Here is a 144,179-nt window from a genome sequence, read left to right as displayed (position 1 = left end):
AGATTTGTAGTACTTTTGGTCTGTTTACTTTCAGCCAACTCCTGAATTTGTAGATATATCCACCTTAAACAGCAAAAATATGTCAATATTATAGATTGGTATCCTCTTTTATGTTTGTGCTGTCTCCGTCGTCTAATAAGAGAGAGAGAGAGAGAGAGAGAGAGAGAGAGAGAGAGAGAGAGAGAGAGAGAAAACCCCAACACTCTCATTCACACACAGCAATTAACTCCATCTAGTGGCCAAACCCATGAAGTGCTTTATACATTTGATGTACAAGTGGTTATTATTATTACTATTATTATTATTATTATTATTATTATTATTATTATTATTATTATTATTATTATTTTAAAATACTTTTAAAATACTTTTTAAAAAACTTTATTTGTTTCAATAAAAGGAAATGACAAAAAAAAAGACTGTGCACATCTTCAAAATCTCATTGCAGAGTTGGGTACACATATCCAATAGTGATGGCTCAGTAGAAAAATCAGTTCTGTATTCACAATCATTTTAAAATACACCCTGAACAATTGATAATGCACATTGGAAAAACTACTCTGGTAATGGTATGCTATTATATCTACAGTTCTAACATTGATCTCAAGTACCAAGTACAGCTTCTTTAAACCCTGTTAACAGTTATCAGAGCCCTAGTCCGTTGCATGTTATTTATAATCATGGCTCATGGGCATTTGCTGTATGAAATATTGAACATGGGTCAGAGTATTGTGCTCCGGGAAATGAAAGTAGACTTGTGTCAGGTCAGTGATATTTTTGTGACAAATATGATGGAAGTTCAAGTTTTTATTTTTCTCTTATAATAATTTTCTTCTGAAATACTGTAACTTATTTGATGGCAAATTGTTGAAAGCTGGCAGGGTGGGTGTAGCTAGGTCTCAGAGCACCTGTCAGCAACCAATGGAGACTCAAGGAGAAAGACCCTCCCACCCATGAAAAGTGTTCCAAAAGTCAGTAGCAAAAAAAAAAAAGGGATTTTCAAATAGTTCACCATGAACCCATAAAACTCCGCCAGTCAGCAGCTGATGTGTCCACCAAAGAAGGACTAGGGGATGATTAGCACAAACTGTGCAGCAACAGATGAGCTACTGTCTCTGACCTTAACTCTACAAGATGTACCAACAAGGTAGGTGTGTCTAACAGTGGATGGTGAGTGGACATCGTGTTTAAAAACTCAAGCAGCACTGCTGTGTCTGATCCACTCATATCAGCACAACACATGCTAATACATCACGACCATGTCAGTGTCACTACAGTACTGAGAATGATCCACCACCCAAATCATACCTCCGGGTTGGTCTTGTGGGGGTCCAGCCCATTGAAGGACAGAATAAGAAAAATGGGCTAACAAAGTATGCAGAGAAACATTTGGACTACAGTCTGTAATTGTAGAAGTACAAGGTGCTTGTAAGTGAAGTGGAGCTGATAAAATGCATAGTGAATGTAGATACAAGGCAGGTGTCCCTAATCAGTGTAGATCTATTGTAGATGAGTGTTCAGAAGGTTAAGATTTGAGGTTAATCTTGTGTTATTTTTTATGAGAAAGGTATATTTACTCTGAAAGACTAGGGAATTTCCTTCCCCAAGCATTTCCTGTGTGGTGAAGAGAAAGTGTCTTTGAACTTCTTACTTGGCAAAGCTACACCTGAATATAGCCTAATCTACACACGTCAGAGGAGCTGATTTTACAGAAATATACCACTGATTACAATCCCAGAGATCAATAATTCAACTGAAATGTAACACATTCTCAGCATTTATAGGAACTGCTGAAATAATTTAAAGTTAGTCTCACTGCTTCTTTGTCTTAATCACTAAACAAAATCAATCATTATTTATTTATAAGGCTTGACAACATTACATTCATCTTGCTTTAATACAAGTAATGGCCAGCCTTGAAATTCACTGAGTCCTGCTGGACAGCTTGCAGCAAGAATACCATATCTTTAGGTTGTCTGTGACCCATGTGCAAAATCACTAATAAGAATTTTAGCAGCAGTGCTGCCTTTGAGGCAGAGGGAATGGAATTGGTTTCCAGTCAGCAGACAGGGATAAATGTGACTGCTTAAAATGTGTTAGAAAGAGATTTATAAATACAGCACCACAAACCAGTAAATCTCCTCCTTGACCATTGGGTTGGGCTGGCTCTGACCTACAGAAATGTATTTGGAGGAATAAATGTGCAATATAAATGTTCCTGTTTTTTAATGTACACTTAATTCTGTTTCATAATTTGATGGAAGTGCTGCAAAAATCTCAGTATTTTCTTTTACTTGAATGGAGGATAATGTAACTTCCTGCCTCTGAGGAAGTTGAGGAATGTTATGTTCTGCAACCTCTGAGGCAGATTCTGAAGAGACTGCAACTTTTTCATCAATCATAAATGAAGTGCGCAAAATGTACTTCTTTAGAATTTTATAGTATAACATTCTGCGGTTTCCTCTGAGGCTGCAGTTACATTATCCTTCATTCAAGCAGAACAAAGTAATGAAATTTGTTGCAACACTTCTAACAAATTATGAAACAGAACTAAGTGTACCATATATTACACATTTATTTCTTCCAAAGTCACTTCTGGCAGACATGAGGATCTAGGCGCAGCCTTACTGGTTTATGGTGTGGTACTTAAAAATCTGTGCCCAATGTGTGCTAACCAATCACGTACATCCCTGCCTGCTGGTTGTTAACCAATTACATTGCTTCTGCCTCAAGAATCATTTTGAGAAGTAATATTGCACACGAGCTATGCACTTTGCACTTAGCAAGTTAATCCATGACAACATGCTGCTGATTAGCAAATTGCGGAGTATCCAGGAAGAGGCTTTATTTGGGTCTGAGCAGGGTCTATGACTTTCCTAACATGTGATGGGAGGGGCACCAATCTGCAGACATTGTTATTTGAATTCACTGAAATAGGACTTCCTTGGAACAGGAAAAAGGCAGGATGTTTTATATAGCTCTGGTATCTTCTCCTGTTTTAGTCTCCTATATATTTAACATACACATTGATAAACTAAAAACATGGGCCAATTTAGTCCCAAGAAATACTGAAATGGTACATTTACACATACGCTACTAGTTCATTGATATTAGTATTTACTAACATATAGTTTGGAAATACTTCACTTACGTTTACTTAATAAGACAGGAATACACTCTGGACAAAACCCAAGCAGACACAGGGGAACACACCAAAATCCTCACAGACAGGCAGAGTTTAAACCCACAAACTCAGGAGCGTTTTGACAGTGATGTTACCTGCTGCACCACTCTGTTGCCCACATGCTTCAGCTGTTCATTTTAAATGAAAAATATCTACAAAGCAATGTGCATAGAAATAAATGTGGCTCTTTTATTTTAAGCATTCCTCAGTTGACTACTGAACACTTCCTGTGCCTCTATAAGTGGTGTGTAATTAGAATTAAACCTATGTAAATTAATACAATTTGAGCTTTCCTTGATGCCTTACTTGCCCATGTTCTTATACAAACTTGGAAAGTACCAGACTCTGGATTTGACCTGCTGCTCTTGGTTTCACCTGTATTTTGCTGAAAAGACACAAGAGTTCCCCTCTGTGTGCTGTGTTTAGCCACTGACCACAGCAACCTCAGATTCAGGTCTTTTATTTTGACACAGACAGCATGCTGGCATTAAATGGACGTAAGCACACATCCTACCAAAATAACACGAGAGAAAAAAAAAGCATTTTCTATTTAAAATGTTGGCATGTCTCAGATGTATTTTATCTTGGGGTTTTCCCAGTGAATCAGGTCTTTAAAGAAATAGTCTACCTGTTCTCATGAGTGCTTTGTTTCAAATTATACAGGTCTTCATGGAATCAACAGTGAATGTTTTTATTCAGTTTGAATTAAGGATTCACATAATACTGTGTCATTCAGAGAAAAGGTTAGTCACACTGGACCCTCAAGCGGCATGACTGTGGAGATTTATGTCAACAGAAGCTTATACGATTAAAGAATAATAAGGTAAGGAACAGAAGCTGCAAAACTGATGACTTTTCTACGTATCTGATTAAAGAGAAATATAGAGGCAAACTGACATGTTACACAGTTGCATTTTCATCAAGTATGCTGACCTAGTGAAACACAGTTTCACTGAGTGAACCAGTTTCAGTTAGTACATTGCATGTATTCGCAGGTTGGCAAAATGTGTTCCTGATAAAACTTGCCAATGTACATATGCAACTAAACTCTGAGGAAAAACTTTTACTGTGGTGGTATCCTCTAGTTATCCTCTAGTATATATATATATATATATAGCTATTAGTTAGGGAACACAATAGTACCTTATTCTATATTAATTGTAAAATAATTGTAGAACTTGTGTTGATTTCTTCTTCCTTCTTGATTGTCTGAAACCAGTTCAGTGTCACAGTGGGTCCGGAGCCTACCTGGAATCACTGGGTGCAAGGAGGGAACACACCCTGCAGGGGGCGCCAGTCCTTGGCAGGGTGACACAAACTTGGAGTTGATTTCATATTAACAGTTTCATTTCAAGGACTTAATTTTATTATTTTATTTTGCACAGTCCTATAATTAAAGCTTGCAAATATCCACCCCGGGCAGCACGCTGGCGCAGCAGGTAGTGTCACAGTCAAGTTCGGGTTCAAGTCCTGCTCAGGGTGACTGTCTGTGAGGAGTTGGTGTGTTCTCCCTGTGTCTGCATGGGTTTCCTCCGGGTGCTCTGGTTTCCTCCAATAGTCCAAAAACACACATTGGTAGGTGGATTGACCACTAAAAAGTGTCTGTAGGTGTGAGAGTGTGAGTGAATTTATGTCAACCTGTGAAGGACTGGCGCCCCCTCCAGGGTGTGTTCTTGCTTTGCACCCAGTGCTTTCAGAAAGTCTCCAGACCCACCGCGACACTGAACTAGATAAGCAGTTACAGACAATGAAAGAATTAAATATTCACCCCTCCTTCTAAAGGAGACAATCTAATTTCCCTTGCTGAACACAATCACTACTATACAGGTTATTTTACACTGTTTGTACGTTTTGTGACAATAATGTATCTGTACATTACCTTTTTTTTCTGACCGTGTATGTATGCCAGAATATGTAAATGATGAATTCAAAATCCTGCAAATTTGTGGTGTGTTTTAACTCAGAGACATCATATGCTAAGCACTGAATGAAACCTAAAACAGCAGAGATTCATTTATTGTGATGCATATTATGTAAATAAAGTAAATAAAGTGAAGTTTATAACATTTACAACATATCTATCTAATCTAAACATGACTATATATAAGTTTGGACTACACATGAAACAAACTGTATTTGGTTTCTGTTAGTATAGGCATTAAGTGAAACGTAATTCAAGTACTCCAGTAATTTATATGGTAAAATCTGTGTTCTGTGAATATTTGGATAGCCCAAAAAAATGGGTGGGGGGGCTGCGGCATTACACATACTTCATGTGATGAGACAAGAAAAAAAATTCTGGGAAATCTTGTTGCCTCACATAGCTAGACGCGTCACTTCCTCCTATGACAAATGTGTGGTTTCAAGTCTTTAAAACCTTACACTGTGCTGCGATAACTAGTTTCAACCTCTGTACATGGAGAAATGAATGGTCATGATAGGAACATGCAAGCCCACAGGTTACAGGCTACATCCAGTAAGTACAAACACTGCACAACAGCACAGAGATTTTTGCATATATACTAATGTGCTTAAATGGAAAGTTGAATGCTTTTGGGTATGAAGGTAACTAAAGGACTGCTATATGTGTTTAAACCTTTTATTGAGTACATTGCATGTACTACACACACAAAATGTTAAGTTAAATTATGGTATTCTAGTCCAATACCAAATTATGATCTTCATGCATTCTACTGTAGTTGTACAGTATGGTAGTGACACAAATTATGACTTCTAATGACTTTAGGATACTGGTCTATTTTTATTAACAGTAAAGTTACTAAGTTATTATGAAAACATGGGCCAGTGAAAGCAAATGCATATATTAAAGTTCTTAAATGTTTTGAACAACTTCAAAGAACATAACTTAATTCCAATGCATTTTGCTCTTCCCAGTGGCATTCTTATTAGGTGCTGTCCTTTTAAGCATCACTGACTTTGTGAACACAACAGTCCCATGTGCAGAAGACAGCTACAGCAGGATTCTTAGTAAAGGTGTGAAGCTGGCCAGGCTTGTGAACTGGACCACCTCAGAACTGATAAAGACATACGTAAGTAGTTCATTATTCTGATGGTTTATATGCATTCATGTTAATACATAAGTCAGGCTTTGTACATATTGGGGAAATTAACTTTCAAATCCTAATATGGTCAAATGCTGTCAGCCAGTGCACTGTATTTGATGAGGTAATCCTTTCCATTCACAAAAATGATGCGCAAACATCTGTTGGTATATGTGGGCATGCAGGAGATGCATAAATAGCTCTGACTGTTTGCAGTACTAGAAATGTAAGAACTGGTATTCCAGAACTCAAACCTAATCCTTACACCCAATCTAGGACTAAAACAGCCATCTAAAGGGGAGCTGTCACTCACCCCTCTTTAGTATGGAATTAGCTGTAGTGTAGTAGTGTGGTATTTCGGCATGTCCTCTAAATTTTATGCATGTTTAACTTTACATCAAAGCCAGTGTTTAGAAACAGCTTAAAAGGGTAATTTGCTGCCCTTATGCTGACACATATTTTGTGTTATTTTAAGATCATTTTAATTCACAAATCATGAACAATTATTACCATTTTAAAAATGTACATTTTGATTTTCTGTATTAACCTGATTTCCCTTATTGAAAATGTAGTTAATGTAGCAAAACATTGTTAGCAATGTGTTAACTGCATGCCTAGATTATCACACATTCAAAAGCTTTTTTTTGTAGAATACACTATAGTAAGCGAGTGCAACAATAAACTTTGGTAATGTGGTATTGACTGCATTATAAATTTATTTAAAAAGTGAATGAAAGATTACATATTGTAAGGGATCAACAAATCATTCACGTTGCCATTGTCAATGATAACACTTTATTGTTTTTGTGATGGAAAATATGATAGTTGGGAAATTTAATTTGTCACAGGCTAAAGTTAACTCCTCTCACATTCACGTCAACCCACACCTTACATTTTAGTAAAGCAATCTCAAACAGACATGCTTTGTTTTTTAATCACATTGTATGACATAATTTGATGTAGAAAAAAATGGACAAAACTTTATTACACAGCTGCGAAGTAGGAAGTATAAATGTTGTTAGGGGAAAAGCATAGAAATTAGAATTTTTTATTTAAGTATTGCTTTAGTGTAATTAATTGAGGGCTTAACGATGTGTTGATGTTTTTTTCTCTTGTTCAGCAAGCCAACCAAGGGGACTTTGCAGAGCAGTTTTGCAAAATGCCAATGGACAATGTTCCAGCCTCCACGCTTTATGGCCAGACTTCAACTGAACGCATACTTAACATTTACACTCGTCTAAAGGAGTTTCTGCCGCACATAAGTAAGGTGCTGGAGCAGCAGAAGGATCTGCAACCTCCATCTTGCAATCTGATCCCTGGAATCATTGGAGTTAAGGAGCAAGTTGGCCATCTTGCTCATAGAGTGAACTGTATATTTCAAATCTTGCAGCCTAATGTTCTTGTACCAGAGCCGTCATGGCCCACCAGAATACCCCCAGCTCAAAATGTCTTTCAGCAGAAAGTCTATGGCTGTGTAGTCCTGACTAGGCTAAGAGAGTTCCTCTCCGTAGTGGTCAATGAACTGAAGTCAATCAAGGGAAGCATGCGTAAAAAAAGGATTCAGTTAACATCCAACAACTTATGAGTAATGGTTGGAACTAATTAGTATTTGTTTGCATTATTTATTATTTATTTATTTTATTCTTACATATTACAAGTATAATTGCCACCCAGAGATATTTATAGCATTAATTTATTATTGTTATTACTATTATTATTTTGTAATTAAAAACTGTTACTTTGATGTACAAATAGTCCTATTTCACTGTAATTTCTATCATATAAATTTGCACTGAACACTTTTTGGCCGTGATGCATAGGTGGTTATGAAAGGGCTTCTTAATGTGGTGGCTTTTTTCCCCTTTATTTAAGTTAATCACTCAATACATGTTTGTTGTTTTTTCTTGAGTATTTTAGTAGCAGATAAAAATACTGGTATATAACATTTGTGTTAGTTTTTTTTAAAGCTTTAGCCTTGATTGATCACTCAGCACTGATGATAAAGTGTAGACCAAGACCTGGGCATAACCCATGGCCTTAATTTCAAACCTGCTTGCTTAAACAAGTTTTGTCAACATGACTAAATAATGTTGCGTCAACTGATGACTCTGACCGACATGGATATTTTGATCAGTTGCATTGAATTCCATGTATATATTATCATAGATGACGTGAATGTCTGATTACACCACAACTCGCTGACGTTGTGATATAAGGTTGTTAGCCATATTGGCTTTTGTGGTCTGTGCTTTCTAGATAATTCACTTGAAATACAAATTGTGGTAGCTACTGGACTTTTGTCTGAGACAAAACCTTGTGCTGAGACGGGTTTAGTAGACAGGAAGTGAAAGAGACTGTGATATCAGCCCATAATGACGCATTCAGCACAACACATCAGTTAGGAAAGAAAAAAGTACCAGCTATTTGTCACAAGGTGGTATACGATTGTAAGTGTCTCTGTGTTTGTGTTTTTGTGTTTGGTCAAATAAACCTTCTAGTGGCTCTGAAATGTTTAGCGCTATTATTTAACTGTAATACGTGTGAAAATGACTATGATGTTTGATCATGTTTTCATGTAACAATGTAACTGTTTAAGATAAATTTTTATCATGCATTTTATGGAAATGTGTACATACATGTACATCATCAACAAAGTCATCCCTATAAAAGGCATATTTATATACAACATGAATCTAGAAAATGTACTAAATGGGGACTCTGGCTTATGGAAAAAGTTCATAAGAGAGGTAGCAACAAATAATGCCCTTTTCCCCAGTCACATGTTTTCATAAATATGGAAGCAGGGAGATCTACTCTAGGTCAAGTCAGAAGTTCCTTGTTAAGACTTGAGAGTGTCAGCGACACTGGGGCTGTAAAAGTGCTAGAATTGCTGATAATAGTTTACCAGGATGGTGTGGTAAACAAGACTGAAAATTCTGGTTGTATATGATAAACTGAGGCCTAAATGGGTAACTAAAATGTGGGATCAGTAATTTTTATATTATATATCGTCGCTGTCCAGTTAAAAACATGTATCTGAAGTTTTGTGTACTTTTTAGTTTAATACACCATTTGAACACAGCATGTGTCCTTCACTTTGTGTAAACTTTTCATGATGAATGTACCAATAGAAACGCTCCAAAATAACTTGGAATAAAATATATTTACATTGACTTCCATTGAAAGTTAATGAAGATATTTCTTTGTACAGTTTTGCTATAGATATCCAGACCCAAACTTAACGTTTTTTAGTACAACCTGTGTATGTTAGTGAATATCAAATGATTGCAAATTGGGGGGTGTGAATGTTTTTATTTACAATTGAAGTTATGTAATAACATAATTTTGGGAGTAGGACCACGCCCGAACTCCTCCTCTCAGCCCGATATATACCCCACAAATTTCCGTCATTTCCGCGTCTGACAAACTTGCTTCATTTTGTTCAGGAGACGGATCTCGACTTGACTGCTTCACTACTTCAGCTCCATATTCGGAGCCGTGTTCGGCCATTATCAAACCCACCGAGCCTCCTGTTTTAAAAAACTGGCTCTGACCTCCACCCCGTCTCCACCCTTTTCTCATATTCATTTATCCAATGGGGGGTCCGGCTTCATACGCATTCATAAGCCATCCTGAACTCCTCCCCCAAAGACGTGGTCTGGCGTGGTCCGTACTAGCAAATTATCATATCATTACCATAATCTCGGCCAATGAATTTCAAATAATCACCAACAAGGAAGTGCTCACACTGAAGTGCATTAAAATCATCTCCTTTTATTTTCGTTCCATGTATATTTGTTAGGGGAACTTATAGCGAGGCATTAGACAGCGAAATACCGTCTAAAGCTAAGAGTTGAGTTACACAGTACTCTGCAAATGTTTTCGTTTATTGATTTAACAACTCCATACGATCAAACAGAACATCTGAAAACACACTTTGTTCTTCTCGCTCACACGTTTAGAAAAGAAATTTATTTTACTGTATTTATGATTTTGTATTTATAATTATATATAATTATATACAAGCTTCACAATTTTTAGAAGATACATTTGTTTTAAATTATGACATTTTTAGGGGCCTAAGACATTTGCAAAGTATGCCCCGAAGGATTCTGCTAAAGGTGGGGGAAAGCTGCACGGAAGCTAAAGGCATTTATTCTTGACACAAGCTCCTTATGAGTTTGAGGCATTTTAATGTCTCTGTAGTCTCTCATAAATGGTAAATGTCTGGACTTTTTCTAATTTGCAAGAGCTCCTTCAAATATGTTTGTCAACATCATCCAGATGTTCTCAACCGTGGGCAGCAACAGGATACGGGCAACGCCTGTGGCTCCAGCACTGTGTTTGCATCAAACTGTTTTATTATATGTGTCATATTATATTTGACACACAGTTATAGTGCATCAAATATAACATAGCTTAAGATCCCTGGGATGTTTCTTGAATGATTGAGGGCTTATAAATCCATGTTTTAAATGCTCCAGTGTCCAAGAAGTCAAACAAGGACAGGACCTTAACAGATTTGGGAACAGCACAGGATCTGTCATCACTATCAGCCAATAAACCATTAACATGGATCTATCCTCTCCAAAGATGTTAAAGTTCTCTGCACAGAGCTGTCTGTTAAATCCAGCAGCAGTGCAGCATCATCCATTTACACAAGTTACAGACACTAAAAACTTTTATACTGAAATAATCCACATTAATAACAGTCTGACCACACAAGTAAGAAAATAATTCAGCAAATAATTACCCTTTAGATATTTGAATTTGTTCTGAATTATAGGCTGTATTAGGAAGAGAACGGTTTTGTGAAATTTTGTTTGATTAATTTGTTTTGTTGAATATTTACTTATTTAGTTTAAAGTTCAGTCATGTTACATGATACTTTCAGCATCTTTCAGACATTACGTACACTTTGCACATTTTCAGGAACAGGTGTAAAGTTTGTTCGTACCTATGAACATTTTAATGAATCTGGACATTTATGAAAAAAGTGATTTACAAAGGATTTATGCACAAATCAGTTCTGCTCGAGTTTCATGAATGAGGCCCACCGTGTGTACAATTAGTCTATAGTCAGAAAAATAATTTATAAATCTATATATCACCCATTTTAACCCATTTGTAAATCTATATATCACCATTCCATCCATCACAAACATTTCTTGAAAAAGTTTTCCTTTCACGATTGACACATTTCTGGATTTACCGGGTTGACCTCTCATCCTTGCCAAAATTTTTTACAATTGCTCTATGAATATATGGCAATCCCACATCAAGATCAAGACATTCTTCAAAACATTTGCACATATTTTTTTTTATCCAAAATCAGTATATAGTCATAGTCAGGTAGTCAGTTCTACCAGTAAATTATAGATGTTATGACATTCACTGTTTTTTTTTTTATTTTCATGGAAACCACTACATTTTTTTTGGTTGAGTGTAAAATGGGTGTGTATTCAGTAACATACTACCTACTAGTGAATGAAAATAATTTGCTATATGGTAGACAAAGGAAAAGTTCATGAAATGCTTTGTGCAGTAAAAGTGTTTATTACAGTAGAGTCATGAAATTGCTGCCAGTGATCAACAAAAAATCCAACATATATGAGATGGTGGCTCCAGAACACACAAGTAAAACGTTAAAGAGGAGACATTTACAAATGAGTGTGTTTCTTCACGTGTGGTCTTGAATAAATACGAAGTGAATGAGAAAAAAAAAAACTTCCAAGCCTCGTACTTTTAGAAAGAATATATAAGGCATGTTAAAAGTGCTGTTTATTGCTAGCCCTGCATTCCTTTCGTAAAGAAAGTATTCACCAAAGGCTCAGACTTTGCAACCAAATACAGTTTGTTGTTTCTCTCTTTACACCAACTTTGTGACTTGCATATGTGAGAAATGTCCATTCACATAGAGGCACAAATTGAAATTTTAGATAAGTACACTATACTGCCAAAAGTATTTGATAGTCTTCCTTTGCACACATATTAACTTGAGTGACATCTCATTCTTAATCCATAGGGTTTAATATGATGTTGGCCCACTCTTTGCAGCTATGGAAAAGCTCTGGGAAAACTTTCCACAAGGTTTCAGAGTGTGTTTATGGGATATTTTGACCATTCTTCTGAAAGTGCATTTGTGAGGTCAGATACTGATGTTGGACGAGAAAGTCTGGCTCGCAATCTTCACTCTGATTCATCGCAAAGGTCAGGACTCTGTACAGGCCAGTCAAGTTCTTCCACACCAAACTCACTCACCCATGTCTTTATGGACCTTGCTTTGTGAACTGGTGCACATTCATGTTGGAACAGAAAGGGGCCATCCTCAGACAGTTCCCACAAAGTTGGGAGCATTAAATTGTCCAAAATCTCTTGGTATGCTGAAGCATGAAGAATTCCTTTCACTGGAACTAAGGGGCAGAGCCATGCTACTTAAGTTTTGAGCTATAACACTGTGTGGAAAAAATGAGACCATTCTTCATTTATTTAGTTTTTAGCCCAAATGGCTAATTTTTTCAGGAGATAGAGGCTATTTATAAAACAAAGTATGTTTAAAACAAAGAAGGAGGTGTTTAAAAAAGAACACATTGTTTATAATAAAAATACAGTTTCTCTAAAAATGTAATGTAACTAGAAGCAAATCTTCCCAAAGAACAGAAATGTAAATAAAAGCAAAGAAGGGATGCTAGATACTAAAAACTAGATAAAAATGTCTCTTTAGGCTTCAATGCACATTTCTGTTACATATATGTTTTCTGGCTTTATTGGGCATACATTAAATAAGTAATGAAAAATGTAGCTTTTCATACAAATGGATTCCAAAAAAGTTGGGACACTAAACAAATTGTGAATAAAAACTGAATGCAATGATGTGGAGATGGCAAATGTCAATATTTTATTCGTAATAGAACATAGATGACAGATCAAAAGTTTAATCTGAGTAAATGTAACATTTTAAAGGAAAAATATGTTGATTCAAAATTTCACAGTGTCAACAAATCCCAAAAAAGTTGGGACAAGTAGCAATAAGTGGCTGGAAAAAGGAAATTGAGCATATAACGAACAGCTGGAAGACCAATTAACACTAATTAGGTCAACTGACAACATGATTGGGTATAAAAAGAGCTTCTCAGAGTGTCAGTGTCTCTCTGAAGCCAAGTTGGTTAGAGGATCACCAATTCCACCATTGTTGCGCAGAAAGATAGTGCAGCAATACCAGAATGGTGTTACCCAGCGTAAAATAGCAAAGACTTAAGTTATCATCATCAACCATGCATAACATCATCAAAAGATTCAGAGAATCTGGAACAATTGCTGTGCGTAATGGTCAAGGCCGTAAAACTCTACTGGATGCTCGTGATCTCCGGGTCCTTAAACGTCACTGCACCTCAAACAGGAATGCCACTCTCAAGGAAATAATAGAATGGGCTCAGGAACACTTCCAGAAAGCATTGTCAGTGAACACAATCCACTGTGCCATCCGCCGTTGCCAGCTGAAACTCTACAGTGCAAAGAGGAAGCCATTTCTAAGCAAGTTCCACAAGCTCAGACGTTTGCACTGGGCCAGGGGTCTTTTAAAATGGAGTGTGGCAAAATGGAAGTCTGTTCTGTGGTCAGATGAGTCACGATTTGAAGTTCTTTATGGAACACTGGGACGCCATGTCATCCGGACCAGAGAGGACAAGGATAACCCAAGTTGTTATCAACGCTCCGTTCAGAAGCCTGCATCACTGATGGTATTGGGGGGGTTGCATGAGTGCTTGTGGCATGGGCAGCTTGCATGTCTGGAAAGGCACCATTAATGCAGAGAACTATGTTCAGGTTCTAGAACAACATATGCTCCCATCTAGACTTCATCTCTTTCAGGGAAGACCCTGCATTTTTCAACAGGATAATGCCAGACCACATTCTGCAGCAATCACAACATCATGGCTACGTAGGAGAAGGATCCGGGTACTGAAATGGCAGCCTGCAGTCCAGATCTTTCACCTATAGAGAACATTTGGTGCATCATAAAGAGGAAGGTGCGACAAAGAAGGCCCAAGACGATTGAACAGTTAGAGGCCTGTATTAGACATGAATGGGAGAGCATTCCTATTTCTAAACTTGAGAAACTGGTCTCCTCTGTCCCCAGACGTCTGTTGAGTGTTGTAAGAAGGGGGGATGCCACACAGTAGTAAAAAATGGCCTTGTCCCAACTTTTTTGGGATTTGTTGACGCCATGAAATTTTGAAACAAATTTTTCCCTTAAAATGATACATTCTCTCAGTTTAAACTTTTGATCTGTGATTTGTGTTCTATTCTGAATAAAATATTAGATGTTGGCACCTCCACATCATTGCATTCAGTTTTTATTCACAATTTGTTTAGTGTCCCAACTTGTTTGGAATCCGGTTTGTATAAACATATAACAATTAAGTCATACATTATTTCTTCTCTAAATAGCGTTTGAAAATTTGTAGATGATAAGTATCAAAATTTCTTTAAATGTTCAATATGATTCGATCATAAATGAAAAAAAAAACACTATCATTTAATAATTTCAGGAAAGGTCAGTGACATTTCCTAAAGAACTTAACCTTAAACATTTGGATTAATGCAGTCAGAGCTTTCAAGACAGAGACAAAAGTGTAACTTTCGATGTAACTTTAGTCTTCTGAAATGAATAGTCTTTTAATTTATTGTCTCAAACACACCTGTTTACAACAAATTTAAATAGACAATTTCCATTATCACCTAAAATAAGAGAATGGGCTTTACATCAAACTTGTTTCTGTGTTTGTGGGGGAGATTTTTTAATTCTGGAGAAATAAATGTGGGGATTTTATGTTGCCTTGGCATGCAACTTACTACACAGAGAGAGTGAGATAGAGAGAAAGATGAGAAAGTTTGGGTTACTGTGAAACAGAAAGGAGGGCAGTGGGTCTGTCTCTGACAGATAAAGTGTGGTTAGGGCCTACCCCCTTCTTACCCAGAAAAAAAAAAGAAAAAAGAAAAACCCTAAAGGACCTGTAAAAGATCAAACTGTAAAAGATCAAACCCACTTGCCTGCGTGAGAACACAACTTGTCATTTCTTGTAGAAAGCTTATTGTTTTCTTCTGTACAGGAACAAGCAACTTTCTTTGAAATAAAACAACATCAAAGCCCTGATGATAATTTTTTTTAAGTATTACAGGAATTTGTTTTACAGTGAAGGTATGATGTTCACATCACAATTCAGACTGAGCTTAAGATGAAAATGCATGAATAATATAGAGGAACAGCAAAGTAGCAGATTTTTTTTAACCAATTAATTCATTTATTAATCTTCCGAAACTGCTTCATACTAATCAGAGACATTTTAGTCACAAGCCCACCATGGTACAGAGGCCTTGTCCATCACAGTTGTTAACCAATTTTCTTCCAAATTAATGTTATACCAGCTTCATCCAAAATCTAGAACACCCTTAGACGCATGATGCTACAACCCCAAGTCAAAGGGACTGTCTGTGGTATGAGAAGCCAGACATCACGTATAATTTAAACAGGTACTAGCACAATGTCACTAGATGGCTTAAAACTCTTGGCTGAGATGGCCCAGTTCAGTTAGTCAATACAATAAATAAGCACTGACATGGTTTTGGTATGATGGTGTGTGCAGTGTTTATAAAGACGTCATTGTCACTGCAGCGCTGAGAATGATCCGCCACCCAAACCAGTCCATTGAAGCTAATTGTGAATAGAGATAAGGAAGTATGCAGAGAAACAGGTGTCTGTAATTGTAGAACTACACAGTACTCCTGCATGGTCAGTGGAGCTGATAAAATGGACCATGGATGTAGAAAGTGATTGGATTATATACAGCACCAGTCAAAAGTTTGGACACATCTTCTCATTAGTCATTGGTGGAACAGGGCTATTCACTGTATACAAGTGTGTACCATCCCCTACCTCTGCACAACCCAAGTTATGGTCTCAAACACATTAAGAAGGCGAGTGGTTCTACCAATTAACTCTTGACATGGCCACAGCTGTTCACTAAAAACCATTCCATGTGACGACAACATGAAGTAACGAGTCATCTTGCAAATGAGTCATCTTGAATCTGAAACTGAATTTAAAGTGGTCTTTAGGTTGCTGCAGATGGATCAGGTTATAAATACCTGCAGGGTGTGGGATGGGATAAGAGGCAGTACAGTGTAGTGAATCTGTCATTCAGTGTGTGGAAAATGGGTCACAAATTAATTGTTAATGACTGAAATAGAGTCATTTTGGGGTGTGCCAAAGGCCAGAAGTAGATCTTATTCATTTAAAGCATGTACTGGGCTGTCATTTATTAGCATACACTAGAGTATCTAAACTGATCACCCATAGCTTGTAACTTGTAAGTTTCTAAATTCACGGTCCATTCTCTTAGCTTCACAGACGTGACAGGAGCACTTTATAGTTCTACAATTACAGACTGTAGTTCATCCCTTTCTCTGCATAAACTGTTAGCATGCTACCTGTTCTTCAATGGTCATAACTCTCATGGAGTATGATTTGGTTGGAGGATCATTCTCAGCACTGCAGTGAAATTGATGTGGTGGTGGTGTGTGGATCAGACACAGCAATGTGTAAAAACCCCCAAAGAAAGCTTTAAATTTACAACTATAGTTTGCAATATTTGAGATATTTTTATTATGCACTACAAGATACATGGTGATGTTGTGTTCAGCATCAATTATGACCAAAAAAAATTAACTAACTGTATAGGCCAAGCATTTGTGTATTTTTTAATGTTTGAAGACAAAATATCGGACACTTGAATTGGATAAATTTTGATCATTTTATTTTGCTGATATATATTGTTATATCCAAGTATACTGCTTGGATATCAAAAAACCTGAATGTTTGACATTATTGACATTACTGACCTCTGCTGGTCATGAATATAAAGGCTTGTTGCTCCAAAATGCTTTTATATATTAAATATTAAAACAAAAACATAAAATGCAGGGGCGTTTCTAGACTACTTGTACTGGGGCACACACAGAATTTAGAGGGGCACAGCGGTACTCTCTGATCAGTATCAAGAGCACATCCAGCATAAAGCCTGTTAAACACTAAATAGATATCATTGTAATGGATGAGAAATGAAGAACAAACTATCAATAAATAATTCATTAACTGCATTCATCTTTATTTAATGTGCATTTCCTTTAATAAATAAAAAGCAAAAACTATAAATCTCCTGTTTTCCGTTACCAAAACTACATCTATATTTCTTCCTCTGCCATACACGATGTACACTAAAAATGTGAGAGAATTGTGTTATTACCATTTGCACTTCCTAATTTAATACGACATTTCCTAGAACTGCGTGATTCATAAACACAAAATGAACATATTCGTGAGAAGTTATGCTTGGTGGTGTTACATACTCATCATTATTTTCTGTGGAAATGAAATATTGGCTTTAGTGGTGTAATATGTATTTTTAGTAGGTTTTACGGTTATAAGTGGATATAACCAAATCATAAAGCTATGTGCTACAATTTCATTGTTTGTGGAGTGGCTTACATTCTTTTAAATATTTATGAATGTCCATTACACCGTGCAAAAAAGCCAAACACTCTCTAACTGAAAGTACTAACTGCTCCAGATTTTGGAAAGAAGCTGGGGGAATATGTGAAATGTAGTAGTGAACTTGCTTGGTGTGATCTTCAGCTCTGCTCAGCAACACAGGATACAACTGATTATTTGTATACTTCCACAGTAACATGGGCCCCAGTAAATTTAGTCTAATAACGCCCCTGACAAACTTCATACAGTATATTTCACAGCATTTAAAGCATATTGCATTTTGTGTATTGCTTTTAAGTACATTTTATTGCATCGCAGACAGTAATCTTAGGAGATATTGTACTCAAACATGTACAACATAATTTAATATATATTAAAAAAGAAAATCCTACTCATATTGCCTCAAATATTCACAGCAAATAACCAGTCTGGCTCAATTTTCAAAGAAATCCCAGGGTATTCAGTGGTCCATGTGCAAAGTATAGGAGTTTGAATGTCAAGAGACAACTAGTACAGTTTCCATAAAAGTTGGGATTTTTGTTAAATACAATTAAAACAAATCTTCAATTTTTCAATTCCCTTGAAACTTTATTAAACTGGCAAAAAATATTTCTAATGATTGAATTTTACAAGAGTAATTGTATTTTGAAGATATAAACAAGTTTTGTATTTGATAACTATAAAACAATCCATTAAAAACGGGCACTTTACTGCTGTGTTACATTTATTTTTAATTTAACTATTTAATCATATTGGGAAGAAATTGTTGCAGATTTCCCAGGGAAATTTTGGCTCATTTTCCTTGAAACCAGAATTCATTTGCTGAGCAGTTTGTGGCCATCATTTTTTGATTCTCCTGCTTAAGATGCAACATTGGAAACAGATCTGGACTGCAGACAGATCAGTCGAGCACACATTCCCCATCTATGAAATTATGCTTTTGTAGAGCATGCAGAGGCCTGCCTTTGTCTGGATGAAATAGCCATGGACGTCTAAGCAGAAGCATATATCTGTCTAAAAATCCCAAAATACACCTTCATATCAAAGATACATTCATACATATGCACGTCATCCATGGCACAAGCAGTGATGCACCCCTAAATCAAGACAGATTGCTGCAACTTTGGCAGAGAGAAATACTCTTAGATGCCCTTCTCAGCATGAACCCAGAGAACTTGACAGTGTTTTTGCATATAATTGATGTATAGCTCTTTCATTATATATAAGGCTGCTGGCACTCATGCAATGAGCTCTAATCTCACTCTCTCATGTCACACTGTGTATTCCTCATGCATTTTAAATGACCCATCATCTAAGGCATTAGATTCAATTAAAAAAATTTCATTTGAGAAAAAGAACATTTAGCGCAAGCAAAAAACACACTACACAAGGCAATATACTCTGACACGTGAGGAAATTGTATTACAAGCACACAAAACATGTTGAATCTAACCATGTGTTCTTTAGATTTGTCACACTTTGGGTCTAGGTTTACTTTCATGCAATAGGCGCTCTCCCCAATTTAGCTTCAGTTCCACCTTAACTTTAGCAAAAATAAGTCATTATTAAACTGCAGGCACTGAGCAACCATCAATGGTGACATTGGGACATTGATATGGCCTTAGTCACTAGGGAAGTAGGTTGGATTAATTTGGATTAAAATGAGTTTAGAGGGTAACAAGTAGTAAGAAAAGTGGTAGTAAGAGAATGCCATGGGCCCTACATGAAGCTCTAATGAACTGGGATATTTTACATGTTTTCCTGTGTATAATTATATTTAATGCATTTTACAAATTGTCCCAACTTTTCTGGATATGATCTCCAATGTTGTAAATCCACATTGTGATTGCATATTTGTACAGAAGTGCAACAATATTTTACCAGTTTAAATTTACAGAGAAAGAAATCATGTACCTTTACTACTTTAGTTTAGCCACTTTGTCCACCATCACTTGCATAGAATCTTTGTGTCCATATTTAAGAAGCGAATGTGCATCTTTGTTTCAATTTCTATCCCTTTCAGAATCTGTTTTCAAAAGACAATTATTATTATTAGTTTGATATGGATGTCAAAATGCTTAATGTATTGCAGGTTTTGACTACATTTTCAAATAATAAATCATAACTTAATTATAGTGAAAAACTGTGAAAAGTAACATTGCATTGCTAGCACTCCAACACTTCGTAACCGAGCATGCCTATTAGAAGAAAAAATTTTGAATTATAAAATTCAAAATTGTTGTAAAAATAAAAATTGAAAATGGACAGTGATCATTTAAATCATAAAAAAGAAACATTAAATGTGAATTAACATTAAGGATAAGAGAAGAAAAAAAAACTATACATACCTTCAAAAAATGTTCAAATGTGATACCTGCATAAAATTCATCTGGACCCTGTAGAAGAAAATATGTTTATGCTTGAGAAGTGAAGTGAGATTTTTACTATTTAAAAGCCAGATGATTCTGGGTAGGATCTTGACCCACCACAACCATAAACAGGACAAATAAGTTATGAAAGATTAAACATTCCTGATGTTCTCCAAAGCAGCCAAGTTAAAAAAATGTTTTATCCTACACTTTATTTAAATCAAACACCAATAGTGTTTTATGGGAAGAATGTGCGTTTTGAACAGCTTTTTTATTGCTTGCCTATATGTGATTTTAATGACGTTTTTAATCTACAGGAGGTCCTCGGGTTATGTCAGTCCCGAGTTACGATGTTTCGTGGTTATGACACATCTCCCGCTTACTGTATAAAGCCTTGTTTCGACTTAAGTAATTTTGCGTCGTAAACGTCGTAACGTGCACTCCATGTTTGGTGTGTGCGGCGGAAGAATATGCGGTTACGTGGCTCGGGATAGGTGCTTACAGTATGTTATTTACGTACAGTATGTTCCGACTTACACCAAAAATCGGTTTACGACGTGACGTAGGAACGGCTCAATATCGTAAGTCAAGGACCCCCTGTATTCAATAAAATTGGACATTTTTGTACACAAATTTCTGGTGCACGTTTTTATTTAATGATTTTTATAAAACCAGACAAGAAAACAATGCCTCAAAACACCGCTAACAGCAGCAATTGCTATAACTTTATAGCCACTATTGCTATAATTGCAAAACTTTTAAACACCCTTTTTTGCTTTTGGCAGTAAAAACATATGTATTGTGTTTGGCATTCCCTGATACAAATTTCAATGTTTTTTCTACAGGTGCAGCAGAAGATCAGGAGATAGAGGCTAGAGCAAAATGTGGTGATGTCTCACTAGAAGAGCTGTACACAGGTCATTTGACCACAGCAACTCAGATTATATACATACACATATATATACATACATGTATACATATTGCACTGGATTGAGTTGATAGGTTGAAGTCTCATATTGTCACACTCTCACAACCACGGATATGCTATTTTGGCATGAGGTGTAGAAGGAGGCTGTCTTTGATTCACATCGGATCAATAACAGAGCTACAAAAAAGGTGCTTCTCTGTGGATGTAGAGAGCTAAGGAAACCATTCCTGTGAGGGCTAGTTTAAATAGATTTTACTCCTAGCTCCTATTTTAACTATCTCTGAGAAGTTGCCGATTTCTCCTGCATTTCAAAGATGTGACACTCTTTTCTGCCAGCAGGTGTCAGAAATGTTCGCTTGTTCCTCTGTCCTCAGACAGGCGATTAAGACCTCAACAACCGTCAAACGATGGAGAAATCCCTGAACAGCACTCTGTTAGTGTCTCCCTGAGCTTCACCATCTCCAGTTTCCTCAGTTCCTCCTACCCTCCAGACATGTCTTGCCTAGTATGTGTTTTAAAACGACCCATCTATTTCACCATTCCTTTCTATGGTCTCCAAAATAAAAAGTTTCCATTAAGCTTTCAAAATTCTAATTCTGCCAAATACAGTGGTGGATCACTGATTTTTAGCAAGCTTTGTGCATCTAGTTTTCAATCTAGGCATGTACCTAGTAAAGTAAATACATGTGACATACCCCATTGCCTATACCCCCATGGACATACCCCATAGGTAAATCCGTGTTATTAATTCATAGGTTTTGCTGTTTTTGTTAAACACTGTTTATACAACCCCAAGTGGAATGCTATTTAAAATGCAAATAAATGTAAACAAACACAGCATTGATTTGCAAATTTCATAGACCCATATTTGATTCACAATAGAACAAAGAACACATACTAGATGTTGAAACTAAGACATTTTATCATTTCATAATTCATTTAGAACTCAATAACAGCAATGCATCCCAAAAAAGCTGGAACAGGGCAAAAAAAATCTTGGAGGTGCAATTTGCAGCCAATTCACATGACTTCGTACAAAAAAAAAGAAAAAACATTTTAGTGAGGCAGTGTCTTTCAGAAGTGAAGATGGGCAAATATTAATCAATCTGCAAAAACCTGCATCTAAAAATTTTGAAACAATGTCAGGAAAATGTCCTCAAAATAAATTTGGAAATACTTTGAATATCCCACCATCTACAGTACATGACATCATCTAAAAATTAAGAGAATCTTTAGAAATCCCTGTGCACAAGGGACAAGGCCAACAGTCAATATTAGATGCTCCTGATCTCCGGGCCCTTAGGTGGCACTGCATTAAAAACAGGCCTGATTCTGTACTGGAAATCATGAGCATGGGCCCAGGAACACTTCCAGAAATCATTGAACACCATTCATTGTGCAGTTGACAAATGCAAGTTAAATCTATCAGGCAAAGAAGCCGCCATATGTCAATACGACCCTGAAACACAGATGTCTTCTCTGGGCTAAAAGCTCATTTAAAATGGACTGAGACCAAATGGAAAACTGTCCAGTGATCATATCAATCAAAATTTGAAATTCTTTTTGGGAACCACTGTCCTGTCGATCCAGCTTGTTATCAGCACATAGTTCAAAAGCCTGCATTTCTAATGGCATTGTGCTTATGGTGTGTGCAGTCTACACATCTGGGAAGGTTCTATCAATGGTGAACAGGATATAGAGGTTTTAGAACAAAATATTCTCCCATCTATACAACGTCTCTTCCAGGGACGGCTTTGCATATTTTAGCAAGACAATGCTAAACCACATACTGCATCCATGACAACAGCTTGGCTTCGCAGAAGATGAGTCCTGGTGCAAACCCTGCCACCTGCAATCCAGACCTTTCACTAATGGAACACATTCGGTTCATTTGAAACAAAAAATCTGGCAAAGAATACCAAGTTCAGCTGACAAGCTAGAATCCTACACCAGAAAATAATGGGACAACAGTCCTCTCCCATAACTCACTTCCTCACTTCCAAGATGTATACAGAATGTTGGGATGGGATGCTACATAATGGCCCTGTCCTAACTTCATTGCCATCAAGTTATAAAAAAATGGATAAACCCCTTATCCATTTCAGGGTCGCGCTGGGTCCGGAGCCTACCACAAATCACTGGGCACAAGGCAGAAACACACCCAAGAGGGGGCACCACTCCTTCAAAGGGTGACACACATTCACATTTACTCACACACTCACACCTAGGGACACTTTTGAGTAGCAAATCTACTTACCAACCTGTGTTTTTGTGTGACAGCAACACTACCTGCTGCGCCACTGTGCTGCCCATAACTTTATTTTTCATGAAAACATGTTCTGTTTAATTATTAATAAAATATGGGTCTACGAATTTTGCACATAATTGCACTCTATATATATTTAGATTTATTTACATTTTACACAGGGTCCCAACATTTTTGGAATTGGGGTTGTAAGAATTAAACACTGTTTAGTGTTGCCATGTAATTTTGTCCTTATTTACTCCATTTCAGTTCAGTTCAGTCTGTACTAGTCTCTCTCAAAGTGAAAATTGTTTTGCAACAATCATTCTTACATCCACAATGAAAACATAGACATAGATTTATATTACTTTCACTTGTCTTTCTTGTACATTAGCCTATTTGCATTAGAGATAAACAATTATTAAATATATTACATTGTATCTTTTGGGATAGTGCAAGGCTGACCGAAGTTGTTGATATTTTTCATACACAGGTGATCTAATAAAATTATTATTTCAGCCTTTTTTTAAAATGTGCTTCTTAAATAGTTTTCATAAAAACAACTGTTGGCATCCCATAATCTAACTGCTAGCTTTGTTAGTGTTTCAGAGGAGTTTTTTATTAATGACACATAAAGTTTCCAAACCAGCTTATAAATGAACATTTCAAAACTGACTGTCCTATCTCAAAGAAAACTAACTAGGACGGATGTGTCTGCAAGTTTTAAAATATAACTGTCCTCTGAGAGATTCCTAAACTTCTATATCATTGCTGTTCAATTAAATACATGTATCTCAATTTTTGTTGGATTTTTAGTTTCCTACATCACATTTGAACCCAGCAGCTGTCCTTCACACTGTGTGAAAATTTCAAGATTAATACAAATGCTCCAAAATTACATTGATTTCCATTGAAATTTTAAGTCTTTTTTTTCTCCTGTGAAGTTGTTATTTTGGAGATATATGTTATTGAACTTATTTTACATTCACGTCCATTGAAAGTAAAGAAGGTTTTTTCCTTCTCCTGTTAAGCTACTATTTGGGGAAATGAATGTTTTTAATTGGACAGTGATTATATAAACTACAGAGAAGGGGTGATAAACGCCTCATTGCGTTAGAAAACACAAGAGACAAGACTCAGAGAATTAATCATTTAATGTGACTCTGAGACTTGTTTGTTAAAAAAAATCAATAATGCACCCTACTAAGCTGACGTCCACTGTGTACTGATCCACCAAGCTTTCTGACAATATTTGTGGTTGGATAATACTGAAAGCTGACATAAGTTGATAAATAGCACCCTTGCATGTATTTTTTTTTTTTGTACTTGTATAAATATTCAATGCTGTCTTATCACTTTCTGCCCCTCTATATGTGCCACATACGCAAACTGCAGTGTGTCTCAGTCTTACTATCTCCCTCATAATCAATTTCCCAATGCTTTTAACAGTAAAGATATTTCACTGTGTTTAATCTTGGTGTCACTTATACAATTTGTGTACAATTATTTACAGCTTATGTCACGTGACCGTACTTAATTTAAGGCGAATAACGGCCAATTTTTTTTGTTTTGTTTTGAGGTGGCAGTAGGTGCTCTCAAAGCTGTGTGAATATAAAAATCTGAGAGAGAGGAGAGAGACAGAGTGTCTCTCCCCTCTCTGTCTCTCTCTTTCTCTCACTGTCTCTCTCTCTCTCTGTGTCTCTCCCTCTCTCTCTCTCTCTGTGTCTCTCCCTCTCTCTCTGTCTCTCTCTGTCTCTGAGACATATACACATGCAGACCACTTCAGGCCATGGATGTGTTAACATTCTACATTTGCTCTGATGCCCGAATGTTTTCTTCCTTTTGCTCTTCTTTATCAGATTATCTCCAGCAGACTGAAATGTAGATACTGTACCATGCGACCCATTGACATGCTGGCAACCTCCAGCATTGCAGCATCTGCAATGCCCTTGGCTGTCTCCCTCCCGAGCTTTCCACTCCGAGACAGCAGCTCCTCCACCACCTGCAGCAAATGATATAGAAAGCATATATAATCATATAAAAGGCACAGTCTAAAAATATATTGCATGTATTAAACAACTATGGGGTTATTCAGATTTTTAATAGAAATTTTCTAATCACAGATTATTGTTTTTATTGCATTTGGAAAACAAAACAATCCCAGACATTTCAGAAAACTGGTTTTAAAAGTAAGTGTCTTACATGTCTGTATTCTTCCAGTGTAATTGTCCCATCATTGTCTGTATCATGCATATTAAATAGGACTGAAAAAAGAAGATGCAGAAGAGACGGTTCACAGAGATGTCTTGAACGACCCCAGTTTACACAGATCAACCTTAACAATATGACTACCTCGTTTCTATACTTACTGTTTATTTTCTCAGCTCCACTGACCAGGGTTGTTTATCTGTTGCTCTGTATACCTTATTTGCCACCTTTTTCCATATTGTTCAATGGTCAGGAACCACAATATACCACCACAGAGCTAGTATTATTTGGCTGGTGGACCATTCTCGTTGCTTCAGTGTCACTGCAGAGCTGAGAATGATCCACCACCCAAACCATACCTGCTCCGTGGTGGTGCTGTGGGGGGCCTGAGCATCAAGAAGGGGGTGAGAGGGGGCAAACATTCATTATCTCCAGAGCCTACTTGGAATCACTGGGCGCAAGGTGAGAATACACCCTGGAGGGGGCGCCACACACTCAGGGCAACACACACTCACACACACGGACACTTTTGAGTCGCCAATCCACCTACCAGCATGTGTTTTTAGACTGTGGAAGGAAACCAGAGCACCCAGAAGAAACCCAAACAGACACGGGGAGAACACACCAACTCCTCATAGACAGTCACCTGGAGCGGGATTCAAACCCACAACCTCCAGGTCTCTGTAGCTGTGTGACTGCGACACTCCCTGCTGCACCACCGTGCCACCCAGGGGGCAGACTACAGTAGACTACACTCTGTAATGATAGAACTACAAAGTGCTCCTGTATGGTTAGTAGAGCTGTGGGAATAGACAGTGAATGTAGAAACAATGTAGTGTTTAATATCACAATAAGGTATTAATGGGAACAGGGAATGTTTCATAGGTAATCCGATTTAATCTTTATTCCTCTCTGCTTCCATTAAGTGCTCTGGGTGCATTCTCACAGCGCAGTTTGGCTCTCCTTATAACTTCTTTCTCCTCCTCAGTCATGTGCACTGATAGTGGTCTGAAGTATGACATGACAGTGAGAAACTCCTCAAAGCCAATCTCCTGCACTGGGCCTTCACCATCAACCTGGAAGTTTCTGTGGAGGCCAATCACATCAGTACAATTAATATGGATGTCGACTGCCCTCCTTTGTAGAATACAGAATATAGATTATAGATTCTTTATATTTCTTACAACTAGAAATATATTCATTTGACATTGTGAGGTCATTATGAGATTCCAGAGGTTGTTGGTGCTGTTTTTGTTCCTTGTGAAATGTGTAGAGATATGAAATGAAGTTTATGCCCATCGCCAGTCTGTTTGATTTACATTTCATTTGCACCTCTCTCTCGCTCTCTCTCTCTCTTGCTCTCTCTCATTTGGCTTTAGACATGGGGGTTGTGTAAGTGCATGTGGCTATAGGAGTTTATGTGAACATGCTGAACCTGTTGAGAACATTCACTCTTTTTTTCCTGTAACCACTGTATTCTGTTTAGGGTCACAGTGGGATTAGATTCTACCTGGAGTAATTGGGTCATGAGTGGCACTTTGCACCAGTCACAAGGTGTGAACATCACTGACCTTCTGTCAAAAAATGCTTCAACAATCTGAGATTGAATAGGGTTGCATTTTAGGTCTTGAATTGTGTAGAGATCATCTCTCCTTCAAAAAGAGAAACACATTTAAACATGAGTGATATATTACAGATGAAGTTCAGTCCATTTATTCAACCTTTTTTAAGCCTTAAATATAACTAGAAGTATCCTAATATACACTACCCTTGTTTGCAATCAAAGTCTTCAGGTGTTCAGTATCACACTATAGGAAATGTCCTCTACACAACTGACTATAGGAGCACCAAATGCCTCTTTCACATATGAACTCCAGAGAATTTCTAGAGAAACTCCAGAGTATTGGGTCCAGAGTTGTTCTGGAGTGGTCGTTCACACATGCAGCACACAACGAGAGATTTTTTTGCCCCTGGCACGCTCTTGCAGCACCTGTACAATGCATGCAGGAGAAAATTCTCACATGCACTGACTTCACCCAGAGTCTTTGCTAGGGTGCGAGGGGGATAAAGTTCGGGTAAGGTCCGGAATGAAAGTTGTGGGTGGTCACTTTCACACACACAGCTCCTCAAGGAAAACTCCGGAACATTACCGTGCATGTGTGAAAGGGGCATAACTGACTAATTATAGGGATTACCCAGGAAAGCTCACACTCACATAAACAGGGCAGCTCTGACAGCCTTTCATGTTACTTTCTTTCAAACAGCTGAAAGTTTGTAAATGTTACTATACCTAATGTGCATAGAGGGGATGAATAGCTTTAGCTAGACAGTAAGCAAAGCTATTGCGGATTGATACCAAAGCCTTAGAATGCTGTATTCCCTTGCACCAGGGCTGCCAATGTTGAGGTGAGCTTAGGAGTGGGGTGTACAGAGAGCATCAAATTACCACATCAATTACCAGTCTTTCTGGAACATTCTCATAGAAAAACTAGGTAGTATTTTACATAACAGCTGCAGATTCAAAATCATTATGATGATTCATGATGGTACATGACTAGAGGAGTATGGGTCCCCTTTATGAGGCTGGGTTATTTCCTCCAGCTTTGAGGGAGTTTTTCTGGCCATTGTCATATATAACTTGCTCACTTGGGGTTTATTAATTTTGTTTTAATTCTCAATTTCTGTAAAGCTGCTTTGTGAAACCATCAGGTTGTAAAAAGCTTTATAAAAAATACATTTGACTTGACTTGATAAAACTGGACTTGTATAGACCACTCGGTTATTGTATGTAGGAAATATTCTAAAGAAAAAGAAAAAAAAAAAGAAAAAATACAACAACAACAACAAAAAGATGTTGGACAAAACTAACCTACCGCAGGGTATCACTGTTGTGGCTTAAATGCTTGAAGCGATTATGAAGAATCCCAATCTGCTCCAGTGAAACTGACAGATGTAGAAAAGTAGTGATTAATTTCATAACATAAAACGCCTAGAGTGTGCTTACATTCTACTATTAATTAACACAACTGTACTTCATTTAAACACAACTTTATAAGCAAACAATGCTTGTAAATTTGTGTTTCTGTTTCTTAAGTTTCTACCAACATATTGAATTGAAGATGAATGTTCTTCCTTTGACTGGTGTCAGGAGGGACATGTCATTGTAGAGCTAAAGAAGATCCAGCAATTTCTCAGAAGACTCGATGGCAGATGGTGCCATAAAACATGAGAAGTTAGTGATGTGCATAATAAGGCAGCTGCATAAAGAGTGGCAGAACAAGCAATGCCAATTTAATCTCTTGACATGACTCCAGCAAAAGAGTAAGGTGCAGTAGTGCCAGTCTCAATCATGGCTCCATAGATAAGAGTGTGCTGTGGCAGAGTGAGAAGAAGCAGAGCTGCAGTGGCAAATTTAGCAGCAGAATATATGAAATCAGACGTGAGATTGTGTCATGGTGGCCTCAAGAGCAGCTCCACCAAGGGAGGTGAACATGTCAAGAAATGTGGTGAGGGAGCTGTGTCAAAGTGGAAAACAAAGCTGTAGCGGGCATTAGAAATGTATATTTCCTTATGTTTTTGCAGCACATAAGGAATTTTATATGCACACAACCTTGGTGCACCACCACATTGGAATCAGCACCACAGCAGCGGTCATGGTTTCATGAGCTTGTCATTGCAAAGTAAAAAGCAGTGGGAGCTAAAGCTAAAGGAAATGTCAGTGGCAGCTCCAGAATAATGATAATCGGTGGTTTCTCATTGCTGAACACAGTAACCACGCATGATTCTAACTGCTGCCCTATATGGAAAACACATTCAAGTGGTTAGAGGGCTCTCCTGGTTTACCTTCTTGGAGCTTTGCAGTAGATATTGGCTAGACAACTTAAACCTGGAGCCTAAAGTGTAGATAGCATTTGCTCTAGGGACAGGACAATCCCAACAGATCATAAAACATGTAGCTGACTTGCCAGGAGAATACTGAATTGTGTACACCCAACTTCTATGTAAACACCAAGAAATGCAACCTCAACCATTACAAGGTCCAGTTCTTGGGACATATGCTCTACGGTTTCTGCGAGAATGTAAAATATGTGCAGCATCCTAATGGTGAAAGCCACAGTCTTAATGTTAGAGAAGCGAGCTTGAGACCAGAGGGACACCAGTTCAATTCCCTGGACTGTTGGGAAAAATTCATCCACTGCTGAAGTGACTTTGCTGCCTGCACCTGGAACTACTGGAAGACGTCAGACTGGCTCCAAATATTACAATCTTCAATTCTGAACTAAAGACCTTCCTGTTCTCCTGTGCCTTTGAGTAGTGCTGCACTTTGAATCACACTTCAGCCTAGGTCTATATTTTATTTATAAATGTCTTTTCTTTTATTGTTTAAAAGAAACTATAAAAGTCTTATATCTTTTATAGTTTAATTTGTTTGTATTCTTATTTTAATTGCTTTAAAATTAATCTTTTTTTATTGTAATTCTTCTGCTGTAATATTTCTGTACTGTTAGGTAAAGCACTTATTTTGCCATTGTGTATGAAAGGTGCTCTATGAACAAACTTTCCTTGCTTTGCCTTGCCTTGAGTAAAGCACCTAACCCCCAAATTGCTCCTCGGGTGCTGAAGTGGTTTGCAGCCTGCTGCTCCGGTAGTGTGTGTGTGTGTGTGTGTGTGTGTGTGCATGTGTGTGTGTGTGTGTGTGGGAAGTATTGCTCAATAGTATGTGTTTTGTGCTTACTCAGTAACTTCAGTAGGCCAATGAGATGACCACACCCTGCAGACACTCTACCAAAAGCTGTACTGACGTTTCCTCAAGTAGGCAAGTTATTCATCATGAATGCAGGTTTCAGTGTTCGCACTGTGGGCTGATCATGCATTCGGGCCCACTGGGTCATGCACTTCAAGGATGCATGATCAGAGAACAGTTGGACTGCTGTGCTCCAAGAGAATCAGTTCACCATTCAACACAGAGTGGGACACCTACACAACAAGAACAATGCACTTTCATGCTCCTCATGCTTATAAGACAGCTGGTGCTACCATGTGTGTCAGGACAAAAGGAACCATCCAAGGAGAATATTGCCATAGCTGCTGTGGCAGAGAGACAGGCCTAGTGTTGTACTAGGTAAGGGAAAGATGGACTGAGGTGACACCACGTGGGTCAACCTTACAATCTCACTGTAACATTTAAAATCGCCTGTAACATTTTGGCAGAGTGAAATGGGCTGTTGTAGTGCAACTGGGACATGGCAACAAGTTCCATGCGAGGTCCTACTGAAGTGGCCCTTCCACAGACAATGTTTTCCTGTGTGTCCATACAGCAATTACAGCAGAAATGTTTGGGTTTTGGGTTACGTAAACTGGCACTTTGTGTACCAGGTGATGGTGGTGTGCCAGCTGCTGGGGATCCAAAACAACTGGCCAGCATTATTTCACCCTCAGGGCGAGATGCTAGTGAAACCTTTTAACAGGTACTGATACCTGAATGTCACTGGACACCATCACTGGATGAGGGACCAGTAACTTTTTTGGTGGTGTAGGCACGGTGGACAGTAGTCCAGGAGACCTTTGGCTTTGTTCCAACTCCAGGCTATGTGGTTAGGACATCGCCCTGCTATAGTTCACCTGCTTTTGACAGTGTGCTATAGTATGTAGGGTAGTGTCCTAAGCTAAAGTCACCGTGGGAGGGGCCTTGCCTGGTTGAGGCCAGCCTAGCTGAAGTGATGTACCTGGTATATATGAAGAATCAGACCGTCATTATCCATTGGGACTGACTCAGCTCTACCTGCCCTGAGACTGCAGAACAGCTGCAGAGGAGAAGGCAAGGCAAGTTATTTATAGAGCACCTTACTTACACAATGGCCATTCAAAGTGCGTTACAAAAGAGTACAGAAATATTACAGTAGAATTAAAAGATAGTTAAAAGATAATTTAAATATTTTAAAGCAATTATAATAAGCATTAAAACATAAAAGACATCAAAATGCAAAAAAAAAAAATTGTTAAATTGATTGATGATAGATGAAAGATGATAAAACTGAAAAGATCAAAGCATTAGAACATTCCTGAAATCTAGCACCTCAGAAAGGACTTTGCAAAGGTAGTTACAATTAATAGAATGATACAATATAAAAATTGTGGGGTAGGGCTGCCCTGTAAGGCTCTGAGTAGGTAGGTGAGGCCATGTATGAGCCACATGCTCTTTAGAAAGTAGAAAAGAGGCAGGTCATGCGTGGGTTATGTGATACCTTCCCCTAGAACAAAGAACAGCTCTGTTTTGTGTGTGTCTTTTGGAATTTCACTCTAATAAAAAGAAGATAATGTGGAAGCATAACAGTAGCAAAATAAAAATTTAATATGCCAAATGGCAGTTTAACCCTAAGTTTGAAATTAAGAAATAAAGCAGTTACATTCTGGTGCCTCAGAGCACCCAAATGTGACACCAGCCGTGTTTAAGGTGGAATGGAATTTCAGAAAAAAGATGGTGAGCGAAAAGCAGATCAACCTTTTTTTTCCCAAGAACACCAATAAACTAGAAAACAAGTCGATTAAACACTTTCTCATGGAGTCATCTATAAGAACGTTCATTAAGCATCACAAATGGCTCCATTTCTCTTCTTCAGCTACTCTGCTAATGAAATAATATTTATAAACTCTTTGGCCATCATGTTTTTAGATAAAGCCTTTTCTGCATTGGACCCACCCTGACAGGATGACTGACAAGTATGTAAGTCATGGAAACAAAATTAAAATCTGCTTTGTTTGCCATTTCACAAGCATTTTCACACATACTGAGCACAGTAGGGTGATGTTGTTATTGCAAATGCAGAGGTGCTGTTTTCCCTTTAACATTTAAAATTTGCCATATTTGCCATCTGTTTGAAATTTTTATTTCAAAAGCATGTCACTAAGTGCATATTAGGTGAACAACTTTAATTGTTATATTGACACAATTGTTGTATGAAACACGCTTATTCAGTTTCATTTAAATAAAGATACTTATAAAGCACTCAGATGTATGTGTGTACAAGAAATGTCAAAAGAAATCTACACAATTGTAGATGCAACCATTTATTTATTTTAATTTGAATTTTGAGATCAAACTTGCATGCTGATTGTAGAACATTTAAATTCAAACTTTTGCATTTTCATTTTAATTTCGGTACTGATATGCTTCCATGGACACAATAGAATTTTTTGCATTTTCCCTCAACTAGACTGCAAGATTTTTAAGTAAAACATAAGCCTGGGGATAGTCCCTCTTTCTCCCTCTTTTAAATAAATCTGTTTAATGAATCACCAAAATAATCTGCAGATTACTCAAAATCGAAAGTGACTGTCATCGTTTATAACGGAATATGTTCTTTTTATAGTAAACAAACTAAAAATGTCACACCTCTACTTCAACAAGGTAAACAGGATGTCTGCCAAACTCCTGTCACGTGAGGGATGAAAATAGACGTCACTGTCTGTTAAAAATAAAACCGATTCTGCCTATATATAATTTATGGTAAAGCAGCAGCGGTGTAGTAACTGCGTGCATCCTGAAACCAGTCGAACTAAGCTTCCTCAAAACCCCAACGGCGTTGATAACAGTATAAATATTGTATCGCGCAAATCGTCCATATGTCATTTGCTCTGAGAGACGGTTAGTACTTACAGCCTGTCTTTTTAGACAAAATGCGATACTGATGGTCATCCGGCACAGAATGAAAACCTCCCATTGCACCTGAGGACTTTTTCCGTCTCTCTAACAGAAGACAGCCCGCTGGTTTCAGTTTCGTATAAAAGCGCCGCCTGTGTTTAGTTTGCGAATGCAAATAAAAATGTCTCTCTGAGAAAGATCGTGTCCCCGGGTCTTAGTGCAGCGCTGTGGCCGGCTCCGCTCCCATTGAAGTGTTCTCTAGCTTCTACTGGAGCAGAGAGTGAGGCGGCCCTGGAGCTACAAGAAGCACATTATATTCTGAATGGGCCATGAACGGGTCCGATTTCCGTTTATAACTGGAAAACGAAAAAAAAAAGAAATTGGTTTGTATTCGTTTTATTTCTATTCAAGGAAAAAAGTAAAAGAAACCGCTGCTTTGTTTAAAATAAAAAACATTGGAGACAATGATTCATATTTTAGAAAACGAGTTTAATTTTGTTTTATTTTCATCATTTTGCCTCGACACCTTTAACCCCGGGAGTAATGCAGAAAGCGCGGGATTTTTAAAGGGTTTTCGCGCCTGTTGACAGTTTTGCAGCAGCGGTCTGTAGGTGCAAAAGAAATCGTTTAGTGCTGGCATAGCTTTCAGCACGTATTGAGAGATCATTTTACAAATGGCAAGTGATGGCTCGTGTTAAGCGGTTAAGCCAGACGCCTTTTGAGAAACACGGTAAACTAGCCTCATGTCAGACAGCCACCCGGAGTGGGATTGGAACCCACAACCCCAGGATCCTGGAGCTGTGATCCTGTCCTAGTGCCACCCTACCACCCTAAGTCATGTCAAAATGATACAGATAAAAAACGAAATTTAACTCGTTTTCTAAAATATTAATAATTGTTTTTAGTGTTTTAATATAAATCAAAATCACAGTCATTTTCTTTTTTCTTTTTGCTTTGCATAAAAATAAAACGACTACAAACCAATTTTGTCTTTTTCCGTTTTCTGATCATAAACAGAAATAGTTTGGTCATTACATAAACAGGCTGATATCTCTTCCAATGTTCCAAAACTGAGAGGACTCAAAATGTCCAAAAGCATGAACCACAATGAAGATATAGCTCTAATCCTACTTCATAGGTGGGTAATACTGACTTTTTTTTTTTTTGCTGTTTGGGATTATTTAGCTGGGAGATGTCTGATGCTGGAATACAGGATAATGTTGATTTTTCTGCAGTTTACAGTTGTTGTGCTCCCACCATGCGCCAAGTGATTCCGGGTAGGCTCTGGACCCACCGTGACCCTGAACTGGATAAGCAGTTACAGACAGTGAGTAAGTAAAATGCATATCGTCGTTGTCCAATCAAAAACATGTATCCCCAAAATAACAACTTCACAGGAGAAATAAAAACCTTTTTAAATGTCAATGGAGGTCTTTTGGAGCATTTCTATTGGTCCACTCATCATGAAAATTAGACAGCTGCTTTGTTCAAATAATACAATAAACAAAAATGGACACAAATGGAGATACATGTTTTGAGTGGACAGCCATAATATAGAGGATTGTACAGGAGAAACATTTTCCAACAGTGATCACAATATACACTTCCTCTGCACTCTGTCAACATACTAAATATTACTGAGGACTGCCTCCTTATCTAGACATATACACATGTGGTACATGTATTAATATACGTACTATGATACTGCTTAAACTGCGCAGCCACTTTATCTAGATATATTATTCTCACTGCTCAGGTTACAATGTAGTGTTGTGTATATAATTAGTATACTGGGTCGTTATTTATTCAGGGGATCATCATTATCACATTTGTCCTGTTACAGTGCACATTCACTTTATCAATAAGTCACTCTATACCTCCAGCTTACAATGTACTGACATGTACCTGTCCTTGCTTAACAGGGTTATTGAATATTCAGTGGATGTCTCTATACATCTCTATAAATCCACCTGCAATATTTAGGTAACCTACTTCACACTGTCTTTCATTTCTGTCTCACGATCGCTACAAAGTGTAATTGAGTTCTATGTGTTTAATATTATTTTTAAATGCAGAAAGGCACATGTGAACAAGCATTATCTGAATTTGCTGTGTAGTAGGATTCAGCTGCAAACATATAACAAAATAAACATTGACTTCCCACTTACACAACGACATACAACTCCAAACCACAAACAAGGTGACTGCTTCCCATGACACCACTGGAATCAATGGGGAAAAATTGTCACTAAGCAATATCTCTAATGTTATGGCAACCGAGCATTTAAAGTCTTAGACCAAGAAAATCTCACACTGCTTAAACTGTCTTAAGTTTTGAGAGCTCAAGTTAAGTATTTTAATAAAATGAACAAGTGTTTTTGAGCAAATTACCTACTGATTAGAAATGTTGAAAAACTTAAATATTAAAATGTTATCTTGTTGCTTTCCGGCAAAGGAGTTGCTTTAATGTCATCTCAACATGGTGCCTCAGTTTTGTAGCTTTGTATGAACAGAAAATAACAGGCTTTCCATGATCATACACACACTGTCAGCAACGGACATGATAAACTATTTTTATAGTTTATTATTGTAAACAAAGACATTGCTATGAAGCACCAAAGCTTCTCCAGGCCTTCTGGAGATCTTCTGCAGTCACACAGCTTCAGGGACCTGGAGGTTGTGGGTTCGATTCCCACTCCGGGTGACTGTCTGTGAGGAGTTGATGTGTTCTCTCCGTGTCCACGTGGGTTTCCTCCGGGTGCTCGGGTTCCCTCCCACGGTCCATAAACACACATTGGTAGGTGGATTGGTGACTTAAAAGTGTCCATAGGTTTGAATGTGTGTGAGTGTGTGTGTTGCCCTGTGAAGGACTGGCGCCCCCTCCAGGGTGTATTCCCGCCTTGTGCCCAATGATTCCAAGTAGGCTCTCGACCCACCGTGACCCTGAACTGGATAAGCGGTTACAGATAATGAATGAATGTTTTTGAAATGCCAGAAAAACTCTCTGTGACATGGCTGTAATGGCAAAACTAGGCTTGCCTAGTTTCTCTTTGCTCTTGTTTTTAATGTACAGTTGTGTTCAAAATAATAGCAGTGTGTTTAAAAACATTAGTTAAGCACAAAATCGTAATAGTAATTTTTATTTCCATGCATTGGGAACATTGCATACTGTTTTCCAAATCAAAACATTAAGAGAAATGTATATAATTTTTAACTACTTAAATACCAAAAAATGAACATTGGGCTGTTCAAAAAATAGCAGTATCTGCATTTGTCTTTACTAATTGGAAATATGTACTCTTTCTTTAGGATTTAGCCTTCCTGTGAATCACTAACCTAATATTTAGTTGAATAACCACAGTTTTTTAAAACTGCTTCACATCTGTGTTGCATAGAGTCAACCAACTTCTGGCACTTGTCCACTGGTATTCCATCCCAGGATGCTTTGACTACATCCCACAATTCATTTGCATTTATTGGTTTTGCCTCAGAAACTGCATCTTTGATGTGACCCCACAAGTTTTCTATCAAATTAAGGTCCGGGGATTGGGCTGGCCACTCCATAACCTCAATTTTGTTGGACTGGAACCAAGATTTTGCTTGTTTACTAGTGTGTTTAGGGTCGTTGTCTTGTTAAAACACACATTTCGAGGGCATTTCCTCTTCAGCGTAAGGGTAATATGACCTGTTCGAGTATTCTGATATATGCAAACTGGTCCATGATCCCTGGTATGCGGTAAATAGGCCCAGCACCATAGTAAGAGAAACATGCCCATATCATGATGCTTGCACCACCATGCTTCACTGTCTTCAGAGTGTACTATGGCTTGAATTCCGTGTTTGGGGGTCTTCTGATGAACTGTCTGCAGCCCTTGGACCCAAAAAGAACAATTTTACTTTCATCAGTCCACAATATGTTTCTCCATTTCTCTTTAGACCAGTTGATGTGTTCTTTGGCAAATTGGATCTGCTTCAGTACATGTCTTTTTTTTTTAACAGTGGGACTTTGCGGGGACTTCTTGCTAATAGTTTAGCTTCACACAGGTGTCTTCTAACTGTCACAGTACTCACAGGTAACTTGAGTCTTTGATCAACCTGGAGCTGTTCATTGGCTGAGCCTTTGCCATTTCTGGCTACTCTTCGATCCATTCGAATGGTAGTCTTCCGTTTTCTTCCACGTCTCTCTAGTTTTCCTCTCCATTCTAAAGCATTGGAGATAATTTTGGCTGAACAGACTATTATTGTCTGCACATCTTTATGAGTTTTACCCTCTCCAATCAACTTTTTAATCAAAGCTCGCTGTTCTTCTGAACAATGTCTCGATTGGCCCATTTTTCTCAGGCTTTCAAGGACAAATGCATGTAGAGCATGTGCTGGCTTCACCCTTAAATAAGGGACACCTGTTTCCTCACAGAATGATTGACCTCACTAATTGAACTCCACACTGCTATTATTTTGAACACACCCCTTTCAATTAATTATGCAAATACACAGACACAAGAGCATGGATATCATGAATGCTGAGTCTGTTGGTTTTCTAAGCATCTACTGCACCAACTGTTACACTGTTTGTCATGTGGTAATATAATTTATACCAAAAACAGTGATTATCTGGTTAGTCATATTGGACTGCTATTATTTTGAACACAACTGTAGAATCATGGGCTGGAATAGACACATTTGTGCATTAAATATCAGATTTTACTAGTCTCTAGGCTGTTTAGTTTATATATAAAGATTCTCACTCTGGCCCTTATCCAGCTTGTGATGCTTCTCACACATCAGCTGCCACCACCAGCGAAGAAAATCATTGTCTGTCTCAGTAGCCTCAGGATGCTGTCAGAGACCCTGTGATATTTTTTCCAAGTATGAGAATCTCTTCCAAGCATGCCAAAAATCAGTTTTCGTGTCCTTTCACTAACATTGCCCATCATACTCTATGAAAATGTCTCTGATCAATTATAGATGAGCTTTATCATCAAGCAGCCCAGGCTCTGGACGTGCCACTGCCGATCTGGTTGATATTCACCAAGCTAGTGTTGAACAAAGAAAACACAGCATCACCACAAATGCCTCCTGCTACGTGTCAATTCAAATCAAATGTTACAACTACAGCTCTCCACCCTGTTTTTAGCCTACATGCAGAGCTTTGTTAATATTCAGGAGAAACAGAGAGAGTTGCTTTCTTTCAATGTCACTCACATCAGCTGTCACTAGATGGTAGTGGACATCATGTCCTTGAGCCCCGACCCATGTCACCAAGCTCAAAAAACAGAAGATTTGCTACAATCCAGAGCACACTGGCTATTCCTTAGACAAACAACATCACAAAAAATAGGGATTTTATAAAACAGGACAGAATAGTGTGGGTGTTTGTATGTATGTAACACACACACACATTCACTCCTGGGTCATTTTATTTTTGAGATATATTTCAGAGATTGGCATGTCATCAATAGGATGTCTTAAAGGTTGTTAGGGTAAGCTTTTGGCCAAAAATAAACTGTTCTATAATCTATATGTAAGTATTCACGGAATGAAGTGTGCATGGATTAGTAAAGAACTGCATAGGATGGGAATATATTTATACAGTTCTTATTTTTAGTGTAAACAAATAAATGCACATTTTTTCCTTCCAATCTCAGCAGCACAGGGGATTTATTTAACTATATCCACACATTTAGATGATTACATTTATCACAAAACATAGTAATATTTCTGGGGTGACCTCATGAAGAAATACCACCAGTAACCACTAGATTCATAAAGCTTAAAACATAAAGCTTTCTCTTTATCTACATACAGTATTTGTGGATAGCTATATGAGTTCATTATAAAAGTCAGTCCCATTTTATATTAAGTGTCTCTAATAACTGTGTAGTTACACACGAGCAATATATGCAATAACAATGTAACTACCGATTAATTAGTACGTTACAGATGGATTATAGTAGTAAAGCTTCTGTAATTACATATGTGTATCATCTTCAGTTTTGCCTTTTGTAATTACACAAGTGGATCTTCATAGTTGTAACAGCATATTGCATATTCTCTCTCAAAAGGCGAACTTAAAAACTGAAACAGCCCCTCTTGAAATGTCTAGAATGGTAAAGTATATATATATATATATATATATATATATATATATATATATATATATATAGACAGTCTAAACAAGAACCATTTAGGAATCTACCTTTAAGAGAGTATGGCTCCCTTTAGGTTTAAGGTGATAAATGCATGCAGTTAGAAACAAAATTAGATTCCAGAATCCTTAAGGGGTGGTGCATTTGGTAAAACAGATTGTTTAGCAATGCAGATTTAAAAGGGAGAAGTATTTATTTGCAGCAGTATGGGGAGTGTTTTTCTGGCTCTCCCTCAGTAATAATTTCCAGGTGGCTATTCTGTGATGGCATCTTTGCTTTTAAGACTGATTGCAGGCTGTTTGATTGCTACATTTCTTTTCTTGTTAAGTGCAGAGTCCATAAATTAGAGAGAGTGCTTTTACATGTGATCATAGCTAAATGGATTGATTGTTCTAACTGAAGGTCTGCATTGAATAATAATAATAAATAATAATATGTTTAATTTATATAGCACTTTTCTAGCCTACAATATACAGTACAAAGAACAACAAGAATAAAATAAACCCAAAAGATAAACAAAAACACAGAAGACTACAGAACAGCACAGCCACAGAGGTCACTGTAAATACTAAAAGCATTAGTAGTCACTAGTTGGGAAATGGTGTCCATGGTCAACAGTCCCAGCTGACAGAGCAGCAAAAACTGACAGGCAGCCGCCAACAGTGGTGAAGAGGTGGGCGCCACTGGTCAGCAGGCCCAGCTGCCAACATCTCCAGCTGGAAACAGGCTTTTTCAGCAGGGTCAGCAGCCACTTGCCACGAGCAATGCCAAAAGGCTCCCTCGGTCAACAGCAAAGCCCACAGAAGGGGTGAAAGCAGGTAGACAGATGCCAAAACAGTGATGAAAAAGGCCAGCAGGCCCAGCTGTTAGCAGTGATGACAGAATGCAACCAAAACGCCATCCAGTGATGAAGAAACAGGCTCAGCCAACAGTAGCACATCCATCCATCCATTATCTGTAACCGCTTATCCAATTTAGGGTCGCGGGGGGTCCAGAGCCTACCTGGAATCATTGGGCGCAAGGCGGGAATACACCCTGGAGGGGACGCCAGTCCTTCACAGGGCACAGTAGCACAGGAGTATGGATATTTACTAGATAAATAAAAATAAACAGAACAAACTGAAACAAATACAGTTAGGCACTGGGAGAAACGGCAGTCAAACAGTGATAGGCCAGCGTACTCTCGCCCAGAACTGACATCAGACACAGACAAGACATGCTTTTGTTTACAGATGTTTGGCTATTTGGTGGTTGCTTGTTTCTACTGAAAAAGTTCACATACATGTTAATGTTAGAGAAACAAAAGTTTTGATACTTATTCTCTAATCAGCTTTGCAGGTACCACAGGCCATGTACTGACAAACAACACATGTCAGATCGTCAGAACAAAGCTCTATTCTTCTTGAAAACAAGTCAGACATCTAGTTGGAGTATGTTTCAACATATTTATCCATATTAATATTAACAGACATCAATTTATTATGCTCACAGGACCGTACAGAGTGTTAATTATAGTGTTAATTAATTAAGTACAGAGTGTGCGTACAGAGTGTTAATTCAGGAAGCAGGCTGGGCATAAATCAGAGCTACAGATAACAAGCAAGAGAAAATAAAAATACACTAGTTAGAGGAAGGATTAAGTTAACAAGAGATATTTCTATTCAGTTCTCCTACAGGGCATGGTTAATGACCAGAGTTACCTCTGTGCCTGGCAAACTGACAGACTTTAATCATTAATGGGGATGCAATGTGATATATATATATATATATATATATATATATATATATATATATATATATATATATATATATATACATATACATATACATATATATATATATATATATATATATATATATATATATATATATATACTACCTTTTTATCATTACCCCAAGTGTGACACAGGTGCAGTGATAGATGATCTTCAGGTGAATGTCAACATTAGCCTTGTGAGAGTTGTGGTGAAATAGACTTTTGAGAGAATGTAATGCAAGTGGAGAAGACTGTGATCTCCAGAACTGGATGTTTTGTCAAAATGACAGATGTCATGTTGAATGCAGATAATATGATTCATTACATTCAGAGGCATGTCTGTTTTTTCATGTAGGGAAGGGTTTTTGCTTTGTTGTTGTTGCTTTTTGGTATGACTCATTTAGTTGTCTGTTTAAGTGTATTAATTTGACATATCTGTATCTGCCAGGGGCAGATATGTAGCCCAACAGGTAACATCACAAGCCCCATCCACACTGACCCACTTATTTTTCAAAATGAAGGTTTTTGTTGGGGTTTTGAAAACAGCATTTTAGGTCACTCTCTGCGTTGGCGATTTTTACACAGTTGTCACTGTTCTTGTGTGGATGAAGAAACTGATAGTTTTGGAAATGCTGACATCACACAGCGTGTCAGTCTTTGGCTGAAACGTAAATAGCTCCTTACTCCCTAAAAGATGAATTACTTAAGTCATAAAACTACAATATACACTTGCAGCTAGCACTAGATTTCAGATTCCCACATATGAATCAATATCAATGATATTATATTAGAAAAATATAATGCACTGCTAAGACCTAGATTCTGCACTTTCATGACTTACGTAGCGCATTACCTAAAGAGTATGGAGTGATTTGGGATTAAGACTATGTGTTTCTTTCATGAATCGTTGTGTTTTGATGTCTCTCTTAAAAAGGTACTATGGCCCCCTACTGGACTGGCATGATAATACAGCCATTTTCGTACTCGCCTGGACAGGTACATTTTAAAAAAACAGAGAGAGGAAAGTCTCAGTTTTTAAAAAGAACAGATCCCTGTGGATGGGGCCACAGTCACAAAGCTCCATGGTCCTGGGGTTGTGGATCCATGCCCTGTCTCGGGTGAACAGGTAAACAATATTAAATTATCTGATTCATTTAAAAAATACAGACACACAGGTCTCTAACTTACCATACAAACACGTACAACTTAAAATTACTAAATTTGAATGGAAAAACTCCTTACAGAACATTACCATTAAGTACAAACTTTAAGTTAAAAAAATGTGAACATTATCACTGCTTTTTAAAACTTGTACATATTAAGAAATAAGCAGATTGCTAAAAGCAGCTCCAAATACACATGGAACAGCCAGGAGAATATCATCTACAACATCTAAGAATAACATCTTCAAAGCACATATTCAAACATATGCAGGTGTAAGGTTTACAGTTTATTCAGAAAACCACATATTAGGCTCTCAAAAGACCTCAGTAATGCATCTGTTGCATTATCTCCTCATGCCACCTCAGAGTTGCTTCCTCATATGATTCAGGAACTTTATAATACCGCTACACATGCTTTTACTTCCTGTGATGACTTGCAGGACTGATGGTGAATGCACTGGAGCATCCATTGCTATGCTGAAGATTTTGGAAATGATGGCCTGCTGGCAGTGGTTGAGGAATGATGTGGAGACTGCTCACTCTGCCAAGGAGAACTGGGCTTTGAAGTATCCCTTATAAGTGGTTCTTGTTTCTTGATTTCCACACAGCTTGCAATGCCTATTGGGAAGTTAACTTCATGTTTTCTTCCAATCAGTGCTTCCATTGCATCACAGAATTCAAACTTTTAGTCTTTTAGCATAAGAATCCTCTAGTGGCCCTTTTCTACTACATGGGACCTACACGACCTGGCTCTTGCTTGTCCTCTGGCCAAATGTGGTCCTTTGTCCCTGGAACCAGGCACTTTTTTAGTCCCTGCTCCGTTACGGTTTCATCTGAGCAAGTATTCAATCATAACTTGTAATCCTTGCAGAGCATTGGTTGGCCAGAGACACCTGTCAAACACTGTGAAATGCAGAGCTCCAGCACAAACTCGCTGTTTGTAAAATCTCTGCAGTTACAGCAGCTTTCACATTTCTTTTTATCTGACTCCCAACAGCAGCTCATAACATTACCCCAAGGGGTTTTGAAGAGGTTCAAACACTCCTTGGGCTGATGGCTGATGAGAGTCTCCAGCGAAATCCAAACGTACAACAAGAAAAAGTGATCTGTGAGAACTGGGCCAGAAAGATGTGAATACACAACAATTAAACACCAACTAACTTTACTACCGGTATTGTTGTAGTTTTAAAAGCCTCCGGTTATCATTAAGAGATGGGGTTTTGTAATTTCACAGGATTCATTTTGCTGGGGAAATGTGACAGAGTCGAGCCGTGCAGTGGAAAAGCAACACAGGATTGCCCACTTTCTTGCAACTTTTTCTTGATGGCAAGTTTTTTTGGGTAACATCCCATTCACACTCTCGCCCCCAACTGAGCCAAAAATTTTGGCTGATATATAAATATAGGTTACTTTAGCAACAAAAACAACAGCAATAATAATAATAAGAAATCTACATATCAATTAATGCAATTTGCAAAATTATATCATCACATATATATAAATAAATAACTCTCAGCCAAACACCCTAGCTTGTCAGGAGTGCATTTTAGAGGTATGCCTGCTACAGGTATAATTGCAGAGAACATTGCCTCTATCCAAAGCACTTCATTCAGCTCCTAGTACATAAATCATGAGCTATCTCTTCAGGGTCACCTTGCTGGAAACAGTAGCGGTCAGACAGCATGTATAAATTCTGGGCTGGAGGTGAAGTGTAGTGAATCTATTTGGACGAGTTGCTTGCTGAATCCTTGTAGACAATGACTGATTCGTAGAGCACTGCAAAACCACATAATTCAATACTGGAAGGTAATCGACTTTAGTGGCATACACAAGTATCAAGGACTTGCTTTTGTAGCCACAAGGTCAAGGTTTAGGGATGGAGCTCACTGCAAACAAGGATGTCCAAACCCTGCTAAATAGCCTGCCAGGAAAGGCTTCTGAACCCAAGCATCCTATTAGATGTAACCTTGAGAATCAAGAATAATAGAACGTTTCCCAGCAGAATCAGCTCTTATTTAAATGTTTCTTCTTACAAAAACAGACACGCTGCATGTGGATGTGAGGTTTTTTTTTTCTTGCTTGGTCAATTTGTAGTCATGAAAATCATGAAAGTAATCTTTGCCTTGTGGTCACTTTTATATAAACAGAAAAAAACACTGTTCTGTTATTTTATACTGTTCTACAAGGCTTGCAAGGCACATAATGCACCCTAAGACTGCTGAGGTAAACACCACATGGACTGAAATGTTTATTTGGTCTTGAAAATTTAATACTGCACACATTCTTTTAAAGATGGAAAAATGCTTATTTTTAAAACTCTTTTAAAATAGTTTTTTAAAAACTTGTTTTAAGATGGAAAAGGACTAATGAATGCTACTTTAGATAGATAGATAGATAGATAGATAGATAGATAGATAGATAGATAGATAGATAGATAGATAGATAGATAGATAGATAGATGGATGGATTCTTTATTATCCCAGAGGGAAATCTGAGGCATCCAGTAGCTGTTTTACCTGCAAGAGTAAAATATAAAAACAAGATGGAGAACAACATAAAATAGAAATATACAAAAAATAGAAATTTAAGAACAGAATATACAGCATGTAAAAATAAGATAATGGCAACAAAAATAACAATATGGACCTGAATGTAGAATATAGAAGTGTGTGTAGAACTAAAAGATAGACTATAAAATAAAAAATTAAAATAGCATATGTTTCTCCCCATGTGTTTCTGACCATCGTGTCACCTTCACAGCTAACACATTATTAACATAAAATGACCATGATTGTGTATTAAGAACTATCTGAACCAGCTGCCATTAACAGTTTGAACAATTTAGATTTAGATTGTGGATTTCAAATATTTATTTTCAAGAACTTTCCAACTGACTGAGAGAAAGAGTTATAGTGTGTGCAATTAGGTTTTTTTTATGACACAGTCACAAGGCTAACATGGTTCTGCCCTGTCTTTGAGTCTTAGCAATCTCGCACTTGAGCTTGCAGTCACTTTAACCCTCACAAAACTCGCCGCTTGCTCCAGCTCACACTCATTCCGAGGCACGCTTGAAGTGAATTATTTTCATGGTCCTCAGTGATATGTTCATACATGTATGACTGTATAACCCCAATTCTCCCCACATGTGTCGTTATGCTGTATATTAATAAATGTAGTGGTAACTTTATTAGAGAAATGTAAAAAAAAAAAAAAAAAACTCAGTAAACTTTAAGTCTATATATTTTTTTACATTTATCAGTGGTATATATGACCCAGTTTATTAGAAAAATTAAACTGTTTTTCTATTTAAAAGTTTGTCATATTCAAAATGGTTGCATTTTGTAATAAAACTCAATTTAAGAATTTATAGGAGATGTTAAAATTGCATTTATAGCCACATTTTAAATAGTTATAATTAAGCCTGAAAAATTACTGTAGGTTTGATGAAATATATTTTATAGAGGCACTTATAACATGTGTTCACCTAAATAGTATGCATAAAGGGCATCTTGATGAAAAGATATAATTAAAATACCATACAACTAACTTCCTCATTCACTGTCTTTGTAGCCAAGGGTATACAAGTGTTTCATTTGCAAAAGCAATATATGTCCAACAATCATTAAATGGGTTCCCCACCTGAATAGACAAGCCAGCACCTGGCTCACCTTATAGGTCAAAAGGAATCTGACCAGGACATCTGTTTGTGGTGGGCCTATTATGCAATAGTCTAGAATGCAATGATATCAGCATGCTAACTGCAGCAGAAAGCAGCTGAGAGAATCTTCAATTGGACCCTAGAGGTCTCAAGTAAAAGCTGGAGGAGAATTTCAAGGGCTCCTTCACTGTTACAGGTGAGAACTTTCCCCAGTATTCACACAGTAGTGGTGAATAGAAAAGTGGACTTATCCATTTAGGTCTGCATGAGCACAGTTATTCTAACCGTATCAGAAGTGTTCTGCACATAAGACAATCATGCTAGGAAATGCATTAATGTGGATTTCTTGCTTATGTAATGGTTCACTTCACCGCAACAATAACTTACAATAAAGAATTTTAAGCAAATTAACAATTTATAAATAACATGGGCACTGTCGTGTGTTGGAGACAGTGAGCTAAGTGGTGTAAGCATTTGTGAAAATGAGTACATAAAATTGAACTCACATTTAACAGACAACCAATTAGACCAACACTTGACATACAGGCATAAACTATGAAAAGGTAAACTGAGGAGTGACATTAAAGGGGAGGTCTACATGGATAAATGGGTAATCAGGAGTAAATACTGTTCTTTCAGGTTTGTTTACATTCAAAAGCTCTGCATCTTTTAAAGTGGAATAGTATGTTTAAGGAAAAAATGACTGCCATGTCACAGGTGCAGGGCTAATTGAGACACAAGGAACCAGAGGTGTACAGTAACGAAGTGAATGTAATTTGTTACTGTACTTAATTTTGTTACTGTATTTATTGAAGTATTTCTATTTTGGGTGACTTTTCATATTAACTCCACTACAATTTAAAGTAAAATATCTTATTTTATACTCCACTACGTTATGGAAATCCGCTGTTCTTTTTGGATCAAACCTTTGGGGTATAAATTGTGGGTAAAACTTTAACATGTCTGAACAAATCTCCTGGCATCCGAACAGCTCTCTGTGCGACACCCTTGCCTGGAGATGGACGGATACAACCGGAGCGCTAAAACAAACGAAAGTGAATCTCCAGTTTCTCCACCTAAAACCAATAAGAAAGGCAGACTTTTTATTCTAACTGCTGTGCATATTTGAGATTGTAAGTTATAAAAGTTTCAGTTGTTAGAACCGTCATGAAATAACAAAATTATTTGTAAGGTTTAGTTAGAGTCAGCAGTGAGTACTATTCATTCATATTACATGGTTTACAGATCTGTAAATGTTATTAATCACTCCAAACCAATGGTGAAAATCAGCTGCAGGTTTATTTAACAGTGTTTAACAATTTACACTGTAACACAAGACTTGAAGCAAGGTCAAAACCAGAAATATTCCAAAACATAGGAACATAGGATTAAGCATGCATCTTGTTACAAAAAATTATAGTAGGACATTTACTGGAGTAATATTTTATACATAATATTTTGAGTATCTGTACTTTAACTCAAGTACATGGTTTGTGTACTTTGTCCACCACTGCAAGAAACACAACAAAAAATTAACCCAGGACATTGAAAATCTTAAACCCTTTGGCATGCATTAAAACATGCAATGTTGACCAAATATCTCACTACTAAATGTAATAAAAATCTCACAGTTATGAACTAAATAAAACTAATCATGATTTAATTCATTGCTAATTTCGTGTTTGGAAAAAAATGCTCTATTTTAAATTTTACATGTATAAAACCACTACTTATATGGTCTGAGAAGTACTTCAGAAACCACTGCATCAAGGAATGCAATCTGGAATTCTATTATGAAAACAGAAATCCAATCTATTATATGTCATGAGTTAAACATGTAATATTTAATGCCATAATGCGTGGATTAGAGTTTTAACAATTGAAATAAAAATTAGGGTGTAATTTTCAGAAATTTACGTAAATTCAGAACTTTTAAAATCAGATTAGAAATGCAAATCTACACAAGGAGTGATCCATCTATATAACTCCACAGAGTGACTGAACACTGCTTAACTGGACAAGTTTGAAAACTGCCTCTCTGAACCATTCATCTGCACAGCTTTTCTGTTTAACATTACATAAAAACAAGTAGAATCTGCAGATTTATTAAAGCTGCCGCACAAGAGAGAAAGTGGTGTGCTGAGTATTTAATCAGTCATTTCACTCACCTGTTACAAATTAACCTAATCTAATTTTTGATATATTACAAAATTTTACCAGTCTTTTGTTTCCAATCCCAACTTTTTGGAATGTGTTGGTTGCATCAAATTTATATATACACATATTTTTCAAAAAAAAACATTTCTCAGTTTCAACATTTGAATTATTGTCTTTGAATGATATTCAATTAAATATACAATTTACATGCACATAATTATTCATTCATTATCTGTAACCGCTTATCCAGTTGAGGGTCGCAGTGGGTCCAGAACCTACATGGAAGATTCTAAGATTCTGTTTAGTTTGTGTTCTGCTGTTTAGCCTTGTTTAATGTTTATCTTATGATTTAGTGTCTTGCCCCTTTAGATCTGTTCTTGTTTAGTGTTTAGCCCAGTGTTCAGTGTTTAGCTCTTGTTTAGCCCTTGTGTATAATGTCCTAGCCTTTGTGTTTTGCCTTGTTGTTTATAGTTTAGCCTCTGTTTTGTGTTCATCGTCTGTTAAGTGTTTAGCCTGTTCTGTTTTGTTATTTACTTTCTGTTTTTAGTCTTGTTTAATATTAGTCCCTTTGTGTTTAGTTGTCTAGCCTTGTTTAGTGTTCTTTGTTTTTGTTTCAAGATCTTTGTATTGTTTTTGTTCTATGAGTTAAATTAGTCTTGCTAAGTGAGTTTAGTCTGTCTAGACCAGGGGTGGGCAATCTTATCCGCAAAGGGCCAGTGTGGCTGCTGGTTTTTGTTCCAACCAACTAGGAGGTCACATGATCATTTGTTTTACTCAAGCCAACTAATTAAAGGAGTGAAATCAGGTGTGCTTGAGCCTGAATGGACTTAAGTCCAGCAGCCACACCGGCCCTTTGTGGATAAGATTGCCCACCCCTGGTCTAGACCCTTGTCTCTCTGTTTAGTTCCCTTTTTGTGTTAATTAAGTCTCTTGTGATTACCTCCTCCCTGTTCTTTGCTCCTTGACCTCCCTTACATACCATCTTGTGACAGATTCAGTGATTTACTGTGTGAAAATAAGACTTTCACAAAAGTATTTTAAAAGAGAAATTCCTTTAGAGAACCATTTGAGACTAAATGTTGACACCAGTAGAGATTTCTGCACTGAACAGCATTTCTGAAGCAGTATGTTTCCATGAAAGGCCAGCTCTATCACCAGTTGCAGAAGAAGGAGCCAGCAGAGGCCTGTTGATCCCAGCTAGAATAAAAGAATATTTTTTTTTCCCCAGGGACACCTTCAAGGCTAGGACCTCAAAACATTGTTACTTGGATGCTGCAATTAGTAGTTTAGCTTGAATATCGTAAGTTACTTTGAGTCACATCTGCTTCAGATTGCCCACTGTTATCTGCTGTGAGGTCAGCTTATAATATTGAGAGGAATTATGTCTAGACATTTTCTTCTTTCAAATGCAAAAGCAACATCTTTTATTTGGTTAGAAAACCAAATAAAAGGTTTTGGTTGAGAGAAGCAGAGGCAAATTAGATTGTTTGCAATAAAACCCTGCAACCAATATTAACTTTGTCAGATTGAGAGCTTTATTCCTGCAGAGGCAAAAGACCAGCCCTGCCATGTACATGTAAATGAGTAGCAACAAGTCACCTGCAATGAGTTGATATACAAGATGTGCATTGAAATAAACTAACTGAAAAGGTTCATGTGAAGCAGAGCTTGACCCCATAAGTCTGTATGTAACACTTACAATTGTTGTAAATAAAGACAGGGCAAGTTTTTCAAGGTTTGGGAACTCATGAGTGGAGAACAGACTTGGCAGTAAACAAGGATAAGCAAGGACAGAGCTCACACTGTGACTGTAGCGAGGCAGAACCCACAAGGCAATTAACCTGTGGAGCTCTAACGTTTATATTTTCTCAGCAGCATGACTGATTACTTTTAGTTTCAAATTTTAGTGTGTATAATACTGAAAGCACTACAAGCAAGCAACACTTCAACATTAGAGATATCATGTACTTACACAATCTGCTGCTATTTGTATGGGCAAAAGTACAGAATGTAATACTTTATTTTATAAACCATTAAAAGTAAATCAGATAAGCTCAGAACATGTATTAAACAAGCAATTCCCTCCGCTATAAAAGTAGTAGCATTTTGAAATACGGTTATAAGCTGTTGAAGGTTAATGTGAAATTTAATGTAATTTAATTAATATTATCATATTTTGACACCTTCACAGCCTATGTGATCCAAGCATTGGAGTTGAAAAGCCCCATTGTTCTCTGTGTGTTTATTAGGGCCAGAGTAATAACATATATAGTAACACTAATTTTTTTTTTTTTTACATATTCACCCATTTTTAGGGCATTTCCTATGCTCAAAAACTCAAGAAATTTAGCAAAAGTATCAAGTTCACAAAACAAATTAAAATATAAAAAAGAGCTCCCCCATATGCAGACAATGATCAGAATGATCCTGGTTGAAAATGCACCAAATTAAATAAAGTCATAGGTCTTATTACACCAGACAAAAGTCACTTTGTTTTTTGTGACTCCACCCAAAAGGAAGTCAGCCGTTTTGGCCAGAATGTGTAAATTAAAAAATGGCCCAGGGAGCTTTGAGGGGCTTATGAAGTTCAAAAACTCATGAAACGTCATAGGTATGCTGGAGTTTGATCTGATATTGCTTGGGAATGCTGGAAATCTACTGTGTTCCCTATGTAAAAAAATGCCTGAAGTTCCCGTGCACTGTTTTATGAAGGTCATACTGAATACTATTGTATTCTGACACTTTTAAAGCATATACTACTATATATATCACAGTAGCACGCCAATTTCTCGTTTCCGCATGTTGCCATCTAAAGCCTTGAATGTCTGGCACATTCAGTGGTGAATTGTGGACTTACCCTGAGATTTCTGTAGATTTCCTGACTCTATACAACATATTATGCTTGGAAGGTGGTGAAAGACCTAAGCAAACAACCACTATTTGCAAAGACTCCTTTAGTGGGGGCTCTTTTATACTTTTTATAATTGTCTGTGGAATGTTTCCAAACAATGGAACTTGAATACTCAGGATTTTTCACTCTATTTTTTAACCTGAGTTCCAAATTGTTGGGGTTTATTGATCATATTAAATATTTACTTATCAAATACAATAAAATTGGTCAATGAAAACACTGGAAATATTTTCTTTGTCCTTTTGGCGTTCTCTTTCCTTAGAAATTTAAAATAAAATCATAGATTCTAGCTTTTATAGCATTTTGCACATATTTTTTGTCTCCTCTGTCTGTGAGGAGTTTGGTGTGCTCTCCTCGTGTCCGTGTGGGTTTCCTCCGGGTGCTCCGGTTTCCTCCCACAGTCCAAGAACACATGTTGGTAGCTAGATTGGCGACTCAAAAGTGTCCATAGGTGTGAGTGTGTGTCGCACTATGAAGGACTGGTGCCTCCTCCAGGGTGTGTTTCTGCTTTGCGCCTGGTGATTCCGGGTAGGCTCTGGACCCACTGCGACCCTGAACTGGATACGCGGTTACAGATAATGAATAAATGACCTTAATGCATCTCATATGGCTTTGACCTTTGCCCTTCTGTGGTGAGCGCAAAGTGACTGATCTCTCTGCACAGTACAAATATTTTCCTTATTTCTATGACTGCACTGTCAGTTGTGAATTAAAGGAGCTGGGGCTTTGCAGCAGTGAGCAGGGTACCAAAGCCCTTGATTAGATTGGTCTCCCAGTCTGTTGGAGACAGGATAGACATTTTAAAGAGTAGCAGTGAGCAGGGCTGTGTGCATTGCCCACTGCGGGTGGGATCAAGGTTTTGAGATCAAGGCTTGTACACAGCTGGAAACTTGATACGCCATGTCTTAACCACAATGTTGCGCTGAAATGAATATATTCACATTTTTACTCCTGGACACACAAACACTTTCCGTGCCCTAGGTATATCTTTATCTCTTTCTGCCCACATTGTAGCACAAAAATTGTTATGAACTTATTAAGCAAAAATGAGCGTTCACATATCCAGCTCATTTATGCTTTTCAACTGAGCTGTATATTTCTGCACAGGAGGTATGTTACAGCAATACAGCCCTCTGCGTGTGTGTTGTGAATGTGAATGTGTGTGTGTGCGTGTGTGTTCGCGCGTTCTTGCATGTGGGCGCGCGCGTCACGAGCAGACCTGTGGATCTAGCTTTGTGGAAACATACATCAGGTGCGTGCATGCTAAGGAAACACCGCAAGGAAGTAAACGACGCTGAACGGATTGAAGCATTGTCTTAGCATACGCCAGAAGAAGGACGGTGGACGGAACGAATATTTCTTAGGATCTATGCAGAGAAATGAGTCGATCTCGCGTTTACCTTCACAGCGAATCAACATACGCCTCCTGCCAGACGTTGGAGACCGCGTATCTGGAAAGATAAACTTGATCAAATATGTTTGGCCCATCGTAGAATGAAATCTTTCAAGGTAGTCCAGCTGCAGTAGCCTGGAGATCCTTTAACTACCTGTAGGATTGCATCAAGTGAGTAGAGAAGAGGCGGAAGGCGACATCTCGATGTGATTTGCATGCAGCATTTGGGCTGAAACTACTGTCTTTCACGGACATTTGCTCAGCATCATATTAATACGTTTGTCTGCTAAAGGGATTTTCCTCGTTTTTTTTTGTTTTTTCTTTGAAGGTAACGATAATGGAACAAACGTGACCAAAAGCGTTTCCCGATGTGGTCGTTCGAAATACAGTGAAAAAAAAAAGGATAAAATAAAGGACAAACACATAAAGGAGCGTCTGACCCAGTCGTATCCCCACGCTAAATGTCTTGTCTTGATGTGCATCCCTTCGCCATTTTTTATCTGACCGAACTCGAGATGCAATGGAATGAGTCACGAGGAATTTTTTCTAACACTAAACGATACACAAATATATCCATTTTATCTTCTATGAAATCCAAAGCCAGAGCCATGTAAAACAGAAGTTGCAGTGCCCCTCCACCACAAAAACTGCTGCAACTACTACAACTGTATGATCACGGTGTCAGTGTCGGTTTGCCCTAGCAGCAATGCCAGTGCGTGCCGTGACCTCCAGGTTCATGTACAGGGGACTTTGCTCTATTCCTGATATCCTCTCCTACAGGGCTCCTGTCACACTCCCTGAGGATGAAGTGGAGGGTGAGTAATGTTATCATTTATTCCACCCATTTAACATTTTTTAAAGACTGGCGCTGCACTTTAAAAATGGTCCGTCGATTCGATTATGAAGAGAAATAAATGAAATAGTTTGATTTAACGAATATTGTTTAAATTCACCACATTTATTTTCTCAATACAGAGGGTGTCAGATATACACTGGGTTTTGAAGTGTTGCTCATCTGTTTGTTTGTTTTCTTTTGACTGGGTTATTTTTCAGTTTCCACTAACGTTTCAAAACAATACGACAGTGTGAATCAGATTAAAGTGACCGTTAGGCTTCGTGTGACTTGACGTTTTTACACAGAAACCAGAGTAAAATAAATAAATCTGGCCTCGGTTAAAGTATGTTTTAATGTCCACAGAGAGGGTTCAAAAAAAGAAAAAAAAAAGCTATTAAGTTAATATCAAAACTTCATTTGAATGTACATATTAAGCAGTTCAGTTAAAACAAATCATTCTACAGTACATTGCTGACATTTTTGCTAAAACACGACTTAATTTTACATTTGTTAACTAATTTAATAACTTAATTGTTCATTTGTTCATTTTTACTGTGCCAGAACATTCTGCAGTCTCTACAGAAGTAAAATGAGAAAAACTAAAAGCATTATTTCAAATATCATAACGTTAGTGCAATATTTCATCAAGAACTATGCAATCTATAAATCAAGAGGTAAGTGCTTTATTAAAAATAATAATAATAATAAAAAAAAGAGAAAAGCCAGAAAGTGCGCATGAGGTAGCACAATATGTCTAATGGTGTATTTATAAAAAGTGGAATCAGTGATTCAGAGTAAATATTGTAAACTAACAGTACTGTTAAACAAGCTGCCAGCAATCAAAGAAAATTTTACTTCCTTTGTTGCAGTTCTGTTTAGAGTCTGTCTCCACCACTCATTTAAAATAATGATTTCACATTTGGATGTTCATGTTTAAAAAGAAAATACAAAAAATGCATTAACTTCCAGGAAGGCAGCCTGCTGTTTGATCTGACAGTGAAAAGACTTTGTGTATGAGTTTAATAAAATCTAGGGCATTTTGAGCAGTCATTTAAATGGCACAGTGAAAGAAACATTTCAGCATTTTCTGACTAAACTCAACTTGCAGCGTCTGTTTTATACAGTGAAATACTGTGACAATTCATATGAAGAACAGAACTATTGCAGACTTAAAGGCACCTACTTGTTGTTGATATTTCTTTTGTTGCTACTCATTTAAAATCAGTAAATTCTATATTTAGAACTGCGTACAGGACAGGCAAAGCACAGAGAAAACCTAAATTAATGTTAATGTGTTTGGTGCCTGCAGAGATCCGAGAGGCCTTCAAAGTGTTTGACCGTGATGGGAATGGCTTCATCTCAAAACAGGAACTGGGTGTGGCCATGCGGTCCCTGGGCTACATGCCCAATGAGGTGGAGTTGGAGGTCATCATTAAGAGACTAGATATGGATGGTACATTTGCTCTCACACATAAATCCAGAAAGACTACTCTCATATTAAAACAATCAAGAGATTTTAGTTTTTTATTTATCAGTTTTAACACAGAATAATAAATAAGCAAGACCTCTGTATGTTGCCTGTAATATTATATGTGAAAAGTGTATGACACACTTATTTCTATTATTTTAAAAGAGTGTGATCAAGCTGGCCTGTTGTCCTCTTTACAGGAGATGGCCAGGTGAACTTTGAGGAATTCGTAACGCTGCTTGGGCCTAAACTCACCTCTGCCAGTATCCCTGATAAATTTCATGGAGCAGACTTTGACTCAATTTTCTGGAAGGTATTATCTGATATCCGATATTATATATATTCTAAAGATAGATTATCTTATATATTATAACGGCCATATATACACACACATATAATATGTGTGTGTGTGTGTGTTTGTTGCTGCTGGGTCATTAGTATGCTTCTGCAAATTTTTTATTCAGTGTAACTGAACTGTACTAAAAGTTTTGCTTTGGTCATTTATCACATAAAACCTCATTCAATAGCTTAACCTGTTATTTGGGTTTTTTTTGCCAGCTGGACATAATATTTCCTCCCCTGCTTTTGATGTTTATTTCTTTAGTGTGATATGCAGAAGCTGACGGTGGATGAACTAAAGAGATTGCTGTATGACACGTTCTGTGACCATTTGACAATGAAGGACATTGAGAACATTATCATGACAGAAGAGACCCACATGAACAGCCCGGAGTGCCAAGTTGATATTGACAGTAAGACTCCACGCACCAAACAATTCAATCATGAAAATAATAACTTACTGACCTTGACTATTTCAGTTAAAATCACTGGCTGCTCATTTGCATGCTTTCCTCTATATCAGTACAGACTGCAGTCAAATCATCATGTCAGTCAAATGGAGTTGCGAAGTCCACAGAGGCAATTTTAGATCGTCACTGTAGCTAGCACTTCAGATGGGTTAGATCAATGACTGTAGAAAACATCGATACAGCCCTCCATTCCCATCCGTTCTTTGGAAACGACGCTAGAATTGTCCGCCATGTTGTCAAATTTGATACCACAGTCTGTGCATTAGAGACCAGAGACTGAGACAGATATTTAAACAGGGTAGACCAGCCCCATTCTCAGAGAGCTTAGAGATCCAGACCGCTGTCTTAGGAACATATGAGCATTTTTATAGGCTATGATCAACTTAAAATCTTCATCATTTTCCTTTTCTCCAACCGCATCTGCTCGTTGTGTGAAAAATTGGAATGGATAATACTAATGGGGCCACATGACTAATGGGGCCACATGGGGCCATCTGCTCCATTTAAGGTAGAGAGTAAAGTTCTGTGGGCACCAGAATGTGACTTTAGTGCTATTTAAGGTGGAATCAAAAATTCTGCTGATGAGTGAATTCCATAGCTGCCCTAATTTAAGGAAGAATACATAATATTTTTAGCAAACTTCAAGATCATTGTGATACTTCCTTGCACCCAATGATTCCATGTAGGCTCTGGACCCACTGTGACCCTGAACTGGATAAATGGTTACAGATAATTGATGAATGAATGAATGGTGTTTTAATGGTAGCATGACCCCTTTAGATTCTATTAAATCAAACCTTTATGGTTTGTACAAGTACTGGGAAATTATATGATGAACCACATTACAGATACAGGAGACAGTGATTATGTTGCAATGCACTGGTATAATTCTTTAAGTAGACGTGATCTGTCAACATTTATTTAATTAAACAAAACAGGTTTAAAATATCCTAGACCAGGGGTCGGCAACCCACGGCTCCAGAGCCGCATTCGGCTCTTTGATCCCTCTGATGCGGCTCAGCTTTTGAAAATAATTAAATAAGTATTTAATTAAAATGTATTTTATTTTAGTTCGTTCATTTTCAAAATGTAATTCTATGAAGATTATTATTTTAATATTTAAAATATTTTGTTGCTCTTAATACACGTCACAACATCCAATGTGCGACACCCGTCAGTGTGCGGTTTTTGAACTTTTTGACAACTGACTGCACGGCGCCAGTGAAACGATGACGGCACGCAGAGGGAGGACAGCATTTTTGTTTGCTGCCAGTGGATAATTTAAGTTCAGTGTTTTTTTCCCCATTACTACAAGGACTCAAATAGACATTGAGTATTTTACTTAACCGTCAACCCAACGTCCTTATTTCAGAGTTAAAAATGTTTTGTTGCATGCAGAAATGTTATTTAATTTTTCTGCAGTCATTCATTTATTTCATAAATGTAACACAGTATAGTTTGTTTATACATAGCACAAAGGCAAATATATATATATATATATATATATATATATATATATATATATATATATATATATATATATATGCAGTGTTATTTCATGTAAAAAGTGGCTCCCAGTGTTTTCTTTACTGTGTAAAACGGGTCCAAATGACTCTTTGAGTGGTAAAGGTTGCCGACCCCTGTCCTAGACACAGATTAAACAAACTCCTAGATAAAAGCTGCTTTTCAGTGCCGGATCACTGTTGGTTCTTATTTTAGTTACATATTTTAGTTTAGTATAAATGTTTTATCTAAACTGCATAAATATGGCAAAAATATAAATGAATATTATCTTATGACCTGATATATCATAAGACAATGGATTTTGATATGCATTTTTAACTTTTTCTGCTTCATTTTCTCTATCTATATTCTCAAAGCAAGCCCGATGCAACAAGTCAAGCACACATGTGTGCGAAAGAGCTTGATTTGTGCCTTCGCCATAGCTTTCATCATCAGTGTCATGCTTATTGCAGCAAACCAGATGCTTCGAAGAGGGATGAAGTGAACGGCCCTGTTCTATTATACCAGCTCTTGTCCACTTATGCTCTTCAGTGATTTTTACATTTAAATGACACTGGCAAAGTGCTGGGACACACTTGAAATATTGATATCATATGGAAAAATATGATGAAGATCTATATTCCTTTTTCCCATTCAAATTCCTTGCAGGTGATTAACTGACAAAACGGTATAAAGCAATACATTGAAGTACTGATTAATTCTGTATTATACATCTATATATGACCTTTCCTCACTTTTATTTAGCTTCATCAGTAGTCAAGGGCATTTACAAATTCATGACAGGCTGCATTAAAATTAAGCATCTGAATATGACTAGAATGCAAGTAAATATTCATCAGTGTATCAGAAGACTGCTATGGAAATACACAAGGTACCATGAGGTAAAAATACTCATAATGATGTTATTTATTTTATTAATGTAAAACAGATGTACACATTTCAATCAAGTAATTTTAATACAATTTTTTAATCATATAAAACCTTTGGAATGAAAGAAAAGGCCCTAATTCAACACAATTAATGGAAACATCATAAACAATCTAAATATGTTTAAATATGAAGTTTATATTAATTTCTAAAAATAACAGAACAAAGAGCAAAACTCAGAACAAGGACATAAGTGCAATGTGCATATATAAAGATACTTTTGCAATGTACTTGTTATCCAGATGATAATAAGTAGTTATCAACATCTGTTGTGTTATAGTTGGTTAACTTATATTTTTAAACATAATTTTCATGTTTAAACTGTTAAACAGGAAAATTAAAAGTGACAAGGTCTGCCAAAATTAAAATTTATAAAATAAATGTATGTCTTTATTTTGTTTCTGTACTTATAATATATTATTATTATTATTATTAGTAGTAGTAGTAGTAATTACTTTGTATATTTATTTATTTATTTATTTATTTATTCATTATAGGGGTGATTAGGTAGGCACCTCCCCTCATCAGTGTTTCTCTGAATTAAGCCCACGACCCCTCTGGAAGGCGTCCCAGACCCACCCTCTACAAGCTAGCATTATAGCCCTACCATTCTGTCAACAAACCGTAAATCCACACTGGCCTCCCTGGTGACTAAGGCTGTACTTAGCCCCACTGGCATCGTTAATGCATGATCAGTGACACCAGGTCCATGAGAACTTTACATGCTTCATTACCACCAACCATAATAACATCAAACTCTATGAAGTAAACTACCCATTTACTTTCAGAGTACAACACCATGTCTGGCGTCAGTGTAGTTAACGCAATGCACTCTGGGACCTGCATTTTTTTTACCTATGCCCACCAGCAATTTCCAAGCTTATTCCTCAGCCCGTCTTCCAATATTTATAGCCTGCGCACGCTCTCTAATACATTCCCCTTCAGACACAAACCTAACCAATTTACTACTACAAACACTTGTCAGTGCATTAACCTCTAGGTGTTTGCTGTCCAGCAAACTTGCTAACACCTGATTATGTCTCCATGTATACTGACCCTGCGTATCAACCCTTGCACATAATTCTTAACTAGGGTCTACACTGACGTCGTAAGCTGCTCCCAGCAAAAACTTAATACGATTTGCCTTCATTGCCCAAAATTCTTACCAAGTGATCTTCCACTTCTCTAGATTCTCCCAACGAAGCCACTGGCCTTGTTTTGCCTGTGACGCTGCTGTTGTGCACTATGCCTTTTCTTTCTGTTCTAGTCATCATTTGCCTTCTCTCTGGTGATGTGGTCTTACTAATAGCTTTCCAAAAAAATAACATGATTCAAGACCTCCTCTTCCGCATTGCACTTAGTCAATCACATCCCTTAGATCTACGGCGCTCCTGGCTACCTGCACTGCCAACTGTGGATTCCAGTTCTTTCCTGTTTTTGTGACTAGCACTGATGTTTTTCCACTTTTTAAAAAAATACTTCTTAATTTTATTTTGATTCATTTTGGTCCACATGACACTAAGGGAGAATGTTTTTGATGTTCAGGCAGGCAAGACCAGCGCGTGAAAAGATCCCCCCACTGACTGCTTTGCAGTCTTTTTAGTCATATTAGCTCACTTACAAACTCACTTCAGTCATATTAACTCACTTAAAAAAATTAAAAAATAACTCACTTAATCTACTAATCAACCAAATAACATTCTTTCTATTCTTACTTGTAAGTAAGTAAATAAAGTGAAATAAAGTGAGTAAAAAAGTGTAAATAAGAAAATAAAAAACACCAAGAAAGAATCAGATTGAAATCATTTGAAATCTTGTAAATTACCTATTGAAAACTAATGATATTCTGCAGCAAAATCATGATATAACCATTATTGATAATAATAATAATAATAATAAAACAGCTCTATAAATAATTAATATTAACATTATATGTTATAAAAATGGTCAGAAGGAGACTGTACACTTTATTTCAAGTAAACAATTAATTTATATCAGATTACATTATTAAAATGTATATGCCTTTATTTGTTTAATTTTTGCAATTCAGTTTTCTTTTGACCATATTTACTAATGGCATTAAGTGATTCATTTATTATTTTCATTGGTTTTTATTTTGGCAGACTTTGCTGTCCATAAACATTAATGAACAATTTTCTGTGTTTTGTGAATTACATGACTTTTAAAAAACAAAATTAATAAACTTACTAGAATATATATTTATAGTGAATGACAAAAGTGAGTAAAGCCCTGTTCAATTCGCTGTTTGGAAATTACAAAAATGTTTAAAATCATAGAACTTTTCTTTTTAAATATTTATTTATTTTTATATGTAAAAACAAATGTTTGAGTTTACAAATTTTAAAAGGAACTGAAACAAGAGTACTTTTTTGTTGAGATCTGTTCCATTTTATGATGTTCTATGAATCAGGTCAGGTGACATTTTTGGGAAGAAAATGGTTTTGTGTGTTTAGAAAAAATTTAAGAATTCTCGTCTGGCCAAGAATCTTGAGAGTAAAAAGACAAAAAAACTATGCAGTAATTCTGATAAGAATTACATGTCTTAGCCTGGTCCATGTCCTAAAAAATGTTTCCATTTTCATCAGACCAAAGAATGTCCTGCCTTTATTAGTTAGGTTTTGTGTACTTTTGTGAACATTACATTTGCAGTTTTGTGCTGATTTGTTACTCAACTGTAGAAGCTGAATTTGTGTGATGCCTTGGCACACACAGTTTAATTTCAGAAAATGGTGTTCTCAACTGGAAGCACATACATCTGTTTTTCATTGTATAATTACACAAAATATACTTTAAAGTACATGTTATGTGCCTTTGGTTATTTATGTTGTGGTGTGGTCATCTGATACTTTCTAATGCAGACCGCTGATGGGTTGGGGCTCATATATTGTATTAAATTAATGTGTTTCCATCTTTGTTTAGTGTTACTGCCCGTTTACGTATTTTAGACCATTTCTTCTTATGCAAAGCATGGTGGATTACACACAGTTCTTAAAAGACCAAAATAAAAAAACATTTAGTTTTGTTGTCTCAAAAACACCTCTCACAAATAGACATACAAGCAGTTTTAAATATTTTGACCTAAGGGTTAAAACAGAGCTTATTTAATTAGCCTTGATTGGAAACTGCATTGCAATTATAGTTTTTATAATTGTTTTTAAGTGAATAATTATTATCATGTTGTCATATTATAAATACTATACTAGATTTAATCATTTAAAATATTTATTACATTTGATTTATATGTCTGGTTCCACAGTATATTTTATTATTTTTCCACAGTATCTTTTATTATGTATATTATGTCTTGTAATCGGTGCTTTTTGCATTTGTGATGGCTTTGCCACTCAAGTAAATGTTTAGTCATCTGATCAATATTGTAATAATATCTTATTAATGTACTATTGTTTTAAATCATTTTCAGCCGACAGCTAAAACCATCATTGTGATTGTATCATTATGCAATCAAACATTAATGCAAATGTCATGCATGTTGTCAATATTATTTCTAATTGTAAAATTCTTCCTGAAAATAAATCTAAAAACAAAAGAGAAGGGAATGTAAATTTGCATGTTAGCAAAAGCATATATGCTAAATGCAAGGCTGCTCCACATATTTTCTTGGCGGTATTACGGAAAATCACAAGACTGTCCAATTAGGAATCCAGGCATCAAATTAATAGCATGGCATGAACAATAGTATGAAAAGATGTGGCAGATGCTTGGTTCAAAATCCCAAACCTCATATTCATTTTTATTAATTAAATTTACCATATTTCATTTTCCTTTAACATATTTTATTTTCCAAAAATATTGGCTCCCTTGCACTTCTTTCTGAAAAGATACCACTCCCAAAAAATTGTAGAAATTACATAAACTTTGGTCCTCAATTGTTTATTTTATTGTTTGCATTGGAACAAGACACAGCAACCTGTTTGAGGGTGGGGGGATCGCATCATGTAATCATGGAGTTTCTTATACCCTTCTACTGGACCTTTGGAAAACTCTGAACTGTTCCAGGTTTATTGGGTGTCTTCTAGCTGCTGTGTTGGGGTGTCAGCTTGCCTCTCAAGATGTTCTATGGGATTTAGATCTGTCTACTTCAGAACTCTGCAGTGCTTTGTCTTATACATATTCATGTCATCTGATGAGACCCAGCTTTCTGACACTGGGCCTTTGGGACATTGTGCTTGAAAAAAAGCCTTTGGAAGTCTTGCAGTACACGGCATCAAATGCCAAAACAGCCAAGCCCCACCATCTTTGATATAATGTACATTTTCTTCTTTGAGGGCCTTATTTCAATAAAATGATGTGCTAAAATGAATAGCTATATTTTTGACACATCTGTCCAGAGGACATTCTCATTTGTCCTCAGGTAAGATTTATTAATCTGTTGCAGAATTGGGATTCTCTGGTGTCTCCTACCATTGAGTTCAACTTTATTCAGATGGCAACAGAACACTAGAACACTATTGCCACAGGAAATTTAAGATGTAAGTGTTGGATTTAGCCTTGAGAAATGTGATTTATATATTGCCAACACTTATTGCCAAAAGAATATTGTATAATACAAGTTAAAAGTCCATCATTTGATTGAAATCCAGTTACTTCCAACAATTTTGAAAAGGTGGCAGTAATTGTTTCCACTGAATTTCTGTAGTTCCGAGTGGAGTGATAAAATTTACTATTCTCTCAGAATTGTTGTGTTGTTCCTATATAATCAAAATAAATTACCATTGGAATAATAAAGCATTTGCAACTGCAACAATTTTCTGGGTGAAGTGGTGCATTGTTGAAAGAAGTGTAGGGGTGCAAATAATGTTTTTGGCCATGACTGAATTATATGCTTATGAATATGGGAATTATGACACAAATCTCACTGTTAAAAGCTATTTAAATAATACTTATCTACATTTATTACTTGAAACAAAATAACTGAGCAATTCGTGCTACATGGGGTATCCAATACAGATTCTCAGGTTCTTTTACAGAAATATGTTTTCTTTTTTTGTGCTAGTATTTCTGGGATATGCAACATGGAAAATTAAGTATAAACAAAGTATAAATATATGTGAATTCAACATGAATTTTTATTATGTATACACAAGAAGTCCCATGTTTTTGTGTTTGATATGTATTAGGCTCGTTGTTACTCCAAAATACTCTTCGAACTGTGTCCAATATTCATTCAAATTATAATTATATAAATAAATGTAGCAATTCTCATATGAACCTGTTACCTTTTGAATGCAACAATAAATGAATGAGGAAAACAGTTTTGGCATCATACAAAAATACACATTTGGTTTAGAATATAAAGCAAAAGCAATATTTTGCCTGAAAACATGCTCAAAATGTCCTCTATGCATCTAACCCTTGCCTCGGTATAATGGATTGTTAACTGAATTCTATTGATTATTTCTATGTAACTGTTAGTTGTTTATGTAACTATTTGTAATTTCAGTGCCTCAAGAACAAGTGAGATAGTGTTGGTCCATGTCCATTATCATGTGCACCCTTCAATGTCAGTATGTAACACCTATTAGATGTGTGATTTAAAAATTGTTATTGCAGATTTCATTGTTTTCACTGTTTATTCCTGTCATGTATTATATATATATATTTATTTATTTATTTTTTTTTTTTTTTGCACTGTACTTGATGCTACACTGATCAAAAGCCTAAGAAGAACTCTTATGGATCGTAGGTTCTTTGACATACACCCATAGCGGAACCACTTTTAGATGGAGAACCATCTTTGTACATAAGAACTATGTTAATGTTAAAAAGGCTTAAATAATGCTAAGAAGCAGTGTTGTAGCAGACTATGTAGCAGTCAGAATTTATTTATTTATTTATTTATTCATTCAGTTCACCTCAAGGCTTGGGTTCTAACCCCTTACAGATTGTGTTTTTGCAGTTTAATATTTTTACTCAGTAGGATACACTGCAAAACGGTGTATCATAGCAATGAGCAGAGTTGGGTTAATCTAAAGGGTTCCTTGACTCAGATCAGTCAGACCATAAATCTGGCATAGTGTACCTGCAGAACAGTAAAGGGATATATTGCTGAACCAATTGAGTTTTTTTGAGTAATAATGATGTAATCTGCTAAAAGGTTTGCAGCTGCATGTTTGTAATGTGTTAATATTTTGATGTATTGTGTTATGTTGAAGTCAGAATCAATGTTTGTATTTAAAATATGCAAAACTACACTTGTACTACAATTTACTGTGACAAAGCTATCGCAAACATATCTCGATTTAAATTTCCAAAATTCCACCAATGATAGTGTTTTATGGTTGTATTTACTCATGAAAATAAGCAATATTATTTAGACATGCTTATATTTTTACTTCTCAGGCAGGGTGGGTGGGTGTCTGCAGGGGGTAAGCCCTCGATATAATATCAAATATGGTAAATATTTTATGTAACCTTTGTTAATCTATATTTTTGAAAAATTGCTCTAATTGTGATATAACATAAAATACTTGGTGTTTGTCCATGAATGGTAGACTGTCATGGTATTTATATCATATACAGGTCACAACATGGTTCATATAATGACATACTACAGTATAGCAGCACCCTGTGCATCTGATGTATGTAAACTGCTTCAATATTATGACAATAACCTGAGAAACTACAATGTGCTGAAATGTGCTGTTACATGTAAATGTATCATGTGAGCAACTGAATTAAACATGTAATGTTTATGGTTTGTCCAAAGTAACTGGATTTAACTCTGACACTTTTGAAGTATCGTAATAAATTGTGTGTGTATTCCTAATTGAGAGTATTTAAGTACATCAGTTGCAAACCATTTCCTATGGGAAAAAAAATCTTACATGACAAGAACCTTTATTTGTAAGAGCAGTTGGATGCTGATGGTCACATAGCATACATTATACGGAGATAATTGAAGTTATATAAGAATGACAATTTTGGCAGTAGGACCATGCCCAAACTCCTCCCCTCAGCCCTATATATACCCAGCAAACTCAATAAAACTGTAATTTCCGTGTTGGACAAACTTGCTCCCGCCTCCACCGTTTTCCACCGTGTATTTATCTATCCAAACTCAAGAACCCAAACGATGTCTGAGTTCACCTCCCTGTTTCAGCCATTATGGACGTGGCCTGTACTAGCAAAGGACATTATAAAGAGCTGCAAAAAATTTTAAACATTGATTTACTTTTGATTGAGCTTTTCTGAAACCAAATGTATTATAACACATCAGTTTCCATAATAATATTCATCAGAGCAAAGATGGAACACTTGCAAAATGGGTAGGTGGTCAGGCACATTCAATTGCAAGAAAGCCAAAGGAAACTGAATATAACTGTCCATGCTGGGTTTCAACCTCAACAATCACAATGGCTACATTAGGCCAATGTTCTCCTAAAACATAAGCATCATATGAACAATAATGAAGGCTGCCAACCATGTACATTTCATAAGAATTTATTTAAACCGCTTTAAAAATGTATAGATAAGATTACTTAGGCGATATTTATATTAAACTGTATTCATTTGCTGTAGAAGCATAAAATTGTATCCTAAGAGGGTACACATTTCAGTGAGGTATAAATCTAAATTAAAGTACAGATAAAAAAATATTCCTACACATACGCCAGTTATCATGGGAGAGATGTCAATATTGGAGGATATATATATATGTAGGGCCTCCTTTTGCAGCCAATACATCGTCAATTTGTCTTGGGAATGACATATACATGTCCTGCACAGGGATTTTAAGCCATTCTTCTTGCAGGATAGTGGCCAGGTCACTACGTGATGCTGGTGGAGGAAAACGTTTCCTGACCCGCTCCTCCAAAACACCCTAAAGTGGCTCAATAATATTTAGATCTGGTGACTGTGCAGGCCATTGGAGATGTTCAACTTCACATGTTCATCAAACCAATCTTTCACCAGTCTTGCTGTGTGTATTGGTGCATTGTCATCCTGATACACGGCACCGCTGTTTGAACCACTGGATGCACATGGTCCTCCAGAATGGTTCGGAAGTCCTTGGCAGTGACGCACCCATCTAGCACAAGTATTGGGCCAAGGGAATGCCATGATACAGCAGTCTAAACCATCACTGATCCACCCCCATGCTTCACTCTGAGTGGTAAGCTTCTTTGGGGCTTCTCCCCACCGTAACTCTCCTGGATGTGGGGAAAACAGTAAAGGTGGACTCATCAGAGAACAATACATGTTTCACATTGTCCACAGCCCAAGATTGAAACCGACGTTTGGCATTGGCATGAGTGACCATTTGGCTATAGCAGCCTGGCCATGTATATTGACCCTGTGGAGCTCCTAACGGACAGTTCTGGTGGAAACAGGAGAGTTGAGGTGCATATTTAATTCTGCTGTGATTTGGATGTGTTTCATCCTTCTTGGTGGTATGACATTACCCTGGATACCGTGGCTCTTGATACATCACAAAGACTTGCTGTCTTGGTCACAGATGCGCCAGCAAGACGTGCACCAACAATTTGTCCTCGTTTGAACTCTGGTATATCACCCATAATGTTGTGTGCATTGCAATATTTAGAGCAAAACTTCACACTCTGCTCTTACTGGTGCAATGTGCAATTAATGAAGATTGGCCACCAGGCTGGTCCAATTTAGCCATGAAACCTCCTACACTAAAATGACAGGTGTTTACATATACATACACATACACACAAACAGTACTGTACTAAAGTTTTAAAAAGCTATTTATCCAAGCAGTAAGTGTTTATTTGCTAAAAAGTAAACAACAAATAATGCCCAACATTAGAATAAAACCAAATAACATTATTCCAGTGAGTGTGATATTGTGTGTGAATGTGTTGGTTTAACTTTTTTCAAATCTCTCCTCGTTGGGTCTGTATTATTTGAGGTTTTCATCCAGTACCTAGTTTTACCGGTTAATAAATAATGAATGTAAATAATGTATCATCATGCAATCAAGGAGAGTCTGAACAATAAATTGTTCTTCAAACTCACTGACACCTACTACTTTATAAAACAAATAAAATCGTATATCTCTTATTTGTTTTATATTATTTTTTGTATTAACTGTGATTATATTTACATTTATATTAATCTTATACAAGCGCATACACAGAGACATGGACACACACAGAGAGAGAGGAAAAATGTAGAAATTTAAGTTATTTGTTTATTTTCAGATTAGATTGTGGTTACCATAAACTAGATATTGTTTGAAGCTTATGATGGGTCCAAAAATTGTCCTTTTTAAAGTTCCTTTTAAACAGGTTAATTTATTCAGTGTTCTAGAATGTTTTCTGATACTAAAGACATACACGGGAAAGCATACTGCATTAACTTATCACAACATTGTCATACATGTGCAAAAAAGCCAATTTCACCTACTGTCATTCAGAGAGCATGCTGACATTAATATAATGTGTAGATCGAAGCTTGCTATCTATTGCAAATGCTACTGTAGCATATGATTTGTTTTTAGAATGCTAACAATCAAATTATCCTTTGCTAAAAAGGCCAAATAATATAATAATACAGAGAAGTAATTATATACACAATCCTGAAAATTGACATAGACTTCATATCAACCCCATTCACTGTGGCTGGTCCCTCGCCATCCTCCAGGCTGTGGAGGAAGAAGTGATGGTGGAAGATCAGGTATGGACAGCAAAAACGTTGGCTGGTCACTGCTTTCAGCTTCTCTCTTTTCCTCTGGTTTTAAGACACTTAAAAGAAAAGTCCATATCTTATTATGTCATATCACTATGATATACTACAAATCCTATTTCCTAAAAAGTTGGGAAATATTGAAAAATGAAATAAAAACTAAAATCTATCATTTGTCCCTTCACTTAAAGTTCTATTTAACTGGCAAAATTACAAGAGAGCTCAAAACATGTTGGTAGGTAGATTGGTGACTCAAAAGTGTCCATAGGTGTGAATGCGTGAGTGTGTGTTGTCCTGTGATGAACTGGCGCCCCCTACAGGGAGTGTTCCTGCCTTGCACCCAGTGATTCCAGGTAGGTTTCAAACCCACCGCGACCCTGAGTTTGATAGATGTTTTAGACTATGAATGAATGAAGGAAGTACAAAAGAAAACATTTCCAATGTTTTCTGTGAACAACTTGATTGTATTTTTTATATATAAACACATTCACACAATCAAAAATGTTGGGACAGAGGCACTGTTTTACAACCCTATTGCTTTAAATTAGTTTAAACATTTGGAAACTGATGATACTAATTGTTAAAATTTTGCTAGTGGAGATTTCAACCATTTTGGCTGTTGCCTGAATCTCCTCTTCACAATGAGCCATAGGACCCAGATCTGGACTGTAGGCAGGACAGTCAAATACATGCTCTCTCTCGCTTCAAAGACATGTTGATGTAGCATGTACACATGTACAGAATGAGGTCCTGTTGAAGCAACCATGGACTTCCAAGTATAAGACATCTTGAAGATAGCATACGCCTCCCTAAAAACCCAATGCTTGCCTCCACATCAAAGGAAACATCTCACATATGCAAGTCACCTATGCCGTGTTCACTGATTGATTTTAGAAAAATAAGCTGAAATGTGTTTTGGACCATCTGAGATGAGCGTGGGTCCAGCATTCGAAAAATATCCTATACTACAGTAACATTTGCAATGGATAACGAGCTGCAGGTTGTCTTTGATGCAGTGGTGCACAATTTACAGCTGTAATCTATATTTTCCAGATTTCCTGAAACATTTTACAATATTAATTAATGTAGATAACCTACATTCTTTGAAATCTTGCTTTGAAAATTGTTCTCTTTGAACTATTTGACAGTTGTCTTGAAGTTTGGCATAAAGTGATGAGCAATGATTAATTTTTTGCTTGCAAAGACTAAGGCTTATGTGAATTCACCTGTTATATTCAACTGTTTATTGTGTAAGGCTCCAAAAGCGTGAGAAATAAATTTTCTATATACTTTTCATTTATTCTGCCTGTGTCCAAACTTGACTGTCTTGCAAGGATCAGATTCAAGATTTTTTATTATTTGTATCCAAAGTTCATTATATTCAGGACTCTTCTACTGTACAGCTCTAATCAGAGCCCTTAAACTCTGACTTAAAATAAGATGGTGAGTTCAGAGGCCCTCTATTAGATCTGCCCCCCAGTGTCCAAAAGTATGAATAGGTTTTGTTCAGTAGAAAATTACAAGCTCAATGAATGGGCTATTCTTTTTCAGCATTTAAAGAGACATTTACAGTGCTTTACAGGCAAATTTTGTCTATATCAATATGTTGGTGGGACCTCAGCATTGGACAATATTATTAATAAGCCAACATATCAGTTGGGTCCTTAAGACAAACTTTGTGTAATCAATTCATATGATTAATTAATATCTAATCTGAAAGTGTTCTTTTTTATATACTAATAATATCAATGCAAGGCAACATAGTGGCACTGCGGGTAGTGTTGCTGTCACACAGCTACAGGGTCCTGGGTTTGTGGGTTTGAGCCCTGCTCCGGGTGACTGTCTGTGAGGAGTTTGGTGTTTTCTCCCTGTGTCTGCATGGGCTCCCTCCGGGTGCTCCGGTTTCCTTCCATGGTCCAAAAACAAACGCTGGTAGGTGGATCAGTGGCACTAAATTGTCCACAGGTGCGAGTGTGTGAGTGAATGTGTGAACTGCAACCCTGAACTAGATAAGTAGTTACAGACAATGAATGAATATCAATGTAAGCAATGCTATGTGCCCAGAACAAAACAATCAAATCTTAGTATTTTCACAGAGAAAAATAACACATTATGTGTTATCATGATTTTGTAGATTAATTACCTTCCCACCCTCATAGCAGCTCTTTTCTTCTCCATTCTGGAAAGCCACTCGTCCACTGAAGGTTCATCTGAGACTTTGTCATAGTCAGGGTCCATCTCCTGCCACCTTTCCTCTTAGAACACAACCAGGATTAACTCATTTGCTTCTAAAACTGTTCAGCTCTCAAAATTATTTAATACCCTTCATTTTAATCATCATTTGCCAACTTGTAAAAATGCTCTTTATAGGTTGCCTAGAAGTTTTTTCAAAATACAGAAGCTTGTTTAAGGTTTTAGCATTGATATAATACCCTATGTAATTTTACAAATACATATTGTTATGGAATTTCTCATAGTAATAGTAACATACAAATTAGCCAAAACACTGTGACCACTTGCCTATTATTCTACTGGTACAGGGAGAATAATGGGAAAACACAAGTCTCCACAATCCGCATTTCAGATGCAGAACACTAAACACTATGTTCAGAATTTTTTTGAGAGACATGAAGAACAGTTCATCCTTTCCCCTGTCCTACAAAGTCCTGAATTCAAAATCTCAGTTTCTTTGGGTTGTGCCAGAACGAAAAGTCAGATCTATTCCATGTGGCAACTTACAGAACAATCTAGTGCTGATATCTTGGTACATAACAGAGAGCAAATGGTACCCTCAGATGCATTAAGTCCATGGTACTGGCTACTTTCAGAGAGAAACACTGTACCACATCATATGCTTTTTTTGTGGCATGAGCTGGATTTTCAGAACTGTTTGGGCAGCATGTGTATTAGAAAGGTGGTCACAGGTTTCAGGCTCATTAGTGGGTTGTCCCCTTAAATGCTGCTGTTGTCTGGTTCCTGGTCAGTAGGTTAATGAACATTTTAGAGAGAAACCTAATGTAAGTTAAAATGCCTTACCTTCAATCTGTTGCTCCAAAGCCTTCATATCCTTTTCAGAGAAATGTGAGTAACGACAGCTAGGGCCAAATACACACTGGCCTGATGGAGGTAGAGGGGGAGAAACAGAGAAAGAAATACAAGGTGAGAAGGCTAGGAGGCATTTCATTCCTAATTATATTAAAATAACTATAAAATAATAGCAAGTGAAGATTTCAAGGTTTCAAGCTGATTTTGCAAGTTTTCCTAAACCTGCTGTTTTTTTTTTTTTTTTGGTGTTAACAGGCATTTCATTGCAAACCATATCATGCATGCTATGTCTGTACTTGGAATGTATCTGTGTCTGTGTGTGTTTACAGGTCGATAAGGTTTCCTGAAGTTTTGCAATCAAGTTACAGCATTCTGGACATTTGCATGTTTTTGATTTTGGTTCTCCCTCTGGTAATGCTACACCTCCTCCATTTTAATCTGTAAACATCTTAAACATTTCACCAAACTGCTGACACTTGAATTGTTGCACTATTAATGACCCTCAAAGAAAGGTTATATAGATACAGACTTAATTTAGAAATATATGGCTTTTCACAGAGTTTAAAGACCTGTAGTGTGTGTCACACTGTATTGGGTTCGTCTGTGAACAATGTGGCACACAACAACTGTCTAGGAAACATAACTGATAACCACTATAATAAATAAATAAATAAATACTCAGTTTTGACTTTAATTTGATCTTTAAAAAAATAAAAATAAAGAATATTTCACAAAATCTGATTCTGCCTGTGAAAGAAAGACTAACCTGTCTGCAGAAACTTCCTGCATGGTTGTTTTGACCGTTCCTCTTGTAGAATTGCAGCAGTATCTTAAAACAAAGTTATATTAATATTGGAAATTTTTTTTAAAATATGTATCTTATTCCGCTGATGCAAGAACTATTTTTTCAGTTGTTTTCAATAAGTTACACAAGCAGATGTAAATTAATAAATAACATTAAGAACATTTCAGTTTTCACCTTGTCTTTGAGTTCTTCCATATATTCTGGTTCTTTGTGAGATAAACTGATATTACGTAAAGTAAAGTAAAGTAAGGTATGGTAAGGTAAGCAAACGTACTTCTGAAAACATCCAGCCAGGCTTTCTTGGCTCTTTGGTGCTGAACGCCGTTCAGATGTTTCTTCCGGTTGTGCAGTGTATCCTGAAAGCTACGGTCGCAGTAATCGCAGTAATACCGCTTTCCCATCGCTACAAAGCACAAAATACTAATGCACAGAAAAAATCACTTATTTCTCATCGGATGCTAAAGTTAACATTGAGACTGCCTCCTCTTCTTCTTCTTAAGATTAAAGGCAGCTTTAGGTGCTTTACCGCCATCTACTGAACTGGAGTGTGAGTAGAATCCGTTGTTAGTGCCGCAATTAAAAAAATCAGATGTTGCTAAATGTTTGTAATCAACAGCTGATTATCAAAGAAGTGTCAAAAGCACTGCAAATCTTAGATTTATTCTCAAAGGTCACAATGACATTAAAACAAATGTGAGCTATTATATTATAATATTATATATGACTTCCCGCCAGTGTCCTCTTGTGGAGTTTGAGAATGAGAAGCTTTTGTGTTGAATGTGTTAAATCTATGTAAATCTAAGCCAAGTTTGTGGTTGCAAAGAGATTCTGGAAAGCATATATTTCATTAAAATGGAAAGCCTTTCTAACTTTATTTACCCACGATATATATTTTAAAACTAAACTAACAAAATTAACTTTGATTTTATTTGGAAACAAACTGGCTCACAATTTTAGTCAAGCATGCTTGGTAGATGATTAGGAATATGGTGGCCAGAGCAGGATTTCCAAGAGAATTGAAGGGAGGCCAGATTGTGTGCCAATACATCCAGACCCACTACCCCCAACTCATTCGTGTGTTAGAACCACTGTGGACAATGCGTGGAGTCCTGGCAGGCAAAGAGATCTGTTGCTGTCTCTGCATGTCCCAGATCTGTAGTACTATTTTGGTGCTCATTTACCACTCCCCCAGGTCGAGCAGCTGTCTTGAAAGAAAGTCTGACTGAGGTCCCCAGGTAAGTGAGCTGCCTTCAGTGAGCCCACTGTAAGATATGATGTGTTATATGTAGGGCCGACACGGAGTGAGATCCATCATTGTGATAGATATTGTAAGCCGTTCTTACAATGTCCTAATGGATGATCCCATAGTACTGGACTGAGGTGGTGCAGAACCAGAAACACTGCTCTCATGCTCTCAGCTCCAAAAAAATTCATCTGCTGAGAGGCATGAGGAGGTGCACATGAGCTCCAAACAAGGTTGTGCTCCCATATGCACCTGAACTTGAGAGGGAAATATAATCACCTCTCTGCAGCAGGGGACAAAAAAAGAGGCACTGCCAGAAGCTTAGAGTGGACATGTATGTGTGGTCGATGTTCACAGGGATGGAGGCCTTCAAGGCCCTGTTGGGATATCCAGATCTGCAGTGGCATCAATTCCAGCAAGCTGAGTTGCAGAACTTGAGCAGTACATGCCTTAAGCGTGCCTTGAACATGCAGGAGCAGCCTGAAAGAAGTGCTTAGCCCTAAGCTAAGTTGCTCTGACTCCATGAGAGGGGACAGGGCTGCCCTCATGTATCTGAAAAATAAAAAAAAGTGTGTGCCAAGAACAGGCTGAACAGAAGGACCTTGAACTGGAACACATGGTTTGAACAAAAGGAGAAATCATGGAGGGCAGAGTGTTTAAAAGGGGAGTTTGTGAGAGCCCGATTCAGCGTAGGGCTCGTGTTAGAACTGCCTGTATTCATTGCAAATATTGGATGATTAAACCCAAAATGTGGCGCACTTCCTCCAAGACATCCCTCACCATAGGATCTCTATAGGGTTCTGTCCATGCACCTACAGGCTGTGGCTGGGCAGTGGTACCCCCAGACGTACTTCCTCATCAGGTGAGACCATGAAAGTGTCCATAGAACATGTGAATTCTATGTCAAACTTGGGCGCATCTGCAGTGTTAGCAAAGGCAAGTGCCTGAGAAGTGCATATGCATAGCATCAGTTTTTCTGAAGCTGCCAGCAACTTGTTTTCTCTTAATTGAGTTTACTTTTTCACCTTAGTCTCTTGACAGGTAAAAATCCTTTCAGCCCTATTGCATTGTCACGTCAAAGTGGAAGAACATAAAAATAACACTGCTTGTTCCTTGTCTGATGGTTTTGTTATATTTTCTTTATATATTTTAGAAATATCTTGAAATTGTTTGGGAATATTCTGTTTAATTTTCCTAGTTATTTCCAATTGCTTTTAACATTCCTTTTGTATTTGCATTATCTCATATCAATATCGATTCCAGGTAGGCTCTGGACCCCCCGCGACCCTAAATTGGATAAGCGGTTACAGATAATGAATGGATGGATGGATATCAATATCTTTTCATACTTATATATTCAAGGCTGAACTCATATCTAATGGATGCTTAGAAGGGGCAGCATGGTGGTGCAACAGATAGTGTCACATCCACACAGCTTCAGGGTTTTGGGTTTGGGTTCAAACCCCTTTTTGGGTCACTGTGGGGAGTTTGGTGTGTTCTCCCTGTGTCTGCATGGGTTTCCTCCAGGTGCTCTATACTCCTCCCACAGTACAAACACACATGTTGGTTGGTTGACTTGCTGTGTGAAATTGCCCATAGTTGTGAGAGTGTGAATGTGTTATGCCCTGTAATGCCCTGTGTTCCTGCCTTGCATCCAGTGGTTCTGTATAGGCTCCAGGCACACAGCATCTCTGAACAGAATGAAGCGGTTGCCCAAAAATAATTAAAAGGAATAAAATTAAACATATGAAAAGTGGTATATGACTTTTGCACAACATTATCATAAATTACATAATAAATTATAATCACACGTGATAATTGTATACCAAAAAAAAAATCAGACATGACAAATTAAACAAAACGAATTTTAATATTCTTAAATAGCATTCTGTCAAACAAAAACTTTCATGTTTAAATATTACAATTTTTTGTTCTTTTCTTTTCAGAATGTAACATCAAGTACAATTTGGCAACAGACAGGACAACCATAAGGCAGGGGAGGAAAATTCCATTTCTAGAAGGCCAGATTGCTGCACAGTTTTGTGATTCCTGTGCAAACACCACTCATTCATTTCATCAGATAACTAACTTCAAGGTTTAGTTAAAGAGAAGGATATAAATTAGCCTGTGCTTTACTCCAGTGCTCAGTTCACCACCCCCTCGAAGAAATGAAAAACACATATTTGGAGAATGCAAGTAAATTCAACTGGCAACTCTAGAACCCCTTCACGTTTAGAGAAAGATTATTCCTCCCACAGTAGAAGGAACAGTTAAGAAATAATAAAAAAAAAAAAAAAAAAGAAAAAAAGAAAAAAAAGACAGGCTAACCACAGAACCCTTCAGGTCCGTCCAACGGAACAACATTCACAAAGAAAAAAAAACACAACACATTAACTGCTCTTTTTCTTTTTATATTTTAAGAGCAATACCATTGTTTATATTGAAAGCATTAACAACAAAGAGGGTAAAATAGGTAGTATCCTTAGTGAAATACACATTAAAGAAATGGATTATGACTGAAGTGGCACTGAATTTTTTATTCATTTAAATATAGTTCCCGAGCTCCATTCAGTACTCAGGTCTTTTTTCTTGTCTTCAAATTCCTTAAAGGAATATGTTAGCAATTGGTTTTATGTAACCATATATATATAAATATATATATATATATATATATATATATATATATGTATGTTCAGATTGAAAAATGCTGGAATGCTTTTCATTCACTAAGTGCTACATTGAGTTCCACACAGTTGTCAGGATACACCAATATGGACACTACCATCACTAGAATATCTATGGCTTGATCTATGGCTGGATAATGCTGGTGGTTGATGTGTTAAAACAATCCCAATCCCAAAATGCATACAAAGAAATCAACTGTAAAATGAAGCAGAATTTGAAATTTGAAGGTCTAATGATCAGGAAACAAAAATGCCCTGTTCCCCTCCAATTGCTCTCTCTCCTACTTCACTGAAATGTAAAAAGTTTTAAGATCAAAAGCTAGAGTCAAGATAGAGTTTCAAAAGTAATTGTGACCAGACAACATAATGAGACCTGTCTCATTAAAATGAGCTGGGGAAGTTTAATTTAAACTATGGAACTAGTTTTATTTGGCAGTGATTAAGAAGACAGCATAATGAATGTCTATGCTTTTGCTCTATCTGAATGTAATCAGGATATGTTAAAATGATTCTCAAAGTATTTACAGACAGCTTTCTACAATTCTGCTTATGTATGACTATACGATAATGATCACAGAATGCACTCAGAAATGTATGCTAAAGAATTTATTTATTTATTGCCCCGGTGGCTTCTGAATGCTGAATTATTTGAAAGGTCCGGTAAACTGTGGCTGCTGGATATTTGTGCTTTTTTTTAAAAAAAAAAAAAAAAAGAAAAAAAAAGAATATTGTGGTCCCACATCATTAGCCACAATCAAAAAGTCACAATCTGCAATTTCTAACAGTTGTCATCTGTTTAGAGCAGAGAAGATGGTTTAAATTTAAAATGTGTAAACACAAACTATTTCAGTCATGTGTGAGTCTATAAGTATAAAACAGTGCTGTGATAAATAATTTGTCCCTTTCTCATTTTTACTATTACTACTTTATTATTTTTGCACATTTCTCACACTTGTATGTTTCAGATTATCTAATTAATTTGAATATTACACCAAAATGACCCAAGTAAACACCAAACACTGTTTAATTGACTATTTCCTTAATTAAGAGAAAACTTTTCAGTCCAGTTTTTAGAATACTTGTTGTACTGGGGCACACACAATTTAGAGGGCAGTGCTGCACCACTTGCCAGTCAGTCCTAGGAGAACAAATGTGCTCCTAGTAAAAAGCCTGTTAAACACTAAATAGTTAAAATATTTTAACAATAAAGTGGACGTCTCTTTACCATTGATGAGAAATTAACAAATAGACACTGTTATTAAAGTGTATTACTGCAGCTCCTTCTTTAATGTGACAGTCTAGAATTGAAGAATTCATTAAAAACTTTAAATTAACATGCTCATGAGAAGTTATGATGGGTTGCGTTACATGCGGTTATTGTTAGTTTCAGTAGGCAGTAGGTGGTGTGTTATGTATTTTTGGTAGATTTAATGGTAGTTATAGGTGGCTATAACCAAAACATACAGCCATGACCAATAACTGCTGTGTCTGATTCGTGGATGACTTTCTTTTAAATGTTTACAGTTGTCAAAAAAAAGGTTGCTACACAAACTTTTGAAAAGCTAGAGAATTATGGGAGATGTAGTGCCTGCAGTGAATCTGTGAGGTGGGTACTGTAGTTCTGCTCAGTAATCAAGTATAACATTTACTTTTTTACCATCGTTTATGCTCAAAAACCAATTCTGCAAAGAAAAACTGGCCAAAACTCCTCCACAGTAAAACAGAAAAAGACTCACTGCAAGTTATCTGAAGCCTTTTATAGCTGTTTTACTGCCAAGGTATAACGTTTAGGGAGACAATTACTCTTTTATATGGGTAATACAGTTTTGGAATAAATCTTTATCTTCTGTAAAACGAATGATCGCTTTAAAGCTGCATTTTGTGTTTACCTGGGTTGACTATATAAAAATTAGTCTGATGATCTGAAATGGTCAAGTGCAGGAATAGGAGAAACTGATAAGGGAGAACACTCTTTTTCACAGCAGTGTAAAAGACAGCTTTAAGTGTGACTTTATACACACCTGTGTTAGAAAAGCTAGTTTAGCCTTCATTTGGCTCTGTATGAAGACTCAATCCCTAACTTGTGCTAAAATGTATCATGGCTGCCCGAGCTCAAATACAAATGTGTGTTTACACCATAGAGAATCTGTTAAAAGGAATTTGCTACAGAAAAGGATGTTCATAGCAATGGAATGGGTAGCTTAAGACATGCCTCTTAGTGACGGCACAATAAACAAAATCAGGCCAAACTTCATTACAGTAAAGTGCAAAGCAATCATTTGATCATCGTTATCAACAATCTAAATTAAGTTAAAATCAGACAAAATAATGATCATTTAATTATAATATCACTTACTACAGGACAGCTGAATTTATGAATCTATGCAAAAGGAAGATTTTAAATGAGGCAAATAAAGAGCACAGCCTCAAGATACTTCTGCAGTTTGTCCTTATAATGGATACTTGTTGCACTTAAATATCTCTAGTGGGCAATATTGGACAGCATCCTGATTCATTCATAAACACTGCACAGACAGTCTCTGTTAACATGCAGAGGGTCATCATTTCACAGGACATCTATGATATAACAAGTCAGACAGATATACCTCTCTGTATCACATATCGTACTTCTGATAACTATACATTTATATATACACTTATGTAAAGGAATATCAGCGTGTAAATCTCAATAACATTATAAAAATGACTACAGACTTCCAACACACACATATGGAATTAGACATCAGGTTATGACATCTGTTGTGTAGGTATGGGCTGACCACACCACATATGCTGAAAAGAAACCCATTAAAAAAAATATGAGTAAATCTGATATGGTTTGTCACTGTTATTTAGAACATAGAAAAATCAAGTCATTATTTGGTTAAAATCCTAGAACTGTCCAAAAAGGATGTACCAGTTCAAATCTGCTTCAGAAACGTCAGACTTGAGTTCACAGAACACAAAATGCAAATACATGTAAATAGCAGATAGACTTACAAACAAAAAAAATCTAAAAGGCAAGACATGTTGAAGACAACCGAACATCAAAGCAAACATCTGCACATGCAGTTCACTCGCTCTCTATATACAGGGTTAGTTCAACATTGCAGAGGCAAGGCTTAAATATGAGAAAGCACAAAAACACCCATCTCCTGGAAAACAGGGGTACAATGCAAATCTCCACAGTAATCTCTGGAAGAAACGGACTGAAATACTGTATTGTGTGAAAATATTTCTCACCCCTTTTTAACTTATTTTAGCTCATTCATATTATGTCATTTTCTAACTATAATAGCTGCCCTCACATAAGTGACTATATCTGTGTGACAGCATTTCACAATAATGCATGCACATATAAATGAATGTGCAATTTTTATGCTGTGAGATTTTAGCAGTAGGTGGATTCATAGCTCCTTAAAACCTCAAAATAAGTGAAAATGATAAACCTGTCAATATCTCACCACCAACATAGAAACATTTGAATTTTAAATTGTTAAAAACTATCTAAACTAACTATATAGAAGTTAAACCACCAGAAATTTCAGGGAGGACCTACCTAGGAGACCTGTATAGTGTATGTGTGTGTGTGTGTCTGTCTGTCTGTCTGTCTAAGTGTACAGTATAGCTCTGTGCCAGGGTGCCATTGTGTGGTCAATAGTTATCAAGCATGCCATCACTAAAGAGGTTCTGCACGTCAAGCATGGCAGCCAGCTCCAGTATGCTTTTCTGTAGAAGGCTGTTTTCCACCATCTCCTGTTTGGGTAGCTGAGGATAGGATTCTGGAAAACTTTGTGCATCCTGTAACCCAGATTACAGATACAACAAGGAAATTTAAATTTGTACTGCTTTAAAATAAAACTACGTTTATTATGGTTTATAATTGATTTAACAAGATGTTTATTAATTATTTATTAATTTATTACCTGGTTATTAATTAGGTTGCTAACACTTTAACCGTCATTAATAATCATTTGTAACAACAAAGACAAAAACAGTGACCTCTTTTTTCTCTAAAGTGTCAGAACTTACTGAAAATATCAAGGTAATGAATAAGCTAAGACCTGAGAATGTGAATGTAGTCATCTCACATGTTAAGGGCTACCTGATTATCATTCATATATAAACAAAGACTCTGTTGGTGGTTAACATATTTAAACTTGGTGCTGAAGTTGGCGGGCTTAATGCTGACTGATGGAGAAGACAAAGGGTCTGTCCCAAAAACTGGTGAGCTGTGTAACTAGAGAGCATTTTAAGTCACAGTCTGCTCGCTCCCGACATGTAGGCTGTCCCAATTCTTAGACACATCATTATGCTGTCTACTAAGATATCTTAATTTAAAAAACAAAACGAAAAAAAAACATACAAAAAAAATTATATGTATATATATACATATATATTTTTTTTTAAATTTTTTTTTATTTTATTTATTTATTTACTTACTTATTTTTGGCTTTTTACAAGTTTAGTTTGTATATATATATATATATATATATATATATATATATATTATACAATTATTTTACACATATATATATACATACAAATATACACATATATATATATATACATAAAAAGCAATTTTCCAATTTTCCAAAGACGTATATCCAAATAAAAATATTTCTTACCCGGAAGAGCTTATGAAGTCGAAGAGTAGCACAGCAGAACACAAAACGGATCATTAGCAGCCTCAAAAACTCATCCCCATAGAACTGCAGGAAAGCCTGGTCTGTAAGCCACCCACAATAAAACAACTGAATGAATTATTGAACAGTTTCATCCATCTCTCATCCATAATCATCCAAGGTTATATGTGTAAATTTGCTTAATGTTTGCATACATATTTATAACATGTTACATAAATAAACAGCTCAGTGTGTTTTTATTTCTATTTCTACAATAAATACAATAAATTCTCTCTTTGCACAGTACACCTCTCTGAAAGGCTGCAGTTACCAATGGCTCGAGAACTAGTGAGCATCTGGCCAATGTCTTGGGAAACTTTCTGCAAGAACTCCTGGGCCTTTTCCCACAATCCCTGGTGCATGCTGGTGAGCCCACAGATGGACAAGAATCCCATAAGAGGGTTGTAGAGAAACAGAGTAAATAGACTCCCCCGCTGGGACTGATCTGCAATGAGAGAAATAGATAAAACATAAGTACATTTCAAACGTTTTCACAGTTCAAAGTCACACAAAAACACTCCCACATCTGTGAAGGAGTCTATTTCACACTATACTCATCATCAACTCCCAACTACATATATATGTCAATCTGAACACTCTCATTGCTTATAAGCACTGAATGTATGTAATAGTACAAGCTTTTGTGGCAGTAATCAAACACTTAGTAGCTAATGAACAGAGAAGAACCTTGCATGCTCTTCGGATAAACTGTAGGAGAAAGCAGGCACACGAGTGGCTGGCCAAATAGATTGGAGAAGTTCTACAGGGAGAAAAACAACAAATACAAATGAACATCATAACCATGAATACCACAAAAACTTCAGTGATTGAATACTAATATTTTTGAAAATAGTCATATGGTGAAAGTAAATCTTAACAAAAGAAAGAATATTCATACACTTTCTAAAAACAGACCTCCTCTCAAGTCATTTCAAATGATTTATAATCCAATAGTCATAACATTTTTTAAATATTTATGAATAATAGAAAATACTCAAGACGATGTGTGAATTTATTTGAATAAACTGTATATATGTACTTATGTGAAAACTAAATTCACCTTGTACGCTCTGCTGTTAGATGAATCCACAACCACAAACAGAGGCTTCCTTGTAAAAGGATACAAGTCTCCTGGATGAAGGCTGGTGAAACACACGTGCACACAAAACAAAAAATCAAGGTTGGGTTTTTTACCCAATATAAAATATCCCAGTATAGATATATGTACAAAAACAATCATAATTCATTTTTGTATGACCATTTACCAACATCATCTCTTAAAATTACTTAGGCTGATATACTCCAGCACCACTGCTGTATTAAGACTTTACTATACTAATACACCACCATGACATCAATGTCACTGCAGTGTTGAGTAATGCAGTGGTTTGTATCATCCAAATAATACAAAGTGCTCCTTTATGGTATGTGAATGTAATAAAATATAAAATAAGTGCAGAAGTAAGGAGCTCATTTTAATGGTATGACTGTTAAAACATCTGGCCTGTAGTATGCTCTTTTCCTTCAATCCTTTAGAAGGATGCAATGATACCTTTGCTTTCTGACAAACAATTTTGCATAAAGATTGTCTGCTGCAATACCAACATTTATCATCCACATATGAAGTGGCTGGACATTAATATCAGGGCCAGACAAAACTTTTTGCCATATACCAATATAAATAGAAGAATGTACACTCCTCATATCTACAGATATGTATGGATCTGTTACAATATAAAAAAGACTCCTTTTTCAATTGGATTTTTTAATCTTTTTCAATTGGATTAACGATGGTCTGTACCAGTGCATCTCCTTCTGTGCTTGGTTTCTCTTCTGAACTGTTTCACCATTCACCAGGTCACGATTTGTATTTGTCAAAACTCCTCCAAAATCATAAGGTCCTGAAACAAATCACAGCATAGTACTGTAAATCAGCATACAGCCTTGCCTGGCCTTCTCCTCTGTGTGACATTTCCAAAGATCACTTTTATTTCAGAGAAGATATTTGAGATTGTTGTGTCTCTAAAAGCATGAAAATGAACAAGCAGCACTTTAGCACAGGGAGAAAGAGACAGAAACATAATTACATTGCTTACATTTAAAAATATAACAAGACACAAAATAATAACCATACAGAAAAACTGAGAAATTGAAAAACTTTAAAGTCACATCACCTCACCATAGCTTATCCATTTTATCTAATGTAATATATAAAAGAATGTGTTTTACAGAATGCTCTACAAACATTAGGTAGAGCTTACCTTCATATTCTGAACGTCCAGTGGGAAAGACCCCAGTAGCTGACAGATACACCAGCAGCACGCTGTTAGCTGGTAGCTCCTGAAGTCCAGTAATTATTCGCCCAGTGAAAGCAGTCAAAACACAGGAAAAAACACTTAAAGAAACAATCAAAAACAGGAACGAGACTTAAAAGCACCAAAAAGCATTTAGAGACTTAGTAGAGACAGGCTCAAGTGAATTTTTTTGGTTTGATGCAAAACGTTACTTGCTCAACACTCTACTGTCTCCACTGGCTGATTAACCTTTTTATGATGCACCATAGGAGACAGTTCTGGATTGCAGGCAGGACAATCAAACACATTAACTCTGTGTCTATAAAGTCATGTTTTTGTACTTACTGAAGTATTTAATTATTAGGTAAATTAACTATGAACCTCCTGAAAAAGTTGTCACTTAGATTGCAGCATATGTAAACACTCATCGTGAATGGAATGACTGAATTTGAGTGTTATTTGCATGTATCAGAAGAATATTTCAATTCACGATTAGCATTACATTGCCATTTTTTGTGTACTACATTCTCATTTTGGTACTCATATACTTCCATACACTTTAAGCATTGTTTATGGTAGCGGAAAGTATGGTCTCCATCATTCTCCATTAGTCTCCATCACTACACTGCCCGGCGGCACGGTGGCGCAACAGATTCTCCCTGTGTCCATGTGGGTTTCCTCCGGTTGCTCCAGTTTCCTCCCACATTCCAAAAACACATGTTGGTAGGTGGATTGGCGACTCAAAATGCCCGTAGGTTTAACTGTGTGAGTGATTGTGTGTGTGTTGCCCTGTGAAGGACTTGGTGTATTCCTTCCTTGCGCCCAATGATTCCAGGTAGGATCTGGAACCACTGTGACCCTGAACTGGATAAGCGCTTACAGATAATGCATGAGTGAATGAACTTCACAGCCCAACCATTAAGCCCTGACTGAACGTTGAAATCTGCACCCTGCACAAAGCCTGTACTGCTGATTTCAGATTCAATGTCAGAGCCGGAACACAGCAAGAATTAAGAAAGGAAGGGTGCCTGTTTACTACAAATTCAAGAACACTTCAAACCAAAGACCCATAGCATATGCTGCTGAGATGAGGGGAACCAAGCTGTGGGTGAATCTTCACAAAGCTGCTGGCTGACAATATTCCTGGGCATGTCCTCAGGGAGTATGCCCACTGTCTGTCAATTTTCACAGACATCTCCTTGTCACAGGCAGCGGCACTGATATGCTTCCTATGCATCCATAGGCTAATCTGTCTCAGTTCTGGTGCAAGGACAATCTCTCTCTGAATGTCAGCAACACAAATGATATGCTTGGGGACATCAGGAGAACACATGTGCCTCACACCCACAGAAGGATAGATTTCCCAGCTTAACCTTCTCGAGATCTTCCCCTAAGGAGACTGATGAAGACAGGGATGCATGTACCCATTTTCTACAAAAGAATCATAGAGAGTTTTGACCTGTACAAACACTGTCCAGTCTGTAAATGGGATGTTCTGAGATAAATAAACACTGCACCTTGTAGAAAACGACTGGCCAATGCATTACTTAATTACTTAGGATTGTAGATCAATTAAAAAAACCAAACAAGCCTAAATAATCCCCAATTTGCTGTGTTTTATCATGACTAATTTCCTTGTCCCTTCTTAAGACTGAAGCACTTCTAATAATGGGTATTTAAATGTTAAAGAAATGAATCAATGTAAGATCAAACCAAAATGTTTTTATTTATATTAGTAGTGTCTAGGGATTAATAATTGAATCACAAAAATGTAGTTAAAATTCTAGTACTTCCTTTGATTTTTGGGAAAGAGATAACTGTGTAGTGTCATATGCATGACAAACTGGCTAGAGGACATCATTTGCTTTTTTTAAATTTATTATAATATCTCAATGTAGTTTTGATGATTTTTGAGTTTAGAGAGAAAGAAAGAGAGAGAGAAAGAGAGAGAGCGAGAGACAGATTGGGAGAGAGAGGGGAGGAGAGAAATACAAAGAGAGGGGGGGGGGTGAAAGAGAGAGAGGGGGGGGGTTAAGGGATAGGTAGTTATACATATTTCACCATAAACAAAATGCATTCTATCATCTGAACGCAATAGTAGCAATGCTGTGTATATATCGTTAAATACAACAGCTAATATGTTACTAGACTTTATAAAAAGGATGAATTATGGGAGGAAGTTGTGGGCAAAATTAGCCCAAAAAATAAATAAATAAATAAATAAATGCATTAACTTCCTGTGTGTGTTAACACATTATTTTGACAGCCCTTGTTTCTGTAGTTTACAGTATACTGAGCAGATGTTTCTTTTACACTCTACTGTCTACTGCTATTCTGTTAACGTAGCACTGTGTCCTGAAGTAACTATGTTACACATTCTTCACTCAGTACATCTGTGTTGAGAAGGAAAAATACATCTGTTTCAAATGTGTAGGGTTATTTAGAATACATTCATATATATTGTTAAGCTGTACACCCTGAAGACAATGAATTTTGGGTAAATGATTTACAAAATTACTAAGACAGTGCAAGCAGATAGTGTATGAAACTAATAACTAATGTAATAGCATCAGGAGGACTTGTAATTAATCAAAGAACTGAATAAAATGTTTCTTCTAAATGGCTAATCTTCTTATCCCTCTCTTAATAGTCAAATAAAAGGAAGAAGCCACTGTCCACATTTGCTGGTAATACCAATTTGAAGAAGTGAATGACAATCATTTTAGCAACTATATCTCAAACACATACTGTCAATTTTAAAAATCTGTTTTATTGGCAGGTATTGGTTCTATTATTTCTCAGGCTTAATTGATCGTGACTTTCTAAAGATGTCAGATTAGAGAGGTAATGAACTGTTACCTAACCTTGAAGGAGGCAGACAGGAAGGTATAGAGTTGACTGAAAGTGGGTTTATACAGCAGGTACTTGTGAGGGTTCTCTCGTTTGGCTGGCTTTTCACTTGGCTCCTGCAAAAGAGAGAGAAAATCCAAAGTCTAAGAAACATACAGAGAGAGCAATTCCTATAATAGAGAGAGAGACAGGACTGGTCTAAGAATATTGCCTTACAAGTGTCCCTGGTTTGGTGGAGGTTTGTGTGGCCAGGTTCACAGGTTCCCTCTCAAGGGCTTGGAGCATGCGGAACATATCGATGGTCAACTCACTGAACTTCACCTGAAAACGTATTACATGAAGAGGGCAAAAATCTAATTTTCCAAATATCAAAAATTTGTTCTTGTCATCTTTGTATGTCAATGTGAATTTCTTTCTTTAGGTTTAATCACAGTTTACAAAGTGTTTTTTTTACATGAACATGCCCAATGACGTCTATGTCAACTTTATCATAATTGTTCCCAAAACTCATCTGATTTGTTTAGATATTCTGTAACATACTTCACATTTCCTTTTTTTGTGTGACAAATTTGCAGGTAGGCTTTCCTTCTTATCACTGGTCAATGATGAATGTTTTTGCAAGCAATTCTGCACAGGGAACAACATACCACCTCTTCTGACACAGTTCTACCTTCTGTATTGGAGTTTTAGGTGGTTTTCTAAATCTCATTTTGGCATCCCGAGTTTAAGCGCACACTGTCAAGAGTGACAGAATTTCTAAATCTAAAAACCTGGTCAAAAATCGAGCCTCTGCCAAAAAGAACCATATATATGCCATTTGCATTTTAGTAACACTACTTGCTTGTCCAGCCTTAGCAGTGGATATTTTGAAATGGAACAGTTTGAATGGAAATATGCCTGCTAAACAGAAGGAATACATTAGTGATTGCTTTTTTTTAAAGTAGAGGGCATTGAAAAATATAATTTCATTAATAGTTCATTATTATTTCATTGTTTTTATAAATGTCATTTCATTTCTTAAAAGGGTTTTACAAGTAATTGCACACATATGGCTCTTCGTTGCAAGGGCTCAATTTGTGACCAGCCATAGGTCTTCCTACTCTTTCGATTTGGTTTGTATTCGTGTTGTCAAAGTCACTGTTGTGAGACTTCATATTAAGATTTTGTGAAATATAGTTTATTTTTATTATTATCCACAGAGGCTGGTTTTACTACATCTCAGTTAGATATTTAAAAAAGACAAAATGTGTCACTTGATCAAGAGTGCCCAAAATTGTGCCTAAAACTTTATTTGTTATATATGAGAATTCTATTTAATTAAGTCCTACAGCGGAAAAGGACTACAGGAAACTGTTTTTTACATTATCACTCTCATAGACCATTACATAATTTAATACATTATAATATAAAATTTAAAAACATTTTCCAACTTATTTTATTGTGAATATTTTATAGCATTAGAAGGGATAGAAACACAAAAATTAACAATTAATATATTAAAAAAATGTTATTTTAATTCAAAGTTTTTAACAACTATTGCATAATTCAGTTTTTGTGTGCGTGTCAGTGCAAAGAGAAATCATTAAGAAATTAATCAAACTAATTTCAAATCCAAAATTATACTTCAGATTACACTGATATGCCTAGTTAAAATGCAACAGTAAAAGCATGGGGAGAGGTCTAAATTATCTTTGTGAAATTAAAAGATAAAATATTCGTTGCTATTCAAATCTATTTGTCACCTTACTGTACATGCTTAACTTGCACAACAGTATGGTAATTCCACAATAAATTAACATGAATTCCTTTTTTATTTTAAATAATTATTTCTGTACTCAGTAAAAATGTTCACATATAACTTGGTAATACTTAAGTCTTTGTAAAGTACCTGATTATTGCAATTGCCAACAATTAAAGCATCAGCTAAGATGAGCTGACCAACCACCATGCCCGGTTCTAATTGGGGCACACCCCCTTCCTGCAGCCTACTGGACTTAACCACCACAGTATTTTCATCATTGAGGATCATAACAGGATCTGCCTAAAAACATAGAGACAAAAACAAAACATTTATTTCAACAAAGTCACAAATATTCATTAAATAACCACCATATAACCTGTTATATTTTGTTATTGCCAAAGAGGAATAATCCCACAGATTAATTACTTTAAATATTAATTTTATTTCGATATCTCCTTTAGACATCATGAATATACAACCCACCTCCACGAAAGCTGCTACCTCTTGCAGCACTAGATTCCATTCTAATTGATCTTCTGTGTTGAAACGCTGAGTGTAGTCCTCTATCTCTTCAGAAAGCTCCTGCACCAAAGTAAACAAACAAACAAACAAACAAACAAAAGAACTGGGAATTTACTCCACAGTACTTTCTGAGCATCTGTTATGTTAATCTATAATTAGCAGACCAGGATCATATCCCCCAGCATTGTTATTTTGGCAGAAATCACTTTTTATATTGGCTTTCTTAATTTAATAAAGAGCAAAATATGGAACTGATTATTTTTCACTATATTTCCAGAAAAATATATTGACATTTTCAAAAGTGTAAGGATGCCAAAAACAAGAACTTTAAGCTCTGGGAACTCCAATTTTCAGAATCCTTCAGGCTAATCAGTGCACAAAATGCAAAGTACTCCATGCCTAAGGCCACAGACACAGCAGACCATTTTTGAATCTTTGTAGAGTTGTGACCGGTAGAGTATTTCATATACAAATAAAAATGGTTTTAAAACAGAGTTTTGGCCCTATCCCCTGGATATAACATGTTCCAATCCAAATGATACCACGGCTGTCTGAGGCTGGGCGACCTAGAAGCATAACTGTCATTGTCCTGGATCTCACAAAATCCAGAGTATGTTCCTACCTTGCGCCTAATGATTCCAGGTAGGCTCCAGACCCACCACAGCCCTGAACTTGATAAGCGGTTATAGACAATGAATGAATGAATGAAGTTAACAACCAGGGTAAGTCTGTACTGTGAGTGTATAAATGTGAAGAGTATTCAGTACTAAATTGATTTGGATTTTTAAAATTATATGTACTCTTAATTACACTATTACACCTTGTTCAAAATGCGACAATAAGGGCATGGGGAAATGTCTTATTTTTGACCTTTAGAAAGGTCTCTCTAAATTATTATCTTTGCTATTCTAATCTGTTATTATACGGCACAGGTCTAACTTGCATAACATCTTGGTAATTTTACAGACACTGGACAATACCTTTTTATTATAATAATACTTGTGTCTGTACTCTAAATTTATCACATATAACTTGGTTATTAAATTTCTGAATATACCCTTGTCTTTGTGAAGTACCTAATTGTTGTCAACAGTTAAATCATCAGCTGAGATGAGCTGATAAACCACCATGCCAACCTCAAAATGGGGCACCCCCTACACCCTTATTGTGCGGTGACATACAGGTTCTTCTTCTGAGGCAAGTAAAGCAAGCCCAGAGCACATTCAAACAACACAGAAAAATGTTTGGGTTACAGTAGACGTTCTTGCTCTATGCTACAACAAATGTGGTTTAATGATGGATATCAGATGACTCAGTATGGTTTGGTGATATTCATATGTGAGAATACCAGTGTCTTTATTTTCTTTAATATATCAATAAATGAACAACAGGTCCTAAATCACTGTTTTTTACTTTAACTTGATTTAAATCTACACACCATTAAGCACTTACCTTGACCAAAATCTTAACCAGGTCCATCTTGTTGAGTAGCAAACAAACCACAATAAAACGAGCATAGTACCTTAGCTTCTTTACTACCAACTCAGGCCTGGAAGAGGGAACCATGAAAGATGCAGCAGAATAAGGAAGAGAATGAAAAAACAGAAGAAAAATTTGCTCATTTTTGTCAATAAAAAAGGATATTAAAACACAATAAAAGAATAATCTTTAATATGTTCATATATTGGAAATTTGCATTAACTCATAAAAGTACAAAGAAACCATTTCCACAGTTTTTGTTCAACCACTTGAGTATACTTTACAAGTAAAAACAAATTTAAAGCATGATCCCTGCAACACAATCAACAAAAAGTTGGGACAATAGCAAAATAAGAGCTATTGAAACATTGTAATTAGGGCGGCCACTTCCATGAGTTGCTCACGTCTGTCTCTAGCCTATGTTACATCGAGTACCCATATTTAATGGAGGTGTTGGTTCTGATATTTGTGCCAATATGAGCCAATAAACAACATAAAACAAATTTAAAAGTGTTTTTAATAGTTTGCGTCAAAAAGCAGAACTGTTAAGTGTCTGTCCAAATGTTGCATTAGAGGGCAAACTGGGAGGTGAAAAAACAGGCTGTTCATTATAAAGACGGACATCTGGCCACCCTAATTATACTATAAGCAGGTGAATATAAAATATAATCAAGAGCATCCACCAAAGGTACATATTTTCAAGAAAATTGGCTCAAAACGTTTTGGCAAATAATGAATATCCAACATAAGGAAATGGTCAAAGAATTAAAAAATGACTCTTAATGCCAGATTAAAGATCAATTTTCTTTCACCATCTACTGTATGAAATACTGAGGGGAAAAAAAATCCTGTAGCGCAAAGCCAGAGAACACAGTTTATGTGTGAATGTCCTGACCTCAGACATAAATGCATGAGAATTGTCATGCTACTGTGATAAATATTGTCATATGGGCTCATAAAACTACTGTGAATTAACATTCTGCCAAATTTTTGTTTCTGATCAAAAACCATATATTGCAGTTTACGTGAGATGTATGTTGCCATCAGGGACATCCATGGTTATTTCAGCAAACAGTGCCAGGCATCCTTCTTCTAAAACAGCATGGCTTTGTAGACAGTGTGTGGCCTGCCTGAAATCCATATCTTTTTTGGCGCATCATGAAGAGAAGAATCAGACAACAGTGACCACAGACTGCTGAGCAGCTCAATAACCAAACGATTAAAAAGTATAATAATTAAAAAGAAAATGACGCAGTAACTTTTGTTACAGCTTTTTCCGAGTGTGTCGCAGACATCAATTTCGATTTATTTATTTTCAAGTTATAATCAAGTCAGTGAAAACATTGGAAAGTTTTTCTTTGTATTTTGTTAAGTTAAAAATTACAGATTCTTGCTTTTACTATATTTTGCAAAAAAATACCCCAAAGTGTTTTTAAAGTCTTACCTGTCTTCCTTGTTAACTTGGTAGTAATACGAACGCTGACGGATGGCAGAGTAGAAGGAAAATGCTTCATTTAAGTAACTGGTTTCTGAGGTACGGAGGCTATAGGAAATAATTGTTATAGAGAAAATGCATCAGTACATGTTGAGATCAAAGATCAAGGTATTCTGGTGAAAGCATGCTTACTAGTAATGATAGTACAGTTGGCCGATTTTGGATGCCACCTCTCCAATCTGCCATCTCTTTAGACCGTATCGGTTGTCCAGCACCTGTCTGTGTTCACATTTAACACATTAAAAAAAAGTAATTTTAGAAAAAACTTCTATCAGTCCAAATTCAAAACATTGGGACAATATGAGGAAAATAAATGAAATAATGAATGAATTGATGACTGGCTGGGTGGATAAATGGATGAATTTATAAATGACAAAATTGAATCAAGAACTAGTAAATCCACCTGTATTAAAATATAAACAGTAAATAGACATGTTGTATCTTATCCACTTAGACATCCATTAATTTTATTATCATTTCAGTGAACAATATTAACATTAATTAAGCAATAACACATGAGAGGGAGTGCTATAACATGTGATATTGTTACTGGTTTGCTGTGGCCAAGTGTTCAAGGTCATTACAGCACGCCAGTTCTTGTGATTATATCACAGTTTGTTATCGCTGTTTATTATTAGGTTTTAAGATAAAGAAGACAGTGAAAAATTATTTGTTTGTTTATCAATCTTCCATGAGGTAGAATAGTTCCATTCCATCAAACATTCCTTTTTGCTGTTTTCAATTAATTTTGGATCTTTAACTTGTACTGTGTTGGGAAACAAGGCTGCATTAATTCAGTCTAACTCAGGACAGAAGCAGAGATTAACGCATCAAGTCAATAAAATGTCATGGTTTAACTATTGTTTACAGCAGATTCAGATCATAGTGATATATATCATACACTAAACAATGCTGAGTTCTGTTTAAGTTAAAAGTATGTATTTTGGAGTATCGCTCCAGAGCCATGCTCCTGATCTTTTGAAAGAGAGAAGCAGAGAAAAAAAGCTGCATTTCGACTCCAGTTAAACACAATCACATAAACCACACAGACCTTTTTTTTGTTTCAGATTTTGTTTTGTTTACAAATCAGAAAGCAGATTACACTCCACTGCGCCATAACCCTTTACTCTGTTTGGAATAATGTGCCCGAAAGGAAAATGAACAGGTTCCTCATTGGGTGAAAAAGTCCAGGCGCAGCTCTGTCTTATAAGCACTGGTGTTGTTGCTAGGTTACATGTATTTTGTGGAGTGATACCTGAAGAGCTTTGGTCAGAGTGCCATTATCGTGTAATATTGGCACTCCTGGAACGTCTCTCAGCCAGTCACAGAGCATGTTACACCAGTTTTGACCACCAGATTTTGTTTTCAGTTACCTCTCCAGGCTGCATGAAAACATTAAAAATTAAATTCTGAATTTCAAGGTGCTAAACGTTTAGCATGATGTTTCAACTTTGACCAGCATGTTCTTTATTATTTACAAACATATATTCTTTATTATTTTTCAGCTGTCCTTAATTATTTATAATTTATATATTTCTATGTTCTGCTGGTCAAAACTTGTACAACACACTAAATAATTTTTAATTATTTTTCGTTAATATTCTGCCTTGCACTCAGTGATTCTGGGTAAGCTCCAGACCCACTGCGACCCTGAACTGAACAAGACAATGAATGAATGAATGTTACCATTCTGGCTCACCTCACTAGTCGAAAGAAATTTGGGGAAGAAAAAAAATGTGTTTTGCTGGCTAAAATTGTACAAGTGATGCTAGAAATATTCTCCTAGTTTTTGTGGTGTGTATATCAGGAAGATAAAAAAGAATAATGTGGAACTTAGTCTCAGATGATCTGTTTTACTTTATCTTCTTTGTCTCACCCTTTATTCTCTCTGTATTCTATTTATTCTCTTTCTCTACCTCATTCAATCTCTCATTCCTTCTTAGTATATATCCTTCCTTAAAACTTTAGCATAACATGACATAACCTGTAGCAGAATCCATGACATAACCTGTTCCTCATGGTTTGTCAGTCTATCTCACTCACACACACAGACACGTGAGATTCTGAATATACTCTACTAATGTAAACAGAGCTGTATTAAACACAGCCACACTGACACAATCCCCAACTTGTCGAGCGTTTTTGTAAATCTGTTTTCTGTGACCTACAACGCAGTTTTCATGTACACCAAAGGCCAACATGCAGACAACAACCTTGCTGACGGGGCCTTACAGTTACTGAATTAAGTTCCTGCAGGTTTAGTATAAGATATGGAGTGGAATATGGATTGGGGATGTGTGTGTGTCATTGCATCATGTTGCTACGGCCGGTTCATGTTCCTGTGCAAACTGCAGAATGGAATATGGATCAGTAAGTGGATCGGCCCTATCCTTCCAATATCTGATCAGTGAATGTCAATATCAGACCCAATACCAATATAGGATCAGATCAGGGCAATCTTTAGAAATATACTGTATTAAATGCAAAGAAATTAGTACATGTGTAAATGTGTACATAATTTCACTAAAACATATACCTATGCTAGTGAAAGGCTAAAATGTGAACAAATGTCCAAATTTTTGTCCTGTATTTATAAGCTTTTACTTCCCATTATTAAATGCTCTAAATGAGGCTGTTATCTTCCTTATTTATTTTTACCTTCCATAATAACCATAATATCATTTATGTGGCAAATGTTTGCTTTCTATTCACAATTTTCATATTCAAAGATTTAGTTCAACCTTAAATGGGTCAGTTTACGAGTTCTATTGGTGTTATTTGCCATCTTCTTACTTGAATTCTCTGTTCCACCATAAATAGGCAACTATGCGAAGCTGAAGATAGCTCTAGCTTTTGATATTCTTTTTTGAAACATTTTATCCATTTAAAACACACAAGCCAGGTGTACATCATGTCACTAAAACATCTGCTTACACCAGTGAAAAGCTAATACTAGTGTTATGCACCAGCTTGATTTCTACATTCCACCTTAAAAGGTCAAATATGCAAAGCTTTTGAAACACAACTGTTACTCCTTAATTTCTTTAAACAAACAACCTATGGAGTTTACACATTTAATCAATACATAGGTAGTAGTTTTTCTGAAATTCAGAGGAAAATTAGCCAACCAAATCTGTCTTGTAGATTTGCTGCTTTTAAGCTGTCTCCATCTTTCATATGCAATACCAGTATTTACTCTCATATTACTTGTCTCTGGTTATGGAGATTTTTTTTAGAGGGACACTGAAGCTTTTTAGGTCCAGAAAAATCGAATGTTATCTCTGTTCATTTGGTCACTTCAAGGCTGCAGGTTGTTATATTTGTGTCATCTATTGTGCTTACCTGGCAATCAAGGGTGTTTGAACTGTACTGTGACTGGACAGATGGTGGAATCAAAGGCCAAAACACCAATAGAGGTACGCTCCAGAATGGGCACTCCTCACAGAAAATACACACTGCATATACTCTCAGAGACACCAGTGCTTCAAATTAGCCTGTTCGTTAATCTCTGATGACACACTGTAGTCATTTTACGACTGATGTGCAGTAAATATATTACAGATTGCGCCTTAAAAAATAAGTAAATAAAGTTAAACGACTTCTAATAGCAGCAAAATTTGTTAATATTTCAGATTTATGTGTACTGTCAGTGCTGACCTGTGCTGCTGCTGAAACTTCCACAACTTGGTGTAGACATCGAAGGTACGGCCAAAATAAGACTGCCACTGCTTGTGTCCATATTGAGGGAGATCCCTATTGTGAGAAAAAGGAGTAAGAAAGAGATTTATTTCATATTTGTGATTAATAGTTTACCTTGTAAATAGTCATTACAAGTTTTTTTACATTATTTTTTAGCATGGAGAAATATAGCAGATGTGTGGGGACCACATAAATAAAATAACTTTTATCACATTATTTATAGAAAAAGACATATAAAGGGAGACAGAGGGAAGAGAGGAACGTAACTTGAAAAAGATGGAGACAGAAGAGTAAGTGGGAGGAAAAGACAGACAGACGTATCAACAGAGGAGAGTGTAGGATGCTTGGGTAGGGCTATGGTGACTCATAACTATGATGATGTTATGGAATTTGACAACTTATGCCCATCAGCTAGAGCAAAAGCTTCATCTCTCTCTCTCTCTCTCTCTGTCTCTGTCTCTCTCAAAGAGCTTTAGGCTGTTGTAACAAGGGACTTGACAATACACATGAGTGATGGATATGAGGATGTATTGGTCCTTACTGGCCTATACCATGACCTGCTTGATGTTAAATATATTTATATACCCATAAATACATATATTCTTTATGTTTTGGTTTCTGTTCATTTTTATGTTTCAAGCATGCACTGCATAGAAACCTCCTGAAACCTCCTGAAAGGGTTTTTCTTATTATTCACCTTCCGATTCTGCCTCAAAACACATCCTGCTCCCCATATGTAAGACAAAGAGGCATGAAACCTGATCAAATATTATTAGTCAGTACCTCTATGCAGATGCACAATATCAGCCCTTTGTGGTTTATCATATATTTTACATGACTTCTTTGTGCACATCCATGTTTAGGCTCATTTTCAAATGATTTCTGCTACTACAATTAAACACTAATTATCTTAAGTTGTACATATAGCACAATGATTATTCACAGCTTAAAGTGTGCTGAAGTAGGCAACTGAGCCAAGATATTCATTCACATCTAGGCTTGTATTTGACAGAACTTTAAATGATAAACATTTTTACACATCAATATGGGTACTGGGGATATCATAGCAGCCATGCTATACGTGTTCTGTTACACCACTGCCTGTGTCTGTTTCACCAATTTTGTCACAAATTACAAAATTGGAAGCAGATACAGGGGTTCGACAATGAAACTGAAACACCTGGTTTTAGACCACAATAATTTATTAGTATGGTGTAGAGCCTTCTTTTGCTGCAAATATAGTGTGAATTCGTCTTGGGAATGACATATACAAATCCTGCACAGTGGTCAGAGGGATTTTAAGCCATTCTTCATGCAGGATAGTGGCCAGGTAATTATGTGATGCTGCTCCTCACTCCTCCAAAATACCCCGAAGTGGCTCAATAATATTTAGATCTGGTGACTGTGCAGGCCATGGGAGATGTTCAACTTCACTTTCATGTTCATCAAACCAATCTTTCACCAGTCTCGCTGTGTGTATTGGTGCATTGTCGTCCTGATACACGGCACCACCTTCAGGATACAATGTTTGAACCATTAGATGCACATGTTCTTACTGGTGCAATGTGCAATTAATGAAGATTGGCCACCAGGCTGGTCCAATTTAGCCATGAAACCTCCCACTAAATGAGTGGGTTCTAAAATGAAAGGTGTTTCAGTTTCATTGTCTAACCCCGGTACATTAATACACTCAAGAGCAACACAGCATACATGTCCTATATATGTCTCCAAAGTGCCCAAATACTTTATAGCCATCTGCCATGGGGTTGTGATAGGACAGAAAAATCTCAGTCCACTTATGAAATCTGTGCACTTCTGCACTGCAATGTATCCCAAGATGGTGCTGCAGATGGCAACCACAGAGAGGCACTCATCTGTCTTGTTTATTTATTGTACACCTAACACAGTCAGTTGGAGCACAGAACAGTTGCTGACATTCAGGGACAATGTTTCACCTGATATTATTCCCAAGTTTATTGGAAATACTCATGATGGCCACTTTGGCTCTATTCAACCTAGAGTGGAGGCGATGGAGAGGTAGATGTGTAGGAGTTCAAATTTGCAATTTATACACAACAAATTATTGCTCAATGCAATAAACAAGGACCTATTTTTATAATCCTCATCTGTCCCTCTGCTTCATGGAGACCTGGTTTTCTGACCTGACCCCGGACAGTGCGCTGTGCCTTCCGGCTTTCAGGCTCGTGTAAAGATGTCCCTGTACTGTTAAAATCATATCTACAATCACTTTTTATCACTTTCAGACCATTCTACTCCCCCAGAGAGATCTCATCTTATATTCTGGCCTGTCTGCATACTTCCAGACATGCATGAGTGACACACAGAAACAGCAGGCTGATCAGATATATGGTTTATTAGATTACTGTTACACCGCTGTTAAAAATGCCTATTGCTGTGTGATGCCTGTGTTTCTTGGGCATTCTGACCACAGTGTCCTTCACAAGATCCACACATACAAGCAGAAACATTTGCAGCAACTGCTAAGCCTCTATCCCCTGTAAACGGGGTGGATGTCGTCTCACCTTAGCCGAAGGGCCACAGCCCCAGTTGGGAGCTGAATTCAAGAGGATGAGCTGATCAAAGAGAATTTGTGTGGATCACCATTGGACAATAACACAAGGCACCCATGGTGATCCCTACCATTGGACACCAACATGCAGCAACCATGCCAATCCCTGCCTCCAGACACCAAATTGTGGCAACCACACCAATCCCTAGTGCTCGAAACCAATGTGTGGCACTGGTGCCAAATGGGGCCTCATGTTCTACCAACCATGCTGATCATTGGGGATTCTATCATCAGATGTTCCAACAGACACTCTGCAATCAGCTACTCCTTCCTGAATGTTTGTATTTGTTAATGTTTTTACTTTTCTTTCCATTATCTAGAGTTTTGTACTTTCATTTTTTTTATTATATTTACTATTTTACGTGGCTTATTTAAATCAGATTAAATGGTTTGTTCAGATCAAACTACATTTATACTACAAACCGGATTCCAAAAAAGTTGGGACACTAAACCAATTGTGAATAAAAACTGAATGCAATGATGTGGAGATGGCAAATGTCAATATTTTGTTCATAATAGAACATAGATGGCAGATCAAAAGTTTAATCTGAGTAAATGTAACATTTTAAAGGAAAAATATGTTGATTCAAAATTTCACAGTGTCAACAAATCCCCAAAAAGTTGGGACAAGTAGCAATAAGTGGCTGGAAAAATGAAATTGAGCATATAACGAACAGCTGGAAGACCAATTAACACTAATTAGGTCAACTGACAACATGATTGGATATAAAAAGAGCTTCTCAGAGTGTCAGTGTCTCTCTGAAGCCAAGATGGTTAGAGGATCATCAATTCCACCATTGTTGCGCAGAAAGATAGTGCAGCAATACCAGAATGGTGTTACCCAGCATAAAATAGCAAAGACTTAAGTTATCATCATCAACCGTGCATAACATCATCAAAAGATTCAGAGAATCTGGAACAATTGCTGTGCGTAAGGGTCAAGGCCGTAAAACTGTACTGGATGCTTGTGATCTCTGGGTCACTGCACCTCAAACAGGAATGCCACTGTCAAGGAAATAACAGAATGGACTCAGGAATACTTCCAGAAAGCACTGTCAGTGAACACAATCCACCGTGCCATCCGCCGTTGCCAGCTGAAACTCTACAGTGCAAAGAGGAAGCCATTTCTAAGCAAGCTCCACAAGCTCAGACGTTTGCACCAGGGGTCTTTTAAAATGGAGTGTGGCAAAATAAAAGACTGTTCTGTGGTCAGATGAGTCACGATTTGAAGTTCTTTATGGAACACTGGGATGCCATGTCATCCGGACCAGAGAGGACAGGGATAACCCAAGTTGTTATCAACGCTCCGTTCAGAAGCTTGATTCACTGATGGTATGGGGTTGCATGAGTGCTTGTGGCATGGGCAGCTTGTATGTCTGGAAAGGCACCATTAAAGCAGAGAACTATGTTCAGGTTCTAGAACAACATATGCTCCCATCTAGACGTCAACTTTGAAACAACATATTTTTCCCTTAAAATGATACACTCTTAGTTTAAATTTTGATCTGTGATTTGTGTTCTATTCTGAATAAAATATTAGATGTTGGCACCTCCACATCATTGCATTCAGTTTTTATTCACAATTTGTGTAGTGTCCCAACTTTTTTGGAATCCGGTTTGTATAATTTCTATTTACATTGTCTATTGCTTATTTGTCTAAAATATAAATTATAATATTATGAAAGTATATAAATTCATCTTTTCATTGTATGTATTACCTCAGCTGCATTGTAAATAAGGAACACCCCCAAACCACACCAAGTATAGTAAAGATGAATGATTGAAGGAATTAATTATCCATAAAGGGGACTAATACAACTAGAGAAAGGGATTCAAGTAGCAAAGAAGGTATAATCAAAAAATCTATAATCGTTAAAAATTCTCCAGGAAAACACAGACAAAGTGAGAAAGTCGGCCTTTTCCAGAGCTCACCAACATTCTGAATGAATTCCACTGCAGTTCTGAACACACAAGAGACATTCAGCCTTTCACTGGCAGTCTCAGACCCACCTCCACAACAACCCTGGTACTCTCACTTCTGCCAAACGCTCATCTCACCCTCAATGAGCAGGATGGTAACAGGCTTTTCAGCAGACAGAAGGTGAGAATAACTCTGGGACCAGATTCAGTCTCGCCTTCCACACTACAACACTGCTGTTACTTTCAACAGTTTTCATCAACCTCTTTAACAAATCACTGGACTTTTGCTCTGTTCCCACATGCTTAAAGGCATCTGCCATCATTCCATTCCCCAAAACATCAAATATAAGAAAAAGAAGAAGAAAAAGAAGAAACCCTTTATTGATCCCCTTTGGAAAATTGCTCCTCCTGACAAACAGGAGACAGCAGGTGCTGCTAGGACAACACACATCCAATCCCCAGACCCTCAGTACTGGAGTACCACAAGGATGTGTCCTCTCACCCCTTCTCTTCAGTCTCTACAAATGACTGTGTCTCAAAGGAAGCAGCTGTGCAGATCCTGAAATTTGCTGATGACACCACTGTTGTGGGTCTCATAACCAACAGTGATGAGTCGACGTACAGGAAGGAATTTGAGCAACTGGTCTCCCGGTGCAGCAGCAACCAATTTTGTATTATAAAAGCAAAAGTTATTTTATATGCTAAAATGCTTTTGAAGTCTAAATTTAAATAATAATGGTTTATAAAAATGATTAAAAAATATATATATTTTTGGTTCTTTGCGAGTCGGATAAAAATAAATGTGATCTCTACTGTAGCTTGGAAGGTTTACAACAGACTTGTTTGTGCTGGATGTCTGCATTTTGTCATGTAGACATGTCTTTTTGGTCAGCCAGCACTCTACAAGGTTAACACATTACATTTAGTCCCTACATGGCTCACTTGGAACCAGGAGTGAGCAGGTACTGAATAATACCCGTACCAGGTATCAGATTTGGCTAACGGAAAATAAAGCCCAGTAGAGCTGCAGTAGAAATGTGCCAACTGAATATTAGTATGTCAGTAGTTGTACTTCTTCTGAGAAATGTTACTTTAATAAGTAGAATGGGCCTGCTAAGATGCACTTCTTCACAAAAAGGTTGAACACCACTGTCTTTTTTTCTTCTTCTCTCAAATGTCTACATTGAAACATCATTTTGCGATAGCCTGTCCGTTCTAGTTCATGGATTCCAAAAGGGGGTGCTGCAAAGGATATTTATTTATGTGTCAGCATACAGATTACATCTTAAAGTTACATCTTAAAATGTAACTTTAAATGTTATTTATCAATTTTTCATTTGCATATTGTCAAATCCGGATGCATATTGCAGTTGAAAAGAATAAGTATATATTGTTTTTTCATTTATTTTTCTCAGTAAGCTTTCTGATTTATGATGTGACCATAAATGAAACGACAAAACACTTCATTTCATTTCATCTTTGTTAGGCTGTAAGTAGCAAACTGTCAGATTTAACAACAAATACAGTCTACACCTCTGTATCACCTGGGTCAGCAGCTAAAATCTTGGAGTCATAATTGATCCAGATCTATCATTTGACAAACCCACAGGACCTTACTAATCAAGTTTAGATTACTGTAGCACACTGTGGTCAAGCTATTCCTGTAGAAACCTCAGTAAATTCAGCTAGTTCAGAATGCTGTAGCCAGGGTCTTTAATAAAACTAGGCAATTTGAGCATGTCAGCCCAGTCCTATAAGCCCTGCACTGGCTTCCAAAAAATATTGTATTGATTATAAAACATATTGAATGCAGCTTGAAATAATTCCTTACATTTAGAGACACTATTTCACACCAAATAACCACTTGAGTCTTTGGACTGAAAAAGTGAAAATCCAAAATGAGTAGTATGTAAGGAAATTAGTCCAAATAATAATAGCAGTGACGTTCCACATCTTTTCAGGGTGTTGATTATAGTTCAGTGCAGAAATAGGCCAAAAGCTTCAGTGCTAGTTTAATTAGCCCAGAGAAACAGGCCAGAGGAAAGCACTCATAAAATGATTCTGTACCAATTGTAAACACTGACTTTCAATCTTTAACATATGAAAATCCATAGTGTTTATTTTGAAAGACTGATAATGTTGCACAGAGGTCACAGTTTGTATTTTAAAGACAGATGGTAGAAAAGATTTTCAATAGTGCCTCCTAGAGCAGTTTGAAGGAATGAGTGTTAGCTAAAGGGGCAAAAAGTTCCTGAAATTTGTTACCATACTCTTCTATTATTACTACATTTATAGATCAGGAGTGTGTTTCCTCTTACTTAAGAATCTTAGCGATTTACAAACCACTAAGACTTTAAAGTTACTTTAATGCCAATTTTAGAACTGTAACAACCATTTTGGGAAACCCTCCTTCGTTCACTAAAGTCTTTTTAACTTTAGTAAAAGTAGTGCCACTTTCCCCAAGCAGACTTCAGCTAAGAAGACAATGCTTTCTACAACTGAACAACAAAAATCCCTCTTCTCAACTGCATAAAATATATGTATAATATCCAAGCATTAACATGGCTTAAAAATAATAAGCCATAAAATTGATATTATACATTTTGTTTTTACTGTACACATGTTGTGTATATGTGCTTTATGTATTCTTGAGCAATGTGCTATTTTCTGGTGTTGTATGAAGAGCAAACACTTGTATCAATGCATATAAGTTTTATTGTGGAGTACCTAGACATTTTTAAACTTGACAAAATACTAAATCAACCATATTTCCAGAATTATACCATATATAAAATCACCATTTAGCAAAGCTTTAATATTTTTGAAAACATATTTACAAACACCATTGCCAGAGAAGAAGGGACATTCTGATGAATGCAATAAAAACATAAATCTGTTCTCTTGAAGATTTATTTAGCTGACAAAAAAAAAAGAGTAAAGAACTAATTGTAATTGTATTGTATTTTGTAAAGATAAACACATTTGAAACTGCAACCTACGCCAAAAACACATGGGACATAAGTATTTTTTACCACTGTTTAGATCACCTTTCCTTTTATAGCATGTTTTAGTCATTTGGGAACTGCTAAATACTAATTTTTACAGTTTTGCAAGTGGAATTATTATTGCCCATTCTGGCTTGATACAAGACATTTGGTGCTCAACAGTCTGTGGTTGGCTGTGTTTGATTCTCCTGTACATGATACATCATAGAAGACAGATCTGGACTGCAAGTAAGATATTACAGCACACACACTATTTGCCTATGAAGCAATGTTGTGGTAGAATATAAAGAAGGAGTCCTGGCACTGTCTGAATGAGTAATCACAAACAACCCAGGAATAGACATCATTTAAAGGCAGCAAATGTCTCACTGCAACCCTCAATATTTGTCTCTATCAATAGAAACTGCTATGGTCTTCTTTATCAGCACGGAAAATGCAACATCCATTTTTAATGCAAACAAGCTGTAATAAGTACTCCTCTGACATCAACAGAGGTTTTTACTTGGTTTTGGTCTTCTGAGAAGCTTGGGCCCAAAGAACTCATTAGTGTTTCCACATAGAATTGATGTGTGAATTCTCCTTGTATAATAGAGTTTCTGATTGCATTTTCTTGATGTAGCCTTGGACTGTGGAACGTGACAAGTGTTTTTGATTTTATTATTTTTAATAACAGTAGTCTGGCCGTTTCTAATACCATGCCACCTGAGGGCTCAAATTTCTTGCAAATCACCATTGCCCTAAAAACACATTTTCTGGATTACCTCAATCTCTTTACAATATAATGTACAATACCAGTCAAAAGTTTGGACACATCCTCTCATTAGTCATTGGTGCAGTAGGGCTATTCACTGCATAGAACTGTGTACCAGCCCCTACCGCTGCACAAACCAAGTTACGGTCTGAAAAACATTAAGAAGGCAAGCAGCTCTACAAATTAACTCTTGAAGAGGCCACAGCTGTTCATTGAAAACCATTCCAGGTGACAACCTCATGAAGCTGACTGAGAGAAAGGCAAGAGTGTGCAAAGCTGTCATCAAAGCAAAAGGTTGCTACTTTAAAGAACCTAAAGTTTAAATATATTCTGGTTTGTTTAACACTTTCTTGTTTATTACATAATTGTATATGTTTTCCTTAATAGTTTTAATGTCTTCTATATTCAGTTACAGTGTAGAAAGTAATACAAAACAAAGAAAAACCATTGAATAAAAGATGTCAAAAATTTTGACTGTTACTGTACTTTCACACTATGTGGAAAATGGCCCAAAACACAGGAAGCCCTCCATGAGTGGGCGTGTCCAAACGTTTAATTGGTACTCTACATTAGGCAGTGAAATATATTTCAAAAAATCTATAGTCTAAAAAATCTGAAAAATTTAGGTAGAAGCTCTTTCAGTAACCAAGCATGATACATTCACCTGTGACCAATTTCCAGCTTATTATTGGATGTTTGAAGATTCAAATATATTTGAATATTCTATATATTTTTCCACTCTTGTTTTATCTGTCCCAGTGATTTTGTGTTACATACGAAGATGCAGTACACAAGCAATTTTATTAACTGCTTCTTTATATTCCACACATTTGAATTAGGTTATTTAGAAGAGGAAATAGATGTTGAGACTTAGGAGATCTATTTTTGTGTACACAGCACAGAAATAAGGCATAAACACATGGCACAAATTTCATAATAATAATCACTGTAACTCTGAAATGGATTAAGCGGCAAAGATGTTGATGATGATAATAATAATAGCATTATTATTATTATCATCATCATCAACAACAACAATAATAATAATAATGGTGCTTTATCTTTACAGCTCATGCCCCAAGCTCAGTGTGAATTCACAATTAAATAATTGAACAAGTCAGAGAAATGGGATATATAAAAATACAAATAAAAAATAAACAAAACAAAAACGTGCTATTCAACATACAAGAAAAAGCATAAATGAAAATAGAAAATGTAACATAACTGGATAACACAACAATTAGATCTGATTATGCCAACAGCAGCATGAGATGTTTAGGACAGAGAGAACAGATGGGTCTTTAAAAGCGTAACTACACTCTAAGATGAAATGTATTAATTAACAGACAAAATATACTGCTCTGTAATAACAAAGTACACCAGCCCTGTTTATAAACTGAACAAATTTTTCCAAATTGTTAAAATAATATTTAATTTTGGTCAGTTATGCTTCTGCAGTGTCCCTTATGTTCAAATCTGCTATAGGCACGTATAATGTGTCAGTGTCACAAAGTATAATATCACAATTTGCACATCAGTCAACCAACGTTACTGCACCCACCTGTGCTGTACTCAAATACTGAGTAAATACATACTGGAATAATGAGAAAGAGAGGACAAATGTAATGATGGGGCAGAGAGAGATAATGAATGTGACAAGGAAAAGGGAAAGAGAGAAAGTCAAGGAGAGGGGGGGAGAGAGAGAGAGAGAGAGAGAGAGAGAGAGAGAGAGAGAGAGAGAGAAAGAGAGAGAGTGGGGGGGGGATGGCTCACAGCAGTTTAAAGGGCAGATAACCTGGTCACTGATTCTGAACACTGAGTATTGGAGGATAATGGTTCATCATAACTGTTTAAGTTTTTCTCACTTCTTCTTAAATGAAGTAGTTTCATTGTCTGAAAATGTCAAATGATCTGTGAGTGATGTTTCCAAACCACAGCTTATCTCAAATGTCTCTCTACATCCTATGGCAGGCAAAATGTAGGTCATAACATTTTCAGCACTCACATAGTGTTTTATTTCTGATTTTATATTTTTTCAACTGTAAATTTCACATTTTCCTGTTCAATTAGGGTACTGTCTGGGTGCAGTAAATTTAGTTTTATTATCTGAAAAGTGCACTGGGTAGGGAGCATGTGGCTATTTGCGATGCAGGCTGAGCTCCTCTCTACTGACAAATACGGTGGAACAGATTTCTGTTTACAAATGAGATGCAGATAAATGAGTGAGAATTACTCTTTTTTTTTTTTTTTTTTAAACTAAACAACAATTACAGGGCGGCATGGTGGTGCATCAGGTAGTGTCGCAGTCACATAGCTCCAGAGACCTGGAGGTTGTGGGTTCGAGTCCCGCTCCAGGTGACTGTCTGTGAGGAGTTTGGTGTGTTCTCCCTGTGTCCGCGTGGGTTTCCTCCGGGTGCTCCGGTTTCCTCCCACAGTCCAAAACACACGTTGGTAGGTGGATTGGCGACTCAAAAGTGCCCATAGGTGCGGGTGTGTGAGTGAATGTGTGTGTGTGTGTGTGTGTGTGTGTGTGTGGTGCCCCCTCCAGAGTGTGTTCCTGCCTTGCGCCCAGTGATTCAGAGTAGGCTCTGGACCCACCGTGACCCTGAATTGGATAAGCAGTTACAGACAATGAATGAATGAATGAATGAATGACAATTACAAGTGCTGAAAGAAACAATTAACATTTAAACAATATAGTTAAATTGAGTTGTTTTTTGTTCATGAGTAATGAGTAAGTCCTGAATATGACAGTTACAAAACACAGTGAAGTCACCTGCTAGCTATGGATATCCTGTACAGGAGGTTTAATAAATTAGTTTAGACTTAAGAAAAGCCCCTTGGGCTTGCAGCTTGCATTTCTAATGATAGAGGAGTGATAAGAGGAGCAAGTAGCATTTAGTACAGGCTTGCATGTGATCAATATAAGCTAACGTATGCACAAGACCAGATTTGCTGTGGATCAACTAATGGCTTCTAACAATGTCTTTCAAAGTCCAGAGTTCTGGGTTATACCATGAAAAGGGTCAAGATGAAGGTACCATTCTCATCCTAATTCGCACTTGCTGATCTAGTGCCTTAAAGATGGCATGATTATAAATGGACAGGGCCTCGACAGGACAAGAATGTTCAAAAATATCTGAGATATTAAAAGAAAGAACGCAAGATGAGGATGGTTGAGGGTTAACAACTTTGAGGTTGCAAAATATATTAATAGATTTTAACACTATGTTTGGGGAGGGAGAGGGTAAAAATCAAACCAATCAAACAATCAGATGGTCAAAAATACAGATTTCCATACAAGTACTAATTTTCAAAGTTGGAATAAAATCATGACAGTCAATGACCAGTCTCTGTTTAATCAGTACCTGTTCCTTTAAGTAGGAATGACCCTCTTAACCAAAAAAAAAAAAAAAAATGCCAGAAAGTGCAGTAGTGAGGAGCAGAAATACTGGATTTTCGTCATTTTCACCTAGTTCTCTTTCTTCTCTGTCCTGTTCACCATATTTAATCAGCACTCTTACTTCCCTTAATTTTTTATTCCCTTTCCCTTTAATTTTATTTTTATATTTAAGATTTTACATATTTGTATGTAATCAAATCTGTATGAGTTTTTGTGTTACAGAACTGCTGTCACATCAGAGGCATGACAAACAAGAAGGATCAAAAGGGAAAGTCCCTTTTGTTAATGAGTACTAAAAATGTAAACACTTTAAATGAAAATACTGCAAAATCCACTGACAATTATTGCATTCTGTGGAGAAAAAAAAAACAAATGGTTAAAAGTGTGGTACACCCAAAAGAATAATAAAAAAAAACACCCTTTCTGCAGCGAACAACATCCCGTTCACTGAGCTTTTAACCTCCAAGCTTGGTAGCACTGTGTGATATGGAAGTCTTAGCTAATGAATGGAATTGGCAATGACAAAAAATTGCATTAAATATTATTAGCATATAATTTTACAGCTTTTCTGGTCTGTATATACACAATGCTAAAAGAATCAGGCCGGAAATCAACTCAACATTATCCTTTAAGAAAGGATTTTGAAATGGGGCCAAAAAACACTGAATGTGTGTTTATTAGTCATGAAACATACATCATGCACTACACCAATATGGGTTACGGAATCATAAAATTATTCAAAATTATTAACAGAATGCATATTCTTGGTAAAAAAAAAATATGTAGATATGACAGGAACAAGCATTTCTGCATGTTTTGTAGTAGGGTCAATGTAATTACAAGAAACATTCTAGTGGCAAGTTCATCTAAGATCAGTAGAGATAGGTGTTAGAGAGATTAATCTGCCATGACCATGCTTGTGCAATTTGGCCTTAGAGGACAAAAACTAATGGAAGCAGTGAAGGGGTTTTCAAAAGTAGAGAGCTAGTCAGTAGTTGGGGAAATACAAATGTGGGGTGTTTGGTAATTTAGGGGCATGCAGGCCTGGTTAGGTGAGTGGGGTGTTGTGTCATGTCATTGTGTAATGTGGCAGATCCAGGTGGAACCAAAGGCACTGATCATGCAATAACACCTTTAGTCACCTTGGAGGCCAGTAAAGATCAGCAGTGTTTTTAATTACCCATGTATAGAGCTAGCAATGTTATGGTTGTTGGTAGGAAGACAATGAGCTGAACCTTATGTGAAGCCCTAATGTATTGGCATAGATTATTTTACATGTTATCCTATGTAATTACGGTGAGCAAGATTTCAGTATTATTTTTTTTTTAGATTTATCATCTGCATTTGACACTTCATGCCATCATGTGCTTATAAATCATCTGGAGAAGCATTCAAATTCATGTCCATCCACTATCCAACTTCAGCTCTTTTAACCTGCCTCCAAAAGTTAAAAAAATGTAAATATAATTATATATTAAAATTTTATATATAAAAAAGAAATGTTCTTAAATTTAATAGCAATAAGTAATTGAGAAAGCTTTGTGACACTCATTTACAGTTTACCATATACAAAACAAACCAAACCAAAAGAGAATAACCTCATAGAATTAATTATTTAATCACACAAAATATAAATACTAACACTCACAAAAATACAACCTAAAACCATTAAGTGGTGAACTCCCTGGATGTCTGAGCATTGGGTTAATAGAAAATGCTGCTGGTAGAGAGGGTTAATTTGCACTTTGACGGATCTACCCTACATATAGTGTGATTCATAAGCTCAGTATTATAGTCAATCAAATACTTATAAATATCTTCACAAAGGCTAATAAATAGCTGCTGTCTTTCACCTGTACTGCTCTCTTCTGTATGTACTACTGGTAAAGCTTACAGCTGTCCTATCACAAGACTAACATAGCTCTGCCATTCCTTCAAGTTTTAGCAATCTTGCACTCCAACTTGCAGCAATTCAAACATTTGTTTGCCAGTGATAGAGGGCTGTAAGTCATGAATGTTAATTACATTCTCTGAGAGGTCTGATGAGAGCATTTTGGCATTATTGTTACTGTTTGGCAGAGTGTTTTATCATATTTAACCATGCTTTGTGTTTTCTATTTAAAACAGGAACACTAATGTATGTATTTATACTAGTTATTTTTATAGTTGCTCTTGTTCAGAGTCCTTGGGTGTTCTGAAAGGTACTGAAAATAAAAAGCATTATTATAAACATTATTATTATAAAACAGACTGACCTCAGACCATTGAACAGTTGTTTGGACTTATCGAGAAGATAGCAGAAGTCTGTGACAGTTTTCCTCTCACCAAGTGGAATGTCATCTTCTGCTCCCACCCCCGTCATGACAGCTTTGGCACAAAAGGATAAAACAAATGCATTGGATTTCTAAGCAGACAGTCAGATAAACAGTAGCATCAGTAATTGTTCAAGCTGTTAGAAATTCAGCAGGAAGAGATAAGAGGGAGAAGAGGGTTTATGATCTGATTAGCAACCAGCTACCCTTAACAGTTAAGGTTACTCACTGGACTCAGCCCATCCCAAACCACCCAATACATTACTTCACAAGGGTCATCAGGAAGGCACCTCCGCTCATCTGTTAAGCCCATGAAACCAGTGAAGTCTGACATCCCAAACCCACCAATCTCTAAGCTAGCTTTACAGGTCTACCATTCCCTTAACCATCAACAACAGTAAATTCACACCGGTCTGCCTGGTATCTAAGGTGGTACCTGGCTCCACTGGCACCAATACGATCTATAAGTGCTACATCACCAACAACCACAATAACACCTCTACAGTATATTTCCCCAACCATTCTGAGTTCTTACAAACCTCCCCGTGCTTTTCTCTCTCTCCCTGCAACTTTTACTCAGCAAATTAAGAGATTCTAATCCAAATATCATAAAAACTACTTTGAAATGTAATTATGAATTAATTATAGAATGGTTCTCTAACCAGTATGTGGTGCATACCACTTTACACAATTATTTGTTATACTACCCTTCCAAAAAACAAACACTAACATTTAACTTAATCCTGATTAATCCCAGTATGTCATTGTAATTAAAGCGATTAAATGTTTCATTCAATTAAAACTTTAACTAATCCCCAGTAAGGAGATTTTCATCTAAGATTAAACAATAGAAATTATGAATTCTCCGTTTCAAAAAGAACTATGCTGACTCTCTAAAGCTAGTCATGGGTAGTGGCTGCTGCAACAAGAAGCATTTCTGACCTACATCTCATTCCATAAAAATGCATGAGTGCTGCAGCAAAAAAAAGTGAGTAAGAGTGAGAGTGAATCCATGGGGAAAAAAAATAAAAAAAAAAAGAGAGAGAGAGTGTTATCTAAATAGTCTTAATATCACTAAGCTGCAACACAGCCTTTCTTGCTGATTCATATTAGGGACATCATATGAACAACAGGGCATAAAAAAGGACATTCTATGCTCTAAATTATTTTAGTCCAGTATAGGGTTGGGCGGTATAATGGTAATAACGTACACCTCGGTACTTAAAAATGTGGACGGTATCTCAATATGAGGGAGGTATATATAATCGAAATTATGATGTGGGTGGTGTGTCAAATTTCTGTTGTGCTGTGTCTGACTAAATTAAGTGCAAGGCCAAGTACAGAGTTCATTCATGTGCATATAAGAGAGCCACAGGGAGGGGGCACTATGGGAGCTCACTGACTGGTGAAGTCACACTGTGAAAACGGGTGGGGGAAAAAACACAAGCCCAGTAGCCCTCTGCGGTTGTGAGAGGAAGAAAGCTGAAAACATTCAAAATACTCAGAAAACCCTTCACTCAACATTATGTTCATAGGTATGAGGCTTTATCCTCTAAATATGTATGTTTTGAGCCTCCATTCACTGAAAAACCATCTGCTGTGATGTGCTAAACCACTAGTGCCTGTTTCCTGGCTAGCTGTGCTTCTAACCCGTGTAGAGCCAGACTTATTTTGCTTATTTTCAAACTTTTCTGTTCCTCCAGCACCAGTCACTGAAATTTGCTGTCTCAGAAAAGGGTTTTTCATCAACACATTAACTGCACAGGTCCAAAAACCCTTCACTCAACCCACACGCACAGATATGGAGGCTCACACAGCCAGATAGTGCACCCTGACATTTTTTTTAAAGCATATTTATGTAACCACATACACAGGTCGATGTGCTATTGAAATACTAGCCCCGTAGACATATTTTAGACAATGATATCTCACTTACAGGCATGTTCCTGTTGTTGATTGCTTTGAAATATTTTTTTATTATAATTACTGCTTTTTTAAACTTGTAAGGCAGTTAGTATCAAATATGTCCTATGTTTTCTGATCAACTTAGAGGAAGGTGAAGAGATGTTCATAAATCAGTTAAGATTCGTTTTCTAAAGCTGACATCATGATGGTTGCAGTAAGCCTATATGTATCTAATCTTAATGACTAATGTAAATCCTATGAAATCAGATTTAACATTTATTCAGCCGCTCAACATTATTGAGACACTCTGTTAATGGACAAGCACTCTACTGCAGCTACACATCCTACAGTGATCTAAATCAACTGCTTGGCCCTGAACACATCCCCATATGACAAGCATGGTGCCTCAGGAGCAAGTTAAAAATGCTTTAGACACCTGACATAGCTTGATTTACTTTCGCTTACTACATACAGAACTGTATCAGAAACCATACTTGTAAAAAGAAATCATACAGTTTCTTGTTTTTCCATGTATTCTGCAATAACAGGACTTTCCCTGTTATGCTGCACACAGCATCAGGGATTTTGTTGTTGTTATTGATCTTTAGACCACTATAGAAAGGAGGTTAATCTAATATGTTTACAGTTTTACTTCAAATAAGAGGCTATTTTTCAAGCTTTATTAAAAGACCATATAATTCTATACACTGTGCTCATATTACTAGTTTCATAGTTTACAAACAATAGTCTTGCAAATATTTCTGTGCTTCTGTGATATGCATATTTACACAATTGTTTTAAAATTTAAAATGCTAATATTAAATATTTTCCAGTCTACAATAAACCCAGCCTCTAATGCCAGTGGAATTCGGTTTGAACTTTCTTTTGGTTCTCTTCCCTTGGAGGATTGTGACACAAGATGATAGCAATGTCAAAGCAAAGACTTCAGTATTTCAAGGGCTTGTCTGCACCCTAACCCTGAAAACTGGGATTCTGATAAGAATCATACATAAAAATTGGAGAATAAGAGGGTGCTTTAAAGGACATAAAAGGTATAGAGTCACAAGTCCCTTGACATTTAATGACACATGGTGTAGTAGGGTAATAGAAAAAATAGGCCAGGTGTCCTATTTATCCCAGAAAGTCTGCCCATACACCTACTGCTTAAATGTGCAGCAATGGTTTGACATTAGTCTAACAAAGAATAGCCAGACTAGCAGTCAGCCAGTACAATATCATGTAAACAGATCTGATCAAATAAGATCAAAATACTGGCCAAATATATTTTGAGATATATGTTTGACATGAAAGTGCTTGGCTTACTGCAAAGGGCTTAGATCGTTAGGTTTTGGGTTTGAAACTCTTCCTGCAATACCAACTGTGTTAGGACAGGTTTACGACATCAAAACAAACACACTACAAAATAATTAATCCATTGTGATCTATTTTTATGTATTGCCATAATAGGAAATTCTTACTCTTTTAGCCCAGACTAACAGATTAACTGAATTCCTCCTCTACAGCTCCAATTGTAAATCTGAAGTCCTTTGTGCTCTAGAAAGCTAAAGTCAGTAAGTTTTAAAACATGGTGCGTAAAAATGTGAATCATGAACGGGAACATTTCAAACTGTAGTAAAGGCAGCTTATGTTGATATGCAAACAAGTATGACAGTATTAATGGATTGGTTTTCTATAGGATATTTCTTATTCAGTTAATTATATTACTAACAAATTAGTAAGGCTGGTGTGTAACTAAATATTTTCTGTTATAAAAAAAAAAAAATAAATAAATAAATAAGACCTAATTAAAAACAGATTCAAAGCTTATCCTGTGAAACAAAAATGATTACAACTGATGTCATTAATTATAATACTGAGTTCAAGAAGACAATTTTAGCTTAAAATTAAACTAAAACCAACATGTACTACTGGTTAATGTTCTCACAGGCACATATAATATCTACAACCCATGTTTTACAACAGATGCAGCGACTGCACTACTTTATGCGCTGCATTGCTTATAATGTGCTCATATGATAATCTGTGTAGCATTTTACAATGGCTGTGTGCAGCACACAGCACTGCAGTAAAATAAAGCTAAACATTATTTAGTTCTCGTTTAGATTCTTGCCAATAAACAACATGCTAGCAGTTGCTAGATAGAAAAACTGTACTCATCATCTTTAGGTTTGCTGGGCTAATCAATGCAGTGTGGGGTCTGGTCTTGTGTGAAACAGTGAAGTTATATGCCTGTTGCCAATCCACAAAACATATGGAGACAAAATCCCATGCTCCTTTAATTATTTGTGAGTAGGTAAAGAGCTGGTAAAGGATACACATCCATATTGCCCTTCATTCATCTATGTATTTATGTGGATTTACTTTTTACATTCATTTTATTTTAAGGGATTTTAAAGTATCTTTCTTTAAAAAAAAAGGAACAAAATAAAGAAGCTACTTTATGTCAGCAATAATCAGCTATATGTTTGTAACAAACTCTTTGATCAGTATGTAGAAACCAAATAATGTCTATGACCTGCAAACACTACTAGAATCAATAAACACTTTAAGGATTAAACATTCAGCCAACTGTTTGCTGTTCCCACATTGTTAAACGCAGAGGCCAGCATCAGAACTATGCCTCACCTCAGACTGAAAGAAGCAGACAACAGACATGTGAACATAAACAGAAGAGAACAGGGTAGTATACTAGACTTGGTTATCATGCTATAGAGGTTAACTGGGGCTAACATTGTGTCGATTGGACTGCCGTTTTGGTAAAAAAAAAAGGCTGGTGTATTCTGTTTGTTGGTACAGAACTTTTTTTAAGCTTTGCAAATTCTGTGCTTTTTTCAGTTTATATCTGAATTTTGTTTTTAATCATCATTTCTGTGATACTGTCAGTGTCTTGCACATCACAGCAATCATAACATGCACCAACAAGCTTTTGGCCATAGCTATATGCAGTCACTGGCTTGTGGGGTTTAATGACCTCCAGGGCTATGTTGTCAGGATCTTCGAGCTCTCAGCACGATCTCCTATGACGAACAGGTCTGAAGTGAAAATCTTATGAAAGACATTATGAAAGGCACAAAAACAAGAACTTGGCCTGGGGCTACTGTCTAATTCCTGTCAGCTGGGCAGCCCATGCAACCCAGCTGGGCTCAGCCTGAAAAGGCAATGTGGGAGGATCTTTTGGATGCACCACCCACAAGATCCAGATTAAGGCTGCAGGGCCATGACCATCAGACCCAGAGTATGGGCAAAGAGGCACTTGGCAGGAGGGACCCTGGCAGAAGAAATTGGCTCTTGGCACATGGAATGTAGCCTTACTTTTAGGAAGAACCTAGAACTAATGCAGGTGGTTTAGAAATACCAGCTAAATATATTTAGGCTCACCTCTACAAACATTGTGGGCTCTGGAACCAAACTGCTCGACAGGGAATGGCCTCTCTCCTACTCAAGAGTTGTACAGGGTTAGAGGAACCAGGCAGATGTGGGCATACTCACAAATCCCCGGCTGGCTCCTGTACAGTTGGTGTTTGTCCTGGTAAACAAGAGGGTTTTCTCAGTGCTTGGGTGAGCACACAATTTTATTTATTGCCGTGTGCATGCATGGTAAAGTGTTTGGCACACTGAATGCATGTAAAAACTGTCTGGTGAAACAACACATTCACTTAAACTGGAAAGATCTTGAAATGTGAAAATTTTAACTATATTAATGTTCCCATATGGTCTAGTGTTGCATCTCAGGTAAATAAACTGCATGCCATTACACATTGTTTGACTATTCCTTCACATTTTAAAATCATTCACCTTTTATCAAGAGTATCTGGAGTTTATCCTGACCACATTTTGAGTTTAAAAGAGTTTGTGAAAATCAACTGAATTTAATTAATTGAAATGAACAAATTCCAATATGGCCGACTCCCTGCTGGGCTGAGCTAATACCAGTCAGTAGCAATATGTGCAACATGTTGAGAGCAATATTCCTACCAAAAGTTGTGAAGATTGGAGAAAGTCTGTGGCAACAAGAGCTAAAAATTCTTTGGAAAGGTTAGGGAGCACTACAGTCATCTAGCCACACACACAAAAAAAAAACTGTGGGAATATTTTTAAAATGTTGCAATACCTTAATGAGCATGCAACATTTAATGAGTTTGCCAGCACAACAGAGGTGTCAAAAACACATTAAAGGCATAGGTGGTGCTATAGAGGCTACAAAGCATATCTTGACTTGCAGTATCAGATCAAAACGTACGTCTTAACTCCAGTAGACCTATGAAATTTTAAACTTCGTAAGCCTCTCAAAATGCCATGTGATTTTTTTAAATTTGTGCATTCCAGCCAAACTGGCTAATTTCATGTTGGTCTAAGTCACAAAAAATGCTATGGAGCTCCTAAACCACACCCAAGCCCATGCTCTATATACATTTCTGATTGTTTGTGAGCTTAATGCCTATGCTTAATTTAACCATCATGTTGTAACGAATTTACCGCAAAACCTTGGTAAAATGAATGTTGGTTAGTATTACTGTTTATCATTAAAACCACAGTTTGAAATACTAATGTACAGCATCAACCAATAGCAACAGTCTCCCAGATGCAGCTGTGATGCTGGGGATATGTTTCCTACAGTGAGATACCTCAATCCTGATACAGAAAACTGGGTATAAGCAACAAACCTAGAAGTTTGTTTTGTGTCAGGGGAAACATGGCGCAGTGACAGCCATGGTGTGGTGACAAATCTCACCTCCCGGTCCTGTTTTCATTCCCCAAGAACTGTTGTAACTAGGGGAGATGAAGTCAGGATGGGGAGCTGAGATTGGGCACCACACCAGAGCTCTTGAAGACTAAAAAAGTAAGCTAACTATGGGGTAACAGTCAATACTGATGCTCTTGTAAACACATGCTGTTTATATGGCTGTAGGAATGTGCAGGTTTTGTCATTTCACTTAACAACAAACCTGACATCTGAAGCAAAAAAAAAACCTCCATTACACAGCAGCAGCTGTAAATGGCCTTTTCACTTAACATTCTGCCCCTCCTAAGTTCCACATTAAATGGTTTACATTCAAGTGCATTTTCCTTTGTGCTCTAGGAGCTATTAGATCTAAAGAAAGCCTCTTAAAAATTGATCTCAATTGTCTGTGTATCTCAACAAAAAGAAAATCAACGTTGATAAAATTATTATTAAGTTGTTTTATTGTTTTAATTAATAAGTTATTGATTACCTGGTTAAAAATAATAATTTAATAAATACTACCTTAATCTTTTATGCTGACGTTGAAAGCTTTATATAAGGCAAACAGTATAAAAAGTACAGAGGAATTTATTGTCCAATTAGGTCTGTGTTCCTTAAAAGTATATTTAAATGAGAAGATTTATTTTTCTGTATCAGTGTTCCTGTTTGCTGTGTCATTTATTTTTTTTTACTTTTCAGGAAGATTTAAAGATACTGCAATACATAACTGTGATCATTTTTTCACTATATGTTGATATTACATTTTTGATTAACCTGTGTTTGTGGATGCATTTACGAACAGTGTTCACAGACAGCGGTTTTGGGAAGTGTTTGAGTCCATGCAGCGATTTCCACAACAGTCTGCTTTTAATTCAGTGTCATCTGAGGGCCTGAAGACCACAGCAAATCAATAATGTTTTTTTAGCTTTGTCCCTTATATGCAAGGATTTCTCTGGATTCTCTTAATCCTTTAATGATATTATGCATTGTAGAAAAACCCAAGTTCCTCACTATTACTACTTTGAGAAACATTATTCTTGAATTGTGTCACTATTTGCCAATGCAGTCTTGCACAGAGTGGTAAATCCTCATCTTTATTTCTAAAAGACTCTGAGAGATGCTCTTTTTAAACACAACAATGTCAGTTACCTGTTGCAAATTAACCAATTTCATTTTTTGTAGAATTACACAATTTTTCCAGTCTTCTGTTCCCTGTCCCACATTTTTGGAACATGTTGCTGGAATAAAATTCAATATGCACAAATAATTTTTAAAAAACGTTTGAAATACTGTCTTTGTACTATTCTCAATTTAATATAGGGTTTAAATTATTTGCACATTACTGCATTTTGTTTTTATTTACATTTTGCTCAGAGGCCCAACTTTTCTACTCGGAATCATTGGGTACAAAGCAGGAACACACCCTGGAGGGGGCGCCAGTCTTTCACAGGGCGACACACTCACACACGTTCACTCACACACTCACACCTACAGACACTTTTGAGTCACCAATCCACCTACCAATGCGTGTTATTGGACCATGGGAGGAAACCGGAGGAAACCCACACAGACACGGGGAGAACACACCAAACTCTTCACAACCACAACCTCTGGGTCCCTAGAGCTACCTGCTCTGCCACCGGGCCGCCCCAGGAAATTAAGTCCCATTTAAAGCCATTCATTTGGTGAACAACATTTATAATTCAGGTTGTTAAAAATAAAATAAAATAAAAAGAGCTGATACAGCTTACAGTGATATGTTATTCTTGGATTTTGACTCGTTTTACCTGTGAATGTGACAGAAAGACCATTTTAGTCATTTGTCTAGAGTGTGTAAACCATAGAGTGTGCAGCAAAAATCCAGAGACAACCTAAAATATCACTCTGTGGACAGGAATTTCTGGAAGCTGTAGGTAGATTTGATTCACAATAGCAGCCTACAGATGTTATCATCTTTACAATTCAACCGTTTATAATATTGGTTATAATATTTGTGAGAAGGATTAGTGAAGCTTTTGACTTCTTCTTGCCATTATGTAGTTTGAAGGACTAGAATATATTGTCATTGAGTGCTAGATTTTTTTGGTGAAGGACTGTTTTCAGAAGAGTGACAGTATAAAACTCCAGTAGCACTGCTGTATAAGATCCACACTGTGTGACAGTAGTGCGGGAAAATGGTAGCCACTCCTATCTCTGTTATTTTCACCAAAATATCCCGTACGAATCCACCATAAACTTTACTGACGTCTGTTGGTAAAATGACATTACCACAGCTCCCCATGTAAAACTAATCATGTCTGAATAAGGTTTAAGACAAATAACCCTCATACTGCTTTGCTAGTCAAGTTTATTTATAATGCACAAGCAATCAACTTTAAAGATGGCGCTACAGTATTACCATATATTTCAGACCAAAAATTCACTGTCAATTTTTCATTTATCAATGGGAGCCTTTAGTTGATTTTGATTATATTTCTTTATTTATTGGTAATACTTGTAGCATCATAGTTAAATATCAGTTCATTAAAAATGAAAATGGGTATAACTAAAATAAAAACAGCTTGTATAAATGTTTTATGACATCACACCTAACAAACTTGAATGGGTGACATCACTGCAACACAGCAGTGCTCCTGGGTTCCTACACATAACTAGAAATGCTGGAAATACTTGAGTAATTTCACAAGTCATACATGAACACTTCATGTTTATTCCAATGTCTGTCTGCCCCGGGTAAATCACCAATGTTGTATTGTTTATGTCATGCGGTATATTTATTAGTTTTCAGTGATCATTGTATTTTAAAGGCCTTTGAAAACTTCTGATAGCTGGGGGTAATTTAATGCACATACATATTCATTCTACGTGAATGCCATTCACACTAAAACAGAATCTTTCGGCAAGGTCAAAAAGTAATGTAAAAAAGACTCAGTAACAAACAAAAAAAGTATATTTCACAATGTATTCCGTATGCAAACAATGAAAGCTGCATGTTATGCGCAATATTAAATAAATAAATATATTTAAAATCCCATTTTTCCAAAGCAATCAAAATTGAAACCAGAAGAGCCATCGCGTATTGCTCATGTTTCCCAAACACCAGCGACTGTTCCGGACCTGAATGCCTTTCTAAGGTTTCCAAACATGCACTCAGTCAGTCATCCAGTTCAACAGACATTTAACCAGCCATCTGCACTGCTGTGAATCAGTTCTACCTATAAAATGGCAAGAACCTCTTGTCCAGCGACGGCTGTGTGTGGTTTTCTTTTTGTTTCTATATCTTTTATTTCGTTTTTTTTTCCGGCGGCTATTTGTCGGAATCCTGCCACAGATGAAACTGGTTTATTTTTTAAATGTGGAATTTAGAAAGGGCAAGCAAACAAAATGAAGTGTAAACATGATGTTTAGCCGGTGTTTGTTCTCTACAACTCGGCTTCAATGCTCACCTCCTGGTCCCGCTGGAATTTCTACTTATTTACATCCTAAATGTTCTTGTTCGTGTTCGTGTTCTATGTGTTGCAATGGAATGTCGCCGTGTATTTAGAGTTATATTGAGAATGTGAGGGTTGACTGGAGGTATGGCAGCTCATTTGTCAGTTCTGGCTAACGTAAGGTAACGTTAACAATACATTTGGACCCGTCAAATATACAAAACGTGCACCGCAATATTAGCTAAATACGTAGGGGAAATGTATATAAAGAAATACATCTTCCTACAAGAAGCATTTAAAGGAGCTCTATAAAGGGGTAATGGGACACATCACAGATAAATAACGTGAGCACATTTTCAAAAGCCTTGCTTTAAGGTAAAAAAAAAAATGTGAATTAGCGTTTACCTGTATATGGCAAGTTATCTCCTCTTTTTGTGTTTTTCCCTTTCTATACAAAAAAAGGTTTGTTGCTCGCGAAATATGTCTGAGAAAAATGTGCGCCCAGCACGACGTCTCTCCGTCATTCAAGTAAAGCCGCCTCCCACTGAGAAGAAATAAAATAAAATAGAAATTTTCGCCGGCGCATTTGTGACTGCAGAGATCCGATAGCTCTCCGTGGATAGCTGAATTTGTGTTGACCAGATTACTAAAAACGCACAAACAAACTTGATGCTTAGGCTGTGCATTGGTGACGTCTAACCGACGTATTTCGTTCGTGTTCAGCACCGTCAATCAAACGATACAACTAAAAAGAGGCGGAGCAATCATACGTGTGTAAATATGAAAACATTGTTCCGATTTGAACATTTTTTTAAACTCTGTACACAAGCTATTGTTAGGGGATTTTACACTTTTCTAAAGAATCAGAACGTTTTGTTTCTGACCCATTTATCTCTGGTAAATATTGTTTCTGTTCACAAAATATCCTGTGAACGTCAGGTATTTTACAAAGCAGGGTTTTCTTTTTAGCCAGATAATTAATTCCAAAATCAAGCTTGTCCAATAGGAAATAGAGGATACACCTATTGGACAATCCTCAGGTTTGGGCTTGGGCTTTCTCGTTAATTAATTGTGTAATCCAAGTGGGTACAAGCACATTGAAATGTAGGTAAAATACACAAAACCAATTTCCATAAAATGTGGAACATTGTGCAAAATGAAATAAAAGTATCTGTGACTTGTAGGCATTGAAAATCTCCAAACGTTGAAAAGCACAAACTGAGGATATTGGTCTATTCCTGCTCCATGGCTCCAATTTCGGATTACTTGGTGGAATTGATGCCAAATTCAGGAGAGTGCTAACTACATGTAATTAAACCGATAATTAAACAACTCAATTTACAAATGATTTTCTGTGTTAACTCTAACAGTGAATAATAACTTACAAGTCTAAAGTCAATAGTAAGTCATTTGTAACCGTAAGGAGAGCAGATTCAGTTACTGTGGTGTTCCCTAAAACCAGACTGGAGTTACACTAGAACAAAATTATAACAGCTGAAAAAGATTAGCTTTTACAAAACCTTTGACAGGACACTTATTGTTTGAGAGACTCAACAATTGCATGTTTAAAATGTATAGTGGAACAGAACAAATAGTCATACAATGGAGTATAAAATAAAAACACATAGTAAACCACCTACAGCACACTCAGCCCTACAGCACTGTACTCACTGTTCTTCCTGTTTGCTGTGCTGTTTAGCAGAAACTGTTTTGTTCTTTTCTTGAGACACCATCAGGTCGTAAAAAGTGCTATACAAATAAATTTGGCTATTTTTAATTGGTGTATATTTCTGGCCATTACAAAATCAGTTTAGCAGTCCAAGAAATGTATAGACCTATTGCATGCATTCTGCATCCATCCATCCAACTTTACTGACCCCTTCCCATTAACATGCAGACCGGAGTACATCAGATTATTCTTAGCAATGCTGGCCTTCTTGGAACAACTTTGCTCATACTTTCATGAAAGGGTAATCATGAAATCCACTGACGTAATTTATGCTGGAGAAAATTACCCCCAACTTTGAGAAAAAGATTACCTTTCTGTTGCATATGGGTAAAAGTGTTTCCTCTAAAAGCTCACTTTGCTTAATTTATTCAGGTGAAATGAGACAAATAATTTTCCATAAAAAATAGAAATCTGTAGTGAAAATACATTTTAAATGTATATAGTGCTGACACTTCTATTGTTCAGTCCTAATAAGAAAACCATTCACAAACCTCTTCTCAGTCCCAGTGTTGATCACATGTAATGCACATATCTGAGGACTTGATTTCTTAAAAAGTAAATCTAAAAATTATATTATCTGTATTATGAGCATGTTTAGACTGAGGCTAGATGATGTATTCTATTGCTACTGCTGCCAGAGCTGGGGTCCAGTCATCCATAGGGCTCTCTGACTCACATCCCTTGTCAAAGCCTCTCTCTCCACCGTCTCCGCTTTTTCAATGGGGAGAGGCATCGTGAGCAGCTTAAAAGCTCCCCTATACTAAAAACAAGGAACTTGAATGGTGTCTACAATAAAAAAATAACTTTTGACATGATAGAATGTTAAACACCCCACAATGTTGTCATAAATTTGTGCAAAGCCACAGATTCAGCTGCCTAGACTCAGTTTTCATGGCCTCAGAGAGAAAAGTCTGCCGTGAGTGATAAAATTCAGTTCATATACGTAATTATTTATTTGGAAAAAACACTAGTACCAATAGAATACACCACCATACCTGAGTCTGATGCTTATTACACAAATAATATAATTTGGGTTTACTTACTTTCTAAATATAATGCGATTTTGAGGGGCAGCTGAATGAGAGTCAGTGTGATAAATGTTTATTTGTATCTTGTGAAAGCTGTATTTCTTCTTTAAGTCAGACATCCTACTGCACACCTCAAACTCAAACCAAGTAAAAATGAGTGAACACACATACGAAATCTTGTTTAATAATAAAGGGCTTTCTCCCTTGATATTTAATCAGTATATGTGTTTAAATTTCTAAATTAATAAAATACAACAAATCTGGGAAAAAGAAAATAAAAAGTAATCAATAATTATTTAAATGTACAATGCAATCACAACTTTCTCTGTCTCACAAATTGGTCCATCCTCATCCCCATCTTGGTATTTTAAGGATTTCAGAATTTATTATATCACTTTACATAACTATTCCAGACAAGAGGGCCTGCTTTTATGGGGAAAGATTAGTCTAAAAAAATAATTGATTATTGTGATTTTGGTAATCCACCAATTAGACACATTGTACAAATACAGTCAAGTTCATAAACAAATGTCTTTGGTTTTCATAGATATACCATAAATGAAAATGAATGCATTTGCAAACATCCATCCATCCATTATCTGTAACCGCTTATCCAATTTTAGGGTCGCGGGGGGTCCAGAGCCTACCTGGAATCATCGGGCGCAAGGCGGGAATACACCCTGGAGGGGACGCCAGTCCTTCACAGGGCGCATTTGCAAATATATGCAATGAAAATGTAAACAAACACATTGTTTCACAAAAAAGTACATATCTATAAAAACCAAAAACATGCATTCACAAATTTAACTGTATTTTTTCAAATTGTGAAGCATGAGAACATCTTTATGTGTTAACAGGGAAACATTTGTGATTTGTGTCTAATTGGTTAATTAACATTTACACATTTGTCAAGTATTTTGAGTCTAATCTCTCTCCATTAGAGTATACAATCAGAGCAACATTTTCCAACAACATTTTTCTCTTCATGATATCTTCTCAAGCATCAACCCTAAAATTTCAGTAACTCAATTAACTGATATACATGGGTTGTTAGGAGTAAGACTGCAGTTGATACAACCCCATGTAAGAAAACGGAAATTACACTAAAATTTCTTTATGCCAAGACGACACTCATCTGAATTACCTGTTCAAATCTGGAGCTCAGAGGGTTGCATTCCTGGACAGGGATGAACCCTGTTCTTGGGCTACATATTCTGTAAATTGAGTATATCCATTCAGAATGGTGTGTAGTCCATGACTAAGCTTAATCCTTGTCCAGAAAGACATCTTTTGGAGTCCATCATAATCTAATCCAGTGTGACAGAGTAGGAAATGGGGCTACCCAAAAAAAAAAAAAAAATAATAAAATAAAAAAAAATTAAAAAAATCTAAAAGTTGACCAAAGTGAGAAAAATGAGGGTAGGAGGGTAGACACTGTTGGTCTTAATGACTGCAGACTCAGAGGAAGTAGGGTGTTGTCGTTCTAGGTGGTATTACCCTTTCTGAATCAGGGACAGCCCGGAACAGTTTGGGCTCTCGTACGTTCACATCTTTGAAGACCATGATGGAGGCAATGTTGCCGCAGCGGTAACAGTAGTTAGGCGCTGACCACACCGTTACCAGCTTCTCGTCAAACATAAACTTGTAGCCCTCATGAACCAGCTGATGGGCGCGACAAATCAGTTTCAGGTTGTTGATGTGGACAAACTTAAAGAAAGGAAAAACATTTATTATGACACATACAGTCATATTTAAAAGTTTGGACAGTCACAGTCGAAAACATTTTTGGTAATACTGACTAAATACGACTAGGTACAAATTGGTATTTTGGCTCCTGGGCTGCACCTACAGTTGCAGAATGTAGATCACTTTTACAGCACTGTCCTGACAAAAAGAGAGGGATGTGGGGGTTGGTGTGCTACCCTCCTTCAATAGTTACATAGTGCAGTTTCTGCAGTGCTGAGCCCCGAGTAGCAGTGACAGAGGATCTATTTACCCATTACAGGTCAGAAAAGCATTTACCTTGAAGCTGAAATTTTAATTTAAAATTACTACCAAGTGTTGCTTAAAGTTTTTGCACAATTTATATTAATTTGCTGAGTCGAACCTACCAGTAAAATGGTCTTAATTATAAATATTGGCTTCATTTTACACAGGCCCCATATATGGCTAATATACAGAAGCTTTGCATTCAAATGTGCAGATGTTTTCTCTGCTAAGAGGCGCACATATTTTCACTACATATTACACACACACACACACACTTCCCAGGTTTGCCAAAATCACACCCAGGTGATATGTAGTTAAATAATCTGTAAATCCTACTTGTTCCATAAACTGTGTATATTAAATGTACTACATTCTGAGTTAGTAGACACAATGGTACGCATTAAGTACCTTTATGTAATTGTACCATGTCCCATTGCAATTATTTAAATATTTCTATACATCATGTTTACTTCAGGCTATTTGTTTCCTGTTTAAAAAGATAATCTATTTAATGATAGCAAGTATGTGTCAGCAAAATATTGTTACCTCATTGGTGACCTTGGCGCCAAAAAGCCAACCTGCTCCTCTTGGGCTGATAGCCCAGGTGTCAACATCTTCTGGATCAGACCAAACAAGGTCACAAAACGCACCCTTGTGAGGGATTTCCTGGTTACGTTCAATTGTGCGGATCTGGTCCAGAGTTTTTATATCAGGAGAAAGGCCTCCGTGCACGCAAAGGATCTGCTCATCTATCAACTATAAACAAAAACACAGACAAAATACATAAACATGTTTCAATACCTAATTTGGATTTAACACACACCCACGTGCACACATAGATTGATTACTGGATACACCTAGCTTGTATCTACACTCATAGTCTATTTTATCATCTCCACTAACCATACAGGAGCACTTTGTATTTCGACAATTCCAGACTGTAGTCCACTCAGTTTCTCTGCATACTTTCTTGTCCTCATTTCAACCTGCTCTTCAATTACTAAGACCCCAACAGGACAACCACAGAGCAGATATTTTTTTGGGAGTAGATCATTCTCAGTTCTGCAGTGACATGACATAATGGTGGTGGTGGTTAGTGTGTGTTGCGCTGATACTAGTGGATCAGACTAGTGAAGCTGTGCTGCTACCACCCAAAACATACTTGCTCTCTTGTGGTTCTGTGAGGGTTTTCACCATTGAAGAGCAGGTTGGAAAGGAGATAAAGAATGCAGAGCAACAGATGGACTACAGTCTGCATTTGCAGATCTACAAAGTGCCCCTGCATGGTCAGTGAAACTTAAAAAAAAATGTGTGAAGCTGCTTTATAGTTATGTAGTCTTGCTAATTAAAAAAAATACACTGTTGTGCAGAGCTGTACATCGCATCACTTTCTAATCCTTGCTGTCATGAATATGGCAAAGGCCAATAATCACCAAATATGCAAATTTGCTGTATACTCGTTGTATATTCCCGTGTTGTTTTTTGGGGATTCAACATGGCTCCTTGTCCAAGTTCACACACGTATACACTTGTTGATCAGGATTTGCCTAAATGAAATGCAAAAAAGCTGAGCCTAGCCAAGTAGTCATCATGCTGTGGAAAAGTGCCACTGGAGTACCACAGTCCAGCATGTTTTAGAGCCTCCCTTCTCCCAACACAGCTGGTGCAAATTATGTACACACAACCCTTTTCTGAGGTGAAGTGGGTATGTCACTTCAGAGCAATTTCTTCCACATGCAAAACTAAAATTGGGTAGCACCGGTTTAGATCATTTACAGCATGCACATACCACACAGTATTTTAAGGCACACAGTTGACTTGGACAACTGCAGCTGTTCCTTTTAAGGAAACAGGATGTGTTTTATTCATAAAAAACACACTGCACCCATTAGAACATCAAGTCTCTTATGGTGGAAAAGCACCATTACTGCACTGATATTTCTTATGAGTTTAAGTCACGTACTGTACTGTCATTTTTTTTAGCACACACTACAGAATCTAAACTGATCAGCTGTATGATTATTTTTACAAGTATATTTTAGAGCAATTTGTAGAAACCCAAATTTTAAAAACTATTGCAAGTAGAAAACTGATTTTAACCTCGCTTTGCGTGACTGTGTATGTTGAATAGAGGAGATTAATGTGCACAGAGCATTGCCTGAAACAGCATGTTTAACACATCTGGTGGAAACAAAATGAAAGCAGCGGTTGCCTCTCATGTGCCTTAGGCTCTGGCTCCAAATTTGACTCACCAAACTGTGGAACAATTAAGCAGAGTGCGTTTAGCACTTGGTTGATGGGACCTTGGACTAGTTTGGGCTACCCTAACACTAACCCCAACACAGTTCCAGCAGGTGAACTTGCTGCTGCCATGGCCAGAGTTGTTATCTGTGGCCACCTTATGCATGGCAGGCCAACAAACAAAAGTGAAAAATAGACATTATTTACATACAGTAAAATAATAAATTACATTACTCAAAAATTGTTCACAAGTCCCAAATCTCGAGCCCAAGTTGAATCTGAGTCATTTGGAGGAGTCTGTCAAGGCAGGTGAGTCCAAGTCTCAGGCTCAAGCCTCCATCTTTGGCATGAGGTTGCATCAAAGCCCACAGCATTGTGACATGTTAAGGTACCACTCACATGAAAGCATATTGGGATTTTAGGAAGACATCGCCTGCCATCAAGCTGACACCAATATCTGGGAAGCCCATGGTTACTTCAGCAAAAAAATGTTAAGCTTTGTTCTGCACATGGTACAGCCACAGGGCTTCATATACAGTGAAGTGCCTGCAGTCCAGATTAAAATGTATGACACATCATGAAGCTGGGAATTAGACTGTGGCAATCACAGACAATGAAACAGCTTTAGTCTTGGAAGGAAAAAAAAATCACCACTAAATTGTATAGATTGAAGGAACGGTATCATGAGCTCGTCATACTTCACTATATGTTGAATATCTGTACAAATGATGCACCTATGTCAGTGTTTTAGGCTGAGCAGAATTCTTGCTGCTCAAATAATAATTAGTAACTTGTCAGATGAATTGAACACATCTGGGTCTTTTGAAACATTAATATTGCCTGAGCCATTATCATAGAGTATAAATCTACAGGGTGCAGCTCAACCTGACACTTTATGCAAGCTCATTAATACCCAAATTAAAATGAAAATGCAATACACAAAATGCAGATGCAATCATAAATTTAATTTAAAATGTTCTTCTCACACATGTAAGTTTGAGCTTAAAGTGTTGCCTATGGCATAGCCTGACGTGCACCACTTCAGAAATATATACGTGTTGCGTAGACACGGACATCAACAACTGTGATTGGTCAGTAATCAGACAGACATTGTTTAAGTTGAACAGAAGAAGTACAGAAACATGAGCTTCTCTCCTCCACACTACAGAGACTACAGACAGCAGCTAATTCATTGCGAAACAAAAAAACTCATTGAGAAGCTGAAGCACACAGAAAAACTGTTACAGTGTGCCCTGCTAAATAGTGTACTTTAAATATTTATAAAACTAATACTACTACACCACTACATTGTGTACTACAAAGTGTAGAGGAAAATGGTTGAGTTTCAGCCCTAGTGTTGTGGCGGTGTAATTGCAGAGCAATGCAGACACAAACACAGAAGTATAAACCCTTACAACTGCGTAGGTCTCTTGCATATCCCACATCATTTGCTTCTGCATCGAGTCAATGCAGAAGTATAAATCAGCCTTATAGCAGAAGGGTATACGTTTACATATCTATACCACGTTAGAAGAAAACAAGGTAGTATCCAAAGCCTGCCTTGTCAAAGGTGGGACACAAAGGCAAAATATTGAAACTTTTTCACCACCTCAAGCAACACCACAAAACATTGTATGAAGAGTGCCTTGCAACCAACACAAAAACTACATCTCAAACACCCTCAGCTCTCAGTCACTACGATGGATTTCAGTGACACCCAGCCATCTCCTGGTCAGTAGAAGATAATTATATTAAGATTTGAACAAGCGAATATTTGCGATATGTGTAGATTAGCTGCACCATATAGATTAGTAATGTGATAATGACTTAAGCAATATTGATTTCACAATGTGTCTATCTAATCATTTATTTACTTTAAGCTATGAGAATTCTGTTCAACCTCAGAGAACCCAGACATGATTTGTCCTAAAGTTCAACATTCAGCGCATGAGAAGCTCACAATAGTGTTCTTTCAGTATTATATTTTATATATAATTTTGGTACTGATATGCTTCCATAGACACTGTCTGTGAACAAAAAAAAACAGCCTAACTGAAATCAGGTTTCATTTACATTTTTCTTCATAGCCTTCAGGTGTTTGGGATTCTTGACTCATGAACTGTATGTCTCACATACTTTCTTTACATGAATTTAAAGTAATATGTACATAGAAATACACATTTTGCTAATATCTTGGACAATTATTGTTTTTTTAAAAAAAAAAAAAACATTCTACAGAGTACATCCGCTGTACAGATCACATTTTAACTATGATAGGCTTAAACTACCATAAACTCAAATAGTTCATCTGACAAAAATAGAAATACTCTTAAAATAAAGCTGATAGGTAACTGTTAAAACTTCTGGAAAAGGTATGCTTTGAATAATAGAGTAAAAAATTATAAAAAGCAAGTATTTATAGTTAAGCAACACAAACACTTCGTACAATATGTAAATAAAACTGTAACAAGGCATGGTCAGACTTACGGCAGCAACCGTCAGCATGTCAAACACTTTTGTGCAGTATCTCCATGCATTGGCATTTCCATACTTCGTTTGGCACTCATCTACAGAAAAGAAACACACTTTCAGCGTCAGGTTAAATAACCTCAAAGTAGTTGTCTATTTTTTGATACTCACCATAAAATCCATAGACTTGTGTGATCTGTCTACTCTCATGATTCCCACGCAGTAGTGTGATGCGGTCTGGCCACTTAGCTTTAAGTGCTAGCAAGTATGTGAAAGTCTCTAAGCTGTAATATCCTCTGTCAACAAAGTCACCCTGAAATACAAATTTCAGTTACAATACAACAAACATAAAGAGAGTTAAATATGTGCTCTTCCATGACTGAATTATGTAATGTTATGTAGTTCAAATTTACTGTGTACATTTTGGAAGAGGACAGAAAACCACCCCCTATCTATTGATTTCAGTACAGTGCTGTAAAAATGAATTACACTGGGGGGAGTCTCAGGAGCAAAAAAAAAAAACAAAAAAAAACAAATCTTACCTAGTGTTCTTTAATTTCACTAAATGCGCATATATATATATATATATATATATATGCACACACATTTTTTATTTAATTAATAGCTTGAAATAATTATATATGGATTAAACACTTCTGTCATTCCCTAGAAAACAATACCATGAAAATGTAGTTTGTGTCTGGTACTTGTCCTCCAGTTCTGAAGAGCTCACATAAGTCATAAAACTGAATATAAGAAAAGAACAAAAAAGTGGATTAGCATCATAAAATCACAATTATCACGTAATACAAATTTCAATGTTACTATTGTGTATTGTTAGCACCTGTCCATGGATGTCCCCACAAACAGTGACTGGAGTGGATACTGGTTGTACATTTGATTCCTCTAGTAGAAGGTCACACACATAGTCACACAATCTCTTTAAAGACAAAAGGGGAGGGGGATCATGTAAGCAGTTGCGCGTAATGCATTGTGCACATCACTGATAAACAAATGGAATGAAATGGAACAAATCTAAAAATGTAGGATTATTTTTCTACAATAAAAGGCAATTAATATAAAAGCATTTAATATTAAAATCTTGTTTTATATTTCATCATTTAATTTTATTATGCAACCTACCTCATATGTATATAGTATACATTTATTTTCATATTTTCCTTCCTGTTGCACTGTATATTTACATATTATTGTTTATGCTTTTCTTAGCCAGAATGAAAATATGGAATTAGAATTTCAGTGTTCATTGCAACTGACTGCTTACTGTCTGACTGCTATAGATTCACAAACTATTGTGGTCAGGCACGTTTACTAATAATTCTACATTAAATTATAAAACGAACATGTCCTCATTTACCAAAACTTTTCGTTTGTGCTGCGAGTCATTATTAGCTGGAAAAATAATCAAATGTACTCTTGCGAGAATGGTGCTCTATGCATGGCCACCCTTATTTGAGGAAATTGAGCATTACATTTCAGTAATTTGATTGATAATTAGACTGCAGAAACTGTCCATCGACCTGCAGAGCTATGAGCCTGAGGCAGAAGATAAGCTAACCTTACTATAGCTGTATATTTTTTATGTCGTGGGAAAACACAGTTTTCTGCCGTGAGTCCAACGCTGTAAAACAATGCTATTCCATGACTACCGTGATGTATATACAAATTCTAAAAATGTGACGAAAGCATATCACTGTACTTTTAGCTAGCTAAGCTAACAATAATTATTTTAATGGAAAACAGATAGCATAGCTAACTCTTGCTAGCCAGTTAGCACTAGCAGTTTGTCTGCTTTGTCGACAACGGAGAAGGAATAGGTTTATAAGACGGAGTACGACTATATTAAACATATGACGATACGACGATACTCACCTTCAGATCATTCTCTGGAAGATATTTACACTGTCTGGCAATTTCAACATACTTGTCCAGGTCTAACGGCGCCATTTTAGGAACAAGAGCTCATTGCAGGACAGAGAGGAAACGGGGAAACGTCACACAGTGAAGAAGCTGAACTAAGATCAGTTTACTGCGGCGCGGTCAACTCATCATAAACCCCAAGGATATAAGCTATTATTGATGTTCTAGTAATATTTTAAACGACGATATGTTCGTGGAACATACGTTTGATAGTATTAAATATGAATTGAAAATAAAAATGTTGTATTATATTATATTATATTATATTATATTATATTATATTATAGCCAGACAATTTGGGACATTTTGAAAACATGCTATAAAAACATGAATCTATGCACAGAATTTCTAATATTTTCACAGACAAAACAGTTATGAAGTATGTTTTATAAAATAATAAAATATTTTAGGTTGGACCATTTACTGCAGAAACTTGATATTCGTATACAGTAAAAAAATATTTTAACACTTTTTTATTATTTTTATTATTATTTGAGTGACTTAATATAACACATCCTATCATTTTATTTCTAATGAGCTAAATCACTGACATAAGTATTTTTATCTGAATTTTGAATATTTTAATTAGATTTATTTGAATTTATCTAAAACGCTGCTAAGAAACCAGAAGGCCAAGTTAACACAAGACAAACAACAGACAGGCTCAGAGGACAGGCTGCTCGCCAAGTGACAGAATTAATAAACAGGACCCATTGTTTTTTTTTAATATTTCACTGATTTTATCAATATCCTTCAAGGTTTTAGAAACATGATTTCATGTATAAAATGTAAATAAACTAACTACTAAAATGCCATTTGTACATTAAGACACATTGCTTCATCATAACTTGTATTTATTGTGTTCACAAAGTGAGTGCCCATCCACTGGTGGCGCTGTTTAACTGCATACATTTAAAAACCTTTTTTTTCATTCATACATTGTCTGAAAGCACTTATCCAGTTCAGGGTCGCGGTGGGACTTCAACTAAAATCTCATCAGTTATGAATCTTGAGAAATCTTGCCAGAATTTCATAGTACGTTGACAATAACAAAATAAAGGGAATACAGTTTCAGGTTGCTCATTACAGAAGCTGCAGCTTAGGTCGATGTCATTATTAAATCTTTGTAAGAAGGCATTTACTGGATAATAACTGTAAATAATTTTGAAGGACACTTCTTTGACTTCATTTGTAGTTAAAAACCTCTGAGGTAAAGACCAAACTGCTTTCCACCTTATATTATTGTTTCTCCGAAACGTATAATTTTTATTATGGTTTTCTGACAATTCAGAGAAACAAATGTTTCCAATGGGAGAATTAAAAAGGTTAATTATGGGTAATTGAATCGAGTCCCCGCTGTTTTCTTTTCTTGTGTGACCGTCGAGTTCTGTGACCCTAGAGGGCGCTACTTCGTAGCATTGGCATAGGGAGTCACAGTTTCTGACAGCTGGCGTCAGAATTTGTGACCACAGTGAATATTAATTACATAAATGTACGTAAACATCAATGTTTATAAGGTTTATATGGAGACTCAGACCCTATGCTGTACACGAAGCAGCGCCCTCTAGAGTCACAGAACTCGACTCTCACAGAATCTGGTGTAACACCTAGAAAGCGAGAGACTGTGCAGGCGCGCGCAGCCGCCCGCATGACGCCAAATACATGGCGCACAATTGAAACAATCATATGTCGCTTTTCCACTGCATGGGTCCGGCTTTAATCAACTCGGCTCTACACGGCTCGGCTCGCTTAAAGCTTGTAACTTTTCCATTGGCAGGGCTCCCCCGCGAAATGGACCCAGTGATGTTGCAAAACCCAGTCTCTAACAGGAAATGCTGCTTTTTAGAAACCACAACAACGGCAGCAGAAAAGTTAGGCGCTGTTTACTCATCATGCATTCGTGTGTTGTTTTTGTTTTTGGTCTGAACACGGCTCCGTTCAGTTTACTTGTTGCACATTCCCTTTTCACTGGAAATTTTCAGCCACCGACCCAAGGAGCATATAAACCTCTTCAAAACACCTTGAGGTAAAGTTACAACCTGCTGTTGTCAGTCCGATAAAAATAAATGTGAAAGCTGCTGTAATTTAAGAGATTTTACTAGCAACGAGATTGTGCTGGATTTGAATGAGCACTGCATTTCGTGGTGACTGACATGGCTCTGGCCAATTAGCGCTCTGCAGGCTTTACACGTCATCATTTAGTACCTACTCCGCACGGTTGGAACCCTGGGGGAGCTGGGACTGAACACCTACCCGGTTCCAGGGACCACGTACCAGATTTTACAGTGGAAAAGCAAAAGAGTCGTGTAGGTTCTATGAAATGGAAAAGCACCAATAGTGTCTGTAGGAGCTGCATGGTTATATAAAAAAAATAGTCTTGACTACAATGGTGGTGTTTTGCATTGATGCATGGACAAAAATTAGTGACTACTGCGCTCAGGTTCGTGAATCATGAATTATTATTCTCCTCATATAATTAGTGCTTATTCTCACAATGGCTTTTTTCATTCTTATATCGTTTTCTTGAGCCTGTCCTCTTTTACAAATGATTGAATATCACACAATCAATTCCTGGGACTGGCAAGAAAAGAAGGATAAAAAGGCCCCAAACTGCTCTCTGTGTGCCAAGGTGGTTGGCAGAACCCTGCGCTAGTTGTGTGTGTGTTCACTGCCCCTAGTGTTTGTGAGGAATTGCTCACTGGTGTGTGTTTGTGTGTTCATTACCACAGATGGGTCAATAAAAGGTGTAGTGAAGTAAGTCAATTTACAAGAATTCATAAAATTAACAGCAGCAGATTTCTGTCACATCCCAGTGGGCACACAAAGTTGATTATATAGGAACGGAACCATGTAACACAGGTAAGCCTTAATATGAAGGAATTACCCTAAATTGTTAAGACATGTTAAAACACAAAAATAATAGATTTTGGTTTGTTTTGCCGACCAGCCTAATGGGCCAGCCTAGAAGAGGCATTTAATCTTACTGACTGATTGACTGACACCTAATTTTGAAACACACATTTGAGAGTAGGAACTGTTCATTCACAAAGTATTTCATAAAGAGAAATTAAGGGGAGCGCACCTGTCTGGGATTTTGTTGCCTGCAGGTTTCTCCCGTCCCATTTCTTGCCATAAGCCCTAAATGCTTCATTAAAATGTTCACTTTGATGACGTTGTTGAAAGGTGAACAGAAGGCGTGAGGGTTGAAATGTTGAAGGGGTCAGGGTGTTGAGAACTGAACTGGGACACACTCACGCTTCAGAGCTGTAGGTTCTCACTCCACAGTCTTAAAAGTCAAAAACTGTAAAGGGTATTATTGTAAAAATATGTGGTTATCACATGGTATCTTACAAACATTTTACAAATAAGGCACGTAACAACGTTCCAAATCCATTGTACTTCTAAACATAATTATAGATTACAAAATTGTATTAAAAGTATGACAGTTTATGCGAATGAATATTACTGTCATTGTTTATAAATAAGGAATGCAGCTACTATTTTGAATTCACTGCAGTTCTGAATGTAATTATAGATCCTTTAAAATGATTTACAATGCACACACAGAGAAGGACATGGTCAGCTACTTTCATTACAGGCACTAGGAGAGATTCATGGTGCGTTGTACTCATTAGTTTCAGGACATGTGAATTACCACAATAATCATCATCCTATACTTTGGAGGTATTTTACACTGTTTTGCCTATACGTATTGAGGCATTATATGTACATAGCTGACTAATGATGAAATGGGTGTTTCTTTTCTGCTCACACGAGTAGGGCAGGGAATATGCATTGTTGTTGTCTTCCACACTTTGCTGCTTCCTCAGTTGAGCAGACTTACCTTTAGGTCATTGTCTTCACACAAGAGGTCCATTGGCATATACCATTCCTTTTATATATTTAACATCCTTTGAACAACCCAGAAAATAAAGTAAATTTGCACCCTCTAGACTTACCCTTAAGTGTTATGTTACTACAGATTACTTTCCTGTAACTTACCCTTAAGCACTGCACTGCCTATATTACAGGGAAGAGAAATAAAAGAAAGTACAGGGTACTAAACTATATGTGTGCTTAGAATTTCAATAGATTCAGAATTGTAGTTACATCCTTCATTCATTCATTCATTCATTATCTGTAACCGCTTATGCAATTCAGGGTCGCGGTGGGTCCAGAGCCTACCTGGAATCATTGGGCGCAAGGCGGGAATACACCCTGGAGGGGGCGCCAGTCCTTCACAGGGCAACACAGACACACACATTCACACCTACGGACACTTTTGAGTCACCAATCCACCTACCAACGTGTGTTTTTAGACTGTGAGAGGAAACCGGAGCACCCGGAGGAAGCCCAAGCAGACATGGGGAGAAAACACACCAACTCATCACAGACAGTCACCCGTAGCGGGAATCAAACCCACAACCTCCAGGCCCCTACTACCTGCTGCGCCACCGTGCCGCCCCTTGTAGTTACATCCATTATTCGTAAAATATTTGTAATATACCTGGTAATAAAATATACATCTACTCTCATATGTATGTACTCTGTACGTACCCAGTAATTAATGGGCTGTAATTTAAAGTGTTACCAAACGTTGATATTAAGCACCAAAGCTTCTCCAGACATTCAAATGACAAAGGTATATATTTGGGCTCTCCTGTTTTTGAAATACCAGAAAACAGAAAAAACAATGTGACAATGGCTGTATTGCTATTTTGGATGAACTGTACAATAAACATTGTAGTCATTGATAAAAATATCCCTTTAGATTTTGTAAAGGTTTCAGACAATACCACTATTTCAGCATTCGCTGAGTATATCCTGATATTAATTCTAAACAGTTTTAAAAGCAAGCTTCTTACATTAACATGAATAATCCCAAAACCAGATCTAGATTTAAAATCTGCAAATGTAAACGTTTTCTGACGTTGCATTTACACTGCGCCGGCGCGTTGATGCACCGCAACATATCCCACTCGTTTTCAATCCGCTTATTAATTGTGACGCCAGACGTGACGTTTTTTCCAGATCCAATTGTGCCTTTGGTCTCATCTCATACATTCATAAGGCATGTGTTTGAATAAAGCTGAATATCTCAATCAATTATGGTATCTTGGTTCAGTGTAACATTAAATGGAATAAATTAAACAGAAAATGAACAAATGTGTCTTTGGAAGCATTGTTTGCATATTTGCAGCTCATTCTGATCTGTGTGATCTGCCATGCGGACTGACTTTGTGATCTGCCTCTGGGAGAGGGAGCTGCTGCAGCTCTGTCTCCAAGTAGAACCACAAATAAAAAGTAACTGGGAGAGAGACGCCTTCTGTTTACGGTCAGTTCTGGTGTTCTAATGAGTTGTGCTGTCGATTATCAAAAATGAAGTAGCTAGGGTTTGTAAAGAAAGTAACTACATTTGGTGCCAGTCGTTTTTTTCTTCATAAAAATTCACTAGAAGGATTGAAAAGTTGGCTATAGTGAGCAGCGGTTTGGACCCGGATGTGGCGTTTCACAAGGGGGATACATCACAACCTAATAAGTAGACGGGAAGCATTGGTTCTGTCAGACGCAGCCAAGCAATGCATCATGGGTCTGGCGTTAAGATCAGGGAATGTGGTGCAGTGAAAAGTTGAGCCAAGATTAACTTTATGCAAATGAATCTAGACAAAGCGATTCATCTATCCAAGGGTGTAGAATTAGCATGGACGGAGGCAAATTGTCCCCACCAATATACAGCGATTATTGAATTGTTCCCACCAATAATTTGTTCCCCTCCAAAAAAAAAACCTTTCAACGTCTCATTAACCTAGAGGTGCAGAAAGGGTTAAATCGCATCCTCTACCCGAGTCCTACCTCCCCGTAACATATATGGCCAGTGTGATTGGCTGTGCCTTTCCCTGCTCTAATGTAAGTCCCTGTAGTTTGGTTGTGAGCAGTGCCAAAACTGGAAGGAAAACTTTCCTGTCATAAGCGAGTATTACTGTGCAAGACTCGGGTGCATCGTGACTCTGATGTGCCATTTAAAAAAAAGGCCCTTTGTGTAGTCCTGTCTGTAAATTTATTTCCAAATTTAAAAAAATATTAAAAAGAAATCTTTAGTTTGCACAGAACAATTTCACTTCATAATCATAGTACAACACCTGATTATGTCACTCAATTAATATAAAGTCATTCTGATGTGTCATTTCAAAATAAAGGCCCTTTGAATTGTCCCATTTCTGTAAATTTAATTTCAAATGTAAATAATTATTAAAAAGAAACCTTTAGTTTGCACAGAACAGTTTCACTTCATAATCATAGTACCACACCTGATTATGTCACTCACTGAATATGAAGTCATTCTGATGTATCATTCCAAAATAAAGGCCCTTTGAATTGTCCCATGTCTGTAAAATTAATTTCAAATTTAAATAATTATTAAAAGGAAACCTTTAGTTTGCACAGAACAATTTCACTTCATAATCATAGTACAACACCTGATTATGTCACTCATGTAATATGAAGTCATTCTGATGTGTCATTTCAAAATAAAGGCCATTTGAATTGTCCCATTTCTGTAAATTTAATTCCAAATTTAAATAATTATTAAAAGGAAACCTTTAGTTTGCACAGAACAATTTCACTTCATAATCATAGTACCACACCTGATTATGTCACTCACTTCATATGAAGTCATTCTGATGTGTCATTTCAAAATAAAAGCTCTTTGAATTGTCCCATTTCTGTAAATTTATTTCCAAAATTTAGATCATTATTAAAAAGAAACCTTTAGATTGCACAGACCAATTTCATTTCATAGTCATAGTACAACACCTGATTATGTCACTCATGTAATATGAAGTCATTCTGATGTGTCATTTCAAAATAAAGGCCCTTTGAATTGTCCCATTTCTGTAAATTAATTTCCAAATTTAAATAATTATTAAAAAGAAACCTTTAGTTTGCACAGAACAATTTCACTTCATAATCATAGTACCACACTTGATTATGTCACTCACTTAATATGAAGTCATTCTGATGTGTCATTTCAAAATAAAAGCCCATTGAATTGTCCCATTTCTGTAAATTTATTTCCAAATTTAAATAATTATTAAAAGGAAACCTTTAGTTTGCACAGAACAATTTCACTTCATAATCATAGTACAACACCTGATTATGTCACTCAATTAATATAAAGTCATTCTGATGTGTCATTTCAAAATAAAGGCCCTTTGAATTGTCCCATTTCTGTAAATTTAATTTCAAATGTAAATAATTATTAAAAAGAAACCTTTAGTTTGCACAGAACAATTTCACTTCATAATCATAGTACCACACCTGATTATGTCACTCACTGAATATGAAGTCATTCTGATGTATCATTCCAAAATAAAGGCCCTTTGAATTGTCCCATGTCTGTAAAATTAATTTCAAATTTAAATAATTATTAAAAGGAAACCTTTAGTTTGCACAGAACAATTTCACTTCATAATCATAGTACAACACCTGATTATGTCACTCATGTAATATGAAGTCATTCTGATGTGTCATTTCAAAATAAAGGCCATTTGAATTGTCCCATTTCTGTAAATTTAATTTCAAATGTAAATAATTATTAAAAAGAAACCTTTAGTTTGCACAGAACAACTTCACTTCATAATCATAGTACCACACCTGATTATGTCACTCATGTAATATGAAGTCATTCTGATGTGTCATTTCAAAATAAAGGCCCTTTGAATTGTCCCATTTCTGTAAATTAATTTCCAAATTTAAATAATTATTAAAAAGAAACCTTTAGTTTGCACAGAACAATTTCACTTCATAATCATAGTACCACATCTGATTATGTCACTCACTTCATATGAAGTCATTCTGATGTGTCATTTCAAAATAAAGGCCCTTTGAATTGTCCCATTTCTGTAAATTTATTCCCAAATTTAAATAATTATTAAAAAGAAACCTTTAGTTTGCACAGAACAATTTCACTTCATAATCATAGTACCACACTTGATTATGTCACTCACTTAATATGAAGTCATTCTGATGTGTCATTTCAAAATAAAAGCCCATTGAATTGTCCCATTTCTGTAAATTTATTTCCAAATTTAAATAATTATTAAAAGGAAACCTTTAGTTTGCACAGATTAATTTTACTTCATAATCATAGTACCACACCTGATTATGTCACTCATTAAATATAAAGTCATTCTGATGTGTCATTTCAAAATAAAAGCTCTTTGAATTGTCCCATTTCTGTAAATTTAATTTCAAATGTAAATAATTATTAAAAAGAAACCTTTAGTTTGCACAGAACAACTTCACTTCATAATCATAGTACCACACCTGATTATGTCACTCATGTAATATGAAGTCATTCTGATGTGTCATTTCAAAATAAAGGCCCTTTGAATTGTCCCATTTCTGTAAATTTATTTCCAATTTTAAATAATTATTAAAAGGAAACCTTTAGTTTGCACAGATTAATTTCACTTCATAATCATAGTACCACACCTGATTATGTCACTCATTAAATATCAAGTCATTCTGATGTGTCATTTTAAAATAAAAGCTCTTTGAATTGTCCCATTTCTGTAAATTTAATTCCAAATTTATATCATTATTAAATGTGAACCATTAGTTTGCACAGAACAATTTCACTTCATAATCATAGTACCACACCTGATTATGTCACTCACTGAATATGAAGTCATTCTGGTGTGCCATTTTAAAAAAGAACTATTGTAAATGATCACATTTCAGCTATATTCACTCCAGATGTTGGAATTGTTATTAAAAGGAATCCTCCAGTTTGCACACACCACTTTCACTTTATAATGAAAGTACACCCCCTAAATATATGTCTCTCACTTAATATCAAGTCATTCTTGTGTGCCATTTCAGATTAGGACCACTGTAATCAATCAGATTTAAATTATATTCACTGTAGATGTTGAGATTGTTAATAAAAGGAATCCTCCAGTTTGTAAACACTACTTTCACTTCATAATGATAGTACAGCACGTGCAAGCATCAATCATTTAATATCATACTATTGTAGTGTGTCTAATTTGTTCATCCACTCATTACATCCAGATCACATTACTGATATAATGCACGACGCGGTTCCTCAGCGCCTTCAAGAGTAGTCGACTCATGTACCGAGTGATTACTCCAGTGTGAATCGAAGGAACTGGCGTTAGAAGCGTGCTGGAGTCACCCCCTCGCTGGTGGATTACCCCTTCAGGTCCGGGGAAATTTTTTTTGGGGGGTTAAGGGTGGGGGCTGTTAGCCTCCGACTTCAGGACAAGGGAAGTGAGGCTAACAGGGGCGCACCTCTGGGGGATCCATGGTTAAAGAAATCCCTCAAGAGTTCGCCCATCAGACCCCCTAAACCCTTAACAGTTCCAGTACAGGACGTCGTTGCAGGGCCCCCTGCCTCCGTGGACGTCGTCGCAGGGCCCCCTGCCTCCGTGGCGTCGTCGCAGGGCCCCCTGCCTCCGTGGACGTCGTCGCAGGGCCCCCTGCCTCCGTGGACGTCGTCGCAGGGCCTCCTGCCTCCGTGGACGTCGTCGCAGGGCCTCCTGCCTCCGTGGACGTCGTCGCAGGGCCTCCTGCCTCCGTGGACGTCGTCGCAGGGCCTCCTGCCTCCGTGGACGTCGTCGCAGGGCCTCCTGTCTCCGTGGACGTCGTCGCAGGGCCGTCTGCTCCCAAGGACGTCGCTGCACTCCCTCCTGATCTCCAGGAGAAGCTTGCAAGCCTCTTGGCACGTCTGGAGGTCTCCATGAAGGCGGCACCCGCCGCTCCTGTCTCTGTGAAGGCGGCACCAGCCGCTCCTGTCTCTGTGAAGGCGGCACCCGCCGCTCCTGTCTCCGTGAAGGTGGCACCAGCCGCTCCTGGACCCGTGACTGTGGCTCCGGCCGCTTCTGCACCCGTGACTGTGGCTCCGGCCGCTTCTGCACCCGTGACTGTGGCTTTTTTTACACATTTAAAATATTCCGAAAGATGGTTCTTCATGGAACCAATAGTACTTCTCCTATGGCGTCACTCAGTGAATGTCACGATTAGCGGGGCAGACTGACGGAGGCGGACGCACTTGCTAAAACACAGTAATTTTAATGAAACAAAAGATACAACAAAACAAAGACTGGCAACTATGGAAACAACTAGACATATGAAATGAATTGAGGAAAACAACAGAGACAGACCAAACTAAGAAACAAGACACAGATACACTGGAGGCGAAACAACGATACTTAGAGGAAAGAAATGACAAGGCTTGGGGAGAAAAACAAAATGACATGACTACAAATGAGAATTACACAAACCGACATGACTTTGGAATCAAAATGAAACGACTAGGAAACAAAAACAACCTGACTTGAAGTGGGAGAGAAACAACATCATATGACTATGAAAAAGGAAGAAACAACATGACTGGGAAACTAAACGAAACGTCTTGACTAGGAAGTTAACAACACAAAACGAAACGACATGACTTGACTGGGAAAGAGCAAAACAAATGACCGATAACAGGAAGTGACACAAGGGAACTTAAATACTACATACAAACGAGACACACCTGAGACAGATAACGAGGACAGCGGACAAGGAGGCGGAACAAAGGCGGGACATGGGCGGAGACAAGGACAACAGACACAACATAACAGACACAGGAGCTGGGGACATGACCAGACCGGATATATGAGACTGGACACAGGACAGGACAGGAGGCTGACAAAGGGGGGCTACAGGAGAAGAGACTTGGGACAAGACAGAGGACAGAAACGGGACAAGACAGAACTAGAGACGGGTGATGAAATACTGGAATGAAGAGGGGGACGGACTGGAGACAAAACTGGAGAGCAGACGGGACTGAACGGGTGACTGAAAAAAGGGAAAAGGAGACAGGACTTGAGACTGGAAAGGACTAGACAGGACACATGAGACTGGACCGGAGCAGGAAACTGGACAGGGTGCTTGACATTGGATAGGAAAATGGATGGGAACGGGGATTGGACGAGACTAGGAACTGGAGTCGGGACAGAAGCAGGTGACTGAACAGGTTTAGGGACAGAAGACTGGACATGGGCAGGTGACAGGACAGGGGACTGGAATGGAGACAGAACATGTGGCAGAACTGGGTAATGGGACTGGACAGGAGCAGAGACTGGTGACGAGACAGGGGACATAACTGAGGACAGGACAGAAACAGAGACAGAAGATTGGACAGAAGCAGGGGACAGGACAGTGGACTGGAAGGGAGACAAGACAAGTGACTGAACAGGGGACAGGACATTTGATTGAACACTGGATGTATACGGGGACTGGACATGAGGCAGGACAGGTGACGGGACTGGGTGTTGGGAATGGACAGGAGACTGGACTTGAGACAGGACAGAGGGTTGAAATGGAGACTGGACTGAAGACAAGACAGGTGAAGAGACAGGTGATAAGACATAAGACTGAAATGTGGACTGGACTGGATTAACAGGGGACTGGATAAGACTTGGCAGGGGAACAGGGACCAGGACGTTTACCGGGACTGACACGAACACAGTGACAGGGACGGGAACAGAGACAAAGGCAGACACAGGTACAGGGACGAGGACTAAGACAGGAACCAGGACAGGAACAGACATGGGAATCAAAACAACTGGGGGATGCCCAGGACTGGCAAATGTCTGAGGGGAAGTCTGAGGAACCAGCCTGGGCACAGTTATGGGGACACGACCTGAAGCGACCAGAGCCACAGTCACGGGTGCAGAAGCGGCCGGAGCCACAGTCACGGGTGCAGAAGCGGCCGGAGCCACAGTCACGGGTGCAGAAGCGGCCGGAGCCACAGTCACGGGTGCAGAAGCGGCCGGAGCCACAGTCACGGGTCCAGGAGCGGCTGGTGCCACCTTCACGGAGACAGGAGCGGCAGGTGCCGCCTTCACAGAGACAGGAGCGGCTGGTGCCGCCTTCACAGAGACAGGAGCGGCGGGTGCCGCCTTCATGGAGACCTCCAGACGTGCCAAGAGGCTTGCAAGCTTCTCCTGGAGATCAGGAGGGAGTGCAGCGACGTCCTTGGGAGCAGACGGCCCTGCGACGACGTCCACGGAGACAAGAGGCCCTGCGACGACGTCCACAGAGACAGGAGGCCCTGCGACGACGTCCACGGAGGCAGGAGGCCCTCCGACGACGTCCACGGAGGCAGGAGGCCCTGCGACGACGTCCACGGAGGCAGGAGGCCCTGCGACGACGTCCACGGAGGCAGGGGGCCCTGCGACGATGTCCACGGAGGCAGGGGGCCCTGCGACGGAGGCAGGGGGCCCTGCAACGACGTCCACGGAGGCAGGGGGCCCTGCAACGACGTCCACGGAGGCAGGGGGCCCTGCAACGACGTCCTGTACTGGAACTGTTAAGGGTTTAGGGGGTCTGATGGGCGAACTCTTGAGGGATTTCTTTAACCATGGATCCCCCAGAGGTGCGCCCCTGTTAGCCTCACTTCCCTTGTCCTGAAGTCGGAGGCTAACAGCCCCCACCCTTAACCCCCCCCAAAAAATTTCCCCGGACCTGAAGGGGTAATCCACCAGCGAGGGGGTGACTCCAGCACGCTTCTAACGCCAGTTCCTTCGATTCACACTGGAGTAATCACTCGGTACATACCGCGTCGTGCATTATATCAGTAATGTGATCTGGATGTAATGAGTGGATGAACAAATTAGACACACTACAATAGTATGACATTAAATTATTGATGCTTGCATGTGCTGTACTATCATTATGAAGTGAAAGTAGTGTTTACAAACTGGAGGATTCCTTTTATTAACAATCTCAACATCTACAGTGAATATAATTTAAATCTGATTGATTACAGTGGTCCTAATCTGAAATGGCACACAAGAATGACTTGATATTAAGTGAGAGACATATATTTAGGGGGTGTACTTTCATTATAAAGTGAAAGTGGTGTGTGCAAACTGGAGGATTCCTTTTAATAACAATTCCAACATCCGGAGTGAATATAGCTGAAATGTGATCATTTACAATAGTTCTTTTTTAAAATGGCACACCAGAATGACTTCATATTCAGTGAGTGACATAATCAGGTGTGGTACTATGATTATGAAGTGAAATTGTTCTGTGCAAACTAATGGTTCACATTTAATAATTATTTAAATTTGGAATTAAATTTACAGAAATGGGACAGTTCAAATGGCCTTTATTTTGAAATGACACATCAGAATGACTTCATATTACATGAGTGACATAATCAGGTGTTGTACTATGATTATGAAGTGAAATTGTTCTGTGCAAACTAAAGGTTTCCTTTTAATAATTATTTAAATTTGAAATTAATTTTACAGACATGGGACAATTCAAAGGGCCTTTATTTTGGAATGATACATCAGAATGACTTCATATTCAGTGAGTGACATAATCAGGTGTGGTACTATGATTATGAAGTGAAATTGTTCTGTGCAAACTAAAGGTTTCTTTTTAATAATTATTTACATTTGAAATTAAATTTACAGAAATGGGACAATTCAAAGGGCCTTTATTTTGAAATGACACATCAGAATGACTTTATATTAATTGAGTGACATAATCAGGTGTTGTACTATGATTATGAAGTGAAATTGTTCTGTGCAAACTAAAGGTTTCTTTTTAATAACTATTTAAATTTGGAAATAAATTTACAGACAGGACTACACAAAGGGCCTTTTTTTTAAATGGCACATCAGAGTGACTTGAGAGTCATGTCCTAAAATCTTCATCATTTCCACAAAATAGCAAATATTTGTTGTTTATCCATTTATTATTTGTTTAGAAAATTATTTATTATTACATACATTTCCTGTCATTGACTTTTGGCTTTTATTTAGAAATTTGTTCCTCTGCACGCTATTACCGTAATGTTCAGAATACGACGTTCCACCAAATCTAAGTGGGGGCTGGCTTGACCAAGCTTTTCCAAGTGGAGGCTGGCTTGACTTCAGTCGTGACACATGGGTGTCAAAAGCAAGTGAGAATGGCAGCAAATAAGAAGAAATTAACTGCACAATGAACTGCCAATTGTCACTTCTCTTACACTGCTGTTTTAGCACAGTGCCAAGAAATAATAATAATAAAAAAAGCAGGCTATTGGGGGGTTCATAGGTCCCCATCAATGTCAGGAGCAATTGCGTCATCCCAGGGGTCGGCAACCCGCGGCTCCAGAGCCGCATGCAGCTCTTTGATCCCTCTGATGCGGCTCAGCTTTTGAAAATAATTAATGAGTATTTAATTAAAATGTATATTATTTTAGTGCGTTCATTTTCAAAATGTTATTCTATGAAGGTTATGGCGATCTTGTAACATCTAAAATATTTTAATATTTAATATTTAAAATATTTTTGTCGCTCTTAATACACGTCATAACTTCCAATGTGCTACACTCGTCAGTGTGCGGTTTCTTGAACTTTTTGACACACGGCACGGCGCCAGTAAAATAATGACGGCACGCAGAGAGAGGACAGCATTTTTGTTTGCTGCCAGTGGATAATTTAAGTTCGGCGTTTTTTCCGTTACTACAAGGACTCAAATATACATTGA

General features: G+C 37.1%; 6 protein-coding genes across 12 annotated transcripts; 2 read left to right on the top strand and 4 right to left on the bottom strand.

Annotated features, from left to right (window-relative positions):
- Positions 1 to 5,629: 5,629 nt before the first annotated feature.
- On the top strand, positions 5,630 to 9,148 carry m17 (IL-6 subfamily cytokine M17). Its single transcript, XM_066653083.1, has 3 exons — positions 5,630 to 5,660; positions 6,080 to 6,234; positions 7,367 to 9,148. Exons 1-3 carry the CDS (start codon positions 5,630 to 5,632, stop codon positions 7,829 to 7,831), a joined length of 651 nt encoding a protein of 216 aa, XP_066509180.1. The 3' UTR covers positions 7,832 to 9,148.
- A 2,774-nt stretch (positions 9,149 to 11,922) lies between these two features.
- tescb (tescalcin b) lies at positions 11,923 to 33,316 on the bottom strand. Of its 4 annotated transcripts, none has more exons than XM_066659659.1 (9): positions 33,202 to 33,316; positions 28,418 to 28,487; positions 27,116 to 27,196; positions 26,491 to 26,630; positions 25,539 to 25,600; positions 25,231 to 25,338; positions 20,143 to 20,190; positions 19,709 to 19,820; positions 11,923 to 12,701 (listed from the first exon to the last, which is right to left on the bottom strand). In XM_066659659.1, the coding sequence occupies exons 1-8, from the start codon at positions 33,263 to 33,265 to the stop codon at positions 19,743 to 19,745; spliced, it is 651 nt and encodes a 216-aa protein (XP_066515756.1). In that variant the 5' UTR covers positions 33,266 to 33,316; the 3' UTR covers positions 11,923 to 12,701; positions 19,709 to 19,742. The 4 variants fall into 4 exon arrangements, with proteins under 4 accessions (XP_066515756.1, XP_066515755.1, XP_066515754.1 ...); XM_066659658.1 differs by lacking the exon at positions 11,923 to 12,701 and adding an exon at positions 13,602 to 13,653; XM_066659657.1 differs by lacking the exon at positions 11,923 to 12,701 and adding an exon at positions 16,942 to 18,808.
- Positions 33,317 to 52,277: 18,961 nt separating this feature from the next.
- Positions 52,278 to 57,989, top strand: cabp7b (calcium binding protein 7b). Of its 2 annotated transcripts, none has more exons than XM_066661546.1 (5): positions 52,278 to 53,185; positions 54,515 to 54,658; positions 54,874 to 54,986; positions 55,278 to 55,425; positions 57,363 to 57,989. In XM_066661546.1, the coding sequence occupies exons 1-5, from the start codon at positions 53,077 to 53,079 to the stop codon at positions 57,488 to 57,490; spliced, it is 642 nt and encodes a 213-aa protein (XP_066517643.1). In that variant the 5' UTR covers positions 52,278 to 53,076; the 3' UTR covers positions 57,491 to 57,989. The 2 variants fall into 2 exon arrangements, with proteins under 2 accessions (XP_066517643.1, XP_066517644.1); XM_066661547.1 differs by lacking the exon at positions 52,278 to 53,185 and adding an exon at positions 53,768 to 53,879.
- A 9,139-nt stretch (positions 57,990 to 67,128) lies between these two features.
- Positions 67,129 to 71,979, bottom strand: zmat5 (zinc finger, matrin-type 5). The gene is made up of 5 exons (XM_066661621.1): positions 71,745 to 71,979; positions 71,432 to 71,494; positions 70,657 to 70,737; positions 69,764 to 69,875; positions 67,129 to 67,679 (listed from the first exon to the last, which is right to left on the bottom strand). Exons 1-5 carry the CDS (start codon positions 71,869 to 71,871, stop codon positions 67,538 to 67,540), a joined length of 525 nt encoding a protein of 174 aa, XP_066517718.1. The 5' UTR covers positions 71,872 to 71,979; the 3' UTR covers positions 67,129 to 67,537.
- Positions 71,980 to 74,605: 2,626 nt separating this feature from the next.
- Positions 74,606 to 118,851, bottom strand: scai (suppressor of cancer cell invasion). Of its 3 annotated transcripts, none has more exons than XM_066661821.1 (18): positions 118,629 to 118,851; positions 113,448 to 113,595; positions 108,087 to 108,198; positions 94,121 to 94,216; positions 90,596 to 90,682; positions 90,413 to 90,511; positions 88,942 to 89,038; positions 87,451 to 87,549; positions 87,115 to 87,267; positions 85,443 to 85,547; positions 85,241 to 85,342; positions 82,344 to 82,422; positions 81,884 to 81,983; positions 81,143 to 81,224; positions 80,770 to 80,842; positions 80,354 to 80,527; positions 80,026 to 80,126; positions 74,606 to 79,198 (listed from the first exon to the last, which is right to left on the bottom strand). In XM_066661821.1, exons 3-18 carry the CDS (start codon positions 108,191 to 108,193, stop codon positions 79,052 to 79,054), a joined length of 1,701 nt encoding a protein of 566 aa, XP_066517918.1. In that variant the 5' UTR covers positions 108,194 to 108,198; positions 113,448 to 113,595; positions 118,629 to 118,851; the 3' UTR covers positions 74,606 to 79,051. The 3 variants fall into 3 exon arrangements, with proteins under 3 accessions (XP_066517918.1, XP_066517919.1, XP_066517917.1); XM_066661822.1 differs by lacking the exon at positions 118,629 to 118,851 and adding an exon at positions 118,239 to 118,356; XM_066661820.1 differs by lacking the exon at positions 113,448 to 113,595.
- Positions 118,852 to 120,978: 2,127 nt separating this feature from the next.
- On the bottom strand, positions 120,979 to 129,722 carry ppp6c (protein phosphatase 6, catalytic subunit). Its single transcript, XM_066659877.1, has 7 exons — positions 129,573 to 129,722; positions 128,524 to 128,619; positions 128,360 to 128,425; positions 127,851 to 127,992; positions 127,698 to 127,777; positions 123,516 to 123,725; positions 120,979 to 122,687 (listed from the first exon to the last, which is right to left on the bottom strand). Exons 1-7 carry the CDS (start codon positions 129,645 to 129,647, stop codon positions 122,439 to 122,441), a joined length of 918 nt encoding a protein of 305 aa, XP_066515974.1. The 5' UTR covers positions 129,648 to 129,722; the 3' UTR covers positions 120,979 to 122,438.
- Between the last annotated feature and the right edge of the window lie 14,457 nt (positions 129,723 to 144,179).

The sequence above is a fragment of the Hoplias malabaricus genome, chromosome 2 (assembly GCF_029633855.1).
Source record: "Hoplias malabaricus isolate fHopMal1 chromosome 2, fHopMal1.hap1, whole genome shotgun sequence".
In the NCBI taxonomy this organism is placed as follows: Eukaryota; Metazoa; Chordata; class Actinopteri; order Characiformes; family Erythrinidae; genus Hoplias; species Hoplias malabaricus.
This window is presented reverse-complemented; position numbering and strand designations above follow the sequence as displayed.

What these genes read in the sequence shown, in the direction of transcription:
- tescb (XM_066659659.1), bottom strand. Translation starts at nt 33,265, where the DNA reads ATGGGAGGTTTTCATTCTGTGCCGGATGACCATCAGTATCGCATTTTG. An exon ending in CACAACAGTGATACCCTGCG is followed by an intron (nt 27,197 to 28,417) that starts GTAGGTTAGTTT and finishes CTCTTTTTGAAG; the next exon opens with GAGAGATGATCTCTACACAA. An exon ending in GAAGCATTTTTTGACAGAAG is followed by an intron (nt 26,631 to 27,115) that starts GTCAGTGATGTT and finishes TGGCCTCCACAG; the next exon opens with AAACTTCCAGGTTGATGGTG.
- m17 (XM_066653083.1), top strand. Translation starts at nt 5,630, where the DNA reads ATGCAAGCCCACAGGTTACAGGCTACATCCA. An exon ending in CAGGTTACAGGCTACATCCA is followed by an intron (nt 5,661 to 6,079) that starts GTAAGTACAAAC and finishes TGCTCTTCCCAG; the next exon opens with TGGCATTCTTATTAGGTGCT. An exon ending in CAGAACTGATAAAGACATAC is followed by an intron (nt 6,235 to 7,366) that starts GTAAGTAGTTCA and finishes TCTCTTGTTCAG; the next exon opens with CAAGCCAACCAAGGGGACTT.
- scai (XM_066661821.1), bottom strand. Translation starts at nt 108,193, where the DNA reads ATGACGGGGGTGGGAGCAGAAGATGACATTCCACTTGGTGAGAGGAAA. An exon ending in CAACTGTTCAATGGTCTGAG is followed by an intron (nt 94,217 to 108,086) that starts GTCAGTCTGTTT and finishes TTCTCACAATAG; the next exon opens with GGATCTCCCTCAATATGGAC. An exon ending in CTAACAGCAGAGCGTACAAG is followed by an intron (nt 80,843 to 81,142) that starts GTGAATTTAGTT and finishes TTCTCCCTGTAG; the next exon opens with AACTTCTCCAATCTATTTGG.
- cabp7b (XM_066661546.1), top strand. Translation starts at nt 53,077, where the DNA reads ATGCCAGTGCGTGCCGTGACCTCCAGGTTCATGTACAGGGGACTTTGC. An exon ending in TAAGAGACTAGATATGGATG is followed by an intron (nt 54,659 to 54,873) that starts GTACATTTGCTC and finishes TCCTCTTTACAG; the next exon opens with GAGATGGCCAGGTGAACTTT. An exon ending in TTGACTCAATTTTCTGGAAG is followed by an intron (nt 54,987 to 55,277) that starts GTATTATCTGAT and finishes TTATTTCTTTAG; the next exon opens with TGTGATATGCAGAAGCTGAC.
- ppp6c (XM_066659877.1), bottom strand. Translation starts at nt 129,647, where the DNA reads ATGGCGCCGTTAGACCTGGACAAGTATGTTGAAATTGCCAGACAGTGT. An exon ending in ACACAAACTACATTTTCATG is followed by an intron (nt 127,993 to 128,359) that starts GTATTGTTTTCT and finishes TTTGTATTTCAG; the next exon opens with GGTGACTTTGTTGACAGAGG. An exon ending in ACATGCTGACGGTTGCTGCC is followed by an intron (nt 123,726 to 127,697) that starts GTAAGTCTGACC and finishes TTTTGTTTATAG; the next exon opens with TTGATAGATGAGCAGATCCT.
- zmat5 (XM_066661621.1), bottom strand. Translation starts at nt 71,871, where the DNA reads ATGGGAAAGCGGTATTACTGCGATTACTGCGACCGTAGCTTTCAGGAT. An exon ending in CTGGCTGGATGTTTTCAGAA is followed by an intron (nt 71,495 to 71,744) that starts GTACGTTTGCTT and finishes CTTTGTTTTAAG; the next exon opens with ATACTGCTGCAATTCTACAA. An exon ending in GCTGCTATGAGGGTGGGAAG is followed by an intron (nt 67,680 to 69,763) that starts GTAATTAATCTA and finishes TTTTCTTTTAAG; the next exon opens with TGTCTTAAAACCAGAGGAAA.